Source organism: Macrotis lagotis, chromosome 1 (genome assembly GCF_037893015.1).
Source record: "Macrotis lagotis isolate mMagLag1 chromosome 1, bilby.v1.9.chrom.fasta, whole genome shotgun sequence".
Taxonomy (NCBI): domain Eukaryota; kingdom Metazoa; phylum Chordata; class Mammalia; order Peramelemorphia; family Peramelidae; genus Macrotis; species Macrotis lagotis.
Window position 1 is genome coordinate 218,629,246 of NC_133658.1, and position 144,179 is coordinate 218,773,424.

At 35.6% G+C, this 144,179-nt stretch overlaps 1 protein-coding gene across 4 annotated transcripts; it reads left to right on the forward strand.

The window, feature by feature from the left end:
* Positions 1 to 5,715: 5,715 nt before the first annotated feature.
* On the forward strand, positions 5,716 to 92,823 carry GRHL1 (grainyhead like transcription factor 1). Of its 4 annotated transcripts, none has more exons than XM_074209652.1 (16): positions 5,716 to 5,824; positions 9,830 to 10,016; positions 15,965 to 16,035; positions 17,500 to 17,890; positions 18,900 to 18,976; positions 20,199 to 20,355; positions 20,548 to 20,659; positions 21,581 to 21,675; positions 61,380 to 61,538; positions 67,414 to 67,465; positions 70,892 to 71,031; positions 71,508 to 71,545; positions 76,375 to 76,466; positions 79,029 to 79,114; positions 84,644 to 84,708; positions 89,180 to 92,821. In XM_074209652.1, the coding sequence occupies exons 1-16, from the start codon at positions 5,805 to 5,807 to the stop codon at positions 89,292 to 89,294; spliced, it is 1,857 nt and encodes a 618-aa protein (XP_074065753.1). In that variant the 5' UTR covers positions 5,716 to 5,804; the 3' UTR covers positions 89,295 to 92,821. The 4 variants fall into 4 exon arrangements, with proteins under 4 accessions (XP_074065753.1, XP_074065750.1, XP_074065752.1 ...); XM_074209649.1 differs by having other exon boundaries at positions 67,414 to 67,501; positions 89,180 to 92,820; XM_074209651.1 differs by lacking the exon at positions 5,716 to 5,824 and adding an exon at positions 7,132 to 7,324 and having other exon boundaries at positions 89,180 to 92,823.
* Positions 92,824 to 144,179: the final 51,356 nt, after the last annotated feature.

A 144,179-nucleotide genomic window follows, 5' to 3' on the forward strand; every position in this document is an offset into this window, starting at 1 on the left:
CATTTCGGGTTTCCTCAGTAAAGATACTAGAGTGGTTTGCCATTTCCTTTACCTGCTCATTTTTTTTTTTTTTTTTTTTTTTAGTTTTTGCAAGGCAATGGGGTTAAGTGGCTTGCCTAAGGCCACACAGCTAGGTAATTATTAAGTGTCTGAGGCTAGATTTGAACTCAGGTAACTCCTGATTCCAGGGCCAGTGCTCTATCCACTGTGCCACCTAGCCACCCCCACCTGTTCATTTTATAGATAAGAAAAAAAGAGATAAACGGGTAAACTGACTCACCCAAGGACACACAGCTATTAAGCATCTGAGGGTGGATTTGAACTCAGGTCTTCCTGACTCTAGGTCCGGTACTCTATACACCAAAGTCTCTAAACGTAACTAGACTCAGAAATACCACCCATTCTCTCCTTTCCTTATGAATTCTATTATTTAAAAGGCTTCCTAGAGTATTGCTAAATCTACTTGTGGTTTGAATACAGTTGTCTGCTAGCATCTCTATTTCCTGAAGATCAATTATTAAATAGGACTATGTTCAAGAGATGTTTTCAAATTTATTCTTTCTTGTTATCTTTTGTTTTTTTTTATTATCAAAATTATTTCATGATCTAGCTAATCCTTGTCTTTCTTGGAACAAAAAAAAACAATTCAGCAAAATTGGTCCACAAAGCAACTTTATTGGAAAACAAATGCATTTCATTTGTAGTCCTTCACCTCTTAACTGAGAGGAGGGAGATTAAGTTTTATGTTCTGGTTTTTGAAGTCAAAATTTGTCATTGCAATTGACCTGATTTTTGTTACCGTTTTAGTATTACTTCCAACTATTATTATAATTCAGGGATAAAATGTTTGAACTCTTCTTACTTTTATCAGTTCATAGAAGTCTTACCATGTTTCTCTGAATTCCTCATACTTGTCATTTCTTATATCACAGTATTCCATTTTGTTTAGATATCCTAATTTTTCTGCCATTCCCATTCAGTGAGTATGTAATTTATTTCTATATTTTTATATCCTCAAACTTTTATATCTAGTTTCTATCAGTAATTTTGTATGTGGAAGAACTTTCCCTCTGTTTTTAACTTCCATGTAATATATCTTTGGTAGTAGGATTCTAGATCAAAGGCTATGAACACATAAATGTCTTTTTTTTAGGGTTTTTTTTTTTTTGCAAGGCAATGGGGTTAAGTGGCTTGCCCAAGGCCACACAGCTAGGTAATTATTAAGTATCTGAGGTCAGATTTGAACCCAGGTACTCCTGACTCCAAGGCCGGTGCTTTATCCACTGCACCACCTAGCCGCCCCATAAATGTCTTTTCTAACATATTTCAAGTTGTTTTACAAAATGGTTAGACTAATTTTACAGCTTTAATAATAGTGTATTAAGGTGTACTGTTGTTGACAGTTTCTATCTTTTATCATCCTGGTCAATTTGATGGTCATGAGGTTTCACCTCATATTTTTATTTTTTATTTGAGATGTTTTTATTTGTAGTTTTCTCAATTATTTGGAGTATTTATTTTAATAACATACATTCCTCTTTCTGAAAACTGTTTATAAGCTGTCAACATATCTAATTTGAAAACCTTAATTCTAAAGCACATAAATTCTGAAATTTGCCTTCTTGAAACATTCTATTCCAAATCACCTTCCCAAATGAGTGAAAGAGAAAGATTTTTCATCAATGTTATGCACTATATCTTTCAGTTTTTAATACAACAGGGAGAAGTTGTCACCTGTATTCTCTGAATTCCAGTTTCCTCATCTGTAAGATCAGAAGGTTGGTTGAAGAAAAGATCCACAACAGCGGTGTCAAACTCAAATAGAAGGGGCCACTAAACTGTACAGGCTCCATATTGACTAAGAAAACCATATTAACATTATCTAATTTCTACTGTATTTTTATTTGTTTTAAATATTTCCATTATTTTAATCTGGTTCAAGCTGTCAGTCAGTAAGGGCTGTGAGACTGATATCTTTGTTTTACAGGCTCTCCTATATCATAGAAGATTTAGGAGAGATATGCTTCTTCAAGACCTTATTTGAGGATCTCTCCCCTGACAAAAGACCAAGCCTTTTCCTTTTTGTCTCAAAGAATAGAACTGGGAGTAGTAGGTCAAAATAATAGAGACAAATTTTGGCTAAATGTAAGAAAAATGTAAGTCCCCCAACTATTAAGAGTCTTCTCAAAGGAGAAGAGGTAGCCATGTGATCTAATGGGCTTTTCTTCATTAGAAGTCTTCAGAGAAAGCTAAATGACCACTTTTTGGAAATGTAGACAGAATTTCTATAGGAATATGGGCTTGACTAGGTAACCTCTGAGTTCACTTCCAACTACCACCCATTGAACAGTGGGCAGGTGAGCCAACCAAGCTGAAGCATCAGGGCACCCTGGGAGAGAAATAGGAGGCAACATGTACCAGGCAAGTCAAACAACCAACAGCACTTTGGCCTCCATTCCCCCACCCCCAGATTCTGATAACACAGACCAGGACTCTGAATCAAGGAGCCTTGGGGACAGCAATGCTTCCAGCTCAGTGTCTGTAACCATGGTCCTGGAAAGCAGCCTCTGTGCAGTAGTATAGGCGTGCTATTACCACAGCCACTTAAGACCTAGAAAAGAAAGTTCTTGCTACCAAAGTCCTTTGTATTGTCAAATGGTTCAACATCAGAAAATGATATGATTTTTTCCTTTTTAAATTTTATTTATTTAAGGCAATGGAGTTAAGAATGACTTGACTAAGGTCACACAGCCAGGCCATCATTAAGCATCTGAGGTCCTCCTGACTACCAGTGAGATAAGATTTTTTCAATGAAAATGACATTAAATAGGAGGCATTGTTATACACTGCCACTTCACTCTAAGGACTATGGGATTTTTCTCTCTGACTTGCATCTGAAATCTGCTCTGTGTGTTGTCTTCCCCCATTTGAATGGGAGCTCCTTGAAAGCAAGTATTTTTCTATTTATGTTCTTTGCACATAGTAAGCTCTTAATAAATACTTCATTCATGCATGCATGCATTCATTCTTCTGGCTTTGAGATCATGCTGTGACTCTATCTATGATTCATAGAGTTTAGAGCTGAGAGGGACCTTAAGGATTACCTAGTTAAATTCTTAATGTTGGGTTCATGAACTTGTTTTTAAAAAATATTTTGATAACTATATTTCTGTATAATTGGTTTTTTCTAATATTTTCTAATCTAATACATTTAAAACTATTATTCTGATAAAGGATCAATGTGGACTGTCAAAAGGGTACAGGTACAATGCTTCTAAAAAGATTAATGATCTTGGATCTACTCTAACTCCATTTTACAGATTGAGATGCAGAGAGGTAAAGTTCTAGGTTCTAGGAACAAATTTATTCCCCAGTTCATTAGATTCCGTGAGATCTTTGTTCTACTCCAGTGCTGATTCCTCTGCATAAATCGTAGATTTGGGATGAGAGACAAAGTCATTTTCTGAGGGAAGGGAATTGGAGAAGCAGAGAAAATTGTAGAGACCTATGACATGCAGTATATAGGACAGATGTAGCATATGGACATTGAACTGGGTCCAAGATTAACCAAGAGAGCAAGCTGAATTGCACTAAAATGACACTAAACTACTCCCTGAAATGAAGTTCCTTCTTTTACATGTTAAACCAGTGATGTTGTATGACTATCAGGGACATTAATTTCTGAAAAATTAAAAAATGAGTGTCATCCAGAGAACAATGGAGATGCAAATGAGTCAATACGAACAGGCTAAGGTAAAAAAAAAAGTAACATAAGAATAGTTGGAGTAAAGAATATCATCAAAGCAATAGGTGATTGAAAAAAATGAAATGGCCATGCAACAAGAACAGAACTGATAGTCCATATGCTCTTTCGGTGACCTCCTTTCAGGAGAAAGTGAAAAAAGGCCTTCAGTAGGTTGGATGAATCCCCTTTGACACGTTTATGGGAAGACATAGATGAGTCACAAAGGCAGGCATGGATGGATGGGTTGTGATCTGCATTTTGAAGGGAATGTCCACAAAGATAAAAATCACAGATCTCCCTGAGATTTGAGAATAAACTGCACTGCACTAAAGTGTAGACTTGTTTGATGTCAGGAGTCTTTGGAGGCTTTCGGAGGAGAGGACTGAAGGGAAATGCAGGGGCAGGACAAGAAAGGACTATTATTTAGAGAGGTAAGTATCTATTAGGTTCTCAATCAATAAACAAGCATTTCTTAAGGACTACTCTGTGACAGGAATTATTCTAGGTTCTGGGGATACAGAGACAAAATCAACAGCTCCTGGTCTCAAGGAGTTTATATTCTGTTGAGGATTGGGGAACATAACATGTAAGTCTATCAGTCTATAAAAAATAAATAAAAAGTTATTTGGACCAACAACTAAGGAAAACAGGAGAGGTTTTCAGGAGGTGTCATTTGTTTTGAAAGGAAGAAAAGCTTCTGAGAGTTGGGAGTTGAAAAAACGACAAAGACACTAACGCCTGAGCTAGTGCTTGGTGGGAGCAGGGTGCAGCATGCAGTGAATCTACAGCAAGACTGAAACGATAGGTTGGTGTTTTCAAAGCCAAATAGAGGAGTTGATGTTTGACTATAAAGGTAACCGGGAATCACTGGGGTTTATTAAGGAGTGACCTGGTCAGACCCGCACTTGAGGAAAATCCCCTTGTCAGCTGTGTTTAGAAAGGACTGGAAGAGACTTGAGAGCGGAAGATCAGTTAGGACGCTCTTGTCATAATTGGGGGAGAGGTGAGACGCCGCACTGGGAGTGATGAGGGCGTCGAGAGGCGAGACTCGGAGTCCAGAAAGTCTGGGGTCAAGTCAGGCCTCGAATACAAACTGGCTGCGTGCCCCGGGCCGGGCGCTGCACGTCCACGGCCACGTCCATGGCTCTGCCTTTCGAGTGAGCACCAAGAGGTGGTTCCAGCAGGGAAGCTCCCCTGACAGTTTAAAATCATCTCTGTCCAAGCAAGCAAGCAAGCAAGCAAGCAAGCAAGCAAGCAAGCAAGCAAGCAAGCAAGCAAGCAAGCCCGCCGCCTTGAGACCGATTCCGAGAGGAGAAGGAAGGCGAAGGAGCCTTTCCCGGGGCCTCTTCCCGGCTCCGGACTCTAAAGTGGGGGGGGGGGGGCTCTAAACACTCCTGTCATGTTATAACATAGTAAGTCCGAGCTCCTCCGGCCTTGCGGGAGCCTCCGCCGCTGCCTCTCCCGGGCCCTCCCGGCGCTGCCATTCCGTCACCCGGCCCTCCCGGGCTTTGTTCGGGCGGGGGGCGCCCGCCTCGACCCCTTCTGTAGCCGCAAGGCGCGTGAGGGATCCACGGCGGGGGTCACGGGGAGGAGGAGGCCGGGGCCCCCGAGCCGCCTCCGGCCGCCGCGGGGCCCCGAGAGCGCCGAGTCCGCCCCCGTGGCCGCCGCGGCGCGTCTGCTCCTCCAGCGCGGGGAGGGCGCCCGGTCCCAATCAGCGGCCTCCGCGGGCTTCCCGGCCCCCGCGGGCCCCGCCCAGGCGGCGCCGGCCAATGGGAAGGCGGGCCGGCGGCGCGGCTGGGGGCGGGGGCCCATGCGCTCGGCCAGCGCCCGGGCCGGCTCCGAGAGCCAGAAAAGCCACCCCAACCCGTCCGAGCCGCCGCTCCGGACCTCGCCAGACGCGGCCGCCGCGCGCCCGCCCGCCCGCCCGCCCGCAGCCCGGCGCGCCGCCTCCTCTTCCCCCACCCCCCGTCGGCCGCACTGTCCCAACCCGAAAGTCCAGTTCTGCGACCGGGCCGGCGGCGGCGGAGAGCGAGCGAGACCCGGGGAGCGGGAGCGCGAGATGACCCAGGAGTACGACAAGTGAGTGAGGGCGAGGGAGCCCGCGCCGCCCGGCGCGTCCGGGAGCCCGGAGCCTGCGGGAGCCCCGGGCCCGCGGGACCTGCGGGACACCCGGGCCTGCGGGACCTGCGGGAGCCCGGAGCCTGCGGTACCTGCGGGAGCCCCGGGCCTGCGGGACCTGCGGGAGCCCCGGGCCTGAGGGACCTGCGGGAGCCCCGGGCCTGCGGGACCTGCGGGAGCCCCGGGCTTGCGGGAGCCCGGAGCCCGCGGGAGCCCGGAGCCTGCGGGACCTGCGGGAGCCCGGAGCCCGGAGCCCGCGGGAGCCCGGAGCCTGCGGGACCTGCGGGAGCCCCGGGCTTGCGGGAGCCCGGAGCCCGCGGGAGTCCGGAGCCCGCGGGAGCCTGCGGGAGCCCGGAGCCCGGAGCCCGCGGGAACCTGCGGGAGCCCGGAGCCTGGAGTCCGCGGGAGCCCGGAGCCTGCGGGACCTGCGGGAGCCCCGGGCCTGCGGGACCTGCGGGAGCCCGGAGCCTGCGGGACCTGCGGGAGCCCGGAGCCTGGAGTCCGCGGGAGCCTGCGGGAGCCCCGGGCCTGCGGGAGCCTGCGGGAGCCCGGAGCCCGCGGGAGCCCGGCCGCCGCCTCCCGTCGGAGAGGTGCGGAGAGAGCGCGAGGAGCCCCGGCCCGGGAGCAGCCTCTCCTCCCCTCCCGCTGCTGCTGTCAGCCCGGCCGGCTGGGCTCCCAGGCGCGGCGCCGGCGGTGCAGGTGGGCCGGCGGGGTGCGGGCTGAGGCTGCGGGCCCCGCGCCCCCGTCCCACGGCCCCCTCCGCCTCGCCCGGCCGGGGAGCCTGGTCTAGACGCCCGGCCCGAGGGCGCGGCGCCCCCGCCAGTCCCGCCCGTCCGCCGCGGGGCCCCGCTCCCAGGTCGGTGGGCTTGGAGGCGGCGGCCTCGGACCGAGCCGCCTCCGCCGGCCCCCGCCTCTCGCCGCCACAGACACCCCCCCCCCCCGATTCTTTGTCTCATTGGAACCGACTCGGGGAGACGCTTGGCTTTGGGGAAACTCGACACCTGGGAGGCGCCGCCGAGCGCCCGCGTGCGTCCCCGGGGCCCCGCAGCCCCGCGCCCCCACCCTACCCCCATTTTAAGGTCATTGCAGAAGGACAGCCCCCCGCTGGCCTCGGGGACAGGAGCTCGCGGCCCCCGGCCGTCCGCCCTCCCTTCTGAAAGCCAGGGTTGGGGTTCGAGCCGGCGGGAGACCGAAGCAGCGTCCCGCCAGGCGCCTGTGCCCATGGCTTAGCCCACTGTGGCTGGAGGGCTGCGCCGCGGCTGAGCGCCCGGGCCTGCTGAGCTTAAGCCGATGTGCGGGTGGGCGCGGCGAAAAGCCTGCCTTCCCCTCCTGCGCCCCGGAGCAGCCCATGGATGTCTTTGAGACGCCCCCCAGCCGGGAAGGTGGACTTATCCAGGCGATCCGAAGTGCCTACATTCAAGGACTGCCCTGGAGTACAGTGACAACAGGGGTGACTTTTTGGTGTGTGTTCTGGTGGCCTCCTTCCCTGGTTTTCTGTGGAAAAAGTTGCGTTTAGTTTTTAAATTTTTTTACAAAGTTCTGATTTTATTACTTGCATCATTGGTGGTCATTACAGATTACTCAGATCTGCACTATCAAAAGCATAAAACTTCTAAACTGGGTAACTGGCTAGAAAGTACTATATTTCCAAAGATGTCTTTAGATTTACATCAGTTGATCAATGTACAACATGGAAACAATGTAAAGACTGACAAATTGCCTTCTGTGGGGGTGGGGTGGGGGGAAGGAAGTAAGATTGGGGGGAAAAATTGTAAAACTCAAAATAAATAAAATCTTTAGATTTACATCCGTTATGAAAAGAAAATTTTTTATTGTTTTGAAAAAAGCCAAATAACTTTTAAAAATTGCCATCTAACATAAATTTGGCAAATTGTTGAAAGCTTTCCTTTTTTTGCACTAGACTAAGAATCCTAAATTCAACACATTATAATGGATTTTGCAAAATTTACCATAAACACAAGTAAACAAATATTTCAGTGTTTTGTTAGTCTGTGTTGAATACCTATAAATAACCCATAAGTAAATGGAATAAAATCTTTACTATTTATGTAAGTATTGATTGATTTCTAGTTTAAGTCATAATGAGGAAGACACCCTTTGAGGGATTTAGCAATCTGAAGTATTTTTTGTGAAAAGTATAAATGTGAAACTTACAAAAAACTTTTGATTGTTTTCTGATTGGAAAAACCATTGAGAAAAAGGAAAGTAAGGAAGGTAGAAAAACTAGCATTTCAGGAATGGAAGAATCTATGCTGTCATAACACTTTCTGAAAGTTATTTTGATTATTAATAATAGCCTAATTATATAAGAATAATCACTTAATGTATGACTTGGTTCATTAATTGTACCCAGCTCTATTATTGTCAAGGAAATGCCCACTCTCGACAATTTTAATTTAAAAAAATAATTTTCAGTGTTTTTTTAATTTATTAAGAAATAGACAATATGCTGGACAAAATTTCTTCCCAACTAATTGATGTTCCTAAGACTTGATGCTTGGGTGTAAGTAAAACAATGAACTTGAGATTTATAATTCATCTAAATTCAGAAGCCAATAGTCTGCCCTTTATTCACACCACCCTGTTGCTTTCATCCCCTTTCCCATCCTCATCCCCATCCCCCAACCCCAATCCAGGATAGTCTCATTTTCCCAAATGAATCTATAGCTCTGTTTTTTAAAGGGTTTGGGTGGCTGCCAAACCCTACACTTTGTTGATAGCTTTAAAAGATAATCTTTCTACACTCACTCTTTAAGTAGGTAGGTTACCTTTAGGCCATTCACACATTTCATTTGAGTGTTGCAATGAGAAATGAGTCTTATAAACACCTGTAATGCTTAAATTTGCTGGTTCCCAGATTAGTGATTATTCAGTATAGTTCTTATCATTTTCACTTTATAAATTTGTTTTTCTTCTTTAAGAGTCTTCTTTCTACACTTCTGGGGATTTAGTTTTCTATTTCTTGGATATTTGCAGTATGTTTCCATTATTAAATAATGCCAACTGTATAATGGTTGAGACTGTTTACCTTTCAGTTTTTTTTTTTGGAATCAGTAGTGTTTGTTTTAATCTGCTAAAATAAATTTTAATCTGCAATACAGTCAAAGCACAGGGAGAAGGGAAGACTTTAGTGAAGCTTATTTTACTGCAGTATTAAAACTTTACATGTGTTATCCAGTGTGATAAATGAGAGAAGACTTTTTTTTAAAGATACATTCATTGGCTCTGAATGTACTGTTATAGGTTATTGAATGTTTATCTCTAAGATAAGTAGTTGAACTGTCTTGCCAGAAAATTACACTGCTTTGCTGATTTACAGTCCCCTTTGGCCACATTCCATGTTGAATCTTCAGGGAATCAGCAGCATACCTACAACTTTCTCATATACTGCCCCCCCCCCCCAGGATTTAATGAAATATCTTTTTTTTCTTTCCATTCCTATCCCACTAATCTTTTGGCAGAAGGGGATAGAAAAGTGTTGAAGGCATGGAAACTGACAGGAAAGAGCAAGAAAATAAATTGTAGCAGTGTGTTGATAGAGCTACTCAGATTCCAATAGAATATAATTGGTGACTACATGGTGCCCAAAGAAAATGAATGTTCTGTTGTTGTCATACCATATCCTTATGTCTGTTTATGGTGAATATTTGAATAAGAAGGCATTCTCTTACATGGTTTGGCAAACTATCCAGTTTATGTTGGGTTCCAAGTATGGGTTAGCTACAGGTTCCCATGATGTCTAAATACTCTGTATTCTACTGGGGTGGCCTCTGGGGCTATATTTAAGTGGGCTGTTCTGTTTGATGATATCTGGCTTTAAATTGACTCACCTGGGTTTATGGGGCAAAAGAATTTCAAGATTTTCTTACTGTTTTTTGGTTGCCTTTTTTTTTCATCTTGTAGCATGCCAAGTAGTTTTATTTTTTCTAATTTTTGATTTTAAAGCAAAAGGCCAGTGTTGGTTCTTCAAAATGAAGCACTCTATCAACAGCGTCGCCCTTACACCAGTGAAGATGAAGCTTGGAAATCTTTCCTGGAAAACCCTCTTACTGCAGCCACCAAAGCGATGATGAGTATCAATGGAGATGAAGACAGTGCTGCTGCTCTGGGTCTGCTCTATGACTATTATAAGGTAGCTCTCTCTCCTTGTTAAAGGCTTAACAACAGCTCAAGATGCAGTAGATTAAACTGTATATAAAACAGTAATTTACTGGTAGAATATAATGCAAGTTACTCTGTAGTGACTATAAATAACCTAATGAGTACTTTGAGTTAATGTGGTTCAAAGCTGAAAATCTGCCATCAGAGAATCAAAGGATTGTTTTAAAAACTTATGAAGTAACCAATTGCTCTAGTACCTTTCTTTACAAGTGAAAGATGAAGCTGTTACAAAAGATGATATAGTAGGTGGGTTCTCTTGATATACATACTGTAGAAGGGAGTCTTAGCTTTGATGACAGTTATCAACCAATGAACAAACACTTATATGTGGCACAGTGGATGGAATACCACCCTGAGTCAGGAAGACCTGAGTTCAAATCCAGCCCCAGTCACTAACTGGCTGTGTGCTCCTAGGCAATTCACTTAAACTTTGCCTCAGTTTCCTCATCTGTCAAATGAGCCGGAGAAGGAAATGGCAAACCATTTCCGTATCTTTGCCAAGGAAACCCCAAAAGGAGTCAGGAGAGACTAAACAAACAACAGCAAATCAGGAACTGTACTGAGCCCTGGGGATATAAAGACCAAATAAAATTATTGCTCTAGAATAATTATTGCTACTGATTTCCTGAAGATTGGGCAACTAAAAGAGGACTATGATTCTTACATGGTATAAACTTATTTTATTTTCCTCTAATCAAGGTGATTATTTTTTTGATGATATTACAGTGTCCTCTGTTATCCATAAAGGAGCCCTGGAGTTCAAATGCTGTCTCTGACACAGGACAGCTTTGTGACTATAGACAAGTTATTGAGATTACTCTCAGTGACCTATATAACTCTTTACAACTGTGAAATGCAGAAAAATTGCTTTTGCGAGTGTATGGAAGGAGTTTCTAATACTAACGAAATCACAGGACCAATCTAAAAATATCTAAAAATATCACAAATCAGTAGTCTACTAAATATGAAAGAAGAATTAATTCATTTTTGTTGTTCCAGACTTCTCAGTTTTATCAACTATGGGTTATTCTGCTGTCTGTATTTAGAGTCATGTAAGATTCCCTTCATTGATCTTCTTTGTTGTCCTTCATCTGAAGATGATGCTACTACTCACTCACTAGGAGAGCATATACTTTTGATTATTTTTCTCATAATGGTAATTAAAAAAAACTTTTGCTAGTTCAGTATTAAGCACCAAGACTTTGATCTGGTTCCTCTTCTCTTTCCATGTTCTCACTCAGTGACTTCATCATCTCACATGGGTTTAATTTTCATCTCTATGTTTATGACTCACATATCAGGATATCTGACCCCAGTTTCTCTCCTGAACTTCAAAGTATCACCAACTACCTATCGGGTATTTCACACATAACATGTCCAAAAGCAATCTTTTCACTACTTCTTTCCTGAACAGACATATTTTCTGAAATTTCCTATTTCTGTCCTAGGTGACCCTATCCTCTCAATTACCCTAGTTTGAAATCTATGTGTCATTCCAGACTTCTCTCTTTTCTTTACCCTACATATCTAATCAATTGCCAAATGTTTCTACCTTCATAATATCTCTTGCATCCTCTCCTCTCTATTCATTCAGTCTCCAGACACCATCTTAGTTCAAGCCTTCATCACCTCTTGCCAGAACTCTTTCAGTAGCCTCCTAAATGATCCCTCTCTGTCTCTTTTCTCCTTCACATAAGCTGCTAAAGTCATTTCCCTAAAACTAATGTCTGATCATGTCAATCCTCTACTCAGCAAACTCCTATGGTTCTCTATTGCCTCCAATATTAAATAGACATAAACTCTTCTGATCTTTGAAGCCTTTCACAACCTCACCTAACTTTTCCAACCTTGTTATATGTTCCTCCCTTTCCCATGCCAGTCAAAATGGCTACATTTCCTCTCACTGTGCTTTGGTACTGGCTGTCCCTCATGCTTGGGATGCACAATCCCTTTTAACCTTAGCCTCATCAAACTCTCTATTTCATTCTAGAAGTTGCTCAAGCACTGTTATGTACATCAGAACTGTCAACAACAACATGACCCACAACCCTCCTGAGTATGGCCAGAACTCAATTAAAATGGAATTGGGAAATATAAAATAAATAGAAACACAATAAAACAAAGATAATGTTTATATGGTATTTTCTAAGTCATTATGGACCTGTAGGGATTCTTATGTACAGTTTGGTGGACCCTATTTCTTTTTGAAGTTGGCATCACTGTTGTACCTTTCTTGATCCCTCACTCCTGATGTCTTTCTCTTTAGACTGCCTTGTCAATATTTTGTACTTATTCCATATATATTTATTCTGCATTTACTTACATTGTCTCCTCTAATAAAGAGAAACTCTGAGACTAGAGATGGATGTTTGTTCTTTGTATTTTGAGAAGTAGGCACTTAGTACATGCTTTTTTGATTGACTGAAAGAATGTAAACTTCTAGAATTTCATTCCTGATCTCTCTCTCTCTCTCTCTCTGGATGTCATTTAACCTTCTCAGACTTCCATTTCTTCACCCTGAAAAATAGGAAAGCAGCATGTATTATTAATCTCTGAAATTCCCTTTAGCCTTAGGCATTGATGAACCAGTTTTTGTCTTTTATTCCCACTGGCACCCAGTGTAGAGGAAATCATTATTGCTGCCAATTGTTGATTGTTTTCATTTATAGAGGCCAAGTTGTTTCTAGAACCCTGATCCCTTGAGTTCAACTCTTTATCTTTCCTTTATCCTACAATAGCTTTGCTTTATTGCTTCCATGGAGCTTGCTGTTGATTAGTTGTGTCCAACTCTGTGATTTTTTTTCCAGTTTTTGCAAGGCTTGCCCAAGGCCACACAGCTAGGTAATTATTAAGTGTCTGAGGCTGGATTTGAACTCAGGTATTCCTGACTCCAGGGCCAGTGCTTTATCCACTGCACCACCTAGCTGCCCACTGTGATTTTTTTCTTGACAAAGATAATGGAGTGGTTTGCTGTTTTCTTCTCCTGTGGCTAAAGGCAAACAGAGGTTAAGTGACTTGCTCAGTGTCACACAATTAGTAAGTGTTCGAGGCCTGAACTTAGATCTTCTGAATTCCAGGCCCAGCACTATACACCATGGTATCTACCACCACATCTTTTTTTGTTGTTGTTAAAGCAATTGGGGGGGGGGGTTAAGTGACTTGCCCAAGGTCATACAGTTGAGTAATTATTAAGTGTCTGTGGCTGGATTTGAACTCAGGTACTCCTGGACTCTAGGGCTAGTGGTCTATCCATGGAGCCACCTAGATGCCTCACACCACTACATCCTTCATATAGTTTTATCATCTTGTCAGTAGCCACAAACCATAGGACAAAATGTTTTAGCATGAAAAATCTGCTGCTAGCATCATATTCTTCTCAGGGATAGAATAAGATTCTTTTCTTCCACTTTGGCTTAGGAAAGACTTTTGGAGATACAAAGGTGGGGAAATGTAGAGGAATGGACTCTTTGGTTGGAGACCTTAAAATGAAGTTAAACAAAATTCATTCCTAGTACTAGGTGCTGAGTCTGTTTTGTTTTCTGTTTTGGAGCTTATGGTTAGGTTATTTTCATGGTTGTTCAAAAAATCTCCTGAGGAATGGTTTTTGAAGAAACTTTTGCCTGAGGAGAGATTAATCAGAAGGATTCTTTTAATGTGGAAGTTAAAGTTTACGTATCTTCTGATGTCAAATTTATTAATCCAGTCTATGAGAAAAATGTAAGTTGTTAAGATGGCAATTGAATTATGGCTCATTTATAAGAAGTAAATTTTTAAAGAAAACAAAAACCCATTGAATACTGGAATTCTGATATAAAAACTTATGATAACTTGTGTGTGCATGTTTGTTTATTTGTGTACTCACATTTAAGAGGTCCTATAGATATTTTGAAAACTCTGTAAGCCTAGGGAAGGGTCAAATCTTTAGTATTATTTACTAGGCAAAGCTTTAAAATGGGAAGGGCAGAACCAGATGCTTTTAATGAGCTAATGTATTTGTTCTCAGTTATCTAAATAAGCATCAATCATTGTTATATATTATCTTTCAGAGCTTTTCTAAAGTTATTTGAAGAACCCACTTAAGTTAAGCACATAGTTTGCAAATGAAAATCTTTTAAACTATATTTAATGGGGAAAGATAAAAAAAGCAGAAATGCAGTTTTCTATAGCTTGGGTTATTGTGTGAAACTTAAGGATATTTAAGGAAATTAATCATTTAAAGGCCAGGATTTAGGCATGAGAAGTAAATTGCTGACATCACTGACAAGTTCTACTACTATGCCTGCCCCTATATTTAATTTGGTCTTAAAGGAATGGTGCTAGAGAAAATTGATTGAGGAGTGAAAAGTTGACAAGTCTTTGGTGCTTAGAAAAGTTTTCATATTATATTATTCATATTATCATTGTATTCTCAGTATGATGCCATGTCAATGAAAGTTTTTAAATGGCATTTATGCAGAGGAGGTAAAATTTTTCTGGATAAAATATCTTCCTCTTAATGGAAAAAAAAATAAGAATATTTGCTATATTGTAGTGACCTGAGCTTATTTGACAACCACAAAAAAAGTCTGTCATTGACTGGACAACACAGAATAAGTAGTGCTTATTATACAATACTTATTGAAATTATGATCTTATGAATATAGATACATGTGCTATATGTTTTATAAAAGGGGCCTAGCAAGCTGCTGGAGATCCTCCTCTGGTTCTTTTAGTATTTTGTGCTTGATGGTTTGGCTCAAATTATCCATCTATCTTTCCTTAGTCTGGAGCTAAGTATTACCTAATGTAGTAAAAAATTAATAAGCTTAGCTTAAGCTAAGCTATATTAAGCAGTTAGGTGGCTCAGTAGAGTGCAGGGAGACTTGAGTTCAAATCCAACCCCAGAAACTGTTTGACTCTAGGAAAGTTACTTAACTTCTCTTTGCCTCTGTATTCTAATGGAGAATAATAATAGCACCTACTTCCTGGGTTTTTTGTGAGGTTCAAATAAGATAATATTTGTAAAGTACCTGCTACAAAGTAAGCATTATATAGATTCTAAATATTGTTGTATAAATGCTGGTGGTTGTTGTTTTTATATCTTTGAAAGTACAGTGCTGAGAAGTCTAGCCTAAGGAACAGAAATCTAGGTTTAGGTCCTGTCTCTGACAGTTCCTGGGCAAGTCACTGAACTACTCATTGCCTCAGGAAACTCTAAAACTAGAAGTTCCAGAGAAGGTGCTACCTGCATTGGTGAAAAAACTTGCCTCATCTAGGAATTGGAATCATAGGTCCTGCCCTATGTGACGCAGGATAAGTGAGGCAGTGTGGCTTTGTGAGTAGACCCTTAGCCAGTCTTGGCTTTAGGAAGACCCTGGCTCAAGCCCTGTCTCTGACACATCTGGCTGTGTGACCACAGGGCAGTCAGCACCCCAGCAAGTCTCAAGATGATAAAAATACTAATGATTTCTAATATGTTTGAGTGGCAGAGTACAGTGGATAGGGCACTGGCCTTGAAGTCAGGATGATGAGACTTTGAATCTAGCCTCAGACACTTGACTCACACACCAGTTGTGTGACTTTAGGCAAGCCACTTAACCTGATTACCTCGTATCCAGGACCATCTCCAGTCGTCCCGATTCATATCTGGCCACTGGACCCAGAAGGTTCTGGAGGAGAGAGTGAGACTGGTGACTTAGCACAGCACCGCCCCCCCCCCCCCCCCCACTCAAATCTAATTCATGTGCTTGTCATAGTATCACCTCCCTGATGTCATGGTCTTTGAGAACGAAGAACAAAATATTAAAAATAAAAAAATAATAAACCAAAAAAAAAAAAACCCCAAACACCAGGGAAATTAGAGATCTGGAGAAAAAGAAATCTTTGACTGAATTACCATTGATTGAAGACTTGAGTTCTTTGTGTCTTTTAATTTATAAGGTTCCCAGAGAGAGAAGATTATCAACAGCAAAGCCAGATGTTGAACACCCTGACCCAGATCACAACAAAAGGTACTTGTTTAAATTCTTGACAACATATGACAGGACAGGAAAGATGCCTCACTTCTGTGAGAATTCCAACTTATTAAAGGTCACTGTTTTGGATTTGATATAGAAGAAAGATTAGCGCATGGGGAGAAATGATGGGTTAGAGAACTAATGCTTAATTTCTGTTAACGATCCTAACTAGAATGTTTCCAATTTTGAGAAAGTCACTGTTGCTATCTTTAAAATAAGATGATCTTATTCCTTCTCTAACACGATATCTTTAGATTTAACTTCAATAATTTATAAAATATATGTTAAATAAATAAAAAATAAAAACTTGAAATACCAGCAACTCTTGATTTATCAGCAAATGGGTGGCATAGTGGATAGAGTGCCAGGCCTGGAGTCAGAAAGACCCATCTCCCTGAGTTCAAATTCAGCCTCAGACACTTACTAGCTGTGTGACACTGAGCAAGTCATTTAACCTTGTTTGCCTTAGTTTCCTGGTCTGTAAAGTGAGTTGGAGAAGGAAAAGGCAAACCACTCCTGTATCTTGGCTGAGAAAAATCTCACATGGAGTCACAGAGAATGAGACATGGCTGAAAAACAACTGAACAATTCTTGGTTTATCAGCACATGAGTTTATCTATAGCATTTTTAATTTAAAGTTGACATCAATGACATATCACACCATTAGTTGATTTGACCTTGAGGAGGCAGCATAGTATCCAAAGAACATTGGTTTTTAGTATCAGGGGGCAACCAGTTTCAAATTCTAGCCTTGAGTAAATAATTTTTTTACTTTGTTTTTCTCACAATGAAATATAAATTTTGTGAAATGTGAGTTTGCTTTGATAGCTGCAAAAAGTTCTATTAAAGTTCTATAAAATTAATTAAGACATTTTAGGCTATCCAGTTACCCTTTTGAAGATAGTTTTGTTTCAGTCAGTAGGATTGTAGAAATTTTTTGAAATTGACCACATATTAATCTGCTATTAAATTTTACTTACAAACAAAAGAGAAATGCAATTTTAAAAAACTGTCATCAAAGTAAAAATCTCTTATTGGAACCAACTTTCTTTTTAGTTTAAATAAAGATTAAGATAATAGAGTTGCTGATGAAAGTAATGGTTGTTGGGAATTGTAACATCAGGCAGGTTAATTGCATTAGTAGCTATGTGCCTATAGAGAGAGAGACAGGACTGTTTTCTTTTATCAAAATGTTTCAAAATAAAATGTCTTAGGTGATTGCTTAGCAATACTTTATATTAACTTTTATTTAGTACTTTTGGGTTTAATTTACAACTATTTTGAATGATTTCATCCTTCCACTTATGGGTTTTGAGCTATTTCCAATTTATTTGGTCCTCTGCTAAGGAAATTGTTCACGACCTAACAACATGTTTAAATACTTTTGACCAAGAAAATTGTCAAAAAAAGGTATCAAAATTGATTTTCAAAACATAGTTTTCTTCTCTCCTCTTAAAGAAACAGCCTACCAAATGTGACTGAACAACCCCTCATTTCTCCTGGAGAAAACAGAGTGCAAGTTCTGAAAAATGTGCCATTTAACATTGTCCTACCCCATGGCAACCAACTGGGCATCGATAAGAGAGGTCATCTAACTGCCCCGGATACAACCGTCACTGTGTCAATAGCGACAATGCCTACACACTCCATCAAGACAGAATCTCAGCCACACAGCTTTGCTGTAGGAATTCCCCCGGCAGTTTATCACCCTGAACCCACTGAGCGTGTAGTGGTGTTTGACCGCAGCCTTAACCCTGACCAGTTTGGCTCAGGTGCTCAGCCCCCAAATGCTCAGAGGCGTACTCCAGACTCTACCTTCTCAGAGACCTTCAAGGAAGGCGTGCAAGAGGTACAGGAAACAACAAATCTTCCTAATAGGGCTGTGCATAAGTATCAGGTTCTACCTTTTCCTTGTTATATAAGACTGAAATCCCAGTCTGAAATGGATTAGAAATACAAGATTTTTTTTTTTAAGGGAAAAGGCCCATGGGTATAATTGAGCAAACTAAGCCTATAAAACCAGAAATAATTATCAAAAGCACATGGCTAATCTTACCAGAAGTTGGTTTTAAAGATCATGATTTCAGCTAAATAATTTGCTGAAGGGAAGAGAAAAAACATTTGTAATTTCGTTGACAACAGGCATCTTCATGTAGTTTGTTTAATTTACGCTGTATCTTTTACTAAAACTTAAAGCTTATTAGAAGAACTTATTACTTCTATATATTACTAATTCTTTCTTATTCTATGTTTTGTGTCTCTTGATTGTTACCATAATTCTAAACAAGTGATTTGCTATAATCTATAAAAGGTAGTTGGATCCTAATGTCAAACTCATGTTGTAACATTTATAAAGTCAACGTCTAAGTATTTTCTCTTGGTAAATACTAAATTTGGTACCAGGTAAGGAATAGGAAAATATGAAGATAAGAGCTTTGTGATTAGAAATTGAACAGCAACAATTCTTGAGAAATACTCCAAATGGATCTAGCCAGCATTTGTATTTGATATTGTATTTTAAACTTGGTGCTCTGGAATATTTGACTTCTAAAGGAATAGGTAAATTGAGCTTCTGATTGCAAAGTCTAAAATTTAAATCAGAATTTTGAATGTGGGGAGAAGATGGATAAAGGGAATAATGAATCACAGCTACTTTGTGGGAGTGTCCAGAATCAGTTTTAATTTATATGACTGGTTTCTGAAAATGAATATTGAGAGCAGATGGGGTTGCTCTTAAGATGCATTCTTTTGATACTGCACCAAATCTTGAGTTATTTAGGCTCCAAACTGAGCCCTTCTGTCTTTTGTAACCTTGGCCAGGCAAGTAATTGTACCTTATTATGTTGTTGGTATTTCAGGTTTTCTTTCCTTCGGATCTCAGTCTGAGGATGCCTGGCATGAATTCAGAGGACTATGTATTTGACAGTGTCTCAGGGTAATAATAATAATTGTTTTCTTTGCAACTTGTGAGACTTTTCCCTCATTTTTATGTCAATAAGCTGTTTAGGAAGGATGGAGAATATCCTAATTATTTATTTGCTACAATTTTTATAGTGACAACTGAGTTTGGTGCCAGTTGTGACCATTTCAAGAGAAATCTTTTGCTTGGAACTGTTTTTCAACTAAGAGTGAACTAAGTTTTTCAACAAACCAACCTCAGCTCTCTACTCCCTATGATTTTTTTTTAGGGGGGGAGGCTAATGTAATGTAATCTATGATGTAATGTACACAAACACTTGGCAAGTATTAAATTGTTTCACAAATGTAAGCTGTCATGGAGTCTAGTAGAAAAAATGAAAAGAGAAGTAGTTATAGCTAAGATTCCTTCTAGCTATAAAATTACTTGTTTCTTTTATAATTTCAGAATATACAATACAAAATAAAACTATTTTTAAAATTAAACTGCTTCTCCCAGGCCATTTATAAGGTATAAAATGAAGGCAACCTAAGTGGAATTGTTATTTGCTTTGGAAGATTGGCTATTTGAAATAGCATAGTGAATATTGAAAATCAAACAAGTTTTAGAAGACAGAATTTTTCTGCCCCTCTGTTATATATTAGAATGAGAAGCATATCTTTCTTATTTGTTTCCTCTTCCTTCATTGGTATGTGCTTGATTTTTTTGCCTTTCATGAAATTTCAGTAGAACTTTTATGCTATCTATAATGTTACTTATAATGTTATATATTATGATAATAATGATTGACATTTAAATATTAATGTTTATAAATTCTTTACATCCATTATCCCTTTCAATAATCCTGTGAAATAGTTATCATTCCCATTTAAAAGATAAGGAAACTAAGTTTTTAGAGAAGCTAATGATCTGACCCAATTGTCACACAGATAGTAAATGGCAGGGTGGGTGACTTAAATCTTTTGACTCCAAATCCAGGGATCTTTTCCCTCAGCATGTTACTTCTCAAGTGACCTAAAGGGTTTTCTTTTGATTGTTAAGTATTTTTGTGTGAAATATTTTCTTTCTCATAGAAATGTTGTTAGAAAGGAGTTTTTCTTAAGATGGCAGAGCCAACTGTATTTTCCTTAGCAATTTAGTATATCAGTGGATTCACTGGATCTTCTCCAAATTAAACTAAAGCATGTTGGTAGCCTTCCAGAAGAGTACCTTAGTCTTCAATGCTTTTTTTGTCACATAGGAACAACTTTGAATATACTCTAGAAGCCTCAAAATCCCTTCGACAGAAGCCAGGAGATAGCACTATGACATATCTGAACAAGGGCCAGTTTTACCCTGTCACCTTGAAAGAAGTAAGCAGTAATGAAGGAATTCACCATCCCATCAGCAAAGTCCGGGTAAGTGTGTGGTCAGTTTTTTCTCCAGGAAGTGAGGGACAAAGATTCTGTGTTCTTTTTCTAAAATAGAACTTGCTGCAAGTCCCAAACTGTAACCTTAGGCCCCAAATGCAGAGTCTAATGTCAAATAACACTTCTCAAAAGATTTTCACTCTGTTTTCTCAACTTCTTTAACCTTTTGTTTTTCTTCAGAGTGTGATTATGGTGGTGTTTGCTGAAGACAAAACTCGGGAAGATCAACTAAGACATTGGAAATATTGGCACTCTAGGCAACACACGGCCAAACAAAGATGCATTGATATAGGTAAGCAGCTCATAAGCCTATTCTTGCTCTCAGAATTGCAAGCACCCATTTTTTTTCTAAATCCAATTTTTTTTGGCAATGATCAGCTTCCTGACAAAACCATTTTTATTTTTTCAGCAGCCACTAGCCTTTTCCAAACATTGTCCTTGGCCTCTCAGAATTGTCTTTGTCCCCACTTTTACTTCCTCCATAATCACTACTGTGTTCCATTTAAAGGTGGGGACTCCAGCTATGGAGTTGAGCACAAAGGTGTCTTACTCCTCACGCCATTCAAGAGATTTTTTTGGTTTGGGTTTTTTTTTTTTTTGGTATTGTTTATTTCAAGCAAATTTCTTTTATTTGGAGAGGAGGAAGAAAAGGGAAAAAATACAATTTATTTACAAACAGAAAAATGACTTAATTCTAACTCTCCTTATTACAAGCTGAGTAACATTGCCAACCAACTCTTGATATTTAGATTTGGAGTTGCATAGAGCTATATCTTTGTATAGTCCTTTAGGATATAGCACAGATAGTGCTTGTTACTCTTAGCTGTATTTTCCTTTTCCCCTCCCCATTTTCTCTAGAGCACCTAGATTAGGAGTGAGGAGGACATGGGGACAAAGTCTTATTGTACTTTATATACTATATATAATAAGGTGCTTATTGTACCTTATAATTTTTTGGCAAATTGTTTTACCTCTCCAGGTATCACTTTTGCCCTCTGTAAAATGAAAGAATATTGGACTAGGTGATTTCTATAGGCCCTTAGAGGTTAGATTTCTTCTTTTCATCTTTAATGCATTCTCTTCAACCCAAGAATATATTAGTTTGAGATTCCTCAGGGAGGTGAAAAACTTATCTTGATAAAAGTTTCATACTATCCAACATAAATTAGAATTCACAAGTTTCTCTTTCCCTTTTCCCTTGTTTTCCTCATAGCTGACTATAAGGAAAGTTTCAATACCATCAGCAACATTGAAGAGATTGCTTATAATGCCATTTCTTTCACTTGGGATATTAACGATGAAGCCAAGGTATGTAGCAAAGCCCCAAAAGCTTCCTCTTCTTTTTGTTTTGTGAGGACAAAGGGGAGGAGCAGAGTGCCCTGACAGTTCCCATTTTATTTTTGTACTATGCAATAGATTGAATCATGTTTGATGAGAAGGTAGGTAGGCTGTTACTGTGAGTCATGAAATTTAATGAAAATGAGATGGGATGGGGAAGGAAAAGAAGAATTACACCATCGGGTTTTTTCCTTCTTCCTAAAGAACCAGGGTGATTTTCTTGCCTTTTTTTTTCCTGAAGAAAGTTCATGCCCGCAGCAAAGATATTTATTTCCCATTCTCCACCAAAGATGATTTCTCTTGACATACCTACACATGTGTAGGATAGTAAAGGAAGCATTAGAACTGGAATCAGAAGCTCATGAATTTTAATCTCAACCACTAACTCACTGTTTCACCTTGATTGTGACTCAACTTCCCTCTGACTTCGTTTTTCAATCTGTAAAGTAGCATTGGTAATACCTGCCTACTCCCTCACTAACAGGGCTAATGTAAAGATTATTCAAGTAATGCCCCTAAGGCTCTTTAGGTTTCTTAGAGAAAGGCTTTACTCACAACAGATCATTATTTTATATCATTACATTTTCTCTTCAAGTTCAACCCCTCATCCTTTCTAAGTAATTCTTTCTTGTTTTTATACAAGATATTTGAATGATTATCACTGATATTGATGGTCATTTGGTTAACTCTTATGTTGAGTTCTGGAGTCCTTTAAGAAATGTAGGTTATGATACAGGAACTGTGTGACCATAAACATAGAACTCTTTTTATACAAATAAAGTAGATTTAAGAAATCGAAGTAATATTTATTGTTCATGGAGAAGAAAAGCCAGTATAATTTTTAAAATGACAATTTTACCTAATCTACTTATTCAATGTCATCTCAATTAAATTACTAAAAAATTATTTGTGAGTTAGAAAAGACAATAGCAAAGTTCATTTGGAAAAATTAAAAGTTGGGAACTTTAAAGAAACCATGGAAAAAGATATAAAGGAAGTAGATTCAGCAATATCAGATCTCAAAGTATATTATAAGGTGAGAATATTTTTGAATTGTTAAAAAGGATAACTGATTATTTTAAATTAAATTCATGCTTAATTGTAACATTATTTACATTAACGAGGAGGTGGAAGGGGGAAAACAAGTTAAATTTACACAGCAGAGGACAAAAGAAAATCTTTAAGGAAGCAAAGAAAAGCTGGGCACCTTGGAAAACAATAGTATTTATTATGTAGGTTTTCTTGAAATGGAAATTTATTATTTTATATTTGTTATTTATTTTAGACTGAATCCTTTCTTATGTTCTGCTGTGTATATATATGTATATAGCAATTTTTTCTCTTCTCATTTTGTATTTAAGTTTAAAAATTCAGAATTTCTAATAAAATGAAAATGTATATTTACTTTTTCAAGGCACTTGTCCTTCACATCTGACTAAAATCTTTTCCTTTTAATAATACACCCTCCCCTAAATCATTGAAATACTGAATCTTACACCTTTATTTAATTTCATTTAGGAATTGAAAAGTTATATGTTATTCATAGTTAAAAAGTACTTCTTTTTCAGCAGTTTGAATATTTTAAGATTAAGAATGTGTCATTTTTAATAACAAAAACTGTATTCATTACTAAGAACAATTCATTTAAGAACTATATGAAACAAAATGATCAATAAGCATATATAAAATATCTATTCTAGACCAGGCATTTTGCTGGATGATCTTGATACAGAGACAGAAATGGCAATCCCTAATTTCAAAGAGAGATACAATATATCCAGTACAAGTTGAATAGCAACAAATTAAATACGAGCTAGTTTGAGAAAAGAGAGTAGGTTTTGTTAGCAGAGGGATCAAGGAGGACTTCATGTAGGAGTTGATTCTTGAGCCTGAATCTTAAAGAAAGTAAGGAATTCTATAGAAGGTAGAAGCAAGAAAAGGAAGGAATGCATTTCAGGAATTGGGGTTGGCCAGTGCAAAGAGAGATGGGAAGTAGAATACGCTGTAAGGAATGAACAACAAGAAGGGCAGGTTTGGCTACATGATAGGAAGTAGAGTGATGAATAATGAGAATGGAAAGGCAGGTTGACTTCACATTGTGAAGATCTTTAAAAGTCAAAAGAAGAATTTCTATTTTTATCCTAAAATCAATAGAGAGGCATTGGTGTTTATTGAGAGTTTGAAATATGTTTTAGAAAAATCATTTTGGCAGATGGATTAAAGAAGGATGATAGACTTGAGGCAGGTAGATGATTGCACCAGACCAAGGGAGATGTGATGAGGGCCTGATAAGAGTGGTTTCTGTGTGAGTAATGAGGAAGGAGATGTATCAGATGTGGTGGATGTAAAAAGAGCAGTATTTTGTAGCTGATTGGCTCTGTTGGGTGATTAACAGAGTAAGGATTCAAGGATAATGCTGAGATTGGAAACCTGGGTAATATGGAGGACTGTGGTACCCTTGATAGAAATAGCTAAATACAGAAAAGGTGTGGATTTAGGAGGAAAGGTAATGAGTTCTGGTTTGGACATATTGAATTTGAGTTTTCTGTAGGATTTTCTGTTGGAAGTGTCTGATATGTAGTTTATAATGTGCAAGTGCTCAGGTGGAATGTTGAGGTTGGAAATATAGATTTAGCAATCTTCTGTATGCAGAGGATAATTACACTCATGTGACCTGACAAATCATCAAGTCAGGGATTATTAGATTGAGCAGAAAAGACCCAGGACAGAACCTTTAAGTAGACTCAGAATTAGGTGGTATCATAGGAAGACCTGGAAGAGAGTCATGTCAGGAAAACCCAGATGAGAGAGACTATCCCAGAGGTGAGAGGGGTCAGTGGTACCAAATGTTGCAGAGAGGTTAAGTAGAGTTTAAGAAGTGGGTCCTTAGTCTTACTAAGGAAAGGCCACTGAATTTGGCAATTAAGAAATTTTTGGTGACTTTGGAGAGAGCAGTTTCAATTAAGTGTTAAAATCTGAAGTCTCCCTGCAAATGGTTGAGGAGTGAGTGAGAGGAGAGAAAGTGGAGGCAATGAATATAGAAAGCTTTTTTTAGCAGCTTGCCTGAGAAAGGGAAGAAAGGTATATGATGATAGTTTGAAGGGATAGCAGGATTTTTTGTTTTAAGGATGGTGGAGACTTGGGCAGTGTGGAAGGAAACAGTAAGTGAAAGGGTGATCTCTCGAAAGAGACTGAAGATTAGAAAGGGAGAAGTGATGAGTGGGGCATTCTACTGAAGGCAACAGGAAGGAGAGGGTACATTTAGAACAGTTGGCATTGGTGAGGCCACTTTATTATTGGGATTTAGAATGTAAGAGGAGATTTTGAAGAAAGATGAAGAAAAGAGGGAGTTCATCTTATGGCAAATGGCCTCTAGTTTGTCATTAAAGTACAAAACAAGTCCTTTGGTTGGAAAGAGGGTGAGGGGGAAAAAAGATGTGGAAGATTTTAGGACGAAGAAATGATTAAGAACATCCTCTGTGGGAAGTGGAATAGGAAACTGGAGAGGACTTAAAAGGATCGATTTGCTGGAATGAACACCCAGTTGAGTTTAGATAGCATGCATTTGTAGTGGACTCACTCAGCTCAGTTCTGTGGCTCCCTCCAACTTTGTTCAGTGCATATGAATAGGGGTGGGTGGCAGAGCCTGAATAACCAAATACTTAGAACCTGAAAGGCTGTGCAGAAAAAGAGTGGAACGCAGAAGTGAACAAACTAGAGTTGTTCCTCTATAGAACTTGTGATTTAGCCAACAGAGCCAAGATAGCTTCATGTGTAACCAACTGAGAAGTTCTTCCATTGGAGCATCCTGACTTCATTTACCATATTTCCCCATGAATAAGATACTCCCATATATAATGCACCTTAATTTTGGGGCCTGAAATTTGAATAAAAATGTATTACATAAAGTTATTGAACTCAAGTTTTATTCATCATGAAATTGAAAGACCTTCTGCTCATAGCTTTCAGGCATTTTTGGGCAAGTCTGGTGCATGGACACATGCTTAGTCCATTCTGTTTCATGAACCTGAAGCACCCATTGTGTCCTCCTTTGAAATTAGTCACTTCTTTTTCATCAGCAATTCTTCTTGCCTCATGCTGAACCATCTTTGAGGACACAGGAATTCCAATGGTTCTTTGCTCTTTAATACATCTCTTCAAATTCCCTCTCTATCTCAGGCCATTTGGCTGACTTGGCTCTCATGGATTCTTCTGCCAGGGCATTTTCAGGAGGGTTTCTTCTTCCTTTAGCCAGTCTCAGATTGTTTTCTCAGTTGGAGGAGGACTTAACTGACATTCAGCAGCACAATTTCCATTGTATTGCAAACTGGATCACTTTGAACTTGAATTCAGCACTATAGAAAAATCTTTTCTGAGCCATTTCTGGACAGAACGTGGCAAAACATAACCTAATATATCAGTAACATGTGAAACAATACACACAAAGACAACAAGAGTGAAAAAGTGGGAAGTGCAAGTAAAAAAAAAACTACAGCCATTGTATGAGATGCTCCCAGTTTTTAGACCCCATATTTTTCAAAAAAGGGTACATCTTATATGTGGGGAAATACAGAATATTAAGAGGGGCCTGTGAGTGCATCTCTTACCTTTTGTCACAAGCTTCTCCAGAGGTTCTGGTTTAAGTAATGCTTTATTTTCTGACCACCTATTAGCATATTGGTACTGTCAGCAAGTTTGGTGCTTTGGTATTAGTCTCCTTTTGATAAGTATTTCCATTTCAATCCAATAAGGAATCAGAATATTTCAGTTCAACAAGAATTCCTCTCACACTATGTGCAAGCATTAGGCTAATGTCAGGGAAGACAAAATAGAAGGAAAATAGTTTAATAGTCCTTGTCTTAAAGGAGCTTAAGTTTTACTGGGGAATAGCATCATGATAAAATAGTTATAGTGTAAATGGGAATGAAAAGAATAATGTCACCAAATGCTAATTGATCATTTTTGTAGGATATGGCTGTTGATCCTTGTTTTGTAGGAATTTGGAGAATCTACAAGTCAGAAGTGGCATGAGGTGGGATAGCCTTGCAGAGGCCCAGAGATAGGAGATGGAGTGCGATTTATGGGAACCAGCAAGAAGGTTAATTTTATTGGAACATAGGGGTGTATGGTGGGGGGGGGACAAGAAAGAGTAACATGAGATCAATCTACAAAGATGGGTTGGGTTCAGATTGTGAAAGTCTTTATGACAAAAAAAGGAGTTTGTATTTTACCCAAAGACAATGAGAAGTCATTGAGTGTTTCATATTGTTTATAACTATATTGTTTTGGTAAGGTAGAATGGGGAAGCAAGAAAATGGTGTCTTTTATCCTTTCTTATTTGCCCCTCTTTGATACTTTAAAATTTACTCTTAGCTTTTCATTCATGAGGAGCTGTATTGTTTCCTATTACTTGATAACTCACTCTTCCTTATTTTTGTAATTTAGCAAAGACTATGTAGTGAGACTGGTAGGAAGAAAAAGAAAGTTTCATTTTGTCTGATTATTCTTTCTCTTAGTTTAACAAATAATAGTTAATGGCACTGAGTTTGCTAGCCTCTTACCACTGATGATAAAAAAAAATTGAGATATGCCCTCAGGAAGCTTCTGTTCCCAAAGTAAATTGTGGGCTAATTAAGGAACAAAGATTCTGTGTAGAAGGTCATTTAGGCCTGACTTCAATTTCCTGACTGCCATTGATTCATCTGCAATATTAGACAGGTCCCTTTGTTCATTAGCCCACTTATTCCCCCATGTGCCTCTAGAAAAAGTACCACATTGACCAACTAGCTGCTCTGTGAGTTATTGTCAGGATTGATAAGCACCTGTCCAGGTGTCTGGATATCTTGGCTGAAAGTAATTGCATATGGACAGATTGGTTGAGGGGTGGAAGTAATGAATGACAAGATGACAGAAAGGAAGAGTTTCATTTTGAAGGTCTACAGCATATTAATGTTAGAGAAGAAATTGTGTGAGGAGCGGGGTGGGGAATGGAGTGGTCTACATGGCTCTAATAACATCAGGTAATGCTGGGGGGGTGGTAAATAAAGTTCATTTCTCTTTCCAGACCCCCAAAGCTGATTTAGTTCTTATGCCTGCTATAAGAAGAGTGTTGTGCTGGCAATTAGGCTGCCACTTTTTGAAACAGATATCATATATCAACCTTAAATGTGTTGAAATTAAGCAACTAGACTTTTAACTTGCTTTAGCCAAGTTGATTTCTCTTTTTACTCTTGAAATAATTAATGCCTCTGGGCAGGTGGAGATCACAAATTCTACATGCATGATCCTGTAGTAATGTTTCTTTTCCTCCCAAGTGCCCCCTACATGCACCAAGTTCCTTATCCTTCTTGTTCAGATTTCTTTCAACAGCCTTATCATATTCATTTTATGAAAACTAGGTGGTTCATCATTTCAATATTGTCAGTGTAGATAACTGGTAGTTAAGAGACTTCCAGTATATCACCTCAAAGTCTATAACCCACCTTAGCTGTGTTCATTGGCCCCATTCCAGCTTCTTTACCTTAGAGGAGGATGTAAGAGACTTACTTATTCGGCTGATGGAGGTTAAGTAGACTAGCAATTTTCTCTAGAGATCTAAAGCTCTCATAGTTGTTGCTTTGTTGTTTTGGGGTTTTGGGCACTAATAGGATGAGTAAAATTAGGCTCTTGGCCAAATGCCAACTCATTAAGCTACATTTAAATTTTTGCCTCCCACTCTGAAAATGGTTGTCTTTCAGGGTTAAATGAAATCAAATCTCCTCCACCCTGTCCCCCTTCTGACTAATTTGAATCTTCAGATGGAAGGAAGTCATCAATGAATGCAGTCTCTGACTTAAAATCCAGTCTTACATATAATAAATACCTTTTCCCTTACTTTCAATTACCTCTTCCTTGGGAAACAATGTGGGGGAAAGACACAACTTGAATTTTAAGAGCATTTGTGGGCTTCCAAAATTAAAGAAAGTATCTGGAAATAGCAGGAAGAACTTTGATGAACTGAACCTAGAGGCAAACTCCTTGGCAAGACCCATCTATGATCACCCTCCTACTCAATATCATCTTCCCCCTATTTGGACTGAATCCTTTTAATCTTATTTTCTTGTATTGTCTTAAATATATGCTCTTTTTAAAAAGCCTAAATATTTCTAGGATTTGCATTAGTTCAAGTCATTATTTTCTAGTAATATTAGTAAATGCAAATCTTTTGAAGTACCTTTTGGTTTATAAAGAATTTCTTTACAACAAAAGCAGGTACTCCAAAATAGGAATGATAATAACTGTAATACTGACCTTGTGTAATTGTGAAGGTCACACAATTATATGTGTAAAGTGCATTGTAAACCTTAAAGCACTATCTTTATATCAGCTATTACTATTGTTAAATACTCCAGCCAGGGTATACAGATGAGGAAACTGAGTCTCAAAGCTTTCAAATGACTCATCCATTGTTGCTTCAGTTAGTAACTTTTGGAACTAGCTCTTGAACTCTTGACTTCTATGATAACCCCAGTGCTCTATTAGGTATACCATATTGTCTCTTCCAGGTCATAATTCCACTTCCTAAAAAGAATGACTTTTTCTGAGAAGATTATCCTTTTAATTGATAGGAAGGTGATGATTGTAATTATAAAGCACATAAAACTTTGGGGATGAGCAGGTCTGGATGGAAGCTACAGTGGAAACATCAAGAAGTATGGAAGGACTAAGACTTTAGGGAGTGACATGTGTACAGAGGGTGGCCTGAGGACAGGACAAATTGAATTTTCTTTTTTGGTTTTTGCAAAGCAATGGGATTAAGTGACTTGCCCAAGGTCACACACCTAAGTATGCATTTTATGTCTGAGGTTGAATTCGCACTCAGTTCCTCAAGCCAAAGTAATCCCTCACCAGGCACCTAGCTGCCCCCAAATTAGGCTTTTATTAAAGAATCTGATCTGTATCCAGAAAAAGAAGGAAAATTTCTCATGCACTTCTGGCCTTATTTTCAGGATTCAGAACTTAAGCTAATATAACTAGCACTATAATTTAGCTACATTATAGGTTGTATAGGCTCTTGTGGACCTATCTGAGAAGCTAACTACAATAAATATCATTCTTTCTATGGGGAAAAAAATTTGGAAGTTCCAAAATATTGACAGAATTAAATTTCTCAAATGGAAGTTTAAAGGTAGATATTATTACATTCAATCAGTCTACATTATTTCCCAAATGAAGTGACTAATTCTGAACTCTTTTAGATATATAAAATAAGGTCTCAGTGCCTTAAGATCTAAGAAACTAAAACTCAAGCTGGTTTGTCAAAACTAACAGAAAGGGGTTCAGTCTTAATGCCTACATATTTGCTGTCCTATTCTTGGTATAATGGCTTCAGAAATGGAAAAGAATTTGCAGAAAAATAAACAAATTCATAAGATGCTTTACTAGTTGGATTCTTAAATAGGTCTGCAAACTCAGGCAGCTGAACATAAATTTCTCCTGGGTCAACCTTTTTGTGTTGCTTATTAGCTGTGTGAATCCAGAAGCTGTAAAAACTCTTGAGTCTGAAAATGAAAGCAATAGTATCTAATGACGAAATAATTCAAGGATTAAGTAATTTATTCAACATAGGAAATATTTGACAAAAAGTTCTATTTTACTATAATAAAAAACAGCAAAATGGGCTCATAGGAAATCAGAGATCAAAGACAAAAATTATCTTGTAAAAGGAGTTGTTTTGTGTCTTTTATCAGTCTTCAAGCAGAGCAAACCCTTTTAGGATGTAATAGACCCAGAGGTGTCAAGAGCCTCTTTTTGTTTTTTTAATAAAATTAAATCATTAGATTTGTCATCGAGTTTTAGTCTCCTCTAATGTTGACAATGAAAAGGTAAACATTAGAAGTACATGGTGGCTATCTGAGCATGTATCCAAAAGAGGATGTGAGAAAGATTGGACATCTTAGCCTAAGATCTAATTTCTTTTTCTGTGCTGGAAATGCTAAGACTTTAAAACAACACTGAGATTTAGTTAGTTCTGCTTCACTCTTCTTATGGGTACCTGCTTACTTGTTCCCAGGTGTCTATCAAAACTTCACCAGAAAACACTCAATGATCATATTACTCCCTACATCTCTTTGGTATGATCTTATCTCAAGTGACATAGCCGATTTCGACAAACTTTTTTTTTCTTTTTCCATAGTTCAGTTACTTTTAATTTTTTTTCCTTCTGCAAATACTTGTATAGAATAGTCTCTGTGGAAGGGGAAAGTGGGAGTCAAGAGGATGAGATCCTTAGCATCCTGTTCCCCAGGGAAAAAAAAACTGTCAAAGAAAAATAGCTTGTGTTTTTGCTTTTAATTGTAATCTACCGATTATAAGAAGGAACTCCCAGGTACTCTAAAAAGCTGTCCTTCAGAGCCAAATGTTTTGTGTGTCACGGAAAAGCTCATGTTACAAAAGAGAGGGGGATTAAAGTAGAGTTTTGAAGCCAGACAAGAGTACCAGAGAGCTTTAACGGGAGGGATCCTGGTGTTTGGATGGAGTATTGGTATCTTTGCCCCTTTGTCTCCTTGTCTCAGCAAAAGTATATGGAGTTCCCAGTGAGGGATTACTGTGGCTTGCAAAGTTCATTTTCTAAAGAGGGGTGGTACCAGTCTGGTCATTTGAACTTCAGATTTGTGTGTGTGTGTGTGTGTGCTTGTGTGATGCAGGTTTATAATTTTAATAAGTTTGTTGTGTCTAAGCACAATATTTGGAATTCACTGTGAGAGCAATTTTTAATTTGTTTGGCTTGAGCCTATTGCTTGCATTTACAGGAATTCCATTCTGATGAAGCATCAATCAAGTGTTCCATTAAAATAAGGTGTTGCCATGTTTGGTTGCATTAAGCAGGGGCAGGTTTGGTTTGTTTCACAACTTTAAATTTCCCAGTGTGAATGAGAGGGAGGGAAGAGAGATGAGTCAAACATATACTTGCATTTGCAATAAAATGAAGGCAGGAGGTTAAGTTGCAGAACTACAGATAATGTATATGCTCCCTGGCCTAAATACAATTTGTCACTTAGGAAGAATACCAGGAGGAAGCAACTTTTAAAACTTGAGTGATTCACAGATGAATGAGGGAAAATTAGCAGATGAGAGACTTTTATAATATAGAGAACAGATTTGACTAGCTTTTGCAGAATTATAACTAGGTTCAAACTTTCCTATCCCAGTGCCCTAGGAGGAGCTCAGATTTGAAGTATAGAAACTATTCAAGTGAGATGACTTTTTATAAAAAAAAATTCCATTTAAAGAAAAAGAGTAGAATGAAAAAACAATGTTTTAGGAACTAGAGAAAAGATGAAGGTTCAAATTAAGCATCCCAACAATAGAATTCTCCTGTGCAAACTGAATAGTTTTTGGTACTGGAGAATCAGATTTGGAGAGAGCAGGGACTTTTCTTGGTTAAAAATTTGTGGAGAATGTCATATTAATTCATTCATTGTTATAGTAGAAGCTACTTCACAGTTAGGGAAGTTATTTCAACAAAGTATTTTAAATATATTTGTGTAGAGTTGCTTTTGATAAAAGTATTCTCAATTTTCATTTTGAAGGGTAAGCTCTATGGAGATCTAAAGCAGCAAGATCTTTCCTGGTATAGAGGATTCTGAGTCCACATACCTTTCCTAGCTGAGGAGTTAGAACTTTATAATCTTCAATGGACAATAGCTTCCCTTTATAGCATATGCCAGTTATTTTAAGGTCTTTAACTGGATAGGAAAGATATTTGGCAGGTTTTTAAAAAAATTCTGTTCAGTAATGAAACTTGTATCTCATGAAATAGGTTAGGAACAACCATATTTGTTTAAACACACTTATTGACCCACTCTTGAATTTGTCTTTCTTTTCATTGCATCACACTTCTGTTAAGCAGCAAGTTCAGTTCTCTAAGGAGGATTCTTCTTTGAATATTTATTACATGTTCCCTTTCCCAAGTACTTCCAGGAATTTTTTTTCCTAATCTATTATTTCAACCAGTTTTGTCACCTAAAAACTGAATCATGGAGAGTTGAATGTGGCCTGGAACTATTACTAATACAATTGAATGCTTTTCAAATATGAATATGGGATTCCTTCATCGCTGAATTTTCCCAGAGTAAGAGGGACAACAAGAAAGCTTCTGTGCAAACAAAATACTGAAGTTTCCCAGCACAAAGTACTGAACTCTCAACCTTATTAAATTTATAAATGTAATTCATCCTCAGGATTTTTTAAGATTTAATTTTTTTAATCGAAGGAGAAAGCCCTAAATCAAGATATCTTTCTTAGTTGGGTGTTGACATGCCTATTAATTTCTTCCCACTTATTAACCCACAAATTTACCTTTCCTTATTCCATATTTGGTGGTGGGGATGGAATGCAGTCTATGTTTGCTTTGGGTCACACCTGCATCTAGTTCTGCTGATTTCAGAGCAAACATATTCCACTGATTTGGGATACATAGGTACCAGGATTCTATTTCCCAGGTGATTGCAGTTCACCAGGTCCTTTTCAAATTTTAGGATCTGACAGAGTGACAGGATGAAGGAATCCCATAGTTTATTTTTTGCTTTTGTCTGTGACTTTTCCCTTGGCTCTCCTCAATCTATATAGAAATTGAAGATGATGTGTGGGAGGTGTGGGAAGAGAGTACTATGGCAACATCAAGGGTGATGACTAGATACTTGTTATTCCTTCAGGGAAACGCCCCACTTCAAGGTGAAGAGTCTCCAAGTTGGTCTTCCTTCTTTCCTTTTCCCATATTTTTTCACCCTCATTTCTTTATGATCCTTTGAAGAGCAACACTTCCATGGTCATAGCACTTTGTATTTTGTATAATGTTATCCAATAGTAGTGTCAATGGTAGTGTAATAATTTAACTTAGTAAAACTGAGGCAAAGAGTTATTTATCTAAGGCTGTTTAAGGATCTAAATTTAGAGCTGGATCTCACCTCTGAGTTCTCAATTCAGATCAGAGAATTTTTTTGTTTTTGATCAATAAGTATTAATCTTCTAATATCTAATAATTAATTAGATATGCATGTGTTTGCAAAGGTCTTTATTAATAACTAATAGAATTTTAAACCCAAAATCAGTACCAGAAAGTTTGCATTATTATGATCTGGAAATATTTATAGCATATAGAACTATGATTGTAATGATGAAAAAAATCTGAATTGAGTTGAAAAGTAGACCTTTATTCTATGAATTAAATTAAGCTTTCCTACTATATTGACTCTTTTAGTATAAGTGAGGTTTTCAAAATCATGTCTACATCTTCTCTAAGCAATTATATAACACATTGAAAAGATTTTAATTGAAGATAATCTGTATAAGGGTCTTCCTTCTAGGCTTCACTCCCTTCTAACTGAATATAAGAGTTTATAGTAAAAAAATACCTACTGGGAATAACTGTTTAGGATTTTTTTAGTGAAATAAGTGAATGAATAAAAAAAAGTGTGTTAAATACTTCCTATGCTCTAGCACTGGAGATAACTGGAAACAGTCCTTGCCTTCAAGGAGCTAACAGCTTAAAAAAGGAAGGCTACACATAATAAGGGAGAGTCTATCAGTTATTCTGATTGTAATAGGGCAATCAATTGATATGCCCTTTCCAGAAGTGATGCTACTGTTCATTTGTTCTCTGTTCTTATAGCAAAAGGGAAAAGAGGAGAAAATAAGCCTGGTAGTAGTAGTAGTAGTAGTAGTAGTAGTAGTAGTAGTAGTAGTAGTTGTTTTTTTTTTAATTGAAAGGAAAGCCCTAAATCAGGATGTCATAAGAGAACTATTGACCTCACAAGGATGATGTCTTGGCTTATGAAGTGGATTTAAGTGAGGTGTAGAGCTAAGCAGTGTTATCAGCCTTACTCCTCTCTCCTCTAGAATCATTGAAGTCTGATTCTCCTTGGATCATACCATCTTGGAAGAATTGAGGGCTTGCATGCAGACCCTCTCTTTCCCTAGAATTAGCTCTGAAAAAAGGCACTGTAGTAAGATAGTAGGTGAAACAAGATTGAGGGACTGGGACAGTAATAGTGAGACAATATGGTGGGAAGATTGAAGAGAAAGATCGATGACCACTTAAGTCAAGACTGTCCTTTACCCTCCTGAGATTTGTATTTCAGTTGTGTACAAAAATGTGACAGATTAACAATTTGGCTAGGTAGAACTTCACTACAAAGTGTTACAATAAGAACTCTTATTGTTGCTGAAAATGTATACAATGTAACTATAAAAGCTTCTATTAAATCATTGATTGGATGAATATCATGGACTAAGTGAACTGAAGTATAACATTGATAGAAAGTAAATGAAGATGCAAGTTGACATTGGTTCAGACATTATCAGCTATCTTATTTTGTACTTTTCATGTCTTTAGTTTGTTAAGAGTATTGCCTAATGATGGGAAAAACTCTTTTTGGCTCACAACTAAATGAGGTCACTTTAAAAATAATTTTCCTACTCTCTTGAGCAATGATTTTCCATTAAATACTTGTTCATTATGTTCTTTATGATAGCAGCATGATTTGTTGGCAAGAGTGATGTATTTGGATTTAGAGGACCCTGTATTCTAATGCTTACTTTGTTTCTAGCTACCTGTATATCGTTGATCAGGGCACCTGCTTCTCATGTCAGTAAAATGGTCATATTTGTTATATTCACATAAAAGAATTTTATGAACCGAGTAATGAACTAAGTACTTATAATTTGTGATTATGGTCTCCATTTTTCTAATTGATATCCACGGAAGATCAGGCATTTAGCTTTTAGATCTCTGTGATAATCTTAGTTTTTGTGGGATTCATAACAATAATTGTCATTATTTCCAAAAACTTTTTATTAAATTTGGTCATTTTTATATAGGGCTACACAAGCAATTTAGGCTTCCCTGAGTAGTTCACCAGGTAACAAGACAAAAAAGTACTCATGTAGTAAAAGATATAATGATAAAGTTAAGGACATCAAACAGATACTTGAACAATAAAGATATTTGCACATTATGATTGTCAAGGATAGAATCATTTTTTAGGGTAGACAGAGTGAATTAATTATAAAGTTTCTTCTTGGCACTTCTTTGTAAAAATGTTCCACTTGACCAAAGCTTCTTTTTGGTTCACTTCAAGCTAATTTATTTTGTTCCTTCTCTCAAAATGTTTTCTTGTTTTTGCTTCCATTGCATTTACTAGGAATTTGGTCTTTACTTAAAATTGATATTGTGAGGAAAGCACTTAGAAATCTTAAAGCATTACATTTAAATATAGTAGTGGTAACTTTGTTGTGGTTTCAGTGAAAGAGGCAATTTGGTGCCGTGGATAGAAGTCTGGGCTTGAAATCAGAAAGACTCATCTTCCTGAGTTCAAATCTGGCTTCAGACACTTACTAATAATTCTGCGACCCTGGGCAAGTTACTTGATCTTATTTGTCTCGGTTTCCTCATCTGTAAAGTGAATTGGAGAAACAAATAGCAAACCACTCCAGGATTTTTACCAAGAAAACCCCAAATGGGGTCACAAAGTGTCAGATGTAACCAAAACAACTGAACAACAACAAACAGTGGACAGATAAGTGAACTTGAAGTCAAGAAAGTGTGGCCTGAAATCTTGCCTCTGAAGGTTATGAACTGTACAAACATGAGCACATTATTTAATCTTTCTGAATCAACTTTTAGAACCTCTAAGTTATAGACAAACTGATTCACATCAGAAGAAATGAAATTATATCAGTGAAAATTTTTTGATATGTGGTTGCACTGAGGTTTGCTTTGACACTGTACCCCTCAAAAATGTCTTGAACATTATGCATTGAATATATCCTAGGTAAGCATATATATATATATATATATATATATATATATATATATATAGATAGATATACTACTTAGCTTTATAGACTACCACTTGTAAATTGATGGAGTATGTGCAATCTGAGGAGTTAAAGATACAAAGCATTCTTTCCTCCTATGGGATTTTCTTGAAATGTTGTCCACCTTCTAGCATCCTTCCATGAAAATACAAGTTGATTTTCTTATTGAGTAACAAAACTTGTTGAAGTTATATTAGAGAATTGACTTTCCTGAGGATAAGAATGTGTAATCAAATATTTTTATTCCATGAAGCTAAATAATTTGATATGTTGATTAGGAATGAAGTCATAGTATATGGTTATTCTAACAGTTCTATTCATTGCTGAAATGCTTTTGTTTAGATTTTTCTTCTCTGTAGTTTTTTCCATTATAAAAAGAGTGAGGCGAAATGGGTCAGTTGTATAAGGAGCTGCTTAGAAGAAACATTTTGACAAAACTGAAACTCGGGAATGGTGAACTGCAGAGAGAAAAAGAGTAACAGACTAACAAAATCAGAGCTTTCAGAAATAAGGTAACATGGGGTGGCTAGGTGGCACAGTGGATAAAGCACCAGCACAGTGGATAGAGCACCGGCACTAGAGTCAGGAGTACCTGAGTTCAAATCTAACCTCAGACACTTAATAATTACCTAGCTGTGTGGCCTTGGGCAACTACTTAACCCCATTGCCTTGCAAACAACAACAACAACAAAAAAGAAATAAGATGACATCATCAGCAAAAATTGGAGACAGTGACTTAAGAAACAGTCATAGATATCTATAAAAGGTAATACAGGTTATAAGCAAGAGACTATCTTTCCAAATTCATGGTATGGAAAAGATTATTGATCATCCACCTGCCTTTTCTGGTAAATGAAGAATAGGGAACTCTTTGGTATATCTTGGAAAGTAATTGAGTTGGTAATGATAACAAAAGAAGGAAAGGGCAAAATTTGGAGGGATAGTAGGCAAATAAATACACTAATGCATAGTGGGTAGAATTTTAAATTGGTCCAGGAATTCTGAAAAAAGCAATGTGAATTATACTCAGAAATTCTGCATACTCATAGATCCAGCTATCTCATTACTAGACTATACCACAAAGAAAAATGAAATGTCTCTAGTTTCTAGAGCAATTCTTTTTATATTAGCCAAAAATTGGAGAGTAAAGAGATGACTCTATTGGGGAAATGAATAAAGAAATTATGATATATGAATGTAATAGAATATTACTGAGCCATGAGAAATTATGAACTGAACAATTTTAGAAGAAGCTAGATAAGACCTCTATGAACTGAGGCAGAGAGCAAAGAGAGTAGAAATAGGAGAATGAGTTATATAATGATAACATTATAGAGAAAAATAACTTTGAAAGACTTCATAATCTAATCAATACAATGGTAAACCATGAGTTCAAAAGAATGATGATGGGCGGCTAGGTGGTGTAGTGGATAAATCACTGGCCTTGGAGTCAGGAGTACCTGAGTTCAAATCCGGCCTCAGACACTTAATAATTGCCTAGCTGTGTGGCCTTGGGCAAGCCACTTAACCCCATTTGCCTTGCAAAAACCTAAAAAAAAAAAAAAGAATGATGATGAAACATGCTGCTCACCTCCTAACAGAGAGGAGACAGGCTTAACATTTAGAAAGAAATAGATTTGCTGACACAGCTAACATACAAATACGTTTTGTTAAACTATGCAGCCAGGCTTTAGGGCTATTTTCCTTCTAAAATTGCTCATTTTGGGTATAGGAGTAGTGAGAAGAACGAATCAATAAAAATACTTATTTCTTGAAAAATAACAATAATAATCTTTGAAGAAAAAAAGAAAGAAAATATAAATGATATAACTTGCATTCATATAGTACTTTGATGTTTGCAAAGTGCTTGACATGCATATTAATATGACCTATACAAGTAGATGTTACAAATATTATTATCTCCATTTTGCAGATAAACTAAGACCTTGTCTGATTGATGTGAGTACTGCTCCAGTATAATGTATGTGAAGTAACAATTCACATTTATGTAGTGCTTCATGGTTTTCAAGGTATTTGCTTCAACAACCTTGTAAGAGGGACGAGACAATTACTATCAATCCCTTTTAAGGTGCAGAAATTTAGGTCATGCTATGTAGAACCAGAACTTGAACCTTAGAGGCTCCTGATTCTAAGAACAGCCCATGGTTCTTATATTATACAGTCTTTTATAATGAAAATGCCATAATAAACTGCAGCTATTGTTTTTATTTTAAATAGTATTTTCCCCAGCTATGTCAAGACAATTTTAAGAATTCATTTTAGCAAGATTTTGGGTTACATATTTTTCTCCCTCCTTTCCTTCCCTCTCCTGAAAATGGTAGGCCATTTGATATGTTATACATGTGCTATCATGTAAAACATTTCTATATTAATCACAGTTGTGAAAGAAGAACTAGATCAAAAGGGAAAAACACAAAAAAAGAATAAAGTAAATAAAAATATACTTTGATCTGCATCCATCATCTATCAGTTCTTTATTTGCAAATGGACAACATTTTTCTTTCTGAGTCCTTTGAACTTGTCTTATATCATTATGCTGCTGAGAAGAGCTGAGTCATTCATAGTAGATATCATAAAATGTTGTTCATACAATGTACAATATTTTCCTGGTTCTGCTCATTTTACTCAGCATCAGTTTGTACAAGTCTTTCCAGGTTGTTTTGAAATCTACTTGTTCATCTTTTCTTATACAGCTTGTTCAGCCATTCCCCAACTATTGCGAATCCCCCCCAATTTCCAATATTTTTCTAACACAAAAAGAACTGCTATAAATATTTTTTTTCAGTGTAGGTCCTTTCCCCTTTTATATGATTTCTTTGAGATACAGAAATTGCAGTTATTTGAAAAATTATTAAATTACAGTAAAAATTCCCATCCTAGATTTGACCATAGCAAGAGTAGGTTAAGTTGTAATCCATGAAATGTGATTATTTATCTACATTAATACTCCTGCTATAACATGGCAAGTCCAAGAGGCAATGTTAGGGCAAATCTCTATCACAATTGTCTCAGAAGTTATACTACAGTTTTTCAAAAAGTTTCAGAATCTCTCCCAAGTCAACTGAGGCTATACAAATCATTCATTCATCAACTATTTTTTGTCTTCTTATGGGGTTATAGAAATGATGTGGTAAAGAGACCTAGATCTGAACCTGCTTTTAGGCACTTTATTAGCTGCATGACCATGAGCAAGTCACTTAACTTAGATTACTCATCTGTAAAATGAGTAAAAAAACCTCTACCTCCTAGGATTGCTCAAGCAGGATAACATATGCAAAGTGTTTCATAAAACTTCAGTATTGGTAGCTATTATCTCTATTTGCTAGATTATTAAGAATATTACCATTTCAGGGACCATGTCCTCAAAGAGGTTACAGTGTAATAAATGAGAAAAACATGTACCTACCTAGAGTTAATATGGCGGAATGTGGCAAGAACCTGAGGAGGGTTGCAGTCATTGAGCTAGAGGACATCATTCTGGCTAAGGTGATTGAGAAAAACTTTATGAAGGTAACAGCATGTAAACTGAGATCTGAAGGATAGGTTAGGAGAGAGAAATGGAAAATGCATTTCCAGAAAATGGAGGAGTCAGTATTAGGAGCAGATCTTCACAGGCAGGAGATAGCAAGTTGAATCTGGAAAATAGTGAACAGTTCAGTTTGGCAGGAATGTAGGCTATTTAGTTCAAATCACTTCTATAAATATTTATTAACCCCTTACTGTTTCTCAGACACTGTACTAAGCACTGTGTGGAGTGGTAAGTTGGAGAGAAAATGAAAGATAAATTTGAAAAAAGGTGGGTTGGAGAACTTTGTTTTGTTTTATTTTAGGTTTTTGCAAGGCAAATGGGGTTAAGTGGCTTGCCCAGGGCCACACAGCTAGGTAATTATTAAGTGTCTGAGACCAGATTTGAACCCAGGTACTCCTGACTCCAGGGCTGGTGCTTTATCTACTATGCCACCTAGCCGCCTGGGTTGGAGAACTTTGAATATCTAGTAAAGGAATTTGGACTTTGTTAGTTAAAGAGCTATTGAAAAATTGTTATTGTGGAAATAACTTTCCTGAAATTCAGGAACTGATCTCCGGGAATTAATTAAATTAATAATTTAATTCTTATGCTTGCTTTTTGATAATTTCTCTGTTGTCTTAACCAAAAGTAAGCAGAATAGTGATTAGGAGTCCTGCCTCCATATTTCCTTGGACAATTTTTTTTTACAATTTGTAATTGATATTTTATTTCTCCAGATAAATGTTATAAAAGTTTTTCAACATTCATACATATGCATATATATATATATGTATATATATATGTATAAAGTTACAAAATTAACTTCCACCTTCCCTTTCCATCCCCCTCCCTCAGCAGTGAACAGTCAGGTTAATATTGTACACATACATTTGTGTTAAACAGATTAGTTATTTTCGGTATGAAGAATTAGGATTAAGGGAAAGAAATACATGAGAGATATTTTTTAGAAAGTGAATGTAGTGTTCATCAGATTCTGAAAGTTTTTGGTTTTGTTTTGTTTTTTGTTTTGTTTTTCTTCCTCTGGATGGTAATAACATTGTCCATAGTCAATCTAATAGGGTTGTCCTAGGCTCTCTGGACTGCCAAGAAGAGCTGCATCCATCCAGGTTGATCATTTCACAATGTTGTTGTTAATTTGCTCTCCTGGTTCTACTCCCTTCACTCAGCATCAGGTCCTGTAAGTCATTCCATGTTTCTCTAGAGTTCATCCATTTATGGTTTCTTATAGAACAATATTATTCCAAAGTATTTATGTATCATAACTCATTTAACCATTCCCCAATTGATAGGCATCCACTCAATTTCCAAGTCTTTGCCACTACAGAAAGAACTGCTATGAATATTTTGGAACAGGTGGGAGTATTCCCATTTTTTTGTGATTCCTGGATATAGACCTAGAATTGCAATTGCTGGGTCAAAGAATATGAACAATTTTATTGCTCTTTGGGCATAGTACCATATTGTTCTCCAGAATGGTTAGATCCATTCACAACTCCACTAGCCATGCATCAATGTACCAGTCCTCCCACAACCTCTCCAACATTGATCATTTTTCCTTTTTGTCATCTTAGCCAATCTGATAGGTATGAGGTGATACCCCAGAGTTGTTTTAATTTGCATTTCTCTAATCAATAATTTTGGAGCATTTTATATGTTTATATATAGCTTTAATTTCTTCATTTGAAAACTATATATTCATATTCTTTGACCATTTATCAATTGTAGAATGACTTGTAACCTTATAATTTTGATGCAGTTCTCTATATATTTAAGAAATGAGACCTTTATCAGAACTCCTAGCTGTAAAGATTGTTTTCCAGCTTTCTGATTTCCTTCTAATTTTGACAGCATTGATTTTATTAGTGCAAAACCTTTTTAATTAATATAGTCAAAATTATTCATTTTGCAGTTTATAATTACTCTATTTCTTATTTGGTCATCAAATTTTTTTCATAGATCTGATAGATAAAAGTATTTCTTGGTCTATTAATTTGTCTCTGGTATCATCCTTATTGTCTAAATCTTGTACCCATTTTGACCTTATTTTGGTATGGGATGTGAGATGTGGGTCTATGCCTAGTTTTTGCCATATTATTTTCCAGTTTTCCCAACAATTTTTGTCAGTGAGTTCTTATCCCAGAAGCTAATGTTTTTTGGGTTTGTCAAACAGTAGATTACTGTAGTCATTTACTACTGTTTCTTTTGAACCTATCCTGATCCACTTATCCATTACTCTAATTCTTAACCAATATCAGGAAGTTTTGATGACTGTCACTTTATAGTATAGTTTTAGATCTGGTAGAGCTAGGCTACTTTTCTTTACATTTTTTTCATTCTTAACTTTTTGTTGCTTCAGATGAATTTTGTTGCTATTTTTTCTAGCTCTGTAAAATAATTATTTAATAGTTTGATTGGTATGGCACAGAATAAGTAATTTAATTTAGGTAGAATTTCATTTTTTATTATATTAACTCAACTTAACCATGAGCAATTGACATTTTTCCAATTATTTAGATCTGACTTTATTTGGGTGAGAAGTGCTTTATAATTGTTTCTGGATTTGTCTTGGGAGGTAGATTCCCAAGTATTCAATGTTTTCTACAGTTACTTTAAATGGAATTTCTCTTTCTATTTCTTGCTTTTGGACTTTGTTTTATATATCTATATATATCTATATATACATATATATGTATACATATATGTTATATATGTATACATATATATGTATACATATATATATATATATATAAAGGATGATCATTTATGTGGATTTATTTTTATATCCTGCTACTTTGCTGAATTTATTAATTGTTTCAAGGAGTTTTTTAGATGATTTTCTCAGGTTCTCTAAGTATACCATCATATCATCTGCAAAGAATGAATGCTTTGCTTCCTCATTGCCAGTTCTGATTTCTTCAGTTTCTTTTTCTTCACTTATTGCTAAAGTTAACATTTATAATACTATATTGAATAGTAATGGTGATAATGAGCATCCTTGTTTATCCTTGATTTTATTGGAAATTCTCCAAGTTTATTCCCATTACATATATAATATTTGTTGATGGTTTTTGATAGATACTACTTATTATTTTAAGGAAACTCCATTTATTCCTAAACTTTTTAATGTTTTTAATTTTTTAATTTTTTTTAGGTTTTTTTGCAAGCCAAATGGGGTTAAGTGGCTTGCCCAAGGCCACACAGCTAGGTAATTATTAAGTGTCTGAGACCGGAGTTGAACCCAGGTACTCCTGACTCCAGGGCTGGTGCTTTATCCACTGCACCACCTAGCCACCCCCTTTTTAATGTTTTTAATAGGAATGGATGCTATATTTTATCAAAGGCTTTTTTTGCATCTATTGAGACAATCATTATTTCTGTAGGTTTTGCTACTGATATTCCTAATATTGAACTATCCCAAATCTTTTGCTTGGCTCCAGTTTCCTTATCTGTAAAATGAGGATGTTTTAAATTCCCAGTTTTAAGATTCTATTTTTTTTTAGGCTTTTTTTTTTTGCAAGTCAATGGGGTTAAGTGGCTTGCCCAAGGCCACATGGCTAGGTAATTATTAAGTGTCTGAGACCGGATTTGAACCCAGGTACTGCTGACTCCAGGGCCAGTGCTTTAGCCACTGCGCCACCTAGCCGCCCCTAACATTCTAATTTTCTATTAGTTTTTGTTTTGTTTTGACTTTTGGCTGATATGTTTATGTATTTTACTTTGTTAAAGTTTGAGTAGAAGTTGAAACAGTTTCTAAATTAAAACTTTTATATGATCTGAATTTTCATTTTGTCAACATTTTTCCTCTGAATTTTTAATTTTGTCAACATTTTTCCTTTTCACCATTATCATAGCTGAAAGTATGTATTTAGGGGTTTGTCATTTTTTTGAAGTCTTGATTAATAAAGTTCACAGTTAGATAATGTTGGAGCACCTAGCTGATGCAATGGAGAGAATTCAGGGCCTAGGAAGATTCATCTTCCTGAGTTCAGATCTTCTCTTAGGCACCTACTAGCTGTTGTGACCCCCAGCAAGTCACTTAACCCTGTTTGCCTCAGTTCCTCATCTGTAAAATGAGCTAGAGAAGGAGTTGACAAACCATTTACAGGACCTTTGCCAAGAAAACCCCAAATGGGATTCAGACACAACTGAATCCAGAAACTATATAATGTTATATATTTTAATTATATCATTCAGTCATAATAGCAACACTTTTTTCCCCTCCAGTTTTTAAGTTGATAGTCAAAGGATCAAAGATTTAGAGCTGGAAGGGACCTCAGAAGTCATCTAACTCAACCCCCTCATTTTATATTTGAGAAAACTGAGCCCCAGAAGGAGGGAATTACTTACCCAAGGTCACATAAGTATAAATAACAGACTTATAATTCAAGCCTACGTCCTATGGTTCCTATCCTGAACCCTTACTTATTAGTTCAATTCTTATCAGTTCTCATTTGTACTCATATGTAGAATATTTATTTTGTTATTAGTTTTTTGTATTCATTAATTTTTAAATTTCTTAACCAATCATGTGAATACCTACTACTCAGTTGTATATACAAGAACCTATTGAAATAGAGCCATATTAGATTGGTTTTACACAGAATGTTGGTGGATTAAAAATGATTGTCTTTTTAAAATTGTGTTTAGTCTGAAAAGTATGGAATAGTTTCAAGAACTAATGAAAATGTTGATTATAGTATGCTCATCAGGAAGCTTAGTAATTTAGGCTTCTGACTCAACTACTAATAATAATACATGATGTTTACATAGTACCTTTCTTCTGAAGAATTCAAAGCATTGCATGCTTTCTCTCTGTGAATTAGGTGGGTGGAAAGTATTTCTGTAATTTCCCCTGTGGGTAAATTGAGGCACAGAAAATAACTGACTTGTATAAGTTCACAAACTTGATTGTGCTTAGACTAAACTGAAAAAGTACCTTGTGCTATCATTTATGGAACTAACGATAATGCTTTAAAAACTTGAATTGAGTACACAAGACCTATACTTAGAAACTTTTATGATATTTTCATGGAATAGAATGATAGTTCTGATGTATGTTTTAGATATAATTCTTCCTTCTCCCTTTCTCCTATTCTTCCTTTCCCTTTTGAGAAATAACATTAGAGAATACACCCAATTGTAAGAGCTATTGTGTGGCTTTTGTAATGCTTCCTGGAACAATCATTATAAATTAGTTCAAGATCTTATTTCTTGTTGGTTTCTGGGTTAGCAAGTACCTGGTATCATAAATTTTATAAAAGTTAATCCTATGAGAAAGTAAACCACATTTTTAGATATACCTTTTAAAATTTCTTCTCTTCTTCAAACTGAGACTTGAGAAATAAAATTAAATCTTTTAAAAAGTAGGGAGTACATTAATTCATGGTCAAGAATGAGGAACTAGACTTAAAAAAATAGGTTGGACGTTTGAAGAGGAATCCAGCAGAGCATCTTTGGCCTGTTTAGCAGCTATTTTTTGTGGTTAAGTTTTTTTCTTCTTCTAGTAATTTTAGGGGTGGGGACTAAATGGGTTACTTGCTCATCTTATGAGATTTTAAATCTTGGTACTTTATGACTTGATTGTGGCAAAGAAATCTTAAATTTGGAAGAAAAGAAACATTTAACATTCTTAAGTTATTTTTCATCTTTGTAGGATATTGGGCAAAAAGGTATAAAACTCTCCAAATGGTAAGGGGGACAGCACTCATAGTTAAGCCCCAGACCCCTTTCCTATAGTGTTTCATTACTCTCTAATAGTCCAAACCACAAATCTGGTGGGTTGCCAACTTTAGTTTTAGCTGTCATCTGTTCCTCCTTGGTCATCTGTAGTGTGTGTTATTTACAAGTGATTAACAATGGTGGAATTAAGGGAAGAAAGGGCTTATTTTTATTTTTTAATTTTTGCAGAACCAAAAAAACTGGGTAAATCTAGATAGTCTAGCATGTTAGGAAAAGACTAGTATGCCTAAGTTAAAACATAGGCCAGAAACCTAATGAATGTAAGACTCAAATCTATTTAGAGAATAAAGAAAAACTCTCTAGAGAGGAAAAACTCTCCAGTCTAAGAATCAACTCATTGTACTATTCCTAGTATGTCTTGAATATTTCTTTACACTGGGACACAATTATCACTGAGTTAATTCTCAGACTAAAAATAACTAAGAATTTTTTTCTTGTGGGAGAAGGGTTGGGGGCAGGGTATATATATATATATATATATATATATATATATATAGAGAGAGAGAGAGAGAGAGAGAGAGAGAGAGAGAGAGAGAAATTCATCTTCCTTTTAAAACTTTGCCATTCCTCCATTCTAATATTTTGTAAGAAAGGTTGGCAGTGTTTTTGTTTATATTTATATCCACAGGAAACTTTCTCTAATTATGAGAAATGTGTTGAATGATTCTGTTTTGTAGCTTGGGGACACTGACTCTGCCTAAGATTTTGTCCTGTATGTAGTACTTTTTCAAAGTACTATTTCCCCTGTGGGGGGAATAGTCTACTAAGAGAAGTTAAAAGACAACTAATTCCTGTTGCTTCTCAAATGAATCTAAGATTACATTTATGATCCCTTTTATGCCCCCATTACCCTTTTTGCCAGAAGAATGCCATCTTCATAAATACAAAACCTTGGCTACCAGATGGATTCATAGTCAGTACTAATCCTAGGGGTCTCTACAACTAGCCGATTTAATAGAGTATACTATGTAGAGCCAGATCATGCACCTTGGAAGAAACGCCGTCTTGCTGATCCCTAGAACTGGCTAAGAAAATACTACAGATGAGGAACAGCTTCTCAAAGGAGGGGATTCATGAGCTGAATCTTGAAGCTAGCCTTTCTAAGATACAGAGGTGAGGAGAGAGAATGTATGACAAACCTAGAAGAGAAGGGAGGCAGGAGGTGAAGTGCTGGGTTTATTACATATCTATTAAGAGAAAGGTAGTAGTGTGGCTAGAGAAAAGGCTTTGAGTATGTTCTCTGCAGAATGGATGGAGGATTAGCTATAATTTGATTAATAATCAGGGGTGAGAGTAGGAGAATAATTTCTGGTTGCTTTCCAGAATATTGATTAAAAAAAAAGATAGACCTGTTTTAGAAGTGGTTTGACAACAAAGCATAATTTTTTAAAATAAATTTTATTTATTTAATGCAGTGGAGTTAAATGACTTGTCCAAGGTCACACAGTTAAATATTAAGTATCTGGGGTCAAATTTGAACTAAAGTCCTCCTGACTCCAGGGCTGGTGCTCTATCCACTATGCCACCTCACTGCCTCATTGCATAATTATCCAAAAGCAATCCATTCTGATTAGATTCTTTAACTCATATTCTGGGCCCAGATTATTGTTTTATTTGTATTCTCTGTCCCAGTTACGTAAATTGATTTACCAACTCTCTAAGAGAGTCATTTAACTGTATTTTTTCATCTGGACCATATATATTTTTCATTCACTTAGGTTTTCTTTTATAGATATTTAGGCCAAACTTTCTTGAATGATTATGGATATTGCTCAGGTAGGTTTGAAGTGATCTAGGAATTGATGTAATTATCAAAATGTCATCTTCAATAATAATACCTTAAGGACCTCATCATCTAGAATTAATCCAGCTTCCATTTTTTTTTTTTAGTTTTTTTGCAAGGCAAATGGGGTTAAGTGGCTTGCCCAAGGCCACACGGCTAGATAATTATTAAATGTCTGAGACCGGATTTGAACCCAGGTACTCCTGACTCCAGGGCCGGTGCTTTATCCACTGTGCCACCTAGCTGCCCCCAGCTTCCATTTTTAATTTCCATTTTTAATCTTCATGAGACATCTTCAGTGATAGTGCTGAGCAATGAGTTTAGTGATGAGCAACATTTTATATTTTCTCTATTTGTATGGCTTAAGTAAATCACAAAAATTTAATCAGAAGATTGTCAGATCAATTTTTGTGTATTACTTAAGCAAATATATGAGAGGAACTGTGTTAGAGAACCTTTAAGGTGACATTTTGTTTTATAATTACTCTTTTTCGGGGTGGCTAGGTGGCACAGTGGATAAAGCACCGGCCCTGGAGTCAGGAGTACCTGGGTTCAAATCTGGTCTCAGACACTTAATAATTGCCTAGCCGTGTGGCCTTGGGCAAGCCACTTAACCCCATTTGCCTTGCAAAAACCTAATTATTCTTTTTTCAGTGTCAAAATTAGCACAATGGGATTCTATATTTTCTGTATGTTTAAGGCAGTTGTGATTCAGTTTTACAAAAGGATTTGTCAAAATATTGCTTAAATTATAAGCTCTGATGTTGCAATTAAAATAATTATTTTTACAAAATCATTTTATATGTTTATTGCATAAAGTGAAATTTATGATAGATAGGAAGGACTAATTATGAGAAATTTAATGTGTGTATTCCTGCAAGATATTGATAACTCATCTGAACCTTCTTATTTGTAAGAGCAGTTAAAAGGAGCATACATAGACAAGGAGGGAGCTAAATATAATGGTATAATATAGTATAAAGATGGAGTCAGTGGGCGATAATGGAAAGTATTGGGAAAAAGGGAAAGGAGAGGTAGAATGGGCTAAGGTATTTTACATAAGAGTCAAGAAAAAGCTTTTTCAATGGAGTGGAAGGGGGGGAGGTGAGGTGTATTGAGTAAGCCTTCATTCTCATCAGAAATGGCTCAGTGCAATTTGGAATTATGCCCAAAGGGCAATAAAAGGTGCATCCCCTTTGATCCAACAATACCACTACTGGGTCTACACCCTGAAGACATCATGAAAAAAGGGTCAAAACATCACTTGTACAAAAAATATTCATAGCAGTCCTGTTTGTGGTGGCAAAGAATTGGAAATTGAATGAATGTCCATCAATTGGGAAATGGCTGAACAAATTGTGGTATATGTATATTGTGGAACACTATTGTTCTATTAGAAACCAGGAGGGATGGGAATTCAAGAAAGACTGGAAGGATTTACATAAATTGATGCTGAGTGAGATGAGCAGAACCAGAAAAACATTGTATACCATAACAGCAACATGGGGCTGATGATTAGTCTTTTTTATTTTTATTTTTTAAATTTTTTTTAGATTTTTCAAGGCAATGGGGGTTAAGTGGCTTGCCCAAGGCCACACGGCTAGGTAATTATTAAGTGTCTGAGGTCGGATTTGATGATGATTAGTCTTAATGGACTTGCTCATTCTATCAGTGCAATAATCAGGGACAATTTTAGGGTATCTTCGATGGAGAATGCTATCTGTATCCAAAGAAAGAACTGTGGAATTTAAACAAAGATAAAGACTATTACCTTGAATTTTAAAAAAGTTGTCTTATTATGTAATTTTTCTATCTCTTATATTTTATTTTTTCCTTAAGGGTATGATTTCTCTCTCAACACGTTCAGTTTTGATCAATGTATAGCATGTAAATTATGTAAAGGCTATCAGACTGCCTTCTGTGGAGGGGTGGGGAGAGGGAAGAGAGATTGGGGGAAAATTGTAAAATTAAAAAAAAAGAAATGGCTCAGTGAAGAAATAACATGCACACTCTTTAGCGTATAGAAATCTATCTTAACCTAGAGAAAATGAGAGGAAAGAAATGGGAGAAAGGGGATGGGAGAGTGGAAAGGAGAGTAGGTGATAGAAAAGAGGGAAGATTGTGGGAGAGGGTAGTCAGATACAACATACTTCTGAGGAGGGACAGGGTAAAAAGAGAGAGAGAGAGAATAGAATAATTGGTATTGGGGAGGAATAGGATGGAGGGAAATACAACTAGTAATAGCAACTGTGGGAAAAGATCGAAGGAACTTCTCTAACATATGATAAAGAAGGTAACATGGGGCAACTAGATGGCACAGTGGATAGAGCACCAGCCCTGTAGTCAGGCGGACCTGAGTTCAGATATGACTCAGACACTTAATAATTGCCTAGTTTTGTGACCTTGGGCAAGTCACTTAACTCCATTGCCTTAAATAACAAATTAAAAACAATTTTTTTTTACAAAAAGGTAACACACCCGAGAGATAGAGTCAGTGGAATCTGAACATAGATTGAAGAGTACTTTTGTTTTTATCTCTGAATTCATTTCTCTTGAGGTTTTTCCATCTTGGGGAGGGGGTTACATTTACTTTCACAACAAGATTATTGTAATAATATAAAAATAAATAAATCATAAAATTAAGTGAGATTTATACCATTAAATACCAAGTAGTAATACAACAGGTACCATCATTTTCCAGTAGTTGTGATGAGTCTGATAAGGCAAACTATCTCATTTGCAAGGCCAGACTTTAAATAGAGTTTGAGCGAATTGTCGTCATATCTTTCTTGTTGCCAGTACTACTTTCCATAAGGAAGCAACTAGGCAGTTGTGAGTAAGTTCAAGGAGTCCATTAATATTGCTGGCACATACCCAGAAAGTCCTTTCTTTCTCCACTTTCCTCACTTAATACCTTCTCCCTATCCTGTCCCTCCTTCTGCAAACACTCAGGCTATTATGTCAATGTTTCCACAGTATTATTACCTGTGGTAGTCAAAAAATCTGCTAATAACAAAATGATGTAGTTAATGCTGAGGAATTGGGGTTGTTACCATAATCTTCATATGAAGTGATTAGAAATATCCCAATTTTGAAAAGAAATTTAGGTAATTTATGGGAGTAAAAAAAGTTGTATCTAGATATAATTAGGAATATATATATATAGAGAGTAAGACTTTTCTGAGGTCAATCTTATCCTAAGATTTTGGACAGCTCTAAAATGAGAGGGAGAGCAGGATTATATTTTGTGTTGGATTGCTATAAAATTCTAAACCTGTAGATCAGATGTTTTATGGAATTGATGAGACTAAGATTAACTTTCCTGGGCAAAATCCAATCTGTTTGGGAAGTGAACCTCACAATCTATATTGACAGAAGGTAGCTTAGTTATTTCTTACTACAAAACCCTGTCTTAAATAACATGCATTTTATTTAATGTAAATGAATAGTTTGTACAAATCAAATTTTCTTCCCTGCCTTCTCCCTACCATCTTTTTCTAACTCTGGTCTTCAACTACAACTTGTATCCTTAACTCTTGTTTGCAGATATGGGCCTGCTGATTACAAAAGACATTGGTGAAAGGGAGTGCTTCAGGACAGATGTTATGATTATGGACAAAATAATTTAAATTTGTATTTTGTTGAACAATGTACAGTATTATAGAGAGTACATTTTATGGAGAATAGGAAACAAGTGAACTCAATGAAAACTTGCCAAAGAAATTTTAAGGTTACTATATACCAGTGTTAATTTCTGTAGTCTATTATTTGAGCAAATTGTGTGTGTGTGTGTGTGTGTGTGTGTGTGTGTGTCTAGGTGGGGGGAGGGAAGCTCACTATATTCATCAATCAACAAATGACAGAATTTTAAATCTACATGAAGTGTTAGAGATATCTAGTCCAATGCCTTCAATTGAGAACTTGCTATGTTCAAGGGAACTTGCTAGATACAGTAGGGAAATACAGAAAATTTAATAAGGTAAGACAAGATCCAGGCCTTTTAGGAGCAGCATACTATAACCCCCCCCCCCCCCAAAATTTGGAGTCAGAAGACTTGAGTTTTTTAATTCTGGCTCTACTAACTATATTGTCTTGGATACTGTCTTTGGTGGTCTTCTCACCTAGATGATCTTCATATTCTGTATCATATTTTCTATAACTATATGTATGATGTATATAGGATATATGTATAAGCTATATCTACGTATGATCTATTTAGGATATAAATTTTATATAAAAGATCTATAAATGTGATATATATGAAATGTGGGATATATATTTGATCTCCATATCCTATATCATACTCACACACACTTTCATGCACACATACACACAAATATAGTCCAAATTCCATCCTCTAGTTAGGTATCATATCCATATAGTGATATGTAATATATCTCCATTGCTTTATATTGAAGAAGGCTTAGAGTATAACTTGGGATACAAGACATATTCATTTACAAGAATAATGATAAGTGCCAGGCAGTTGATTTGAAGTTTCAAATGAATGAGGCAGATAAGAACTACTATAGGAGTCAAGATCACTATTGTCTGAGGTGATCAGGAAATAAAAAAAAAGAACTAGATCAGAGTATTGAGGATTGGGGGAAAGCTTCAAGAAGACACTGGAGATAATGGGAATATTACGAGCAAAGGCTCATGATGCATGATGCAGGTAAGGAATTTTTAGACTGGTCTAGCTGGCCCAGAGAGGTTGGGGAATGGTAGAAGATAATTAGGATTATATATACTCTAAACCCTGAGACACATACCCATCTCCCTAAAATACTTTTGGTGTAGTTCCATCTCAAAGCAATATATAGATTAGATCATGACTGCTGTTTGCTTATCTGTAAAATGAAGGAATTAACTTAGTATCAAAATACTGATGTGGTTGAGAAAGAAACCTATTTTACTGGGGCACTTTAAGCAATATTGGGCAAGTAAGCCATTCTTCTTTCTCCCCAGTTTCTTCATGGTATCTTAGGGCCATAAATTTAGAGATAGAGGAGACCTTAGAGTCTATTTAATCTAATTTCATCCTTATACATATGTGAAAATTAGGACCAAAGAGGTGTAGTGACCTGCCCAAATTCACATAGGGTAATAAGCAACAGAAGTAGGGAATTTCAACTCAGGTCTTCTGACTCCAAATCTTGTGCTCTTTTCACCCCATCTACTCCCCCCCAGTCCCCATTTCTTTCTAGTTTTTTTCTGCCAATGGCATCCAAAGATATTGTTTTACTATTGATATTCAAAGTTGAAGAAATTATTGCCCCCCTTAAACTCGGCATTCTTTTTCTTACCTTAAGGCTCCATGAACTTGGATTTCGGCACTTAGAAGCTGCAATTCCAACATTATCCACTGGGTGACACTGCTTAGCAGCAGATAAATCTTAAAGTAACGCTAGTTGAAATTGGCATTTTGATGGACTCTGAAGCAATGTGTTTAAATGGAGAGAGGGGAAGATACAAAAAAATCACAAAAAAGGATAAAATCAGGCAGTGATTTACTTTCCAAAATGTTCACCTCAGGGTTTCTTTAAAGATTAAGCTTTCCCAGGGCATTTAAAGTACTTATAATGACAGTTGTTTAGGAAGAGTCTGTAAAAAAAATTAAATATGACTTACTATACTCCTTGTACATGTATGGCGTAAAGGCTATAGCAAGGTGATGGGCATCTTATGTTGAAACAGAAAGAATTCCACTTGGGAATTCTAGAATCCTAGTAATCTGGAATATGACTATTTGAATCATTTGCCACAAATACTGACAACACCAAACTACTTTTTAATCATTATTTAATACATTTGGGGTGGGGGTGGGGTTATGGATTCCTAAAAAAGATTAAGCTTTTAAAACACTGCTGAAGCAACCTCCAACTCAGTAGTTTGAAACTTTAGGTAACAATATTTCTATCCCTCTTTGAAAAGTATCTGTCTACATTTTTTATAAAATGATCTGTAGAAATTATTTTCTTAGTTCAGATTCTATTCAAATAAGATTAAATTTTTTTTACAATTTTATAATGTACAAACAGCTTTAAATACAATAAAATAATGTAACAAATATTTATGGAATTCTTTAACCATGTTAATATTTATAATTTTAAACATCACCTTTATATTGATTTTTTTTTGGCTCATTTTTTTTAGGGTTTTTTGCAAGGCAAATGGGGTTAAGTGACTTGCCCAAGGCCACACAGCTAGGTAATTATTAAGTGTCTGAGGCCAGAATTGAACTCAGGTACTCCTGACTCCAGGGCCGGTGCTCTATACACTGCGCCACCTAGCTGCCCCATTGGCTCGTTTTTTTTGATGCAACATTTCTCATAACATGGGAAATACCATTGCAATTTCTATTCAAAATTATCTTTATTAATTAATCAAAAATAAGTTATTTGTCTTTCTAATAATTACAGGCATTAAACTCACCCAAAGTTGTTAATAATAGTAAAAAACTGTGTTTTGTTTAATAACCAAAATATTAGGTTTCCATATAAAAAGTCTTGTTTCAATGTATCATGTCTATTCAAATATATTTTCCATGTCCATGACAAATGGGTTTCCTGTTTATTCATATTTCAATATGGAAATCTTTAAGATAAAATGAAAATTGTTTCTATGGACTAGCCATAGAATCATAGAATTTGAGAGATGGGAGAAACCTCAGGAACCATATAGTTCGACTAATACATGAAAGAATAACCTTCTATAACAAATCTGACAAGCAGTTACTCAGCTTCTGCTTAAAGACTTCTGCAGAGAAGGAATCATTTATTGTGGCAGCTTATCTAAACCATTGCACTTTTGAACAGCTTGGATTTTTAGGAATTTTTCCTGACATCAAACCTGTTGGTCTTTGCAACTTTTTCAGTTTTTCAATTTTGCATTTATCTTTATTGAACTTCATCTTTTTAAATTCAGTCCAGTTCTTTACATTTTTCAGGATTCTTTTAGATCCTGTTTTCCAATGTATTAAACCTTAAATTTGGCCATAGTTTTTGGTTCTTCCCTTTGGGGAAAAAACAGAACAAGTCCAATCCCCTCATGTCTTCCATGATTACTTTTTTTTTTTTAGGTTAAACCATGCCTAGTTCTTCACAGTCCTCGACCTTGTCATGGACTCAAGGTCTTGCAGTGCTTCGATTGCCCTCTTCCAGATACTCTCTGACTTGTCCTTTGCCAGAACTTAATCCAGTACTTTAAAGAGATCTGATGAAGGCAGAGTAAAGGGACTATCTCTTCCCTGTTCCTGGAAATTATATCTTAATGTATTCTAAGATTGTATTAGTTTTTTTGGTTGTCACATGATGCTGCTGGTTCATATTGCACTCATGTTCTACTATGACCCCAGATCCTTTTCAGAACAACTACTACATATAGTTGTGCCTTCACCATCTTATACTTATAAAGCTGAATTTTTTTATCTTAAAGTATTATACTTTTTATTCTTTTTGAATTTCATCCTATCTCTACCCTTTCAGGATTATTTGGATATCAACTTTCTTGTAGTGTTAGCTGTCCTCCCAGCTTTGTATCTACAAATTTGATTAGTATTCCACTTTTATTCTACTCATTATAGTAGAGAACTAAGTCTAGATCCCTGGACCCTGGCATCTTCCTCTGGAGACTTCTTGCCACGTTGACATCGAAGCATAAACTTTCCACTCTAAACTTGAGTCTGACCATCCAACCAGTTCTGAATTCATCTGATCATATTATTGTTTAATGTATATTTCTCCATCAAGAATGTTATGAGATAATTAGTCAAACTACATAGACTATATCCACAGTAGTCATATCTAGTTTAGAATTCTTATGAGAAAAGGAAATGAAGTTAGTCTTTCCTAAGAAAGCTTTACTTTTTATAATTATTGTTTCTTTTTGTAGATATTCACCAACTATTTAATGAGCTTCCTTAGAATTTGTTCCAGGAACCAAAATAAGCTCTTTTTAAAAATTGGACCTTTGACTTTCTCCAGCCTGTGTTACTGCTCTTATTTTCCTTGATGTTCCAGATATGTCTGAAAGTAGCTCAGCAGTCATGTCTGACAACTCTTTCAGGATCTGAGTGTATAGCTTATATGAGTCAGATAATTTGAATAAATCAAGGGCAGCTAAGTGCTTCCTTATTATTTCCTTATTTTAGGTATCAACTCCCTATTAGGCAAGTGATTAATAAATAGATCTTTACTTCTGTTTGATTTTTAGGGTGACTATTTTTTAAGTTGGGAAACATAGATATTATTTTGTAGATGTAGGCATAGCTTTAAAATTTTCATAAATTCAGTCACTTTATCATTCTTGACCAGGTCATGACTGATTTATTAAGAGAATTTATTTTCTTTATATATTTAATTTATATTGGTTTATTTAAAGGAGTCAGTTTGCCCACCCCTCCACCCCCTCAACATCCAACAAATAAGCAAATTTTAGAAGAAGCTTTTATTATAATACAAATTTGCTTCATTTTTTATTATCACTAAGAAATGTAGCAATTTCATCTTTTAGCTAACATAGAGTACTTTAGTAGATGAAAGTCCAAATGGTTTGAAATAACAGATGTTTCCTATGCTGTTTTTACATCATCACTTTCTGAGTTACAATCTGTGTGACTCTGGGTTAGTACCTTAATCCCATTTGTTTCAATTCCTTGTCTGTAAAATGAACTGGAGAAGAAAATAACAAATCATTATCAAGAAAACCCAAAAGGGAGCTCACAAAAAATTGGACAGGACTAAAAATGACTGAATAATAATAGCAACAAATAGCAATTCCTATACCCAATTCTACATAGGTTTTTCAAATGTAATGCCTTTTATGAAGTTGATATTCTTGCAACAAGTTGAAAATTTTATAGCTCCTCATTCATATTCTTAATGCAAATTCTTATCCAAATTTTGTGAGAAACCATAGTTTTAACTAGTACATATAACTCTGTAATTTGTCCTGAGATGAATTGAGCTCCATCATTGTATTTCCAATATAATTCTTATATCATATTTATTAATAAATCAATTGGTCATTTTGAAAATTTCTCCTCGTTAAGGAATAAGATTGCAAAATAACACCTTCCCCAACTGTCTCAGCATGTTATACATAAGTAATCAAATGAGCATCTCTAACCACAACTGTTGCTGCAATCATTTTTTTCATTGTGAAATAGGAAAATTTCAGTTTCTCATTTAATTAATTAAAAAATATTTTCAGTTACATGAACAATCCTCCTTCCATGTTCTTTGCCAGTGCAACCATTTAAAACTGCTCAACTCACCTTTTGCAGAGTATCATTTTGCTTACATTAGTAGCTGCAGATAGCACCAATATGTCTCCTATTGAACACTAATAGCTCTCTTATTTAATGAAGCCTTTTACATGAACAATTCTATAAGATCACCTTATGTGATATAACTAATCCTTTTGGTGTCACAGATGTGGTCTTTGTGGAAAAAAATTGTTTTTGCTTATTAAAAGCATTTTCTGAGGAAATGTTTTTCTTGCCATCATATTCTACACATATATTTTATCCTACCCTTAAGAAGATTATCTCTGTAATTATTCTAGTATTGTTTTCATTTTATTTTGGCACAAAGATGTGTTTAACTATGTTTGCTTACACACTTCATGTGAAAAATGGAGCAAGCAGTATGAGGATGCAACTCATCCTTGTCATGAACCTAATTGCCAGCAGCAGATCCCACTTATTTGCAGTATTAGGGCAACTATAGCTGAGGCAGGAGGTGATGTGGGAGGATCTACTTCTAGATGTAGGAGAATTTTATCCTGTTCTATAGGGAAGGAAAGATGTTAACACAAAAGCTATGTGTTAATGTGTGTTTGGATAGCATTTATAGCTATAGAATTCTATGAAGGAAACATATGCTTATACACTTCATAAGTTCAAATAAATCAAAATATTGTGTTGTTTGTGCACACCACATTAAATCTGTATTATATTATATTATATTAATTTATTTATTCTGTGGATTTGACTAATTGTGGTAATTCCTTTGTTTCTATGTTTCCTAAAATGAAAACCAAAAAATGGTACATTGGTTATTAATAGTAATTAATTCCTATTAATATTTAATATTTGATTCATCATGTTAGTCTTGATTTGCTGAATTTGATTTTTACTTCTTTAAAAAGGTGTATTTATGTGTGAATTCTATTTTAAAACTTTTGACCATTGTTCTGCATGCCTCATCAGAGTTTACACTGTAGGTTGGAAAACTCTTCCTCATCTCATTAAAGTCTAGTTATAGATAATATGGATCAGTGTTCCTTCAACATATCAGGTGTTTAAAAAAAGGTTTTTTCCCTTTTTTCACTGCAGTAGAGACAAATCAGTACAAGACCAGTGCCATTCAATTGTAGAAGTTTTCATATCCATTTTGGTAGGACTACCATGAAAGGAGAGTGTTTGGTTTAATTTAGAAGATGCCATTAATTTTATGGCCTCATTTGTTAACAGATTATTGTTTTGTTGTTCTTCATCTGAGTTTCCAAGCCAGCAAATGAAAAATGATTCTATTTTCCTTACTTTTCCCAATATCTTCCATGGAGAATCTTTTTAAGGTCTACTTATTATTTTGGTGCCAATATGAAAATCAAGAAGTATTATATATTGTCTTTTTAGGTTTACCATTAACTGATCTTTGTCCATTTCTGGTCTTCTATATACTCAAAAACATCTTTAATGCCATTTCTTGTAAATATGTTATTAGAAACATCACACAGCTTACTTATACCTAACATGCATGTTTCTGTTCCATTTTGGTTTATTGTATGTTTAATTCTTCTTGTTTTCATTATTCTCAGCCCCATAGCATCAGTGAGGAGAATATTGGTTGAATGGGATTTTTTTTTGCACAAAGGAAAAAAAATTCAACTTGTGTGTGTGTGTGTGTGCACACACAGACACACACACACACATGAAAGAAAGACTTTGAGTATCAAGACAGATTGTTCCCTAAGAACTTGAACTGTGTGTAGCTCAGCTAATGCCTGACATTTGCTCTCATCAAAAAGGTATTGATAACAAAATTGCTATACTTCAAGAATATCTTGAAATTAGAGAAGATCTAGAAAGAATTTTTTCCCAATGGGAAAAAAAAGAAGAGGATTTTTGAGTTTCATTTAGAAAGGCAAAAGCAAAGTAGGACATTATAAAAACCTATAAATGGCATGGGTAAGGTGAATATAGACATAATTCACAAATTCCAAAAAAATTGTGGCAAGGGGGAATTCTTTTTTTTTTTATTAGGATTTTGCAAGGCAGTGGGGTTAAGTGGCTTGCCCATGGCTGCACAACTAGGTAATTATTAAGTGTCTGAGGCTGGATTTGAATTCAGGTACTCCTGACTCCAGGGCCAGTGCTCTATCCACTGCGCCACCTAGCCGCCCCAAGGAGGAATTCTTTTTAAAAAAATTCAAATGATAGAAATTTACAAATGCAGGAAAGTGATGCTTGACACTACAAAGTATAAACTTTATACAACTCATACTACTTCTTCTGTCCCTCATCCTGAAATGGTAAATAGGTAAGGAGGGTGACCTACTGTGCCACATCTAAAACTATTATAAAGCAGGAATCATCAAAACTGTTTAGAAAATCAGTGGAACAGGTTAGGTGCAAAAGAAACAGTAGTAAATGACTGTAGTAATTTATTGTTTGATAAACCCAAAGACTCTAACTTCTGAAATAAGAACTCACTACTTGACAAAAACAGAAAATAGTATGATAGAAACTCTGCATAGACCAAATCTGAAGACTCACCTTACAACCATTGGTTTGCTTAATATGATAAAAAAGGAAAATGATAAATGAAGGGGGTGATGTGGGAAAAACTGGGACATTAATGCACTGTTGGTGAAGTTGTGAAACTATCCAACCATTCTGCAGAGCAATTTGGAACTGTGCCCAAAGTACTATAAAATTGTGCATATATCCTTTAAGCCAGCAATACCACTACTAGGTCTGTATCTCAGAGAGATCATAAAAAGAAGGAAATATATATATATATATATATATATATATATATATATATATACATATACATATATATACATATATATATATGAAAATATTTATGGCAACTCTTTTTTGTGATTATATGGAAATTGAGGGGATTCCCATCAACTGGGGAATGGCTTAACAAATTGCGATATATGAGTGGGATGGAATACTACTGTTTTGTAAGAAATAGTGAGCAGGCAGATTTTAGAAAAACCTGGAAAGTCTTATACAAACTGATACTGAGTGAAGTCAGAAGAACCAGGAGGATGTTGTGACCATTAGCAACAACATGTATGTAACTATGATAGACTTAGAACCTTTCAGTAGTTCAATGAGCTAAGATAATTTTTTTTTCATTTGAGGACTCTTTTTGAGAATGTTATTTTATTTTTTCAATTACATGAAAAGATAGTTTTCAAAATTCTTCTTTTTGCAAGATTTTGTGTTTAAATTTTTGTACCCCCCTCCTTTTCCTACCCCGTCTCATGACAGTGAGTATAATTTATTATTATATATAATTATACATGCACAATCATGTTTAACATATTTCCATATTAGTCATGTTGGGAAAGAAGAATCAAATCTTAAAGGAGGGAAAAACCATGAAAAAAGAAAACATAAAGCAAATTTTAAAAAGTGAATGTAGTAGACTTTGATCTGCATTCAGACTCCCTAGTTTTTTCTCTGAATATGGATAATATTTGCCATCACAAGTCTTTTAGAATTGTTCTTGATCATTGAATCACTGAGAGGAGCTAAGTTCATCATACTTGATCATTACATAATAAGCAAAGACAATTCTGAAAGAGTTATGATGGAAATGCCATCTACATCTGGAGGAAAAACTATGAAATCTGAATGCAGAATAAAGCATATTTTTTTCAATTCTTAAAATTTGTTTTGTGTTTTTTTCTTTCTCAAGGCTTTTTTTCCTTTTATTCTGATTGTTCTTTTGCAACATGACATGGGAAATATGTTAAACATGATTATACATATATTAATCTATAGTAAATTGCTGTCATGAGGAGGGGGAGGGAAAGGAACTCAAAAATTTACAAAAAAGATGTATATTAAAACTAGCTTTACATGTAATTGGAAAAAATAAAATTAAAATTAAAAAATATAAATGAAGGGCGGATAGGTGGCGTAGTGGATAAAGCACCAGCCCTGGAGTCAGGAGTACCTGCGTTCAAATCCAGTCTCAGACACTTAATAATTACCTAGCTGTGTGGCCTTAGGCAAGCCACTTAGCCCCATTTGCCTTGCAAAAAAACATATATATATATATACATACATACATACATGTATATATATATATATGACTTTTAAAAAGTTTGATACATTTTTATGACCACCTTGTAAATATCTAAGAAGTGCATATATTTATAGAGTGTTTTAGCAAATAGATAATGGATTTTAACTAGATTGTAGATTTTACCTATTTTGAGAATTTCAGCAAATTCTATCACCTACTTCTACTAAAGTGAAAACAAAAGACTGTCCTTTTAAAGACTTACCAGGTAATGACAGAAGTTTAATCCAACTGACCTAATCAATATTAATATGTGACCTGAAGGATAAAAATTGTGAATCACTTGGAATTTTTTATTTTCTATTCTATCATTCCTTTGATCAATGACTATAGTAAAAGTAATTTTTAAAATTCTTCCCCCTATATTTGCTAGGAATTGTTGTTTATGGGACTTTTCCTTCTTTTCTAGGTTTTCATCTCTGTGAACTGCTTAAGCACAGATTTCTCCTCTCAGAAGGGTGTGAAGGGGCTGCCCCTTAACATTCAAATTGATACATACAGCTATAATAACCGAAGCAACAAGCCTGTTCACAGGGCCTACTGTCAGATCAAAGTCTTCTGTGATAAGGTAAGATCAGGTGTGAGCCAATTTAAGAGAATCTCTAGAGCTGCTTTTTGAAATCAAGCAACGTCTAACGTAGAACATGTTATAGGTTCTCAATGAGTATTTTCCATTTGATTTTATATTAGTATTAGTTTGCTTCAACGACCTCAAGATATTGATCAAGAATAGTCTAAGAGGTACAATCATCTGGCTAAATGCTCTCAAATTTGCTTTCATCAAATTCTAAAATTACAAGGCATTTTGCCAGTTCCCTTATGATAAAAAAATCTCCTTATATAAGATTTTCAGAGGATAAAAGATTGATCAGATTGATATCCAGCCCATAAAGACTTACATTTCTGAAAGAAATTCAAGCGACCAAGAGCCATATGAAAAGATGTTCATAATTGTTATTGGGGGATGTATCAACTGCATTCTCATTCCTCAGAGAATTATTTTGTTTTGTAACTCATATAACACGATTATTATTTTATTTTTCAATGGACCTGTACATTCATCTAGATAAGGACTCCATAGTGATAAAATTCCCTCTGTTAATGTAGATCATCACCTGCTCTCTGGCTTACAGGTTTAAAGAATTACCGGGAATACCAAGAAGCCAAGGGCTGTTGCCAGGACCACATCCCCCTAAATATCAAAGGTGGGACTTTGACCTCAGTTCTACTGGACTCTGAGGGCAGCTTTCTTTTCTCATTGCCATGCTGTTTCTTATAATTATATGATATGGCATATGAATCATATGAATACATTCTCTAATCATAATATCTATTTATTTGTATATGTTCAGTCATTCATTCTTGTCTGACTCTCATGGCCCCATGACCACACTGTCCATGGGATTTTCTTGTTAAAGATATTGCAGTGGTTTGCCATTTCCTTCTCCAGTGGGTTAAGGCTAATAGAAATTAAGTGACTTGCCCAGTCATGCATATCTACTAAATGTCTGAGGCTGATTTGAACTCAGGTCTTCCTAACTGCAGAAGCAGCCACCTTACTGCCCCAATTTTTTTATTTAGCAGAGGGTAAACTTTGAGGGATAAACTCCCCATTTTCCAATCCAATCCAAGGCCAATCTATTTTCCTCACCTCTGCCAAAACCCATTTCCTAAAGTGTAAGTCTGACTCTATTCAGTGAACTCCAGGGGCCTTACCCTCTCTGTTGGCATTTCCATCTCCGCTCCCACCTGTCCCAGCTCCTCCTTACACAACTCCTGGGCACACACTACCCTCAAGGTCCTCTCTGGGGGCTGTTTTGTGGGATGTCCTCAGTTTCTCTTGGTCTCTGCATCCTCTACCTCCTGGAATGTTTCCTCCAAGACTCCCCTCCTCTATTAAATTCTTCTGAAGATCCTGCAGCTGCTCATGGCCAGCCTCCCCAAGGTTTCTTGTAAAGACTTATGTTGTCTTCTCTATCTAACCAAAAGGTTCTTGATAGAATAGTTACCATTTTTTCTTTATGGCTCCAGAACCTGACACATGTCCTGTCTCTGAGAGGTGCTAAGAACTGCTCAAATGAGTGGTTGAAATGAACAGACCAAGAAAATGGAAGTGTCATTATTTTTCTAAGATGATTCCTAAATGAGTGGTAGTACAAACTTTGGAAAGCATTTTTGTTCATTATGGATGTCATTCTGAGGAGATGAGGGTAATGATTCTGGAATGCATAAAAGTATCCTAACCATCCATAGTAGGATCGACTTGGGACCACCGACATGATTTTGTTGCATCCTTACTGTTTTCCAACTCATTTGTTTATTTTAATCACCTGTAATGAGAACTCAATAATATACCAAATCATGAAAAACATTACAGATGTTTAGCTGACAATTATTTTAGTTATGAAGAAAGCTGCAGACAATTTTACAAGTAGGAAAATGGGTGGCTTGCTTCTAGTCATGCCTATGGATAGTGTCCCTGGGATTTTCTGTTACAAATGCTAATTTAAAAGATTTAAATCAAAACTTGATTTAATTTTTTTGTGTTCCATTTTCCCCAAAGAGTACAAAGTACCTTTCTAAAAACCATTTTTTCTTCTTTCCCATCTCTCATGGAAAACTAGTCCCATTTCTATCTGGTTACATTTTCTATGCTCTAGAATTTCTTTTCTCAATGTTAGCACATGCAGAATTTGAAAATATTCTCTGTAGTTCTACAGATATCTTTCTGGTTTCTTTGTACTCTGGTTTTAGCTCTGTCTAATGTCTCATTCCAATTCTAAAATTCTGTGTTAGTTTTCTAAACTGTGGAATGAAGAATTTGAATGAGATAACATCTAAGGACCTTTCCTAAAGTTCTAAATTGGTGGCATTATAATAAAATATCTGCGCCAGCAGCCAAAGGTCATCTAGTACAACCCATATCTAAGCAGGAATCCTATCTTAAAGCATCCCTGATAAGAATTCCAGGAGTGGGGAGTTTGTTACTTCTTGAGGCAGTCCATTCTACTAAGTGTATTGCTGGGCACTCACCCACTTACCATATAAGAGGAAGGAGACTTTGGTTTGAAACTAAAAAAATCACTCAAGTTCAATAATAGCTTCTTACAGACACAGTCTAAAAGATTTTGAGAAATTTTTTCTAGTGGTTTCTCTATTTTATCACATTTATAGAAATCCCTTATCTTTTCCCCATTTTACAAGATATTTGTTCCAGAACTCCAATAATTAAATACAGATTTACTTACATTTGAATTTTCACTATCCTTAATCTTCTCTTTAACAGTTAACATATTTATTAACATGGCATCTAGTTGGCATGTGACCAACTTTTTTTTTAAAGTTGAGAACAACTGTTGGGTCATTTTGATAGTTTTTTTAAAAGGTTTTTGCAAGGCAAATGAGGTTAAGTGGCTTGCCCAAGGCCACACAGTTACATAATTATTAAATGTCTGAGGCCAGATTTGAACTCAGGTACTCCTGACTCCAGGGCCAGTGCTCTATATCCACCGTGGAGTTTGATAGTTTTTTTTTGTTTGTTCTTTAGTTTTTTTGAGGCAAATGGGGTTAAGTGACTTGCCCAAGGCCACACAGCTAGGTAATTAAGTGTCTGAGACCGGATTTGAACCCAGGTACTCCTGACTCCAGGGCTGGTGCTTTATCCACTGCACCATCTAGCTGCCCCTCCAGTTTGATAGTTTTTAATGAAGCTAATTACTTTAGGAAAATTTATCTAAAGAAAAAGAAGAAATAAATTTGAAATTCACAAGATCTTTTTTGAAAAAGGAAACTTGAGTTCCTTTAAATTGCTTATTTTTTTCAGACCTTTTCAATGCATCGATCAGTTTAATTTTTTATCTCTCCTTTTAAAAATAGTATTTGTTCAAAAAAAGCTGTGGAGTTTGAATGTAAAGCAAAGCATACTATATTCACTGTTTTATATTTTTTGTTTTTTCTTTCTTTCTCATTTTTTCCTCTTAGTTCCAATTCCTCTTTTACAGCATGACTATTAGGGAAAGATGCTGAACATGATGGTATCTGTACAACTTTTACCAGATTGTTAGGTACCATGGGGAGAAGGGAGAAGAGGGAAGGGTAGTAGAAAAATGTGGAACTCATAGCTTTGCAAATGGATGAATGTTGAAAACTACTTTTGCATGTAATTGGAAAAATTTAAAATAAAAAAACAACAAATTAAAAATAGTATTTGTTATATGGAATTTCCAGTCATGTAAAAAAAACAAAAATAGAAGTTAAAAATAAGGTTATTTAAAAATAAATTATAGGTGCAGCTAGATGGCACAGTGTATTGAGTACCAGCCTAGGTCAGGAGGACCTGAGTTTAAATCTGTCCCTTAGAAAATATAATTCTACTTTAAAAAATAAACCTAATTGAAATTCTTTCACCTCAACATCTAGCATTTGAGGCCATCTCTGGGTAAGACATAGTAGTCACTTTTTTCCTCAAAGACCAATTCCTTTTTAGATTCCTGGTCATAATCTTATACAGAATGATAATCCCCCTCATTGTTTTCTCCACCTTTTCCATTTGTTTTTAGGGGAGAAAAGGCTCCAGTAGTTTTCTGTTTTCTATCATGAACTTTTGTCTCGTTTATGATATTCTTCTGGAACTCATTGCCTCCTTTTAGTTATGTGATTTTAAATATGCCCCTCTTAGTAAAACAGTATATATCAATCACAATATCACTTCTGCTAAACCCATCCTTACTGTACAAATGCTTTCTCACTTGACTTTTCTCTTTTTTGTTTGTGGATATTCTCAGAAGAATATAACTTCTTTTTTAATATCAAACAACTAATTATATACTTAACATTAAATATAATTAAAAACTACTATTTACATTTAAATTAATTTTCACATATAGCATACTTTAATATGTTTTCCCTCTAAGACCTTATCAGCATTCTTTGTCCATTCATTTTATTTGCTATTTCATTCACTTTCCTTGGTGATTATAATATATGTTCTATTCTTCTGGTCCTATTTTTTCCATTTTGCATTACTTTATCTTTTCAGATTTCTTTTGGATTTATCATACTTGTTGATTTTATTTAGTATTTATTTAGTATTTTAGTATTTTTATTTAGTATTATTATTTAGTAGTTAGTATTTTATTTAGTATTCCATTATACAGATATACCACAGTTTACTTAACCATTCACTTATTGATGAACATATTTGGGATGCCTCCAGCTTTTTGAAAATCAAAATGATTTTGCCTAAAAGTCTTGAAGAGATAGTTTTTTTTATTTGTTTTTAACCATCTTATTTTAATATTGCCAATAGGTGCATTATCACAATAAATTATTTTGTCTAGGGCATAACTATTACTATAACTCTTACTGTATACTGTCAGATCGCCACATATTTTCTTGATGTTATTCCACTACCTTATTTATCTAATTTGTTCCTTTTAAAGAAAAATCTGCATATTGTAATTATAAGTCATATCATACCAGGCCTCAGTGATTCTTGCAAAGTCACTGTATTAAGATCTTTTGGAGAACCTTTAATGGTAAGAAAGTGAACAAATGTTCTTTGCAGTGATTGAACTATATTAGAGAGTCATATTTGGTGCTGGGTATCACTCTTTAGAAGAGTTATTCTAGAAAACTTCAAGGGATTAAGGAAGATACCCAGGATGATGAAGGATCTAAAAATGTTATAGAATTGAGGAAATTGGGATGGTTTAGTTTGGAGAAAAAGATTAGAACTGGAAGTGAGGAGGCATCAAAAGAAGACCAAGTAAAGAAATATATAACTGTCTTCAAAATTTGATGAGTTCTCATGTAGAAGGGGTTGTATCTGTTCTGGGTTTAGGATCATAGAAGTTGGAAATAGAAATGATTATCTGGTTTGACCCCTTCATTTTAATGATTAAGAAGCCAAATTGTACTCAGAGAGAGAAATCAAAATCCTTGGGTTACTAGATGGCAGATTTCAGATCAATATAAATGGTTTCAAAATTTCTAATTTTTGCTTGATGTGATCAGAATTGGAAGTTCTACTGTTGATCAGATGCATCTTTTTTATAAACAAATTTGAAAGCTATTGGACTATTTTCATGTGAAATAAATCAATTTTAAGGTTAAGCTCTCCAATGAATATGGCTATTCTGTCATGAATAGGTCACATTTCTTATCTCCAAAGAAGAAATTTTATTTTCTTTTATTAAAAATAAAAGTTAAACCCTTTTAAAAAATAATTGGGTTGGGGCGGCTAGGTGGCATAGTGGATAAAGCACCACCCCTGGAGTCAGGAGTACCTGGGTTCAAATCCGGTCTCAGACACTTAATAATTACCTAGCTGTGTGGCCTTGGGCAAGCCACTTAACCCCATTTGCCTTGCAAAAAAAACCCTAAAAAAACAAAACAAAAAAATAATTGGGTTGAAAATAAAACCTTTTATTTTTCTCCTATAGGGAGCTGAACGGAAGATCAGGGATGAAGAGCGAAAACAAAGCAAAAGAAAAGGCAAGTGTACTGACCCCAGCTCCCAGTTGAATGCCTGTAAGTAGAAACGGTTCCACTAAGAGTTTAAGACTTCATTTCTCATGCAGAACTGTGACTACAGTTATCAGCCCCTAAAAAACAAATGATAATGGTGATTTTATTGGTCCAGAAACAAGAGTGTTATTGTAAAATGCTTCCCTTGCCAGATAAGGAAACTGAGTTATACACATCAGCAATTTGACTGGGAAACACAGAAAGGATACACACATACATACATACATATGTGCATGTGTGTATAATCTTTTCCAATATATGGACATGTTATTTTTTAAACTAATTTTGAAAATTTCTTAACTCTTAATGCAAATTTTAATGTGCTGACACCTGTAGGTTCCACAGATGTTCTGCTTGGGCATTTCAATAGTGATAATAATGATAATAATATGATTAGCTCACCTTTATGTAGCATTTTAATGTTTCGCAAAACACTTTTCTCACAACAATACTTCTAGATATGATGCATGTGCTATTATCCCATTTCCAAAATGAAACAATTGAAGCACAAAGAGCTTAGATGACTTGCCCAGGATTACAACATTAATGTCAGTGCTCAAATTTAGGTATCCTGACTCTAAGCCCAATGTTCTTTTTACAAGTCAATCTGTAAATAAGCATTTATTATTTGTCTACTGCATACTAGGACGCTATTTTAAGTTGAGTATTGGAGACACATAATTAAAAGCAAAAGATAGTGTCTACCCTCGAAGAGCTCCCAATCTGATGGGGGAGACAATGTACCAACAGGTATGTATGAACACATTATATAGAGAATAAGTAGGAGATAATCAACACAGGGCACTGGGAGTGAGATGGATTGGGAAAGGTTTCCTGGAGAAGAGGGCAGTAGGTAGAGATGAGGAAGGAGAATATGCTAGGCATGGGAGATAACCAAAGAACATGCCTAGAGCTAACAGATGAAGTATCTTGTTTGGAGAAGATCAGTGAGGCCAACATCACTGGATCAAATAGTATGTGGGAAGGAGCTGGTATTAGGTATAAGAAGACTAGAAAGGTAGTCGGTGCTAGGTTATAAAGGGCGTGAATGCCAAATAAAGGATTTTGTGTTTCCTGAAGATGAAAGGGAGCCACTGAAGAGGGTGTGAGGGTAACATGGTTGGACTGCACTTTACAAAAAATCACTTTGATAGCTTTATGGAGGATGGACTTGAGTGGTACTGCTTTCTTGGGAAAGCAGAACAAACAGTAGGCTATTAGAGTGCTTCAGGATTGAGGGTGGTGGCAGTTTTAGAGGAGACTAGGGGACATATCTGAGAGATGTTGCAAAGGTAGCAATAGACTGGATATAAGGTGTGAGAAAGAATGGGGAATTGAAAGTGACACCTAAGTTATGAGCCTGGAAGACTAGAAGTGCCTTCAATGGTAATGGGGAGGGGGGTGCAGTCAGGTGGTGCAGTGGATGGAACATTGACCCTGGAATCAGGAGGACCTGGCTTAAAATTTGGTCTCATTCACTTGATACTTACTAGCTCTGTGATCTTGGGTAAGTTACTTAACTCCATTTCCTTGCCAAAAAAATAGTAATAGGGAAGTTTGGAAAATGGGAAGGTTTTGGGGAAAAGATAATGAGTTCAGTTTTGGAAATGTTAGGCAACTGAAGATGTGAGCTGGGAGTAGCAAAGAGGTTGGGGGGAATAAATAGATTTGAGAATTATCAACATAGGGATGAATCCATAATGAGATCATCAAATGAGGTAATATAGCAGGAGAAAAGAGGATAGAGTTTTGTGGGCCTGCCATGGGTAGGAGGCATGAACTGAATGAAGAGGAGAGTCGTGTCCTGAAAACTTAAGAGATAAGAGAATATCAAAGAGAAGAGTGTGATCTATGGTGTCAAAGACTGCATAGAGATCAAGAAGGATGAGGATTGAGAAAATTCCAGTGGACTTGGCAGTTGAGAGATCTTTGATAACTTTGGAGAGTTTTGGCTAAAGGATGGAATCAGAAGCCAGACTGTAGAGTTGAGAGGAGAGAAATAGAGGGCCTTCTCAGGTTAGAAGAGATAATTGACATTAGATTACAGGGATGGAAATATCAATATGGGGATTTTTTGAGAATGGAGGAGACGTATGTTAGTGGGTAGTAGAAAAAGAATCAGTAAACAGGAAGAGATTGAAAAGAGTGAGGATGACAGAGGAGTAATATCTTGGTGGAGATGGGATGGAATTGAATCCCTTTTGCAAGAAGTAGGGCCACCTTTGTGTGTGTGTGTGTGTGTGTGTGTGTGTGTGTGTGTGTGTGTGTGTGTGAGAGAGAGAGAGAGAGAGAGAGAGAGAGAGAGAGAGAGAGAGAGACGAGTGAAGGATATAGTGACAGAAGACTTCTGAGTGACATGAGATGAGGAAGAGAGGAGAAGAGGGAGCTCTAGGTGAATGTACACAATTTTTTTTAGTAAAATATGAGGCAAGGGTCTCAGCTGCAAAGATAGGGGCTAGCTATGAGAGGGCTGAAGAGGGATGCAAAAATTTGGAAGAACTTCTTTGGAGTGGGGAATGATATATCATGCTTTCTCTTCTGTTTGTTTTATGTACCTAATTTTCATTTTCACACAACTTTTTGACTATGGGAAAGAGAGAGAACCATTGCTAATCCCTAGCTGCTGTTTTTCATGCCAGGATATGTGCTTTTAAACATTTTTATTTTGAACAAGCTACCTGAATCAACAAACATATTAGTCAAGATTTTCTTATTGCCACCCTTCAAAGAAGTTCCTGATTACCCCTTTAGAGAACAGTTGTGTATCTGGCTAAGATTTTAGGGATAGTCTATGTGTAACATTTTTGAAGCATAAAGAAAAAGTTGTTTGCTCTCTTTTGCATTTGGTGTGTTATGAAGGTGAAGAATAGTAGGGAAGTTGAGTTTAAAGGCTTTTTCTGTCTTATTTTCAGATATTTGTAACAAGTATTGACATATCTTTCAAATTAGAACTAAGAACAGTTCTCTTTTGTTGTTTCTACTGTTATTTTTTTGTTTTTTGTTTTTTTGTTTTTGTTTTTGCAAGGCAAATGGGGTTAAGTGGCTTGCCCAAGGCCACACAGCTAGGTAATTATTAAGACTGGATTTGAACTCAGGTACTCCTGACTCCAAGGCCGGTGCTTTATCCACTGTGCCACCTAGCCGCCTCTCTACTGTTATTTTTGTCTTAACTTTAATGAAAGTTACATTTTTTAATTTAGATTTTGGATAACCACATTCCTTTATATACAAATTTGTCTTAGTCCTCAAAATTGAAAACTATGCCACAAGTTAAATATGAAAAGCACTATAATATATCTTATTTTTCTTAAAAATGATATGGAATATTATACAACATATAGCCTGTTACCAATTTTTCCATTAAAATTTTTTCCTCCATCTATTATCTTTCAGGTCTTGATGTTAAAGTGCCTCTGCTTCCATCTCACAAAAGAATGGACATCACAGTTTTTAAGCCCTTTATTGATCTTGATACTCAGCCTGTTCTCTTTATCCCTGATGTGCACTTTGCCAATCTTCAACGAGGTGCTCATGTAGGTGACAAATCTTTTAGGTGTTTTAGAATATTGTTTGATTCTGTTATTTGTGTTTTCGGTATTATTATATATGGGCATTCAGTAAAATCAAACTAAAAAGTATTTGACTATCTTTTAAGAGTTAACTCTTCAGAATAATACATGGAAATAATGACATACTCAAAGATACTAATATATCTTAGAAATTCAGAATGTATCTCACTTAATTTTAGTGTTTAAATTTGGATTCTTGTTTTATGTCCAACTTATTTTAAAAGATTATATATCATTATATTGGATCTCTAATTAAATGGATGGAAAAGAATGCAAATAGTGGAGAGGTCCACAAGCACATGTACCTCTCTTGGTGACTGAAATTTGGTAACATTTTATCAGAAATCCAAAACTATTTATATTTTTGACTTAATAAAACACTGTTTAAAATGCTTATATTGAGTATATTTTAAGTAATTCTGTTTTGTTCTTTCCTAAAGGTTCTACCTATTGCCTCAGAAGAACTAGAAGGTGAAGGGTAAGCCTTGTATTAAGTATTAAGATTATATGCTTTAGTGCTAGATGGTATCATTGAAATTATTTAGTTTAGTCCCCTCATTTTATAGATAAGGACATTGGGTCCCAAAGTACTCAAATCTTTTGACCCCCAAATTCAATGCTCTTTCTACTTCCCATGCCAGCTTTATATCCTGGCTTTTTGAGTTCATACTATCTTAGATTCAGAGTAATATAGATATCCAAGGTGATCATCTTTCTCTTTTAGTAGGGCAGACATTTTTTTAAACTATCTAATTATAAGTATATAAACTTCAGGACATATTATTCATATAAACTTGTTTTTCCTCAGATATGATAGAATTGGTTATTTTTAACCAGAATTTTTATATCAAGTATCCCAAGTATTCTCCATTCCTGCAATGACTAATCTCTAAGAAAAACTGAGGAACCAGAAACTTTTGACCACACCACTTATTGCTGGATGATCAATAGTTTCTGATTCTGTGAAGGCAATAGTCTCAATCATTTTGGAATTGTTCCCTTTCTCCTGGTCTTTCCCTTCCCCTCACCACTCAAAGTTCAACTTGTGAACTTGGGCTTAACTTTTTCCATTTGTCCCTTGCCAGCCTACTCAAAGATCCCAGTTTTAATGCCCATTTGAATAGCACTTTTTAGAAAAAAACAAACATAGTAAGTATACAGTTAAAACATTTAAATAGTTCTGGGGGGAAATGAAAGCTGATAACAAATTACTATACAAATGCATAAAAAGTTTTTAGTAATCTTTAAAATTATTGTGAAGAGTATGCTATCTTTATCTCTACTTTTAATAATTTGACTTCTGGAATAACAGCAAGTACACAGATGGACTAGAACATTAGATTTTTCTCTGTACTTTTAAAAATCTATTTTTTTTGACAGAAAATATGGTATTAGGGGTAGAGGTACAGTAGAAAGGTATTCTTAATATTTATTACTTGTCTCTATGGTACTTTTTTCCTCTTTCCTTTCATTGCTACACTTTTTTTCCAATGAATAGTCTATTATCTAAAACTTTTATTCTTCAATACTCCTCTCCTTACTACCCTTCATTCTTTTTCAATAGACATTAAAGTAACCAAATAGCTTTTTATTTGTAAAATAGTATTACTCTTTCTTATTCCTATTTCTTCTTAATATCTTTGCAACATTCAACAGTGCTGACTGCCCTCTTCTTCTTCAACTCCCTTTCTTGGCTTTTACAATGCATATTATTCAGGTTTTCCTCTTTTTTCTCAAACCTTGTTTCCTTTACTGGTACTTCTTTCTCATATTCCATAAATATGGGATGTTCCCTACTCTTTATAATAGAAAGGACAGTAAATTAAAAGCCATATGATGTGGTTGAATTTCCATTCATGAAGCTAATTAACTGTGTAGCTTCATTAAAATAAGTTGGACATAAAACAAGAATCCAAATTTAAACACTAAAATTAAATGAGATACATTCTGGATTTCTAAGTTGCTTCATCTTTCTGAGTTTGTTTGCTCATATAAAATATAAAGGATTTGAACTGGATGGACTCTAAGGTCACTTTGGGTTCACACATTTTATGGTTGGTTCCCTCAGAGAGCTCATCTCCTATGACTTCAACTATCTTTCCATTTCTCTCTTTCTCCTTATCCACTCATTCTTTCCCTGGTACCTGCAATAACATTCAAGTCTCCTTGAGCTTTTACAACTTCAATATATCTGTCATTGCTACAACTATCATCCCAAGTTGTTCTTCCAACTATTGGCAAAACTCTTTAAAACATTTATCTTTACTCATTGCCTTTACTTTCTCTCAATTTTTTCTAAACACTCTATATTCTAACTTCCAACAATATCACCCAACTGAAACAGCCCTTTTCAGTCATTTATGATCTGTTAATTGCCAAATCTTATAGCATTATCCATCTTTGTCTTTTTTGACATATCTACAAGTTTTGGACATGATAGTACCTTGATGTCAAACTAGAGGAGGGACCTCAAATGTGTACACAAGTATCTATGCAGGCTGCATAGTGACTTTAAAATGTAACAATATCCATGTTTTCATATATTTTTATTTGTAGTGTTACTAATTTCATTTTATTCTAGTTCAAGCCTCACTCGGGAATGTTGTGAGCTGGCCTCTATGCAGCTCTGCTTTGGACAACCCTCTCCCTTAAACTTTTCTCTCTGGGTTTTGTGAGGTTATTTTTTTCTTGGCTCTTCTGCCCTCTTATTGCTCCTTCTCTGGATCATCATCTACACCATAAATTCTAGCTGTGGGTATACTGGCTCTGTTCTTCTCTTTGCTCTCTATATTCTCTTTTTTTTTCAGGTTTTTGCAAGGCAAATGGGGTTAAGTGGCTTGCCCAAGGCCATACAGCTAGGTAATTAGTAAGTGTTTGAGACCGGATTTGAACCCAAGTACTCCTGACTCCAGGGCCAGTGCTTTATCCACTGCACCACCTAGCTGCCTCTATATTCTCTTACTTGATGACCTTATTAACTCATATGTTTAAATCATCCCTTTGCTATCAGATTCATATGTTCAACCCTTTTCTCCTGAGCTCCAGCCTCTCCTTGAAACTGTCTGTGGGACATTCCAAAGTAGATATCTCAAACTCTAAGGTATCTAAAACTCTCCCCCTCCAAACATACAAATTCTAAGGTATCTAAAACTCCTTCCCCCCCCCAAACATACTGAGCTTTTCTATTTCTGTGAGGGCTGAGTCATCCTTCTAGTCACTCAGTTTAAACTTTCAAAATCTATTCCCTTCTCCATTCACACAGCCCCCACTCTGGTTCAGGCTGTCATCACCTCTTTCTTGAAATTTCAGTATTCTCATCTGCTTCAAGTTTCTCCTGTCTCCAATTCAACTTTCACTCAAGTGCCAAATTGATTTTCCTAAAGTACAAATCTGACTGTGTCACTTCCCTACACCATAAACTTCAGTGATTCTCTGTCATCTGAATGTTCTCAGCTCCCACAGTCCTGAGAAGAGCTTGGCATATAGAAGCATGCTATCACTAGGTTTACCAATTTTGAGTAAGATGGTGCTCTAGGAGTCATTTTATACATCAGGGAACTAATATACAAAAATACATAAAATGTAATTCTTTCCTATAAAGAATTTAGACTTGGATGCCCTGCTGTTACTTCAATCTTTTCCTTAAAATAAAACTTTATCTTCTATCCCAAACTAGCACCTGATTACCCGATGATATCATAGACCGATAGAATGTTAGAGTTGAAAGAGGCAGAGATAATTTAAGCAATCTCATTTTATTGGTGAGGAAACTGAGGTCCAGAGTGGTTATATGATTTCAGTTATCCTATATTTAATGCTAGAAGGGAACTTAGATATAATCTAATCCAACCACCTTGTTTTACATATGGTAAAACTGAGTCTCAGGGAGATAAAGTAATGTGCTGGTAGTCTTACAGGTGATAAATTTGAATCATAATTTGAACCCATTTCTTTGGTGATTCTAGATCAAATGCCCTTTCTTTTCTTCTGAAAAAGTTTTACCAATGCCTTTCACTTTTTACAGTGCCATCAATTCCTGATTACCACCCTTAACCCCTGCACTGAACTCTCCCTTTTAAGAAAGAAAAACACTTATACAACTGCCTGGCAAAACACCTGCCCTGATGGCGTATGCATTTGGCTCCTGTAGTCATGTGCCTCTCTGTGGCAAGAAGGGAAGTACGTTTCCTCTAGACCCACATGCTCATGCCCAAAGTCAAATAGCTATTAAATAGCAAACTCAAAACTTTAGTCATCTCTGACTCCTTCCTTTTCACTATTTATACCTAATCATTTGTCATATTGTAACAGTTCTGCCTTCACCACATCCCTCACCTCCCTTCCTTTCCTTTTGCTGCCATTTTAGTTTAGGCCTTAGCACATCACCTAATAGCTCCCCAATGGATGTTCTATTTTTCTTCTTGCCTTGGATACTCTGATGACTACTCTTTTTTGAAAATCTTCATTGGCTCTCCATTATGAGGTTCTTTATAGTCTGGTCTCTTAGAGATGGAAGAGACTGTAGAGACTCCCATTTTATAGCTGAAGAAATTGAGCTCCAGAGAAGCTAAATGACTTGTCCAAGGTCATCCAGGAGGTAGTAGTACACAGTCCAACTCTTTCCACCATATTACATCACTGCAAGGATCTGTTGCTAGTTCTGTTTGAACCTTCTGCTCCAGGAATGCTGAGTCACTCGCTTCTGCCAGAGCACATGGCATATTAGCCCCTCTTTGTGCCCTTTCCTCCCCAGAATGTCTGTCCTCATGGGCAAGTGTCCATCCTTCAAAATTCAACTGAAATCCTACTTTCCTTGAGAAATCTCCTCTGACCATTCCACATAGAAGTGATCTATCCCTTTTAAGGAAGTCAAGATTTTGTGGTAATAAGGAGCATTGGACTCATAGTCAAGATATTGAGGATCTAGCCTCAGCAGTGCCACTAAACAATTAGTTGAGTCTGGGTTCTCTGGCCTCAGTTTTCTCATCTGTAAAATAAAAGGTTGGACTAGATTCATCTGAGTTAGAGCTATAAGAAGCCTTACAATCTCTTCCAGATCTAAATTTCTATTATTGTGTTAATATTTTTCTATACAACTCATTTGTACTAATTTAGTCTCTGATATTGGTTACCTTTTTATATATGTAAATCTTGATTTCCTAACTAGATGTTAAGTTCCTTGAATGCAGAAACTAATTTCTTGCTATTTTTTAATGTGCTTTCACATGCTAAACATTCAGTAAATTATTTTTATTGATATTTGTTTTATTTATAAGGCCACCAATAGTAGTTTGGGTTAATTTTTAGGTCTAACATGAAAAGGGGACCATTTGGAACTGAAGATGACTTTACTGCTACACCTCCTGCTAAACTGACCAGGATAGAGGAACCAAAAAGAGGTCTGTTTGCATTAGTCATGAATGATGAATATTTTATGTCGGAAGAGAGATTTGGCCAATTGATTTATATGTTAATATTAAAAAGCACCTTTGTCAATCTCTGATGATGGTGGTAACTTTAATTTACATGGTAGTTTGAGTTTTACACAATGGTTTTTTTAAACATATAGCATGCATTTTGAAGATTCCTTGTTATTTTAGTTATAATAAAAAACAGATATGCCAGGAACTCTTATCTCACTTCCCATCTCCTTGAACATGAAGCTGTTTTCTATAAATTCTTCTGAGCATATCAAATTGACATTTGGTTGTTAAGTCAAAAATATCTTGTAGTTCAGCAAAGATTTATTGCTTAGAGGTCTACCTGGAGTCAGACATTAAGTCATTATGTTGCTTTTTTCTATAAGTTCCATTGGTATTTAAATATGAATTTTTTTATAGTAAGGCATAGACTTAACAAGCCAGATGCCTGCACAAAATAAAATTGAGTTACCATGAGAGCTCCAAGAGTAGTAAATCATTGACTCTGTTGACACAATCATTGGGATGGCCATTATTATTGAATATTAGATAAGTTAAAACCTTACAGAGAAGAATGTTATATAATCAGTCATTTGGTACTAAGATTTTGAGTTGAAATGTTGATATTGAGGTTACCCAATAAAGCAGAGTAATTTAATTCTTGCTTCAGATTCACTGAACTGTGCAAATGCAATGGAATCAGTATGACTGGCTGTTCCATAGCTATAATCCCAATGGGAATAATCACAGGGGCTTGGACCACTTATTTCAATGTGTTATCATTTTTAGGTCAATTAAGGAAAAAAGGAAACGATAAGATTAGATTTCCCTGCATTTCTTAACTCTTTCCCCCTCCCTCATCACTCAGAGATTTTATATGTGATTATGAGAAAGAGCATCCATGAGTGTGAGCATTCTTTAAATTCTTAATCCTTAAATCATAAGACTTTTCTCTTTTTTAAATAATTTCTGTGAAAAAATATTAAAAACTTACTATACACTTCTAGGGCAAAACACTGAACTAGAAGATAGAGAAGAGTAATTTATGACTAAAACTAAAAGATATTCACTCCACAGCCAATACACATTAGAGAAAAAGAAACTGAATGATTCAGGAACATCATAGATGTAAGATGTGGATATGGAAACTTATGAAAACTCATAGAGCTAAAGGGAACATTAAGAAAATCAACTAGTCCAATAGTACTAAATTCAAATCACGTTTGATTTATTCATTCAATAAAATTAATTAGTTGCTTTCTTTATGTAAGGTACCATGAGTGACACTAGATAAAAACTAAAAGAAAAAGAAAAGCAATGCCCTGCTCTCAAGGGACTTATGGCATGTTGGGGGAAGACGGATATATAGATTAGTATAATAGAAGGTAGAGATTGCTGGTGGTGTACAGGATAGAGCTTCTGCCTGAAGGCAGAAAAATTCATCTTCCTGAGTTGAATTCTGGCCTCAGATATTTATTAGCTGCATGACCTTGGGTAAGTCACTAAACCTTATTTGTTTCAGTTGCTAATAAGTAAAAAGAGCTAGAGAGGGAAATGACAAACCATTCTAGTATCTTTGCAGAGAAAACCTGGAACTTTAGTTGAGTCTTGAGGAAAGAGAAGGCTTTCAAATTTACATCATTAATAAATTTTCATTTTTTAAAAAATATTTGTTCCAACAAATGATAAAAAGACATTAACTTAAATTCATATTCAGTCAAATACATGGAGAAATCTGCTATCAGAAGCCTTTAGAATCCTTTAGCTTAAAGAGGCTATAAGCAGCTATCTATGGATTAAAGTTTTTTTAAAAATCTAGTTAGACTTTTATCTTCCCTTTTCTAGAAAGACTCACACTGATATGTTCCCAGTGAGATTTAAATCTGTGCAATAACATTCCTGTGCCTTCAAAAACTATCTCTAGACCTAGAATTTCTCTTCTCTGACTTATTCATGAATCCTAGAATCTTTATTTCCTTCAAAACTCAATACACCTTTCAATACAAATCTTGAATTTCCTCCTCCCTGCAGGTACTAGTGTCATACTACCAAAATTACCTTTTATTTCTTTTGCATATACTTAGATGCACATATTTCATCTTCCCATAAAATATATGTTCTTTAAGAATAAGAACCAATTCTGTTTTTGTAGCTTCAGTGACCAGCACAGTATCTAATATACATTAAAAATGTTTGTTAAATGAGTGATTGATTGCCATAATGAAGACCCAAGAACAAAGGTTTTATTCCATATCTGTTCCATGAATTGAAATTTTTTCCCCTTAACTGTTTAGAAAAGTTAAAATAAAAAGAAGTTAAAAATTGAGTAAATTAAGGCATATTTTGAATGGATTAATGTATGTTAACTATTATAGTGAATATATTTTGTTTTAATTTTAGCTTACAAATATTTTTACTTTCATATATATTATATATATATATATATATATATATATATATATAGAGAGAGAGAGAGAGAGAGAGAGGGGACATAGTGAAATTCATCTTTTCTCTCTATGCCTTCTCTATGTTGACTTTTAGTACTGCTCTATGTTCGAAAGGAGTCAGAGGAAGTTTTTGATGCACTGATGCTCAAGACTCCATCTTTGAAGGGTCTAATGGAAGCTGTAAGTAATACTGTATATGATATTTCTAAAACATTCTTTTTATTGTGGGCTTAATAGTAATCTAGAAACACTTGTAATCAATATAGAAAGAACAAGAAAGAGGATTATATGAGAAGTTTTGAACTTCTGTTTCATATTGTGTGTGTGTGTGTGTGTGTGTGTGTGTGTGTGTACATATAGGTAACTTTGGGCCTATAGCTCCTTAGTTACAATACTCATAAATGTATTAATATTTTAAGAAGACTAACAAAGTTACTTTTTGATTGTGTTATTTGGACCTTTTTTATTTTCTTCTTTTCATTAAAAAATTTTTATTGATACTCTGTTTTTGCCAATCACTTCTCACTAACCTCCCATCTACCTCCAAGTATAGAAGCACTCCTTTGTAATAAATATGCAGAAACTGTCAAATATAGTTTCCAAAATAAACTTCCCTTTAAATTTTTTTCACTTAGTAGACCCTATGCATAGTTTACAAAAGATTCTGAGAAACTATCTGAATTTCTTAATTATATAGGAATTTTTATTTTATTTTATTGCAATTTATATTGCAATTATTTGTATCTATAAAACACATATATATGTGTGTGTGTGTGTGTAAACTGTTTGAGTTCATATTCAATAGAATTTTTTTAAATACAGGATTGAACTTGTATTTTTATTTGGATTATTAATCCTATACTATATTAACTTGTATTATATGATATACTTTAAAATTCCTTGAATTTATGTACTTGGTTGAATTAAATATACAATATAAAACAAACAAGTTATTTTAGCCAAGAATTTGAATGCATGAATACTTGAAAATATTGAATTTAGTGTCTATCACTTAAATTTCTAGTTATAAAATCATTGAATTCATGCCATGATTATATAAACTTAAATTTGAAAAAAAAAGCTTAAAGGTGTTAAGCTCAGATACTACCTGTGTGACCCTGGGCAAGTCACTTAACCCTGTTTGCCTTAGTTCCTCATCTCTAAAATGAGTTAGAGAAGGAAATAACACTCCAGTATCATTGACAAAAAAACCCCAAATGGGATTGACTGAAATAACTCAACAATGAAAATCTACTCCCATCAGAACAGTAGCAGTGTCTCATAAAATTTCTTGCTGGTTCTAGAGCTTTTTCTTATATGATCTCAATAGGAAGACTAAGGACTCAAATGATCATATTTTATCTTTCTAGCACAGTTTTCTATTTGTGTCATATTAATACTATAAGCAAAACCTACCCTGATAATTGCCACCTTGTTTTGTATACTGGGGTGAGCTTCAGGGAATCAGCATTTGTCAATAGCTTTTGTTTTTAAATTTTTCAAGGCAATGGGGTTAAGTGGCTTGCCCAAGGCCACAGGACTAGGTAATTATTAAGTGTCTGAGGTGGGATTTGAACCCAGGTACTCCTGACTCCAAGGGCGCCATGTAGCCACCCCCTGTCAGTAGCTTTTCAACAAGCTCAGATCACTTAATGGAAATAGTCAAGCACACATGGGTGCACACTTCACTACCCACCACCACCACATGGAATTGTGAGTAATGGAGTGTATCTCGAACCTGAAGGTTGGAGGAGGGGGTTGGAGTAGATGTCCTCTCTGTACTCTCCCAGCTCTAGATTGAGAATTCTACTTTCCTTAATCAGTAGTGTTAATATTGAACAGTCTGAAAAGCCCAATAGTAGGCAGAGGAGACAGGATGAAAAAGATTGAGAACCACTCTCTTTGAAACCTAATCCTAGAAAAAGTCACAATAAAGTCATTAAACTTTATTAAGATAGAATTATTATAGTATTATTCATTATTAGATAACAGGAAAAAATTAGGATCATAAATTTAGAATTGGAAGGGACCTTAGAGTTCATTCTAACCCCACCTCACTTTATGGATGAGGGTAGGTATACACTTTGTCCAAGGGTGAATAGGAGTGGTGGAATACATTTGAACCCAGAACTTCTGGCTCCAGAGTCAGAGCTCTTTGCCTGTACCACTTCAGCATTGAGGTTATACTTAATTCTATGTTTTTGTTATATTAAAAGAACAAATAAGAAGAGTGTGAGTATGTATATGTGTGCGTGTATATGTGTCATTCTCCATTCTCACCAGTGATGTGAGGATAGACACCTTGGGACTGGTTTGGAGAGACAGATTGAACTAAGATATTCAAGTATTCTAATGGAGTTGTCTTTGACTCTAGAGTAATATTTAGCTCCCCTCTTTTAAACACAAAGTGAGCCTTCAGTCCTAAAAAGAAATAGTTTGCCCTCTTGTAATCTCACACATCTAGTCAATAGCTTGTAAAAAATAGAGGTAGTGAACATAGACTGAATGCTAACTCAGTTACAGTCTTAGTCTGGCCATAGATTTTCTGGCTAATTCATGGTTACAGTCTTAGTATGGCCATAGACTCTTTTGTTTTTAATTTTTATTTATTTTTAGGCAATGGGATTAAGTGACTTGCCCAAGGTCACACAGCTCAGCAATTATTAAGTATCTGAGGTTAGATTTGAACTCAGGTCCTCCTGACACCAGGGCCCATGCTTTATTCACTGGACCACCTAGCTGCCCCCAAACTTTCAAGACAATCAAAACAAATACAGAAACTATGGAAAACCTGTGTCTATGAGTCTTGCAGTTGAATTCTTGAGTTTGTATCTGAACAGTACTGCTTCTGAACTTCAGGGAAAGAATGTAGAAAACAGTTCTCCTGGTCTTGGCTCTACCTCATTGCTCAGAGTTAGTTGCCAAGACTTGTTGATTTTAGTTTTATGACATTTATGTCTGTTATCTACTTCTTTACACTCACAGCCATTCCCTAGTTCAGGCCTTTATCGCTTTTTGTCTACATGATTATAATAGCTTCTTAATTTTAGGCAGTTAGGTGGCTTGACAGAGAGCCCACTGGGCCTGGAGGCAGATACTGTTGCTTTTTAGTTGTTTTTCAGTTTGTCTAACTCTTCATGATCCCATTGGGGGCTTTCTTGGCCTTTTTCTTGTTGAATACCACAAGAGGCAAGAGACAGTCCCTGCCCTCCAGGAGCTTCCAGTCTAACAGGAGAGACAATAGGCTATATATATATATATATATATATGATAAAGAGGAAATCATTGAGAGAAAGTTAAGAGGGATGGGGAAAAGTCTTCCTATAGAAGATAGTATTTTAGTTAGGATTTGAAGGAAGCGAGTAGGTAGAAATGAGGGAGAAGAGCATTCCTGATATGTTTTGAGTCAGAAATGCCAGAGCTGAGAGATGGAGTGTTTTGTTTGTGGAACAGCAAGAGAGCCAGCATCGATGGATGAAGAGAATGTCTTGGGGAGAAAAGTATAACAAGACTGGAAAGGTAGAAGGGTTCTAGTTATGAAGGGCTTTAAATACTAAATAGCATTTTGTATCTGATCTCGGAGGTGATCTGGAGGCACTGCAGTTTATTGAGGAGAAAGGGGTGACAAGGTTTCTTGATCAGCTACTATCCGCAACTGATAGTGCTTCCTCATCTTGAAAATCCTTTGTATATATTTATATCCACTTTATCTATATATTTTTCACAGAGTGCATGTCTTCTCTACTCCTCCACAACCTATGGAAGGTAAACTACTTGAGGACAGGGACTAATTTCATTTTTTATCTTTTGTTTCTCCATTGCCTGGCAAAATAATGTTGTTGAATGGTTTTCCTTAAACACACAGGAAACTTTTGTAAAGATGAGTAGCTATCCAATTCTTACGTAGACAAAAGATATTTTCTTAATTCTAACTTTAAAAAAAATCAGTATGACTTGGGAAGAGAGTATAGATCTCCTGGTTATATTTTCTGTCTAATTAAATTGTGTCCTCCTTAAGGGCAGGCACCATGTCTTTTATTTCATATTCCCCATGACATCTATCATAGGGTCTTGTTTTCATAGTAGGCACAGTGAATGTATTCTTTACAACCAGAAGGTATATGTGTATATATATTTTCATATATATATATACACACATATGGCATTATTAACAAAGTAAAAAATACACATATATATACATATATATATATATGTATATATATATATATATACTCTGTTACTGCCATTTCCTTGTTAATAAATTCTGAAATTCTCTTATATGATCAAAATGTTTTCATTCCCCTCCTTTCCCTTGACCTTGCAATCCCAAACCCTATTTTTTGTTCCCACCATAACCTCCAATCCTTGATGACTCCTCCCCGGGAGAAAATCTTCTCCCAGTCTTCACCCCAGCTGGCACTGTCTACACTCTGCTCCCTTTCCATCTTGATCCACTGATGAACAATTTCAGCACAACACCATTCTCTCCTCAAGTCCCTTGCCCTCTATCCTATGGCTGATCTTGGCAGCCAAGTCCCAGCTTTAGACTATGACCACCATTTCTCCCTTTACTCCTAATCATTATTTCTGAACAGAGCTGAACAAAATCATGGAACTGTGGTCACTTAGTCGACTCCATTTTTTTGTTACATATTCTCAGAGGACCCTCACTAGAGCAAGCCAATCCTATATACCTATCTAATTGATTCAATATCCTATTCACCACAGTATCTTTTCCAAACCTTTTGATCCTACCCCCAAAATCCCATGGTTCTTCTACCTTTCAAGTAATATGGTAGAGAAATTAAAGGTACAAACTTCAATATAGAATATATAAAACTTCTCTTTGTAAGTGGCATGATGGTTGATGGGGAAAATCATACATAATGTAGAAAGGAGTAAAATTGGTTAATAATTTCAGCAAAGTAGCAGGATTCAAAATACATAGAGTCTAATAATTCACTGAAAAATATGAGATTATAACATTACAAATACCTTTTCTCATTTCCTTCTCACCTTATATTACCCAGATACCTTCTTTCACTATCAATTCTTTCACCTGCTCAGTTTGCAGTTTTTTGTTCTTTATCAACCTATTTGATTATGGTTATTGTATTTTAATTTGTTTAAAGGATCTCCCCAATGGGCTGAGATGAGAGCATTCCTTTCATTCTTCTCTTGTCTTAAGATTGTAGGACTCTAGATGTTCAACAGTTGTCTTTAATTTTTGGTAGATGGCCACCTATCCTTTCTCTAACTATACATTTTCTTGATTTTATCTTTTTTTGTCACATGCAAGTTATTTCTAGAAATATGCTGTAGGCACAGACCAGTATATAGGCCTATGTGAGTATAGGAATATTTGTATGTATATTCATATATATATATATACATATATGTATATATGCATATGTATACACACATATATATAATATGTATGCTCAAGTATATATGTGAGTATGTATATTAAATGTAATAATCATCTAGAATGAGTGTGGTGCATAAAATACTAGACTTGTAATTAGAAACAGGGTTCAAATCCTGTTTGTATTATGTCTTTGAGTAAATTTTCTGCTTTATCATCTATAAAAAGAAGAAAATTGTATCCTAGCATAGGATTGTTAGGAAGATAAAATGAGATAAAGATCAAATGATATAAAATTATAAAAAACAAGAGTGCTCAGTTGACAGTGTTCTCTTCTGTCCTAGATATCAGATAAATATGATGTCCCTTTTGAAAAAATTGGAAAAATCTTCAAGAAATGTAAAAAAGGGTGAGTATTAATATTAATACTTTAATAACATTAGTTTTGTATATACTTGACTCAGATACATATAAAGAATATTAATATTCATCACTGTATTTTATAAGAAATTAAATATAAAGCATTTTCATGTGGTTACTAAGGTAACTTTTCCAATAGGTTTTAAAAAATACGTTCTACACCTGAAAAGAAGAAAAAAAATTTAATACAACATTCATTTTTATTCAAGTGAAATAGTGCATGTAAAGCTATTTCCAAACCTTAAATAGCCTGTAATGATAATTAATGATTGTTAAAAATCATAAAAAGGAAACTTGTACAAGAGGAGATCCTTCATTAATATGATCAAAGTGTGGACAAGTCAAGAAGCAACAGTTTTTGTAATGCAAAGTGCATTACACAACTAGGTGGCCTTGGGCAAGCCACTTTGTGCAGGAACAAAGCAATATTCTTCCCAGTATTTGTTATAGTTCTTGAAATACTAAAGGTAATATGATAGAGAAATTAAAGGCACAGACTTCAGTATAGAAGATATAAAATTCTTTGTAGTTGACATGATTGATGTTGAAAATCACAGAATGTAGAAATAAAAAAAATAATAACTTTAGTAAATCAGGATTCAAAATACATATAGAGAAATCATCAAATTTCTAATACAGTACTAACCAAAAACCACAATAAAAAAACAAATTTCATTCAACAAATAATTACAAAATACATAAAACAATCAAATGGAACCCTGCTAAGAACACATTCAAAGTTTATATAAATTCAACTACAAAAAAGCTTTTTTATAGAAATTAAAGAAGACAAGTAAATGAAGATTCAATGTTTATAAGTGGACCACAATGATATAATAAAAGTGATGTTATTACTTAAATTAATTTTATAGACCCATGTTAGAACAATCAAACTACCATGAAGTTATTTTCTAAAACTAGACCAAATAATAAAATTCATTTGGAAATACAAAAAGGAAATAATGAAAACTAGTAGGAAATGTAGTAATCAAAATTATTTGATTCTGGTTAAAAAATAGAAAAGTAGAGCAGTGGAATAGACTAGATAAATATGAGCTAGAAAAAAAATCAAAGCAGTGGTTCAGTGAATGATAAATCCAATAACACAAACTCCTCAGTGTGGGACTCCCTAATCAATAATAACTTCTGGGATAACTGGAAAGCAGTTTGGCAGAAAATAATTTAGACAAGTGACTTATATTACATACCATACATTCCAGATTAATATGGGGCAACTAGGTGGCATAGTGGATAGAGCACCGGCCCTGGAGTCAGGAATACCTGAATTCAAATCCAGCCTCAGACACTTAATAATTACTTAGCTGTGTGGCCTTGGGTAAGCTACTTAAACCCCATTTGCCTTGCAAAAACCTAAAAAAAATTATTATGTGACCTAAGTATAAAGAGTCACATTATTTTAAAAAATTAGAGGAAACCATAGGGAGAGATACACTCAGATCTATGGTGAGGGGGGAGAATTTTTAATCACATTTAGTGATCATAAAGATAAAATAAACTTTTATTATGTAAAATTAAAAAGTTTTGCATGAATCTTTATCAATAAACTAAGGGGAGATACTGTAGGGAAAAAACTTGCATCAAATATTTCCATTATAAATGTGGATAGAGGTAATTGAAATATACAATAGCAAGAGTGGGCCTAAGGATAAAAAAGTTTTTCAAAAGGAAAAAAAGCAACCATAAACAACCATTTGAGAAAAGGTTGAGAAAATGAGAAAATACACACTTATTCTAGGTTGGTGATTACCAGAACTATCAGAACAAAAAGTTATAGACTGTCTTGTCATTTGGTTTGGCATAACTGTTTTTCTTTGTTAAAAGTGGATGAGGGGGCAGCTAGGTGGCATAATGGATAAAGCACCGGCCCTGGAATCAGAAGTACCTGGGTTCAAATCCGGTCTCAGACACTTAATAATTAACTAGCTGTGTGGCCTTGGGCAAGCCACTTAACCCCATTTGCCTTGCAAAAACCTTAAAAAAAAGTGGATGAGGGATACATATTGGAAATGATTACAATGATCAAGGAAAAAGGCATTGATGGCTAATTTTTTCAATAATGGATTAAGACAAAATAAAAATCTAATTTCTTATTATTCACCATTTCCATACCTCATAATAAAAACAAATTGAATTCCAATGCTCAATTATGTTTTTAAAATGTCAGGAATCTAGATATTATTTTTAATTTATATAACCATTAATTTCCTAAAACTTTTTACCCTTTAGTTCTTCAATACTTCAGAATTTTATGTAGCTATGTTTTTGGCATATATTCTAATCCACTTATAAAATATAAGATGAACTTCCATTTTAAAGAACAAACAATAATTATATCTTTCTCAATGGTTCTAATGAAAAGGTTTAAATGTGTGGCATCCTGAAAGGAGCATTAAACTTAAAATCTAGAGACCTAGTTAAGATCCTAGTTCTCCAACCTTAAATAAGTCATATCCCCTTTCCAGTCTTCATCTTTGATATAAACAGGTTAGACTAGAGGATCTTTAAGGTTCCTTCTAGCTCTAAAATCTCTGTTATGTTCATTTTGTCAGTTGGTTTTGCATAACTGTTTTTCCTTGTTAAAAGTGGATAAGGGAGGGGTGTCTAGGTGGCATAGTGACTAAAGCACCGGCCCTGGAGTCAGGAGGATCTGAGTTCCTTGGGAATTTGGGACCTTGGAAATGTCACTTAACCCCATTGCCTTGTCCAAAAAAAAGTGAATGGGGGGTACATATTGGGAATAATTATAAAGATAAATACAAAGGCATTTTTAGTTAATTTCTTAAATAATGGATAAGACAAAAATAAAATAAAATTTAATTTCTTATTATTTGCCATTTCTACATGTCATAATAAAGACAAACTGAATTCCAATGCTCAATTATGTTTTTAAAGTGTCAGGAATTGTTAAAGTAAATTGTAAAGTGTAACTTGATACACTTCTAGGGATAAATTGTTAAGAATATCCAGATTCTAGTGATCTGGAAGACAAAAGGCTATTCTTATTAATTCATTTTCTAATGTCAGATTAGTAAGAACTTTGTTAGTAATAAAATTTTGATATCATTTATTTTTACATCACCTATATTTCCCAATGAGTCACCTTTTTCTTCTCCTTCCAAAATAGTCATTCTTATAACAAAGTGTTAAAAAGAGGGAAAAATTAGTTCAGCAAAACTAGCCAACACATAGAAAATGTCTGCTATCATATACAGTGTTTCACATCCATAAGCTTTAGTGTCCCCAGAGAAGATGGGTAGGAGCCTTTTCATCTCTTTCTTGATGCTAAACTAGGTCATTATAATTTCATATCATTTAGTTTCACTTGTCTTGTTGTTCTATTCTTTTTATTTACATTGTTGTAGTCATCATTCTCTCTGCTTTACTTTATATGAGCTCATTCATATATATATATATATATATATATATATATATATATATATGTATATATTCCCATGCTTCTCTATCTTCTCTATATCAGTCATTTCTTACAGCACAATAATATTCCATTACATTCATATACTACACTTGTTTATAGTCATTCCCCAATCAATGGCTATCTACTTTGTACCTAGTTCTTTGCTACTACTAAAAGTGCTGCTATAAATATTTTTGTGTAAATGGGACCTTTCTTTTTATTCTCTTAGTATAGTATAATTATATAATGTGGTAAATCAAATGATATAGATATTTTAATCATTTTTTGACATGATTCCAAATTATTTTCTTTTCTCTTTTTTGTTGTTTTGTTTTGACTAGGCAGTAGGGTTAAGTGACTTGCCCAAGGTCACACAGCTAGGTAATTTTAAGTGTCTGAGGTTTTATATGAACTCAGGTCCTCCTGATTCCAGGGCTGGTGCTCTATCCATTTCACCACCTAGCCATCCTGTCTTTCCACAATCCTTCCAACATTGACTATTATCTTATTTCTATCTCTGCCAATTTGCTAGTTGTGAGGTGAAACCTTAAAGTTGTTTAGATTTTTCAAATGTATTATTATCAATGAGTTAAAGAATAGTTAATATGATGTTTTATAATTTGCAATTCTTTGAAATATTTTATTCAGATCATTTGAACACTTATCCACTTGGAAATACCTTTTAGTCTTATATATTTCTGATACCTGATTGCCTGGCATTCAGGGTCATCTCCAGTTGTGTTGATTCATATCAGCCACTGGACCCAGTTGGTTCTAGAGAAGAAAGTGAGGCTGGTGACTGCACAGCACCCCACATATCTTTATATTAGGTTCTTATCAGAAGTTTTTGATATAAAGTTTTTTTCTCCAGGCAATTACTTTCATATTCTACTTGTATTCATTTTGTTCATGCAAAAAATTTTTCAGTGTCATACAATCTAATTTATAACATCATTTTTTTTGGTTCTTAAAATTAAGTGACAAATGCAGCAGTAAATAACCTTGACCTTTCTTCCACACTTAGAATCCTGGTGAACATGGATGATAATATAGTGAAGCATTATTCTAATGAAGACACCTTCCAGTTGCAGATTGAAGAAGCAGGGGGATCATACAAGCTTACTCTTACAGAAATCTAAAGGCAGGCAAACCCAGAACTCTACATGAGTTAAATGAAGGTGTTAAATGGACCTTTTTTTGAACTGCAAGGTACAACAGTGAACCACTTCCCACAGAGGGACACTAGTGGAAGTGATGCATTTGAGTTCTTGAAGGGGACAGAAGAGCATTTGGATTGAAAGTGATAACATTGACATATTTTGCATTGGTCTTCTTCAGATGAAATAGAATCAGTATGTGAAATTTATGAGTTTACATTTATAGAGCGTGTTAGAACTACTCAGTCTTTATACACATGTATCAGCTGAGCCTCCTGATAACTCTGTGAGGCAGATAACAGCAAGTACTATTATCCCAGTCTTATAGATGAGAAAACTAAAATTCAGAGAAAGTAAGTCATTTACCCAAAACCAATAGCTGGTAAAACCCACATCTAAGTCTACTCTCCTTCCATTGCACCAAACCACATCTAAATTCAGAATTTAGAGAATATTAATCCTATGGTTTAGTAAACCAGTAGACTGTCATTTACCAATTTCTCATCTGTTCTATTTATGGAAATTTAAACAAAGAGCAATAAGTTTTTCTTACCCTCAACTGTTTTGATGTCCTGAGATTGTCTCATGCTTATGAGAGTTAGACTGGAGGATCTTTATTCTGTAACCTTTTATCCTCAATAAGTGTTTACTAGATAGGTATGATACTGAAACCCTTCTTTGCAACTTTCTTGAACCTAAAATAATGGCCTTATGAAGAACTGAAATGGGTTATAGTATAAAATCATTTTAGATAAAACTGTATTGTATATAAGTGCAATATATTTTTGAAGGTTCTGTAAATGTGTATATATATGTCACATAAATATATAATATATAAATATGGTATCCATGTACATATAATGATAAAATGCAGTGAAAGCTATCTCATAGAAATTCCATAAACCAAGGTAAAATTATTTTTGATGGCATATACCAAGCTGATCAAATACAGCATTGAAATGTTCCTTTGATAATGTTTTTCCAAACACAAGTATTTATTCCATAACATAGTAATACCTTCTAGTATTCTCCACAAGGTGGCTATGTCCAGGTTTCTACACTACAGTAATAAGTGAAATTTAAAAACTAAACTCTTATACTCGAATATGTTGTGTATGTACCAGACAAATATGCCTCTATTAAGTGAACAAAAATGAATGAATAGGCTATAGTTAATATGCACTAGAGTTCCTCTTAATCAAATGGGTTGAAGATGAGAGAAGTTTTACTTTAAACTATTTAGAAGCCTCAGGCTTTGATTTTTTTCTGTTGCAATTTTGGGAACATTCATGAATTTATGACTAAGTTACTATAGCAGGGGAAATTTTGTATCCATATAAAGCATATCCAACTACTGAAAAGTGTAAATTTTTAACACAAATACAATCACGGGTATTTCTTAGGTTCAGGGATATAGCATAGACCCTTTGTACAAGTAGAATTAATAGCAATATTTTTAACTTTCAAATATTTTAATGAAGTATGTGAACTAAATTGTTGATTTGTTTTCTAAAATAAGATACTATGGGACACGGGTCATATAACAATGTTTTATATTTTGTTTTATGAAACTGATTTTTGCCTTGTGTGCTATTTTTAATTGTATCATCAAAGATGTATTTTAAGCCAAAGGGATTAAATTTTATATGTCTATTTCTTAATATGACTTTCTCTTATATGATCTCCCAATTTGACTTTGTTTTACCATGAACTTCAAAAGGATATTATCTTCCTAATTCCCACTTTCTTGCCACAGCCAGGTAGATAGAGTGCTGGGCCTAGAGTCAGGAAAAGTTGAGTTCACATCTAACCTCGGACACTTTGGTAGCTGAATAATCCTAGGTAAATCATTTATACTGTCTGCCTCAGTTTCCTCAACTTTATAATGGGGATTTTAATGGTGACTACTTAATAGGGTTATTGTGAGGATCAAATGAGATTATCTGTAAAGCATTCAGCAAGATGACTGGCCCATAGGTGGAAATTAATAAGTGCTTGCTTCCCTTCCCCTCCCCTATATATGCATATAGCTATCCAAATGCCACAAAAATGAGACAGAAATCAGTTATAGTTTGGCTGAAGTATGACCATTAAATGTCCTTCAAATCTAAATTTCTAATCTCCTTCCCTCTCTTTTCTTTTTTATAACTTAGTTGAAAAGGAATTTTAGGTCAGAATTGTGCTTAAGTTTACAATTTTGTTGAAACAAGAGCTGCTCTGAAATTATTATTCAGGTAAATTGATATTTGGCTCATAGTAGGTATTCAACAAATGTTCAATTAAGTAAACACTTGCCTTGATGTATATATGTGATGTGTGTGTGTGTGTGTGTGTGTATGTGTGTGTGTGTGTGTGTATGTGTATTTTATATTTAGATAGATTCCTGGTCTACCTGTCTCTTTTTTATATCTTTTACTTAAAAGTCAAGAAAATTTACTTATAGAACATAATTTATAAAATAATAAAATCTAGAGTTATAAAGAACCTAAAAAATTTGTAATCCAACCCCTTCATTTTATAGAGGGATTGCAAGAAAGAGAATTGGAAATTGCTTGCTGAGGGTCACATAAAATGTTGTCTTCTAGCCTACCTCCAATTCTTTACTCAGGGCTAAAAATGTACCTGCTTCCTTTTGGCTTCATGTAGCCAGAATACTTTTGAATGTGGGTCTTGGCCAAACCAAAAAATGACAAAGTATTGCTGCTGATATGCAACATTTACCTCTTATAATCCAAGGTTTTCAATGGCCTGGCTGTCTCAACATGTGACCAGCAAAGAACACACCCATTCCCTAATTAGGACATATTTTTGTTGGTAGAGTGAAATGGGAATCTCTTAAGGATGGATTGATGAAATAACAATGGAATATGAAGAGAGATGATGGGAGCAAGATGACAGAAAGGGGAAATCTGAAAGTAGAAATTAGTAGAAATTTAAACTGTTACTATAATTGTTTTAGGTGATTAGTGTTGTTTTTATTTTCAGATTTTTACAAAAACATTACTTTTGCAATATTTTTGGTCACAATTCTTTATTTTTTTGTCCAATCTGATACAATAAATAAAGGAATTCTTTAAAGAGGTTGGGCCATGTAGGCTGAGTTTTTTGTTTTTTTAAAACTATACATCAGGTTTTTTTTTCCCTGAAAGAAACTTCCAGAATGAAAACTAGGAACAATCATGGTTTTTCGGATCAAAGATAAAAAATTCAGAGTTTTCAGGTCTAAGATTAAAAAAAAGGACCAAACAGTAAAATTTATCACTAAAAAAAGAAAAGAGAACTTGAAATATATTCTAAAGGGCAAAATGTTTATAACCAAGAATAACCCATATGGTAAAACTGAATATAATCTACATGAAAAGAAGATTTCTTCTTTTATATATAAAGTATGTATTTTATTATACATTTAAAATTCAAATGGCATATATCTTCTGTTTCAAATGACATATTACCTTTAGTTCTGTCAGCAATATTCTATGTTAATTTTTACAACATAAAAAAATCAAAGTCATCATTGTCTTATATACGATCCCAATTCTAATGGAAAATTTTGCATGATTTTTAATTTTTGAAAACTGCTGAAAATTATACTAATAAAAGAATCAATTTGCCATTACAAAAATTTGCCCATGTCACATTACAGAATCATCCAAATATACTACAAAAAGTAATCATTTTTGTACATGAACTTGTTCTCATATTAGTTCTTATACAATATAAATTATCCTAGATAATCAGAAGTTTCTTAATAATCAAGTGAAAAAAAGATTTCTTAATGAAAGCATTGATTTTCAAATAACATGGTGATAAGGTCAGAACTGAACATGTACCTTGAGGTGGAATTACAAGGAAACAAGAGAAAGGAATTTAAATCAGGTTAGTTATATTTTGTTTTGATAATATTAGGAGAAGAAAATCATAGAAAAAGGGGGTAGCACTGGGGAGGAAACTATTTCACATAATTGAGGTGTGCCAGATGAGTATATAAATGTGGAAGATGGAGTGGGAAGGAACAAGCATCCTTTGAACCTCACTTTTATCTGAACTATTCAAAAGCAGGTTGAACTCACAAAGTAACACATAGAAATACACTAAACAAAAGGAAAGTAAAGGAAGAGAAATATTTGAGGGAAGAAATTTAAAGAGTGGTAACAAACTAAAACACATTTCAAAGCTGAAATGAGAAACAAAGGAGAAGTAAAAAGGAAAGGAAATAATCTGTGATCCAGAGATGTGGCAAGAAGAAAGTAATGGAGAAGAAACAGATTGTATGAATTATGTATCATAATTGTTAGGTAAACTTTTTTCACCACCTTTACAATGAGTGAAGCAGGACCAAAGAAAGGGAAAAGTATAAGAGATAAGCTAAAAAGAAATATATAATTAGTCACACTAAATATGATTGAGATGAACTGAATCACAAAAAGATAAAAGGAGATTACATTAGAAAACAATTCTATGTTGTTATTAGAGACACCTGTTTTACATAGTATAAGTAGGAGTCTGGGGCAGAATACTATGCTTTAGATGAATAAAAAAAAAACAAATCCAAGCATAGCAACTATTATTTCAGAAGAAGCCACAGTAAAAAATACATGACCAAAAGAGAGAAACAGGTAAATGGTATTAAACTTAAGGGTATCACAGAGAATGAATCTATAGATACATGTATCAAATAGGACATATAAGTACTTAAAGGAAATTTTAATAGATTTATAGAAATATATAGTGAAACCATAATAGCTAAAGACTTAATTGTTTTTCTCAGGCCTAGATAAATATAACAAAAAAAAAATTAAAGGACTTGAATAGAGTTTTACGAAAATGAGAGTTAATAAATATCTGATAGTTATTAAATGGAAAAATAAGGGAGTTCATATATTTTGCAGTGATACATAACATTTACAAAATTGAATACATATTAAGGGAATGAAAATGTCATGAACAAATGCTGCAAAGCAGAAATACCATCTACTGGTAATAATACAATTAAAAATTATATTTGGGGTGGCTAGGTGGCATAGTGGATAAAGCACCAGCCTTGGAGTCAGGAGTACCTGGGTTCAAATCTGGTCTCAGACACTTAATAATTACCTAGCTGTGTGACCTTGGGCAAGCCATTTAACCCCATTTAAAAATTATATTCAATAGTGGGTCTTTAGATAGCTAAATTTAATTAGAGACTATGTAAATTAATCCTAAAGAATTTATGTCAAATTGTTAGGGATATAATAGTAAATTTCACCAAAGAATATAAATATACCCAGATAAAGCTAAAACAATCTTTAGAGGAAGATTTATAGCTCTAAGTGGTTAGATTAACAAAAGAGAAAAAATGGACATGAAGCTAAAAACAAGTACAGAATTTTTTTAAAAGTTTAAAGAAACTAACAAAATTGAAAGCAAAACCACCATTGACAAATAAGACTATGAGTATTTTAAAATTAATAAAATAAACTGTTAATCTTATTATTAAAACAAAAACTAAACTGCTGGCATCAAAAATGAAAACCACAATAATTAAAGAAAAGGCAACTATCTGAGACTATTTTGCTGACTCATACATCAACAAACAAAACTAATAATAAATGAAACAAATACTTCCAAAAATATAAAACAAGCAGATTAACAGAAGAAGTAGATTATCTAAATAATCCAAAACCACAGATTATTACTTCCTATTATCTAAATAATCCAAGCCATACATGGGTTCTCAAAGGAAAAAATTCCAGGAAATGAGATATTTGCAAGAAAATTCTCTCCAACATTGAGATAACAATTCTAATATTATGTCAACTGTTTGCAAAAATTGTAAAAGGAAGCTTTTCAAATTTCATGGCACAAATAAAGTCTTGATTCCTAAACAAGAGAAAAATGAGAATAACTGCACATGAATATCAGTGAATGTAGATAATATATAAAATATTCACAGACTATAATATATTAAAAAGATTATGTGGAATCACCAGGTTAGATTTATACTAGTATTGCAAGATTGGTTAAGTATGAAAAAAACTAAAAATATGATAGATCATATTAATAACAAAAAGGATAAAAAGTATGTAATTTTCTTAATAGATGCCGAAAATATTTTAGGAGGAAAGACCCCCAACACTTATTCTGTTTAAAACACTCAAAATAAATGGATTTTTTCCTTAGAAAAATAAAACATCTATAGCCCAAGAAGTTTGAAGTCTTTCCAGAAGGAACTGAATGCAGTAGTGTTGAACAGATTTCTGCTTCTGGGCTAATCACTATTTGACAAAAATTACTTTTAAAAATAGAAAGAAAGCATTGTGGCAGGAATTGGATTTAGAGTAACAAGTCATACCACTTGCTGTGATAAGCTCCAAAGGGATACATTACTTGGACACTAAGGTGAAATAATAAATTATAGCAGCAAATTACCTTTCAGACCAATTGATTGGGAAAGAATTCATGATCACAAAGGAAGAGAGAGAGAGAGAGAGAGAGGACCACAGAAAATAAAATAATTATAGCTATATGTTAAATTTAAAAATAAAAGCAAAATTTTGATTATATTAAATTTATAAATTTTGTGTATATATATATATATATATATATATATATATATTTAAATGCAGTTTAGATTAGAAATGAAATAATGAACTGGGATGGGGTGGGACTTTGCAACAAGTTTCTCTGATAAATGTCTTATTTCCTGGATATATAAGGAACTATTTTAATAGAGTCATTCCCCAATAGATTAAATAGTGAAAGAATAGGAATAGGACGTTTTCAAAGAAAAAAATCCAAGTTATCAAATAAATGGAAAAAAGTACCAAATATTTAATAGGGAAATGCAAATTTTTACTGTTATTTATTGAAATGGTGTTTAAAATTAGAAATGAATTAGTGAACTGGGGTGGGGTGGAACTTTGCAACAAGCTTCTTTGATAGAAGTCTCACATTTCACAATAGACTAAATAATGAAAGAATATGAATAGGAAGTTTTCAAAGAAAAAAATCTAAGTTATGAAAAAATGTCCCATATATTTAATAGAGATATGCAAATTAAGTAACTTGAGGTTCTATTCTACCTCATGCCTATTGGCCAAGCTGGTATTCTTATGAATTGGAATAAATCAAATTAGGAATCTTCTTTTTTAAAATCATTAGCTAACTTTATAGGAATAGAGAGGAAGACAAAATTACCAAAAAAAAAGGTGAATTCATCATAAATGAAAAAAGAAATAAAGAAAAGTATTTAAAATTATTTTGTACAATTAAATGCCATTGAAACTGACACTGTAAATGAAATGGATGAATATTCACCAAAAATATCCATAAAATGTTTAGATCAATGGATCAAGATATAGAGGACCTAACCCAGTCTCATAAAAAGAAACTAAACAATTGTTTAGAATAACAAAATAGATCCCTCCAAAAAGGGAGGGGCTTTGGGAAAACATATATTAATGAACTGTTGGTGGAACTGTGAATTTGTCCAATTATTTTTGGAAAGAAATTTGGAAATACATCCTAAGAGTTTCTAAAACTATGCATATCCTTAGATCCAACTATATCACTCTTAGCCTATAATGTGAAAGACATCAAAAAAAAAAAAAAGAAGAAAAGGACCCACCTATAGAAAAATATTCATAGCAGTTTTTTTATGGTTACAAACACCTGGAAATGAAAGGGAATACCCACAAATTATGGATTGGTCCAACTGATCATGAGATACAAATGTAATGAAATACTATTGTGCTATGAAAAATGATGGAAATGGTTTTGAAGAAACCCAGGGAGACTTGTATGAACTGATGCACAAAGTAGGAACAGTGAACACAATTAGGAGAGCACTATATACAATAGTGACAGCATTTAAAAAGTAAAACAAAGCCAGACAATTTTGAAAGATTTGGAAATTCTAATCAAATTACTGATCATCAAATGATTCCAGAGGATTGAAGGCTATGAAAAGACTGAGACATATAGTTTATTTGTTTTTTGCTTGTGAATATTTGTCACAAGGGTTTTGCTTTCCCCCCCTCGATAATGGAGAGCAATCAGGAGCATCTGTCAGAGGGGGCAGCATTATTCAACCTCAGTTCTCTGGAATTACAGTTGCTTATCCTTGATTAGAATTATTAAGCCTTCAAAGTTGTTTACTTTAATATCGCTGCAAATAGTCTTCCTAGTTCTGTTCACATCACCAAACCTAATAAGGTAAGATCTGTATGGATTTTTTTGCAGGGCAGTGGGGTTAAGTGACTTGCCTAAGGTCACTGAGCTAAGTAATTATTAATTGTCTGAGGTTGGATTTGAACTCAGGTCCTCCTGACTCTGAGCTGTTGCTCTATCCACTGTGCCACCTAGCTGCCACTGCCCCCCCCAGTTTGGATTAAGAGTATATCAGTATCAGGGGCGGCTAGGTGGCGCAGTGGATAAAGCACCAGCCCTGGAGTCAGGAGTACCTGGGTTCAAATCCAGTCTCAGACACTTAATAATTACCTAACTGTGTGGCCTTGGGCAAGCCACTTAACCCCATTTGCCTAGCAAAAAAGCCTAAAAAAAAGAGTATATCAATATCTTATGTATTTACTCAGAGCAACACTGAACTTTGTACCCTTCCCCTCACCCCAAAAGTACAGTATCTGATTCAACAGGTTGTGCTCTTGGACCCACTCAGAAAGTTTCTCTGTTCCTGCTGCAGCCTGATGGTGCACTCTGTCCTATTATAAGGGGACCTTGATTCTGCCTAGCCACTATGCCAAAGAGGAGGTGGTCTAGGAGGGCAGGTACACTTAGGCTGGAGGAGCCACCCTGAGTCAAATTAGTAAATAATGGAAAGATCTGGGGATGGGTTGACAACAATCAGGATTGCACAGGTCCAGAGGAGCCAGTTAGGGCCAGTCCTTCTTTCCTCCCCTGAATTTACTTAAGGCAGAGACTAAGACCAGTAAAATTTGAATTCTCCAATATAGGAAAATGTTGAGATAATGAGGGTCTAGGACCAGGAATAGTCCCATTAGTATAGAGGAAAAAGTTAAAAAGTGAGTGATAAGGGGGTAGAACCAAAATGGTGGGGAAAAGCCAATTTTTCCTCCATACCCCTTTAAGTAAAACCTCAAATTAAATTCTAGAGCAGCAGAATTCACAAAAGGATGGAGTGAAACAATTTTCAAGCCCAAGACAATTTAGAAGACTGGCAGGAAAGGTCTGTCCCAGAGTGAGAGAGGAGTGCAGTGGAGCATGGGCTCTGCCAGTGCAGGCCGGGCCCCAACAAACAGCAGCTGGCCATAGCAGTAGCTTCCAGCATTCACATCTACAGTACAGGGGTTGTAAGTGGGTCAGACAACTGGTCAGAAGGGAATTGCAAAGGTCCTTTTGCTGGCTCTGGGGGCAGAGCTCTACATGGATCTGGGTCACCATCTGGTAATGCAATCCCAGGACAAGGAGGGGCACTAGCACACCAGAACCTGTAGTAGAGGGGAACAGGGACCCTAGTCGCAGTGCCAGAGTAGAGAAGAGTGCTTGTGGCCATTTACAAACAGAACACAGGCCAGGAGAGCTATGGCCACACCTCTCCTTAGATCTTACTACCGTGGTAGAACTGAAAACGTACAGACCTTAAGAACTAGCTCAGAGAGCAGCAAGAAGAAAGGCCTAAAGCTTAGGACAGATTCCCCTTCACCCCAGGAGTAGAGTCCTACTTTAACACAGACTTAAAAGTCAATAAATAGGCTGGGAAAATGAACAAGCAAAAAAAAAAAACTAGACCATAGGAAGCTACTCCTGTGACAGGGAAGATCAAAAGACATTCAGAAGAAGACAACAAAGCCGAAACTGCTTACCTGGAAATCCTCAAAACAAATGTGGATTGGTTTCAGACTCAAAAAGAATTCCTAGACCAGCTTAAGAAAGATTTTAGGAAAATTTGGGAAAAGGAATGACAGTGATGCAAGAAAATCATGAAAACAATTAATAACTTGGTAAAGGAGGCAAAAAAATACTGAGAAAAAGAACTCCATAAAAGAAGAATTGACTGAAGAAAAGATATATTAAAAAGTTACTGAAGAGAACTCTTTAAAAAACAAAATTGACCAAATAGAAAAAGGAGGTAGAAAAGCTCAGTGAAGAAAATAATTCCTTAAAAATTAGAATTGGACAAGTGGAAACTAGTGACTCCATGAGACATTAATAACCAATAAAAGAAAATAAAAGAATGAAAAAAATAGAAGTAAATGTGAATTTCTTGTTGGGAAATCAACTGATCTGGAAAACTTATCCAAGATGTGTGATTTAAGAATTATTGGACTACCTGAAAACCAAGATCAGAAAAGAGCCTAGATATCTTCCAAGAAATTATCAAGGAAAATTACCCTGATGTTCTAGAACCAGAGAGCAAATTAGAAAATGAAAGAAATCACAGATCACCTCCTGAAAGAAAACTCAAAATGAAAACTCCCAAGAATATTATAGCCAAATTCCAGAACTACCAGGTCATGGAGAAATTCAAATATTATTGACTTTCAAATATAAGAATCAAAAGAAGCATAAATAGATAAGCATGAATTCTTTCTTTAAGGATTCAGTAAGGTTAAATGGTTAATATTCCTACATGGGAAGATGATACTTGTAATTCCTAAGAACTTTCTTGTTATTAAGAGCAATTAGAAGGAGTATACAGAAACAGGGGACAGGGTATGAGTTGAACATGAAGGAATAAAATCTTAAAAAAAAATTAAGGGGTGAGAAAGAAGAATGCAATGGGAGAAGGGGAAAGGGAGATGGGGAATGGGTATCTATAAAAGAGACACAAAATAACTTTTACATGGAGGGGAAGATGGGGGGATATGGGGGGGCAGTGTTCAAACCCTACTCTCATCAGGATTTGCTCCAAATGGAATAACATATGCACTCATTTGAATAAAGAAATCTCTATTACCCTATAGGAAAGTAGGAGGGGAAAGGGATAAGAGAAAGAAGGGTATAAAAGGAGGGCACTCTCAGGGGAAATGGTAGTTAGAAGCAAAACACACTTGAGAGAGCAGGGTAAAAGGAGAGAGAAAACAAGTAGGATGAATGGAAGAAATAAGATGGAGGTAAATACACATTAATCATTACTTTGGAAAAAAAAATTTTGTCCTAAGTTTCTCTGATAAAGGTATCACTTTTCAAATATGTAGAAAACTGAGTCAAATTTACAAAAATAAGAGCTATTCCCCATTTGATAAATATTCAAAAGATAAGAACAAGAATTTTTTCAGATGAAGTAATCAAAGCTATCATTCATATAAAATGCTCTAAAATCACTATTGATTAGGAAAATGCAAATTAAACCAACTCTGGGATTGTCACCAGTCCTTTGGATGGGTTAATATGATAGAAAAGGAAAATGAAAAATGTTGGAGGGGATATAGAAAAATTAAAACACTAATACATTGTTGTATTGTGAAATGATTCAACCATTCTGGAGATTGATTTGGAACTATTCCCAAAGGACTATAAAATTATGCATACTCTTTGACCCAGTAATACCATTATTGCCATATTCTAAATATGTATTCTAAAAGAAATTTTATAAAACAAAAGGGAAGAGTGCCTTTATGCATACAAATATTCATAGAAGTTCTTTTAGTGGTGGCAAATAATTGGAAATTGAGGGGATACCTGTCATTTGAGGAATAGTTCAACAAATTGTGGTATATGATTGTTATGGAAATGACAAACAGGTTAGTCTCAGAAAAACCTAGAAAGACTTAGATGAAATGATACAAAGTGAAATGTATGGAACAAGCAGAACACTGTACACAGTAATAGCAATATTATACAATGATCTGTTTTGCAAGACTTAGTTATTCCCAGCAATACAATGGTCCAAAACAATTCCAAACAACTTATCATAAAAATGCTATTGATCTCCAGAGAAAGAAATGATGGAATCTGAATGCAGATTGAAACACTTTTTTTAAACTTTATTTTTCTTGGGGTTTTTTGATCTTTTTCATTCACAACCTAACTAATAAATAGAGAAATATATTTTGCATGACTGCTTATGTATATTTCCTATATCGAATTCCTTGTCTTCTCAAGAAGAGGAAAGGAGAGGGAAAAAGAATTTGAATCTCAAAATTTTTAAAAACAAACATTAAAATTGTTTTTATATGTAGTTGAGGGAAAATAACAATATTTAGAAGGAAAACAGTAACTGAGGAAATTGAGGGAAAAAATTAAGGAAAAAATTAGCCATGTATCTCAACAGGAAGAAAACTCAGTTAAAAGCCTAAAATACATGTATATAAACCAGGAAAATATAACCAACACAATTCATCTAAAAGATTGTAAATATCTCTAAATATATGTTGTAAAAAGTAAATTTAAAAATTCTAATTGAATCAGAGAATCTTACAGACACCTCAAAGAGCATAAACTATAAAGCAGGATATTTCAGAATGGTTCATAAAATAAACACATGGCAAGATTCATTACCCTTTTTTAAAACAGAAACAATTAGAATAGAAAAAATTGAAGCCAAGGTAGCAAGTCTCTCCAAAGAATCAAAAGGAAGAACAGACCAGGAATACTGAAAAAATTCAGTATACTGAATACTGAAAATATATTCAGTATATACTAGGTATACTGAAATGAGGACAACTAGAAAAAAGAACAAACAATAACAGTATCTGATCTTTATTATGCAAAGCACATTGATCTCAAAAACAGTATCTATAGAAACAACTTGAGAATTAGAGGCTTCCTATGAAAATAAAAAAGAACTTGAATAGTATAATATAAAAATAAAATACTAAAATTCAGAATTTATGAATATAGAAAACAATTCTAATTAAAAGAATTATCCAGGAACCCCCCCCCCCCAAATGCCAGAAACCTGTTATTCAGAGCCTGTCATGTATTGGTTAAATTTAACATTTCTAATAACAAATTTTGCAAATAACTAGGGGAAAGTATTGCCCCAAACTTGGTTCATATCTTCCTCCATAGCTTATCTGATATATGAGACTATATTTGTAAAATGCTGACTTGATATTTATAGGTTTTCTGTTTATTGAAAACTTGTATGTGCCCAAGGATAAAATCATAGTATGTCTTCCTTGCTCATGAGAATGTACATTCTTTCTTTCTTACACTTCTCTCCCAATCAATATTGAAGCAGGGATGTTTTTCTCTATTCTCTAAAGGGATCAAAACCTCTTCCTGAAAAAAGGACCACTTTAAAATAGATTAAACCAAACAAATTAAAGAGACATAGTACATAATGTTTGCCATAGAAGAGGAAGAAAATTATAATTTGGGGAAAAATGATTAGACAAATGGAGGAAAATATAAATCTAACTCATAACTTTAAATGTGAATTGATTAAAATGAAAAATTGTCATTGGATAAGAACATAAAACCTCACAATTCATTGCTTGCAAGGAACACATTTTTAAAAGAAATAGATATATAGATAGTTGTAGTATATATTATTCAATATAAATATTATTACATATGATAAAAATACCAATATATTAGACAAAGGAGAATTGAAAACAAAGAATTTAAAGCATTCAATGAACCAAGGAAAAATTATTTAGGAAATAACTTTTATTTTGATAAAAATAGCTGAGAAAACTGGAAAGCAGTCTGGCAAAAATTAGACTTAGATCAATATCTTATAAAATATTCTACATGGAAAAGTGACTTTATTATTAAAAATCATACTATAAAAACAGAAGAGAAGTAGATCATATACTCCTCATAGCAATGGGTAGTAGATATATTTTTAACCTAAAAAAAATCAGGTATAAAAGATAAAACATGTTACTCTGATTACATGAAACTTGAAAGGCAAAGGTACAGACAAAATTAATGCAACCAGCATAAGAAGGGAAGTGGTTGAATGGAAAAAGAGTCAGTTTTCTCTGATAAGGGTTTAGCATCTGAGAAATATAAAAATTAACAAATATATGTATACATATATTTATAGGTGTAAAAATATGTGTGTGTATGTATGAATAAATTAGTGGCCATTTCCCAATATATAAATGGTTAAACTATACGAACAAATAGTTCTCAAAAGATGAATGGCATAATATTAACAACCTCATTTTAAAAATGCTTCCAATCACTAATAGTAATAGAAATGCAAATCAAAACAACCAACACTAAAGGTTTCACCTTCCAATTTGCAAATTGACGAAGATGACAAAAGATGACAATAGTTATTACTGGAAGGTTGTTATAAGATACATTGATACATTTTTGATGAGGCTGTGAATTGGTAAAACTATTGTAGAAATTAATGTAAAATTATGCAAATTAAATAAATACTCTTTTACCTAGATATTCTGTTACTGACCTTATACACCAAGGAGGGCATTCATAAGATGTAATATTTATAGTAGCATTTTTTGTGATAAAAAAAATTGGAAATAAAATTTATGTCCATTGATTGGTAAATGTTTAAACAAATCATGTTATATGAATTTAATGGAACATTACTGTGCTGTAAGAAATTATGAATATGATAAATACAGAGAAACATGGAAAGATCTGTATGAGCTGATGAAGGGTGAAGTAAGCAGAGCCAAGAAAACAATACACAATGACTACAACAGTGTAAGTGAAAAGAATGACCAAACACAAAAAATCAAGTGGATGTTCCAAAATTATAAAAAATAAGAGGTTCAAAAGAAAAAATATGAGAAAATACCATACATGAGGCTGCATGTATTTCCACACTTTTTTCAATACATTAATCATTTTATGCTGGGTTTTTGCCTTTCCTTTTCCTTTTTATTAAAACACTATCATATGGATTGTTATTTTCAGAAGGAAGAGAGAAGGGATACCAAAGGAAACTATGTGATATAACCCTCCCCCCCAAAAAAATTAAAAAAAACCCAAACCCTCTTCTGGCATCTCTACCTGCTTCTTTTATTGACCATACCAGAAAAGGATTTAGATCTGAATCTATTTTGCTTATAATCAAAGGGCATATATTCCAATGAGAGAGGGAAGAAAAGGAGGAGAGAAAGAACACAATCAGGAGTTAAATAACATAAATAGGCAATGGTCACTTTAGTTGACATGATCAGATCTCTGTATCTCCTTCTGTCTCTTCCTCTTTTAATAAAGCAGGAAGCAAAGTGAGCAGGACATGGGACTGAAGTAGGAGAAATGTTAAGAGAGTGTATGTTCTATAATAATAATCTATACCTTGTTCTATAACCTTATCCTTCTACCCTAACCATGCACCTTACATTAACACTGACAAACACCCTTCCTCTCCATCCTATTGTTCATGCTCTGAGTAAAGTACCTTGCCTCTCTCTGGCAAAGGACTCAGTAAACCATTGCCCTAATATCCTTTGCTGCTAAGCCCAGTCACCATCTAGTAGCAGTTTCCCTTTCATCCCCTTTCTTAACTGTCTTTACTATTCTCCCCAGTCCAGCTTGTAGCTGTCTCTTCTTTGCTTAAACTTACTATCTTCTTAAAAAGTCAATATCTTATTACTTCTCCAAAGAATCTAAACTGTGAACTTTTTTTGTGGTCACTTGTGAACTTTTTGTAGTAACTTGTGAGCATTTTGTGGTAATTTGTAAACTTTTGTAGTAAGCTATGCATTTTTGCAGTAACCTGTGAATTAAAATTTAAACCTTTCCCTACCCCTCTTGAGTCAGAGAGTCTGCGGATTTCTTCACTCAAAAGACACCCATATTAATTCTTAAGTCTCCTTCCTCCTCCCTCCTCCTCCCCCCAACCCCCAAGTCCATTCTCCCTGCTTCAGGGTGAGCAGGCAGCAGGTGAGGAAGAGCTCAATCCCACTTCTGCTTGTGATGGGTTGAGGCCATTCACCTGGCTTGTTAATGAGCTCAACCCTTGGCAATCAGAGGTGGGATTCAGTTCTGCCTCACTTGTTGTCCCCTCATCCTATATCCCTGCAAATATGTCCATTAGTTACAAGAAAAACTCTCAACTTCATTGTGGCTATCATAGTAGAGGGACAGCTGCAAGAGATTCTGGGATCTAGAAATCAGATATGACTCATCCCTACACCATTTCTTCTGAAGTACAAGGTGGATGATCTTCCTCTTTCAGAAATGTCTAGAAAACTCAAAAGCATTTAACCAAAAAAGGTGAATTCTGAGATAGGATTTGACTGAATCTTTCACCCTCATAGGAATGTTCACAGCTCAGGAGTCATAGTGTTTTCCTTTCTTAAAAATGAAAGGATGGGGCTGCTAGGTGGCGCAGTGGATAAAGAACTGGCCCTGGAGTCAGGAGTACCTGGGTTCAAATCCAGCCAAGGCCACACGGCTAGGTAATTATTAAGTGTCTGAGACCGGATTTGAACCCAGGTACTCCTGACTCCAAGGCTGGTGCTCTATTCACTGTGCCACCTAGTTGCCCTTTCCCTGCTTAGTTCTAATTCTTTCACAACATGACTAATATGGAAATATGTTAAATATGATTGTGCATATACAACCTATATCAGATTGCTCACCACTGGAGAGGGGAGAGGGAAGGAAGACTGGTAGCAAAATGTGGAATTCACTTGCAAAAACCTAAAAATAAAATAAAATGTGGAACTCAAAAGGTTACAAAAAGATGAATTTTGAAAACTATCTTTGCATGTAATTGTAAAAAAGAAGATAAGATAATATAGAAAAGAAAAAAGAAAAAAGACAACTGTCTCTCTTAACCCTGCAGTTCAAAAAGTTGAAGCTCAAAATCTTTTTTAAAAGAATGCTGCCATAATTTTACACTTATCTGACATGGTTGTAATAGATTATGAAGGACAATGTAAGAAGTTGCCTAATTAAAGGAAAATGCATAGTCATTTTCTACACATTTTCTTCACATTCCTACACATACATGTACTCACATGCACACACACTCACACACACACACACACACACACACACAGAGGAATAAAGGTGACTGAAAGATTTGAACAAATTCACCCTGTTACCTATCTACACCTGAACCTAATGTAGTCAATGTTGTTCACTCAGATCTAAGAAAGCTCTCTTTTGGTGTAAACTGTACCAGTTCAAATTTCTGAGTTATTCCTAGGTGTTGAAATTATTATAACAAGGGTGAGTGGATTCTGATGTGTCCCCCGAGGTTCCACCATCTCGCATTCTGAGAAATCCTTCCCTTCTTACTTTCTCTGTCTTACCTTACTGAAACACTGTTTCTGTTCACCTTTATTTGTTTTAAAGAATAAATACCTAAGGAGCCTCAGGTGAGCTCCTCTTGCCTAGGGCCCTTTCTTCCTCCAATCACCACATCGTGACTGTTTTGACTCTGGGAAAAGCACCAGAAGCCTAGTATGACTTCACTTTCTCTGGGCTGTTTTAAACCTTGCTTCTTCCCCACCCCCCACCTTTTGTGATTAGGTAACAAACAAAATAAAACAAAATGAATACTGTTTCTAGCTATGGTTGTAGCCTGTAGGAGGGTGGTTGAGTTGTATTTGAACTGGGGTCTCTGCCTACCTCTGCACAGGAACTTTCCCTAATAGCTATGTTTGGACTGAAAAATACTCCCTTTACTTGCTAGGTGCATACAAGGAGGTGCTTAATGTGTGTTTATTTATTCTGTTTTGATAAGGAAGAACAAACAGTTTTCTTTCCATTTACCCAGAGTAACCAAGCTCTAGGAGATACTCAGAAAAGTCAAAGATTTTAAAATTAGGTGGAATCTCTAGACTGCTCACCTATCCTTATCACTCAGGTTGGGGTGAGAAGAAAGGAATGATCCCTTGAATTAGAGAGGGGAGGTAGAACTACAGGGTCCACAGACTTTTTAACTTCCTACTTTCTTTTCAAAAAGTGAAGCAAGTAATACAAGAAGAACTGTTCATATTTATGTGGAACTTTATATAATGGTTTAAATATATCATTTTATTTGTCAACCAGATCAGAACTGTCCTCTAACCTAGGAATGACCAACATTGAACAAAGCAGGTCAGAAATAGGAGAGTCAGGGATAAAAGCAAAATTTAATTAATTTCAGAGAGAAGAAAATGATGCTAGTGGAAGCCCCCCAAGAAGGAGGATTTAACATGCTGGGGCAGTGCTTAGCATACCTAAAAAAACCACAAGTGGGCTGGACCATGACATAACCTTTCTTAGGTCTTGAGTAGCGGTTCTCAAGGCAGGTTCATATGTGGACAAAGTAGGCATTCTTAAGTCCTATGGAAACAGTTTCCAAGATGACTGTTTCCACAGTGGGGTACAGAGTCAGAGTTAGTGTGGTAGAAAGAGGAGTACAGTTTATGGTTCAATTCACTTAGTAGTTTCATGGAACAGGGATTGGGAGGATATCAAAAGATGTGATAGATGTTTTTGGTTCTCAGGTCCCTGGGAAATAGGGGGAGCTAAAATGATAAATCCCTCAAGGGAACACCTGGTCCTGGTCAAAGCAATACTTTGCCAGAGAGTGAGATCATTGAGAAGGAAAGAATTGTTATTATTCCAAACTCAGGGCACAGCCTGCTTGCTGGGTCTTGGCTCTGAGAAACAGGGTGTCTCTGAATATTTTGACACAGTTTGAGTCTCACATTCCTATGTAAGTAGCAAAAGAATAATTTACTCCACAAAGAAAAAAGCTGAAGACTAGAGAAGAATTTCTCTCAAGCCCTAAGATATCATCCCATTCAACCCTCATCTCTTTCTGTTTTATATTTTATAAAATTCTTTTAAAAATATTCCTAATTCTTTCAATATGTTCCCCACCCCACTATAATTCTCTTTATGAAGAAAAACAATTAAACACAAACAGATGACACATTGATCATGTCTGTCAGCATAGGCCTAATTCTCTATTGCCACTTCTCTATTATATTAGAATGCTTTATCAAGGAAAGATTGATCATTGGCATCATTCAGAGTTCTAACATCATTTAGTGTTTTCTTATTTTTCATTATGGTGGCCATTGTGTATATTATTCTGCCTCTCTCTTCCTTATATGACTTCATATGGTTGATTCTTATCCTTCATTAGTCTTATTTAATAGATGACATGATGATTTACCTAGAAAACCCTAGAGATTCTTCAAAGCAGCTGAATGAAATATAGTTTTATAAAATAACAGGATACAAATCCATGAAAGTAATCAACATTTCTATGTAGTAGTAACAAAATCTAAGAGGAAATGATAGAAAGGAAAATCCAGTTCATTACAAAAAGCATAAAATATCTGGGTGTCAATCTACTAAAATCACAATTGGGATACTCTAAATATAATTGTGAAACCATTTTAAAGAAAAAAGTTTTAAAAACTGAAAATATATTCATAACTCATTGGTAGGTGATACCATCATAAGAAAATGATAACATTGCCTAAATAAAGATCTGGTGATTTACCAGTCAAACTACCAGGGGAACACTTTATCAAGTTAAACAAAATAAAACAAAATTAATTTAAAATCAATCACTTAATTATGTAAGCAATGGGAATACAAATATTGATGATAGTTCCTGCCAAAAGGAGTTTACAATTTAATGGAGAAGACATGCAAACAAATATATATATAGATATATATATATATATATATATATATATATATATACAAAGTAAGTTATAAAAAATAGATCAAAAACAGATAAAAGGCTCTAGAATTATGAGGGGCTAGTTATAGAAGGTGGGATTTGAATTAGCACTTAAAGAAAAAATAAGATAAATTTAAAAATAGATGTAACTATAAAATAAAGGAAGAGATAAAATATGTAGAATTTCAAAAGAAATATTGAAAAAATAGTAATAATGAGGGAATAGCACTTCCATATTTCCAGGTTATATTATGAAGCATCAGAACTATGTGATATTTATTTAAATATAAGTAGATTACTAAAATAGATAAAATAAGCAAAAATCAGGGAAAAAATTAAGCTTAATTCACTGACAGAATTTATTCTGACTTTTGGAAGCATCTGGCAGGCTACAAATACTTCCACTAAAATTCTATAACCTTTAGACTCTTCATTTGCTTAAGAGTTGTCTTTTTTTGGGGTGGCTAGGTGGCACAGTGGATAAAGCACTGACCTTGGAGTCAGGAGTACTTGGGTTCAAATCCAGTCTCAGACACTTAATAATTACCAAGCCGTGTGGCCTTGGGCAAGACACTTAACCCCATTGCCTTGCAAAAAAAAACACCTTAAAAAAAAGAGTTGTCTTTTTGCTGAGGAAAACAACTGACTATCAAATCAGTAAAGGAAATCAGCTTTACCAGTGAGGCCTTATATATTCTGAGTTGGACTGGAATCATCTGAGATCTGGAATTTTACCTTGTATGGTTTCTTTTGATTTTTAATTTGTTCAAACAAGTAGTAGGCTAATTGTCAGTGGCAGTGAGGCTCCCTTGATGTCTAGATTCCCAGAGGAACAGCCTACCTGTAGTGTGGGAATCCTGTTTATCAAGGATGATTGAACTTTCTCCTAACAGTTCCCAGACTCTTTCATAATAATATACCTAAAATATCCAAACACATATATTCCCCTATTAGTCTTCTGGAATGCTTAAACCATTCTCTCTTTCTAGCTTGTTACTCAGAGAACCAACTCAGGTCCCACACTTCCTACTTGTTTCATTCAGAAGGAAGAGTTCAATTAATTTTTAATATTTCTACAAGTGATGTGTATCCTTGCCCCAATCATGGTAAGTTCCTGGATCAGGGAGAACCTAAAAAAGAGCACGGATAGGAAGAGGGATAAAATGTAGTGTAGTAGAAAGAATAATGAATTTGGAGTTAGAGACAAGATTATAATTTACTAGATATATGACAAATCATTTACCTCCCTAGACTTGAATTTTCCTATCAGCAACATGATATGGTGAGAGAGTCAGACAAAGTCAATGAAAGAGAGGAGATGGAAAAAAAGAAGGAAGGAAGAAAGGGGTGAGGAAACTTTCCCTTTTCCCCTTGCAGCAAGGTTTCATTATGGTGAAGGAGTCATTGAACTAAGTAAAAAAATTCAACTTAAGCTGACTCAGATCTTTTGGGGTGGCCTCCCCATTTCCAACTGTAGAGGTAATCAAATGTAAAGGATGTGTGAATGTTGCCCATGTCAGTTTTGTGTATCCACATGAGTCTGTTTGAATGTGGCTTATAAGGAGGCATGAATGGGAATCTCTAGAGTTACTTCCACCATCTTTCTCCAAGGAAGACAGATTCCTGTTAGAAACAGATACAGTAAATTGGTACAGGATGCCTACTCTGATCTTCTCAGGAAGAAAGACAATTGAATTAGAATTGTATCTTTCTCTCCTGCTCCCACCTACTCTCTATTTCCAATAGTATTAATCTAGAGAAAAACTTCTTTAGGTTCAAGCTATTCTTCTGATTCCTATTCTTTAATGGGAAGGAAATATGGTAATATATATATATATATAATATATATATTATATGTATATACAGATATATGCATGTATATATACATGTATATATCTCCAAGGCTTAACTTCTCACCAAATGCCAGTTGTAGAAAATAGCTATTTTTATCTTAGTAATAGCAAACATAAAATTAAGGAAGCCATACAGATGAGAATAAACCATACAATACAGAGTGAATGAGCTTTCCCACTAGGAGCAAGGCAGCTCAGGAGAAACAGACAGAGATAGAGAGACAAAATCATGGAGAGAGAGAGACAGAGAGACAGAGAAACAGAGACTGAGAGACAGAGACAGAAAGACAGAGACAGAGATAGAGAGACAGAGAGAGAAAGACAGAGAGAGAGAGAGAGAGTTCCAGATTTCACCCAAGGAAAAATTGCCCTAAATTGCTAGTATAGTAAGATGGGGATAGAGACATCATCAAAGTGTGGGCTCCTCTACATATTGGTTTCTTGCTAGTCTTTCTCTTCCTACTCTGGGACCTTTCTCTGAAGATAATATGGAATCAAATGTTTCATTTCTTTAAGCTGGGAGCCAGAAGACCAAAATCTTTCTCTAGCAAGTTCTAGCTACCTGACTTTCATACAGGAGTGGAGCTTTAGTAATCTACCTCCACCAATGAAGACTATCTAATACAAATGGACTTTGAGCTACAGGTTACATAAAAAAATATTACTCCCAAACCTTTGATTAACAGATTATAACCAGTTGCCAAATGTCTATACATGTTCTACAGTCTTTCTAAGACATTTTCCTTACCCAATGTAATGACTCATTGGGAAGCAAGCTTCCCAGTTTTTACACATGGGGAAGATACATTAATTAAAGAAGCTGTTGAGTTCTGGGTCTCTGCCAGCACCAAGTCAGACCTGTGAGAAGGACCAGGTTTGAGAGGATGCTGTTATGGGTCTGTTCTGGAGGTGTTATTCCCTTAACCCAACAGGCAGCTTCTGGGAAACCAGTCTTTGGATTACAGAGGGTGTATAGTTGGAGAAGTGAGTAACATAGACCACCATTTTATAGGTTAGCTTTTGCCCTACTGTCAAAAGATTATTCACATAAAAATCACCATACTGATGATTTAGTCTGTCAAGAGACAGGTTCGTTTTACCATGAAGTTGCAAATTTATCACCCAAAATACCATATTGTTGCTTTGTCCAGTGATTCTTGCAATTCTTTTGTTCCTTACTTAGAAGGGAGGGACAATATCTAAATAGCTAAGGCCTTCTACTAAATCCAGACCATCACTGGTTGTCCTGTTCCCTTTACTAACAGACACAGAGTGTAGACAGTTCTGGAAGAGGCAGTAAGAAGGATGTCTTTGCACACATTCCCCTCATTTTAATCAATATAATGTTCATGTCCTGCCATCATTCAATTGATATCATGTTCTTCTTTGATTCCAAAGGTCAACAATCAATGCCCAGGCTAAGGACCACTGCTACTCAGACAGAAAGTGGAGGCCTTCAAACAGTTAAAAAAAAGATCTTTTCATTTCTTATTCACCGTTCCTTTTGGATTCTACTGCATCAACATCAAGCCTCCCCTCTCCTTCCTTCCCCAGAAAAAGCTCATCACCAGCAAACATCATCAGATTGACGCTTCAGCATTGTTGCCTCATCAGAATCTTCAGTAACCTCTACTCCAATTTGAGGATAATAAGGCAGAATCAAAAAATTCTTTCATTTTCCATCAGCTGTTTTCTTTGGATTCCACTCAGCATCATACCCCCAAGCCATTTATCTTTTTTCTCCTCCTCATCCCCTTTTTAGTTTCTTTTTCTATGTCACCTTTCTCCCATTAGACTGTAAGCTTCTAAAGGTCAGGGACTGTCTTTCCTTTTCTTATTTTTCTTATTCCTAGTGCCTGTTTATTGTAGTATACTTGTAAGCAGAGGATAACAGTACACTGTAGTAGATAGTTGTCTATTTGGATCCCTAGGTGAGGATACAGTTTATATGTTCAGATGGTTGGTGGCTTTTCAATTGTGTCTGACTTTGTGATCCCAGGGTTTTCTTGGCAAAGATATTGGAGTGGTTTGCCCTTTTCTTAACTAGCTCATTTAACAGACGAAGAAACTGAGACAAACAAGGTGAAGTGCCTTTCCCAGTGTCACACAGCTAAGTGTCTTAGAGTCTTCCTGACTCTAAGGCCAACACTTAGTCTACTACATCATCTAACTGCCCGTATTCCACCTAGTTGCCCATTTTCTAGCACTATATTAAATAATATTGGTGCTTGTAGATATCCTTATTTTACCCCTCTTTTTACTGGAAAGGCTTTTGGCATTTCTCTATTACACAAAATATAATAATGGTCTTTTATTTCAATGTTGTTCCTTTATTTTAGGCAGAATCTGTTTCATCACTGAAAAACACAAATTCTAGTGAATCCAATCAAGTTAGAAAGACTTTCAGTCTTCCCCCCACATCATTTTTTTTTGTTTCAGTATTTTATTTTTTCTTTTTTTGTTTATTTTATATTATTACAATAATCATGTTGTGAAATTAACCATAACCTCCCCCCAAATGGATGAAAAACCTCAAGAACAGTGAAAGAGTATACTTCAGTCTGTGTTCAGATTCCAATGGCTCTTCTCTAGGATGAGTTGCCTTCCCCATCATAGCCACCAGAGAAGTTGCTTCAATATTTTCCCACAGTTGCTATCAATAGCTGTATTTCCCTCCACTCTATTCCTCTCCACTCTCATTTATTCCAGTCTCTCTCTCCTTTCATCTAGTCCCTGTCCAGAAGTGTGTTGTAGCTGAGTACTCTCTCCCACAATCTTCGCTCCCCTCTACCACCTACTCCCCCCTTTCCACCCCCATTGCACCTTATTCCATCCCTTTCCTCTCAATTTTCTCCAGAGTGATATAAATTTCTATACCCTATTAAGTGTGTATGTTATTTCCTCTCGGAGCCATTTCTGATGAGAGTGAAAGCTCATTCATTTCCACTCATCTTGCCCTGTTCCACACCATTGTGAAAGTTTTTTTCTTGACTCTTATGTGAAATATCTTAGCCCCTTCTTCCTCTCCTTTCTCTTCCTCCCAGTACTTTCCCTTATCACCCATTGACTTCATCTGTTTACTATATTATGCTATTATATTCAGCTCCTTCCTGTGGCTTGTCTATATATGCTCCTTCTAACAGTTCTTATTAATGAGAAAGTTCAAATGAGTTATCAATATCTTATTCCCATGCAGGAATACAAACAGTTCAATATAATTAAAGTTCCTCATAGTTAGTCCTTCTCGTCTGTCCTCTCTATTTTTCACCTGAGTCCTATACTTAGAGATCAAACTTTATGCTCAGCTCTGGTTGTTTCAATAGGAAAGTCTGAAAGTCCCCTGTTTCATTGGAAGTCCATCTTTTTCCCTGAAAGAGGATGTTCAGTTTTGCTGGATAGTTGATTCTAGATTGTAAACCAAAATCTTTTGCCTTCTGGAATATCATATTCCAAGCCCTACAAGTAGATGTTGCTAGATCCTGTGTAATACTGACTATAGAGCCACAGTAGTTGAATTGCTTCTTTCTGGCAGATTTTAGTATTTCCTCTTTGAATTGGGAGTTTGTGAGTTTGTAATATTCCTAGAAGTTTTTCTTTTGGGATCTCTTTCAGGAAGTGACTGGTGAATTCCCTCAATTTCTATTTTACATTCTGCTTCTAAGATCTCAGGAAAATTTTGCTGTATTGTTTCTTGGAAAATGAAGTTTAGGCTCTTTTCCTGGTCATGACTTTCAGGGAGCCCAATAATTTTCAAATTATCTCTTCTGGGTCTGTTTTCAAGGTCAGTTATTTTTCCAATGAGATATTTCATATTTTCTTCTAATTTTTGTTTTTTTTAGTATAGTTTTATTTCTTCCTGAGTTTTCACAAAGTCATTCACTTCCTTTAGCTCCATTCTGCATTTGAAGGAGTTATTTTCTTCAGAGAGCTTTTTTAATCTCCTTTTCCAGGTGGCCAATTCTGCTTTTTTAAAGCATTCTTCTCCTCATTTGCCTTTTGTGTTTTTTTTTTCCATTTGGCCTAAACTGATTTTTAACATATTATTTTCTTCAGTGTTTTTTGTATTTCTTTCACCAAGCTGCTCACTTGGTTTTCATGATTTATCTACATCACTCTCATTTCTCCTCCCAATTTTTTCTCTACTTCTCTTAATTGTTTTTTAAAGTCATTTTTGAGCTCAACCATAGCCTGAGCCCATTTTCTATTTCTCTTGGAGGTTTTGGATACAGAAGCTTTGATTTTGTTATCATCTGAGTATGTATTTTGATCCTCCATGGGACCAAATTAGTTTTCTATGATCAGATTCTTCTTTTTTCTGTTGTTTGCTCATTTCCTTAGCCTTTGACTGATTTACCACACTTCCAAGTCTTGGGGGGGGGGAGGGCGTTGAGGACAACCCATAGGGACTTTAATAAGGTCTTATGAGAGGCTTTGACTGCTTTCTTGCCTGTGTTCAGGCCCTCTCTTCTGCCCTGGAGCTGTGAGGATGGTCTCTGCTTGGTTATGGTGGTGTTGTGGGGGCCCAGCTGCAACCTGGATCTGAGTGTGAGCAAACAGCTGAGTCCTGCCCCAGGGAGAGCAGAGAGACCTTTGCAGTCTCCCTTGACCCTTCCTACGGTCTATGGGCTGAGAGCTCTGGATGTGCTGGGTGCCTTTGTTGACTCCCACTCCAGATTCTCACTGCAGGGCTGCTCTAAGGCCAGATTTCTGCTCTGCACTCACTCTGGTGTGGCAGGGTTCTCTCACCACCCCTTCTGGCTGTCCCTAATGATCCCTAGCCAAGACATCTAGAAACTGCACCTCTGCCCTGGACTCACGTGCCCAGACAGGCTGTGATGTGCTGTGGCTGCCGCTACATTGTGGCTTTTTTCAACCCCCAGTCCTGGTGGAACAGACCTGTCCCAGACATCTTCTTAGTTGTCTTGGCCTGGGAAATTATATCACTCAATCTTTCTGTGGGTTCTGCCCCTCTAGATTTTGGCTAGAGTCATAATTTGATGGCTTTTGGAGTTTTGGGGGATATGAATTTCTGGGAATTCCTGCCTTCACACCACCATCTTCCACATTATCTTTTCTTGTGACTTCTTTTCTACTTTTCTACTACTTCTTTCCTACTTACCTTAGTAAGCACTGTAGCCTGACAACATCCGAATACAGCTAATGGGAGAAAAGCATACATGGTGATCTGCTAAGTCTGGCAACCCTTGAGAAATGATCCATATAATAATCACCATAATAGGGAAAATTAAATTTATTTCTGTACTTTTGAGTGTTTTTGTCATTGGCTTTTCATTATCAATTGATATATATATATATATATATATATATATATTCATGTGATTTTTAGTATTTTTATGAACTATATGATCTGTTATGTTTATATTTTCCTCAAATTATAATAACTTTGAATTTGTGGTATAACTCCAACCTACTTATAATGTACATACAATCTTTTAAAAATAATTTATTATTTCTGTTTTTAAAATAATATTTTAAATTAATTATTTCTCCCCAAACCTCCATCACTATCTACTGAGTGAACTTTAAAAAATGTATCAATAATAGTTTTAAAAAATTCACATATTAATTATGTCTGAAAATACACTTCTTTTCTGCATTCTAAGATCAACACTTCTGACAGGAGGTGAATGGTGTGTTTCATCTTCATTCTCAGTTTATCATTGTGCTTATCGGAATTCTTTACCCTTTCAAATATGCTCTTCCCTGTTTTGTTGCTATTATTGTATAAATTGTTCTCTGAGTTCTGGTCACTTTGTTCTGAAATAGTTCATAAAGATCTTTCCATTTTCCTTTGAAATTATCCATTTTATTATTTATTACAGCACAATAATATTCTATTACATTCATATATCACAATATGTTTAGCCATTTACCAGTAGGAGGACATCAGACAGTAGAATAAATTTTTATGGAGTACCTGGCATGTGCCAGGACTATGTTATGCACTGGGGATACAAAGAGAGGCAAGATGTCCTTGTCCTCAAGAAGCTTATATTTAATGAGGAAGACAACATACAAACATATACCAAGCAAGGACACAGGATAAATAAAACATCTCCTTAGTTTCACATTTGGGGCTGTCACAAAAAGAGCTGCTATAAATATTTTTGTGCATTTAGATCCTTTCTCTCTTTTTTTGGTGGGGGTTGCAAGGCAAATGGGGTTAAGTGGCTTTCCCAAGGCCACACAGTTAGGTAATTATTAAGTGTCTGAGGCCAGATTTGAACTCAGGTACTCCTGACTCCAGGGCTGGTGCTCTATCCACTGAACCACCTAGCTGCCCCTTAATCTGAGTTCTTAACCCAGTATCTGTCTATAGTACCTGTCCTTGAGAAGTACTCATCTAGCCGCCCCTTTCCCTCTTTCTCTAACTTCTTTTGGGGTACAGGTCAAAGGTAGCTAGGTTAAACAGAATGTAGAGTTTGGTAACTTTTGGGGCATAGGACCAAATCACTTTTGAGAGTGACTAGACCATTTCACATCTCCACTGGGAGCGCACAATTATTTTCCTAAAGCTCCTCCCATATTTATAATTTTCTTCTTTTTTCATCTTTGCCAGTTTTACAGTGTGAGGCAAAACCTTGAAGTTGCTTTAATTTGCATTCTCTGATAATAATTTAGAACTTTTAAAAATATGCTTATTAATAGCTTGGAATTCATCCTCTGGAAATTGCTTGTTCATATATTTTTACCACATATATAAAATGGAAAAATGGTTCTTAGTCATAAATTTGAATCTGTTCTTTATATATTTTGGAAATGAGACTTTTAGCAGAGAAACTTGCAGAAAAGATTTTTTTCCCAGTTACTTATTACCCTTCTAATTTTACCTAAATTAGATTTATTAATGCAAAACTTAATTTTAAATAATCACAATTGTCTTATTTTATCTTGTGTGATTCAATCACTTGTTTAGACATGAACTTTTTCCCTATCCAAAGATCCAAAATGTAATTTCTTTCTTATTTTTCTCATTTGTTTATGATGTGACTTTATTTCTAGGTCACATATTTATCTTTGTACATGATGTCAAATATTTGTTTAAACCTAATTTCTGTCAGATTGCTATCTAGTTTCCCTAGCAGTTTCTGTCAGATAGTGACAATTCCTCAATAATTGGAGTCATTGAGTTTATCAAAAATATGGTACTCATATTTATTTGTTTCTGTATTTTATGTTTGAAATTCATTCCACTGGTTGACTTTTTTTTAAACTAATAACAAACTGTTTTGATCATTTTTGGATGAGTAGTACAGCTTGAGATCTGGTATATATATAAACCCCTTTCTTCCCACTTTTTAAAAAAATATTACCATTTAAATATTTTTACCTTTTGTTTATTTATTTATTTTAGTCAATGGGTTAAGTAACTTGTCCAAGGTCACACAATTAGGCAGTTATTAAGTGTCTGAGGTTGGATTTATCTTTTGTTTTACCAGAAGAATTTTATTATTATCTTTCTAGCTTCATAAAATATTCTTTGGGACTTTAATATAGCACTAAATAGTTAAATTAATTTAGGTGGTATTGCCATTTCCATTATATGGGTTCAATATATCTATGAACAATTACTGTTTCTTCATCCCCCCAATGTTGTATATTTAGATTTATATAATCCCTTGGTGAATCTTGATAGATTCTCTCCAAAATATTTTATAGCTTCTATAATTATTTTGAATTAAATTCCTTTTTCTAGATCTTCTTGTTCTGTTAGTTTTTTATAGGAATGATCATTATAATTATTTATCCAATATCCTGTAATTCTGCTAAAGTCACTATTTCAAGTAATTTTTAGTTGACTCAATGCTCTATAAGTTCACCCTCATATCATCTATAAAATTTGATAATTTTCTCGTTGTCTATGCTCATTCCCTCAATTTCTTTTCTTAAAGCTATTGCTAAATTTTCTAGCATGATGTTGAATAGTAGGAATGATAATAGGCATCCTTGATTTATCCCTCATCTTATTGGAGAGGACTCTAACTTTTCTTTATTATATATAATGTTGGCTGACGGTTTTAGATAGATACTGTTTGCTAAATTAAAAAAACATCTATTTATCCCTATTATTTTTTGTAGAACTAAATGTTGGATTTTGTCCAAATCTTTTTCAGAATGTGTTGCTAGAATCATATGGTTTTGTATTTTATATTGTTAAGATAATTTATTATTATTCATGGTCCTCCATATTTTGAACCAACTTGATTACTTCTTCTTAAATGAACTTAGTCAGTTTTTTAATATGTTGTTACAATCCACTTGATAACATTTTATTTAAAATTTCTAGTTGATGTTCATTGGGATCATGGTCTGTAGTTTGTTTTTTTATTGAATTTGTCTCTCTTTGATTTAGGTTACAATTTTATGGTAGAAAGATAGAAAGGGTGTCTTCTTATTGACAACAGTTTATGTGGTATTAGAATAAAATGTTCTTTAAATGTTTGAGAGAGATATCATTCTTGAGACTTCCGGCCAAGATGGCGGAGAGAAGACAGGCACAGTTCTAAAGTCTCCTGATCTCTTCCCCATCTATCACATGAAACAAACCTCTTAAAAGAAATCCGACAAAAAAAAAACCAGAAAGAAAAGCCAAGAGCAAGAACATCTACCTCGGGATTTGTCTCCAGCAGGAGCTGTGGCTGAATTCCGGCGGGTGAGTCTGGGCCCAGAGGGAGGATCAGCTCCGATCAACCAGACTAGCAGCTGAATTGGAACCAGGAGTCTGAGGGCCCCAAGCCGGACCTGCTGGATCAGAGGTGGGGCTGGACCACAGGGGTGTGAGTCTATGGGGAAGCAGAGGTGCTGGTGTTGGAGCTGTCCCCCTGGAGATCCCAGACAGGGCTGGGGGGGAGAATTCTGGAGCAGGGGAGCTGTGGACACCATCCCTGGGCTCCTCTGGTCTGAGTCCCATTACAACTCAGACTTCTCCCCTAACAAACAAATGCAAACTACTTCTGCCTCAGGCCCAGGTGTGTGAGCAGAAGAACCAGCCCAGCTGAGGAATGACCTCAGGCCAGGGTCAAGCCCACCACTGATTGAAGGCAAAAGAATTCAATACCTCCAACTCCTCCCTTCAAGGAAAAGGAGAGGGCCTCAACCAAGGTCACATTCACTCCAGAGAAAGCAACCAGCACCTCCTACTGGCCAGCCAGAGAAACGGCACTCAGTGAGTAAAGCCTTTAGTGATCCCAAACCCCTGTGAACCAGCCCCTCCAAAACTCAGGTCTCAGCAAAATGAAGAAGGGTCAGCAGAAACGTGGATCCATAGAAAAATTCTTGGAAGGGAAAGACACTAACTCAGAGAGACCTGGAACCTCTGAGGAGAACACAATCTGGTCTTCAGCACAGAAAGACTTCCTTGAAGAAATAAGGAAGGAGTTTAAGAATCAACTAGAAAATTTGGGGGAGACAATTAATACCTTGCAACAAGAAAACAAATCTCTCAGATCTTCAAATGGGCAAATGCAAAAAGAAATTAATTCTCTCAAAACCTCAATTGGTCAAATGGAAAGCTCTTTCAAAAGTAGAATTGACCAATTAGAAAAGGAGTTGCAAAAGGTTAATGAAGAAAACTCCTCCCCCCAAAAAAGAATGGAGTCTACAGAAACTAATGATTCCATGAGACAACAAGAGTCAGTTAAACAAAATCAAAAAATAGAAGCAAATGTAAAAGACCTCATCAACAAAACCACTGACCTAGAGAATAGATCGAGGAGGGGCAACCTGAAAATTATAGGACTTCCTGAAAACAGTGAAGAGAAAAAAAGCCTGGACTTAATATTACAGGATTTAGTGATGGAAAACTGCCCTGATATCATGGAATTGGAGGGCAAAGTAGTTATTGAAAGAGTACATCGATCCCCACCAGAAAAAGATCCTAAAATGAAAACACCAAGGAATGTTGTGGCCAAACTGCAGAACTATCAGATAAAAGAGAAAATCCTGCAAGCAGCCAGAAATAAACAATTGAAATATCAAGGAGCCACAGTAAAGATCATGCAGGACCTGGCTGCATCAACTTTAAGGGATCGAAGGCCCTGGAACGAGATATTTCGAAGAGCACGGGAGCTTGGAATGCAGCCAAGAATCTACTTTCCTGCAAAGCTGAGCCTTCTCTTCCAGGGAAAAAGATGGACATTTAACAAAATGGAAGAATTCCAAAAATTTCTGATGAAAAGACCAGAGCTAAACAGAAAATTTGGGCATCAAACAGGAGGTTCAAGAGACACATGAAAAGGTAAAAAAAAGGGGGGGGGCAGTAAAAGAAAAAAAAATGCAATCCAGTAAGTTGAAACTGGCTATATCCCAGCATGGGGGTAAAAAAAAGGTTCTCATAAACCTTGAGAAATGTAACTCTAACAAAGAGAATACACCTAGCCAGAAATGATGGACATTCATGACCTATCCATGAGACTACTATCTAATGGAATGTAACTGGTTTTAACCCCACTTGGGAGAAAGACTCTAATAACTCTCAGGAATTTTGACTCTATTCGATAGAATATACAGAACTAAAAGTGACAAACACTTAGAATTTTCTATGACTTAGGTAGAATGATCTAAAAAAAACCACCACTGCCCTAAAAAGGGGGACAGGAAAGAGATGGGAGGAGGGAGGGGATTGAATGGGGTAAATCTCATTACACTAAGAGGTACAAAAAACCTATGGTAATAGAGGGGAAGAAGGGAGCAGAGGAGAAACACCTGAATCTTCTTCTCATCAGACTTGGCTTAAAGTCAACCTACACATACTCAGTTAACTTATAAAACATCTAACCTTTCGAGTATTAAAAGGGGAAAAGGGGAGGGGGGATGGAGAAAGGGAAGGGGAGTGGGGGAAATAAGGTGAAATAACAAAAGGAAGGGAAGGGAAAAGGGAAAAAGGGAAAAGGGAAAGAAAGGGAGGGCATGATATAGGAGGGCAAACACACTGAAGGGGGTGGTTTTCAGAAACAAAAGACTGGGGAATATGGATAAAGGGGGGGAAAGGGGGGAAAATACAAACAGAGGGAAGATAGCATGGAGGGCAATAAAGAATTAGTAATCATAACCTTGAATGTGAATGGGATGAATTCTCCCTTAAAACATAAGCAAATAGCAGAGTGGATTAAAAACCAGAATCCTACAATATACTGCTTACAAGAAACTCATTTGAAGCAGAGAGATACATATAGAGTAAAGGTAAAAGGTTGGAGCAAAATATATTTTGCTTCAGCTGAAGTAAAAAAAACAGGGGTAGCAATCCTTATCTCAGACAAAGCAGCAGCAAAAATATATAGTGATAAAAGAGACAAGGAAGGAAACTTTATCCTCCTAAAAGGTACCATAGACAATAAAGTCATTTCAATATTGAATATATATGCACCCAGTGGGACAGCACCCAAATTCTTAGAGGAGAAGCTGAAAGAATTACAGGAAGACATAGACAGCAAAACTCTACTAGTGGGAGACCTCAACCTCCCACTATCAGATCTAGATAAATCGAATCATAAAACAAACAAGAAAGAAATTAGGGAGGTAAATAAATTGTTAGAAAAATTAGATATTGTAGACTTATGGAGGAAACTGAATGGGGATAGAAAGGAATATACCTTTTTCTCTGCAGTACATGGAACTTATACAAAAATTGACCATGTACTAGGACATAAAAACCTAATGATCAACTGCAGAAAGGCAGAAATAGTGAAAACATCTTTCTCAGATCACAATACAATAAAAGTCATATGCAATACTGGGCCAAGGAGATATAGATTCAGAATGAATTGGAAACTGAATAACCTCATTTTAAAAAATGAATGGACCAAAAAACAAATTATAGAAAGAATTAACCATTTTATCCTAGATAATGATAATAATGAAACAACATACCAAAACCTATGGGATTCATTCAAAGCAACTCTCAGGGGATATGTTATAGCTCTAAATGCTTATATGAATAAATTGGAGAAAGAGGAAATCAATGAACTAAACATGCAACTAAAAAAATTAGAGAAAGAACAAATCAAAAATCCCCAATTAAGTACCAAATTAGAAATTCTAAAAATTAAAGGAGAAATTAATAAAATTGAAAGCAAAAAACTATTGAATTAATAAATAAAACCAAAAGTTGGTATTATGAAAAAACCAATAAAATTGATAAACCTCTGGTCAATTTGATTAAAAAAAAGAAAGAAGAAAACCAAATTGCTAGTATCATAAATGAAAAAAGTAAACTCTCCGCCAATGAGGAGGAAATTAAAGTAATAATTCAAAATTATTTTGCCCAACTCTATGCCAATAAATTTGATAATCTAAGTGAAATGGATGAATATTTACAAAAATATAAGTTGCCCAGGTTAAATGAAGAAGAGATTAAATACCTAAACAACCCTATCTCAGAAAAAGAAATTCAACAAGCCATTACTGAACTCCCTAAAAAAAAATCTCCAGGGCCTGATGGATTCACAAGTGAATTCTACCAAACATTTAAGGAACAATTGGTTCCAATCCTATATAAACTCTTTGGAAAGATAGGGAAAGATGGAATTCTGCCTAACTCTTTCTATGAAACCAATATAGTACTGTTACCTAAACCAGAAAGAGTTAAAACAGAGAAAGAAAATTATAGACCTATCTCCCTCATGAATATAGATGCAAAAATCCTAAATAAAATCTTAGCAAAACGATTACAAGTCATCACTAGGATATTACATTATGATCAAGTAGGATTTATTCCAGGAATGCAGGGTTTGTTCAATATTAGGAAAACTGTAAGTATACTCAATTATATCAACAACAAACCTATCAGAAATCATAAGATCATATCAATAGATGCTTAAAAAGCTTTTGACAAAATACAGCATCCATTCCTATTAAAACACTAGAGAGTGTAGGAATAAATGGATTGTTCCTTAAAATAATTAGCAGTATCTATCTGAAACCATCAACAAGCATTATATTCAATGGGGAGAGGCTAGAAGTATTCCCAATAAGATCAGGGGTGAAACAATGGTGCCCATTATCACCACTACTATTCAATATTGTATTAGAAATGTTAGCATCAGCAATTAGAGAAGAAAAAGAAATTAAAGGAATTAGAATTGGGAAGGAAGAGACAAAACTCTCACTCTTTGCATATGACATGATGGTCTACCTAGAGAATCCCAAGAAATCATCTAAAAAACTACTGGAAACAATTAGCAATTTTAGCAAAGTGGCGGGTTATAAGATAAACCCTCATAAATCCTCAACTTTTCTATATATGTATAGCAAGAAACAGCAGGAAGAACTAGAAAGAGAAATCCCATTCAAAGTAACCTCAGACAATATAAAATATTTGGGAGTCTATTTACCCAGACAGACCCAGAATCTTTTTTTAAAAACAATTATAAAACACTTCTCACACAAATTAAATTAGATTTAAATAACTGGGCAAATATCAACTGCTCATGGATAGGGAGAGCTAATGTAATAAAAATGACAATTCTACCAAAACTAAACTATCTGTTTAGTGCCCTACCAATCAAAATTCAAAAAAATTACTTTAACAAGTTAGAAAAAATTGTAAGTAAATTCATATGGAGAAATAAAAAGTCAAGAATTGCCAGGAGCTTAATGAAAAAAAGTGCAAAAGAAGGTGGCTTAGCCCTACCAGATCTAAAATTATATTATAAAGCATCAGTCATCAAAACTGTTTGGTATTGGCTAAGAAATTGAGTGGTGGACCAGTGGAATAGACTAGGTGTAAAAGCAGGAGATGATTATAGTAGTCTGCTGTTTGATAAACCCAAAGAGTCTGGCCATTGGGATAAAAACTCCCTCTTTGATAAAAATTGCTGTGAAAATTGGAAGTTAGTATGGAAGAAACTTAGATTAGACCAACACCTCACACCCTTTACCAAGATAAGATCCAAATGGTTACAGGACATAGACATAAAAAACAATACTATAAGCAAATTAGAAGATCAAGGACTAGTCTACCTGTCAGATCTATGGAAAGGGGAACAGTTTATGACTAAGGAAGAGTTGGAGAACATCACCAAAAACCAATTAGATGATTTTGATTACATTAAATTTAAAAGCTTTTGCACAGATAAAACCAATTTAACCAAGATCAAAAAAAATGTAGTAAATTGGGAAACGAGCTTTACAACTAATGATTCTGACAAAGGACTCATTTCTAAAATATACAGAGAATTGAGTCATATTTTTAAAACAAAAAGCCATTCCCTAATTGACAAATGGTCAAAGGATATGGAAAGGCAATTTACAGATGAGGAGATCAAAGCAATCCATAGCCATATGAAAAAATGCTCTAAATCATTAATTATTAGAGAAATGCAAATTAAAGCTTCTCTGAGGTACCACCTCACACCTCTCAGATTGGCCAGTATGACCAGGAAGGATAATAATCATTGTTGGAAGGGATGTGGGAAATCTGGGACACTATTACACTGTTGGTGGAGCTGTGAACTCATCCAACACTTCTGCAGAGCTATTTGGAACTATGCCCAAAGGGCAACAAAAATGTGCATACCCTTTGACCCAGCAATACCACTACTGGGTCTATACCCTGAAGAGATGAGGAAAAAGGGTAAAAATATTACTTGTACAAAAATATTTATAGCAGCCCTGTTTGTGGTGGCAAAGAATTGGAAATCCAGTAAATGTCCTTCAACTGGGGAATGGCTTAGCAAACTGTGGTATATGTATGTCATGGAACATTATTGTTCTATTAGAAACCCGGAGGGATGGGATTTCAGGGAAACCTGGAGGGATTTGCATGAACTGATGCTGAGTGAGATGAGCAGAACCAGAAAAACACTGTACACCCTAACAGCAACATGGGAGTGATGTTCAACCTTGAAGGACTTGCTCATTCCATCAGTGCAACAATCGGGAACAATTTTGGGCTGTCTGAAAAGGAGAGTACCATCTGTATCCAGATAAGGAGCTGTGGAGTTTGAACAATGTGCAAGGACTATTCCCTTTAATTTAGAAAAAAAAACCAGATATCTTATTGTCTGATCTTGTTACCTCTTAGACTTCTCTTTAAGGATATGATTTCTCTTTCATCACATCCAATTTGGATCAAGGTACAACATGGAAACAAAGTAAAGACTGACAGAGTGCATTCTGTGGGGGGGAGGGGGGAGGGAAGCAAGATTGGGGGAAAAATGTAAAACTCAAATAATATCTTTAATAAAAAATAAATTTAAATTTAAAAAAATAAATGTTTGAGAGAATTCACTTGTGAATCCATGTGATCCTGGAGTTTTATTTCTTGGGAATTCTATGGTTTGTTCAATTTTTTCTTTTTTTTTAGCTACTGGGTTATTTTGCATCTCTTCTTTTATTAATCAGAGTACTTTATGTTTTTTTAATTTTTGTGTATTTTTGCTGTTAGTTCATTAACATATAACGGGGCAAAATAGTTTCCAATATTTTCCATTATTTCTTTTTCAATTGTTTTAGATTTTTCTTTTTAAATTTTTTATATGAACAGTTTGGTTTTCCTTTTTTTAAAAAAACTATTATTTGCTAATTTTTGTATTTTGTAGGCTTTTTAATAGCCAGTTTTGATTTTAATTATCAATTCATCTTTTTTTCTTTAAGATTTTATTTTGAGTTTTACAATTTTCCCCCCAAATCTTCCTTCCCTCCCCACTCCCAGAAAGCAGTCTGTTAGTCTTTACATTGTTTCCATGGTATACATTGATCTAAGTTTAATGTGATGACAGAGAAAGCATATCCTTAAGGAAGGAAAAATAAAGTATAAGAGATAGCAGAATTACATAATAAGATAATGGGTTGTTTCCCCCTAAATTAAAGGTAATACTCTTTGTTCTTTGTTCAAACTCCAAGATTTTTTTTCCTCTGGATACAGATGATATTCTCCATCACAGATACCCTAAAATTGTCCCTGATTGTTGCACTGATGGAATGAGCAAGTCCACCAAGGTTGGTCAGCACCCCCATGTTGCTGTTAGGGTGTACAATGTTCTGAATCTGCTCATCTCACTCAGCATGCAGTTCATTGCAGGCTTTTCTGGATTCTCATCCCTCCTGGTTTCTAATAGAACAATAGTTTTCCATGACATATATATCCACAGTTTATTAAGCCATTCCTTAATTGAAGGACATTTACCCAATTTCCAATTCTTTGCCACCTCAAACAGGGCCACTATGAATCAATTCATCTTCTTACATTCAATTTATCATTCTTTTCCTTAATTTTCACAATTTCTACCATTATTTTGTTAGTTTTAATTACTTTATTTTTAACTATATCTAATTTTTTCTTTCTCTTTTGTCCATAAAAATGTAGAAATAAAAACTGTCCCTCAGAACTACTTTAGCTGCATGACTTATTATTTTCATTTTCTTTGATAAAACTTTCTGTTGTTTCTATTGCCTATGTATAATCTTTTTAATATGATATTGTAGCTTCTGTGCAAATATCTTATTTAATATATTTACTTTAATATTCATTGGTGGTATTGTTCTACAATTTGTTTTCTCTTATTATCTTTCTTTGCTTTGGGTACCAGGATTATTTTTGTCAAATGTAAGGAGTTTGTTAGGATCCATTCTTTTTCCATTTTTGCAAAGAGTTTATTTAATGCTGCATTTGTTTATTGTATGATTGTTTGGCAGAATTTATTTGTGAAAATGTCTAGTGTTGAGACATTTTCTTTCAGAGTTCATTTATGGTTTGTCCAATTCTTTTTTTCTGAAATTGGGCTACTAATTATTTAAATTCTCCATTTCTTATTCTATTAATCTGGGTGTTTTTTTTAAATCCATTTTGCTGACAATATAATGGGATAAAATAATTTTTGATAATTTCCTTTTTTTCACCTTCATTGTTGTGAAATCTCACTTTTGCTCATTATTCTGGCAATCTAGTTTTTTCTTTTCACTTTTAAATAATAGATTTCATTAATTATTTTTATATTTATTAGTTTTTAATAGTTCCTTTTTATCAGCTCAATAGTATTATGTCTTTCAATTTGACTAATCTCTTCTTTGATTTTCAAAATTTTTGTTTGGTATTTCTCTAGGTCTTGTGATATGTTGTTTTTTTAAGATTTGTTTTTAGTTGCATACCCAATTAATTAATCTGTCCCTTTACTCTAGTATTAAGGCTTTTATTATATAATTTTCCCCTAAGGACTGCTATAGGTGTATCTCAAAAGTTTTAAGATATTGCATTGTTAGAGCCATTCCCCAATTGACAAATGGTCAAAGGATACGCAAAGGCAATTTACAGATGAGGAGATAAAATCCATAGCCATATGAAAAAATGCTCTAAATCATTAATTATTAGAGAAATGCAAATTAAAGCTTCTCTGAGGTACCACCTCACACCTCTTAGATTGGCCAGTATGACCTGGAAGGATAATGATCATTGTTGGAAGGGATGTGGGAATCTGGGACACTGTTGGTGGAGCTGTGAACTCATCCAACCCTTCTGGAGAGCTATTTGGAACTATGCCCAAAAGACAACAAAAATGTGCATAACCTTTGACCCAGAAATGCCACTATTGGGTCTATATCCTGAAGAGATGATGAAAAAGGGTAAAAGCATTAATTGTACAAAAATATTTATAGCACCTCTGTTTGTGGTGGCAAAGATTTGGAAATCAAGTAAATGTCCTTCAGCTGGGGAATGGCTTAGCAAATTTTGGTATATGTATGTCATGGAACACTATTGTTCTATTAGAAACCAGGAGGGATGGGATTTCAGGGAAACCTGGAGGGATTTGCATGAACTGATGCTGAGTGAGATGAGCAGAACCAGAAAAACACTGTACACCCTAACAGCAACATGAGAGTGATGTTCAACCTTGAAGGACTTGCTCATTCCATCAGTGCAAAAATCGGGAACAATTTTGGGCTGTCTGCAAAGGAGAGTACCATCTGTGTCCAGATAAGGAGCTGTGGAGTTTGAACAAAGTGCAAGGACTATTCCCTTTAATTTAGAAAAAAAACCAGATATCTTATTGTCTGATCTTGTTACCTCTTAGACTTCTCTTCTCTTTAAGGATGTGATTTCTTTTTCATCACACCCGATTTGGATCAAGGTACAACATGGAAACAAAATAGACTGACAGAGTGCCTTCTGTAGGGGGGGGAAGCAAGATTGTGGGAAAATTGTAAAACTCAAATAATATGTTTAATAAAAATAAATTAAATACAGATATTGCATTGTCATTTTTAAATAAAATTCATTTATTGTTTCTACTTGTTCTTTGATACTATCAATTCTTTAGAATTAAATTGTCTTCAATTAATTATTAATTCATTCTTCAAAGACTTGGTTGAACATAATTTTATTGCATCATAGTTTTTAATTTTTATTTTGTTTTTTTGCATAACAATGGGGTTAAGTGACTTGTCTAAGGTCACAGAGCTAGGTAATTATTAAGTGTTTGATTCTGGATTTGAATTTGGGTCCTCCTAGCCACAGGGCCAGTGCTCTATCCACTATGCCAACTAACTGTCCCTATTGCATCATAGTTAAGGATGTAATTATTGTTTTATTTTTTCTGCATTTGTGTCTTTTATATAGCAATACATGATCCATTTTTGTAAAGTTGCTGTATTTAATTTAGAATATGTGCAAACCTTTCCAGTTCCATTCAATAATCATGTTTATCTAACTCTAACCTTCCCCCTTTCTCATGTGAATACCAAAAAGCATAAAATAGCACCGGATTTGAAGTTGGTACACCTGATTTTAAGATCTGACTTCAAAAATCTATGTGTGAGAAGTAAATGAGTCAAGGTTTCAGTTTCCTTGCCTGTCAAAAGGATGTAATATTTATACCACAGATTTGTTATGACTTGTACTTTGTAAACCTTAAAGAGCAATAAAAATGTGACCTGTGATGATAATTATTTTGCAGGGTGTAGGATCCCTATTATCCCAGAGATTATAGTTCATAGATTGGTTTGAGTTCTTGTCTTGATCACTTTCAATGTAATGATTCCCACTCAAGTTCTCCATCCACCCCATCCCCCACCTTTTGAGGTTTAAAAAAGCAGATTTGCCACCTTTTTTTTTCCTGTTTCTGTTTCTCATGAAGAATTCTCAGTGACAAACAGTTCCATGGAATATGGAGAAGGATCCACACATCAACAGACAAGGAAAAAATTGGGGCTATAGAAGCATAGGATGGTAGAATATCAAAGCAGAAGAGGACCAACAGATCATTTTACATATCAGAAAACTGAGGTCTAGAAACTAGTTTAAATGATCTAAGCCAAAGTCAAAGAGAAAATGGCAAAGTTGGATTCTAGTTTCGCCAATCTTCTCTCATTGGTCTCTGCTTTTCCCATTTCCTTCTAATAAGAGATTCAAGCTCTCAAATACTGATGAAATTACAGATCCAGATCAAAACACACTAAACCCAATGACTCAGAGTTCCATAGTGTTTATAGCTTATTAAAACACCTTCCACCCTTTATCCTCCTATGATTAATGATAATAATGATGTGATGATAAATTTTACAAGATTTTCAGATTTACAAAGTATTTCCCTTACAATGGCCCTCTGAGGAAAAGGAAAACAATACTTTTTACAGTTTGGGAAATTGTGGCTCAGCAGGTCAAGTGCCCTTTATTATGACAACCAAATAGTAATAGTAATAATAATAATAATAATAATAATAATAATAATAATAATAGTTACTATTTATATAGTCTTTTAAAGTTTGAAAAATTCAAATATAACATTTTATCCTCACAACAATCCTAAGAACCAGGTCCAATTATTATACTCAGGTTTACAGACAAGGAAATTAGGATACAGAGAAGTTAGATGACTTTCCCAAGAAGAAGTCCAGAAGCTTTGCCAGACTGCCACAAGAGTCCATGAGACCAAAAAAAAGGTCTAAGAACCTGAATTTAGGAGAATATAACATATGCACAGGTAATAATAATTCTATAATTTGATGAGAAGGAAAAATATAACTAACTAGATGTGGGTTGGGGCTTGGGGCAGCAGGATAAAGAAAAGTTTCATGAAGAAACTGAATTTGACCTAAATCCCAAGAGAAGATGAGGATTCTGAAAGCTAGAGGGAGAGAAGTCTATACATGGGGGATGGCTTGTGGGGATGTAATTTGATGACATGATCAAATCAGTGAACAATTAGTAGTTCAGTTTGACTAGATCATAGAATGTGAAATCAGTTTTGGAAAGGAACACTACAAGTCAATTGTCAGAGACTTTGAAAAACCATTGAAGGCTATCAGTCAAGGGAGTAGCATACTCACACCTGTCCCTTGGGAAGATGATTACAGAATATGTGTGGAGAATGGTGTAGAGGAAGTATGGAGACTAGTTAGGAGTTCATCATAGTCATCTCCAGCAAAACTGACGGAGGACCTCACCTATCAGTAGTGACAAAGCTAATGGCAAGAAGGTGACAGATTCACATGTGTACACAAACATTTATAAATATATAGACAGAAAAATATAGAAGTGAAAATACAGACTATATAGAATATGGAATAAATAAATTATGGAATATGAATGTGATGGACTGCTATTGTCCATAAGAAATCATGTGTGGGTAAACTTCAGAAAACCCTGGAAAGATGTGCATAAACTGATGCTGAGTGAAGTGGGCAGAAACAGGAGAACACTGTACATATTAACAACAACATTTGTGGTGATCAACTCTGAAGGATTTGACTCCTCTCAGCAGTTCAATATTAAAGGCAATTCTTTTTTTTTCTTTAGTTTTTTTTTTGCAAGGCAAATGGGGTTAAGTGGCTTGCCCAAGGCCACACAGCTAGGTAATTATTAAGTGTCTGAGACTGGATTTGAACCCAGGTACTCCTGACTCCAGGGCCGGTGCTTTATCCACTGTGCCGCCTAGCCACCCCTGTGCCACCTAGCTGCCCCAGTTCTTTTTTTTCTTTAGAAAGATTTTATTAATTTTGAGTTTTACAATTCCCCCCCCATTCTTGCTTTCCTCCCCTCACCCCCCACAGAAGGCATTCTGTTCATCTTTACATTGTTTCCATGGTATACATTGATCTCAGTTGAATGTGATGACAGAGAAATTATATCCTTAAGGAAGAAAAATAAAGTATAAGAGAGCAGAATTATATATTAAGATAATTTTTTTATAAATTATTCTTTGGTATTTGTTCAAACTCCATAATTCTTTCTTGTGATACAGATGGTATTCTCCATCATAGATACCCCAAAATTGTGCCTGATTGTTGTACTAATGGAATGAGCAAGTCCATTAAGGTTGATCATCACCCCCATGTTGCTGTTAGGGTGTATGGTGTTCTTCTGGTTCTGCTCATTTCACTCAGCATCAGTTCATGCAAATCTTTCCAGGCTTCCCTGAATTCCCATTCCTCCTGGTTTTTAATGGAATAATAGTGTTCCATGATATATACATATACCACAGTTTGGTAAGCCATTTCCCAGCTGAAGGACATTTACTCAATTTCCAATTCTTTATCAAAGGCAATTCTAAAAGATTTTTGATAGAAAATATTATACAAAAGCAACCAACACAGACTTCTGGCAAGCCCACTTGGGGTTACTAAACCCAGTGAGTAAAGCCTCTAGGGATCTCAACACCAAACCTCTGTAAACCAGCCCCTTGCCAACATAAAATCTTAGTAAAATGAAGAAAGGCCAGAAAAAGGGGGGTCCATAGAAAAATTCCTAGAAGGAAAAGACCCTAACTCAGAGAGACCTAGAACCTCTGAGGAGAATGTTACCTGGTCTCCAGCACAGAAAGACTTTATTGAAGAAATCAGAAAGGAGTTTAAAAATCAACTGGAAGATTTGGGAGAGACAATTAACACCTTGCAACAAGAAAACAAATCACTGGAAAATACAATTGGAAAACTGCAAAAAGAAAATAATTCTCTCAAAACCTCAATTGGTCAAATGGACAACTCGTTCAAAAATAGAATTGACCAATTGGAAAAGGAGTTGCAAAGGGTAAATAAAAAAAATTCTTTTCTATGGAGTCTGTGGAAACCAATGACTTCATGAGACAGCAAGAGCCTGTTAAACAAAACCAAAAAATCAAAAAAATAGAAGAAAATATAAAATCCCTCACCAGCAAAATCACTGACCTAGAGAACCAATTGATAAGGGACAGCCTGAGAATTACAGGTTTATATGAAAACAATGAGGAGAAAAAAAAGCCTGGACTTAATATTACAGGATTTAATGATGGAAAACTGCTCTGATATCATGGAACCAGAGGGCAAAATTGTTATTGAAAGAATACATCAAGGGGAGGCTAGGTGGCAAAGTGGATAGAGCACCAGCCCTGGAGTCAGGAGTACCTGAGTTCAAATCTGTCCTCAGACATTTAGTAATTACTTAGCTGTGTGGCCTTGGGCAAGCCACTTAACCTCATTGCCTTGCAAAAAAAACTAAACTAAAAAAAATACATCCCCTCTGGAAAGAGACCCCAAAATGAAAATGCCAAGGAATGTTGTGGCAAAATTCCAGAACTATCAGATAAAAGAGAAAATCCTGCAAGCAGCCAGAAAGAAATAATTTAGACACCAAGGAGCCACAGTAAGGATTGCACAGGGCCTGGCTGCATCAACATTAAGGGATCAAAGGAGGGCCTAGAATGAGATATTCCAAAAGGAAGGGAGCTTGGAATGCAGCCAAGAATCTACTACCCAGCAAAGTTGAGCCTTCTCTTCCAGGGGAAAAGATGGACATTTAACAAAATGGGAGACTTCCAACATTTCCTGATGAAAAGACTGGAACTTAATAGAAAATTTGAACATAAAGCAGGAGGTTCAAGAGACACATGAAAAGGTTAAAAAAGGGGGGAGGAATTAAAAAAACCCTGCTATCCAATAAGATGAAACTGGATATATACCCACTTGGGAGAAAGGTTCTCATGATTCTTGAGAATTGTAACTCTATTGGAGAGTATATACTTAGCCAGAAGTGATGAACACTCATGACTTTTCTGTGACTCAGAGAGAATGATTTAAAAACAACACCTCCTTAAAAAGGGGGCCAGTAAGGAGAGGGAAGAGGGAGGAGACTGAGTGGGATAAATCTCATTACTTTAAGAGGTACAAAAGACCTATTGTAATAGAGGGGAAGAAGGGAGAAACTGAGAACCACTTGAATCTTCCTCTCATCAAACTTGGCTTAAAGTTAACTTAAACACTCAGTTAAGTTAAGAAACTTATCTTACCTTTCAAGTATTAAAAGGGGAAAAGGGGAGGGAGGAGACGAGGAGGGGGAGAAAGGGGGGGAACTAACAGAAGGAAGGGAGGGAAGAAGGGGAAGGGGAAAGGGAAAGGGAAAAGGAAAGGGGAGGACAAACACATTGAAGGTGGCAGTATCCAGAGACAAAATACTGGGGAATATGGATAAAGGGGAAAAAAGGGGAGAAAATACAAACAGAGGGAAGATAGCATGGAGGACAATAAAGAGTTAGTAATTGTAACTTTGAATGTGAATGGGATGAACTCTCCCTTAAAACATAAGCAAATAGAAGGATTATGGTTTCTCTCTCATCACATTCAGCTTGGATCAGTGTATACCATGGAGATGTTTGAGGGACTAGAGGGCTGCCTTCTGAGGTAGGGAGGGAAGGATTGTAAAACTCAAAATAAATAAAATTTTTAAAATAGAAAATATTATCCACATCCAGAGGGGAAAAAAAACTATAAAGTCTGAATGGAGACCAAAGCATACCATTTTCACTTTTTTTTAGGTTTCTTGCAAGGCAAATAGGGTTAAGTGGCTTGCCAAGGCCACACAGCTAGGATTTGAACCCAGGTACTCCTGACTCCAGGGCTGGTGCTTTATTCACTGCACCACCTAGCAACCCCAACCATTTTCACTTTTTAAAACTTGTTTTACTTTTTTTATCTTTCTCACGGTTTTTTCAGTTTAGTTCTGATTCTTCTTTCACAACATGCCTAATATGGAAATATGTGAAACATGGTTTTACATGTATAACCCATATCACATTACTTGCTGTTGTGGGGAAGAGGGCAGGAAGAAAAAGCAGTAGAAATATGTGAAACTCAGCTTACACAAAGATGAATGTTGAAAATTATCTTTGCATGTAATTTGTAAAAAATTAAATAAAATAACACATTTAAAAAGAAGACAGATTTAAAAATTGTTGTAGAGGAAAATTTGTCAGGATTTGGAAGTACATTGAATATAGAAATCGGAGGGAAAAGGTGAGGTTTGGATCTGGGTAATTGGACCTTTTCCTCCAGCCTCAGATACTTTTCTTCAAAAGGTAGTTAAATCATATAGTGAATAAAGCCATGAATTCAGTCAAGAAAACTTGAGGTTAGAAAGATTTACATAAAATGATGCAAAGTGAGATGAACAGAACCAGGGGAACAATGAACATAGTAATCGCAACATTGAAGATCAACTAGATATGACTTCTTCTCAGCGATACAATAACCAAGACAATTCCAAAGACTTATAAGGGAAAATCCTGTCCCCATCCAGATAAAGAACTATGGAGTTTGAATGCAGATCAAAGCATACTATTTTCACTTTTTTGTGTGAGGAGATGTTTCTAAATTTGTGCATCTATAAAGTTTCTTTTGAGATGCTGCAATTCTGCGTCACTCATAGAGCACAGTACCTTCTTTGATGTGGGAATTCCATGCTGGGCAATACTTTGCCAGAGTCTATCATATCTCACAATCAATTCCAAAGACCTTTGGAGAGACTTTGAGAGTGCCCTTGTTTTGCTTCTTCTGACCATCATGTGAGTACCTGCTTTGACTGAGGTCTCTGAAAAACTGTCTTTTATGAAAATGTTCATTTGGCATTTAGGCAATATGGGCAGCCCATTGTGCTCTTTGTAGTAGGTTTTGAATGTTTGACAGCTTAGTTCAAAAAGAACCTCAGGGTCTGGGACCTAACTGTTAGCTGATCTTCAGACTGTTCAAATCAAGCGATTTAATTTCTAGACATGACCAGGGTAGGGAGGCTTAGGTTTCAAAGGCATATGACAATAAGGTCAGCACAACAACTCAGTAGACCTTCCATTTGGGAGGCAGTCTTGTCTCCCACACTTTCCTTTGGAGTTTCCCAAACTTTGCCTAGCTCTAGCAATGAATGCATCAACCTCATTATCTATGTGTATATCCCTGAAAAGTATACTGTCAAAGTAAGTGAACTTATCCACAGTATTCAGAATTTATTTTCTGTAACTGATATTAAATTGCTTACTATTTTAGAGGGGGAAGGGGAAAGGGAGAAAATTTTGAACTTAAAACTTTTAAAAAATGAATGTTAAAAATTGTCTTTACATGTAATTGGAAAAAATAAAATATTATTAAACAAAAGCATGAAAATACACAGAAATTAGTCTTTTATTGACAAAGGAGAAGGAGGAAGAGGGGGAGAAAGAGGAAGAACACCTGAATTAAAATCCTGCTGTATGACTCTAAGCAAGTAATTTAATTTGTTTGCCTCAGTTTCCTCAGATGTAAAATGGGGAACATAATAGTACTTACTTTTGGGGGGTTGTTGTGAGGATCAAATGAAATATTTATAAAGCATTTTGCTGACCTCAATGCATTATATGAATACTAGGTGCTATTATCAGTGTGGTTAGTGTCATAATTCTTCTTTTTTTTTTTTGCATGGCAAATGGGGTTAAGTGACTTGCCCAAGGCCATACAGCTAGGTTATTATTAAGTGTCTGACATCAGATTTGAACTCAGGTGCTCTTGACTCCACAATCAGTGCTCTATCCACTGTGCCACCTAGCTGCCCCCCAGTGCACCACCTAGCTGCTCTGTGTCATAATTCTTAAGGGATTTTACCCCTCTCTAAATTATGATGGAATGAGCTGCTTGGAGAATGAATGCACATGAACCTCAAAAAAGGACCTTTGGTAAAGCATCTGTTTTTAGCTTGTATCAAACTGGCTTTCCCCTGGTCACCTGGAAACGGAGAGCAGAGCAGCCTCCTCACCAGCTGCTTGGGTCCATATGGAAAAGAGGAAAGGTTCTCATAGGGCAGGGAACTAATGACCAGGCTTGGTTTCCCAAGCACCATTATCATTTACCCTGGTGTTTAAAAGAGTGAGCAGTGGGGAAGAAATCCTCTGTTCAAGGCTACTACACTGTAATTTATTTCCATGATTGCAGAGTTCAAGTGTTTTTTAAACTAAGCAAATCCCTCCATTTCTGATCATGGTGCTCTGAATACTTTTATGCCAATTCTCACAAGAATCTGTGATATTGTCAACACAGATATTCCCTCTACTGATGCTGATTCAAATTTCTCTATAACTTAGGGATTGGATTTAAGAATTCCTCAAAGAATCAAGCTACTCTGCATTTTCACATACTAGACAAAGCAAGATGAATATTTTTATTTTGAATGAACATTACAGTATTTCCTTATAATTTTTTAGATAAAGAAAATTTGCATAGGAGAAATTATAGTAACATTATAATTATTTTAATCATAAAAATTATTACAACAATTATGGACACATCTGGTGTACAATTTTGTGGGCTGTAGTTGGTTGAAAAAAACCTCATCTTTGTGTCTCCCACCCCTACCCCTGCTCAATGAATGGACAACCTGCTGGGGAATAAATTAGCTTCCAAGAAGAGAGACACAGTCAATCCCTTGGTTTTCCAGTTTGGTGCAGGAGTTACCAGATTTTGTACTATTCTGGCAGAGCCTCTGATAAATGAGAATCACTTCCCCACCAAGAAGAAACATTTGGCAGGAAGGCTTTAGTGGAGGTACTGAACAAAGGTCCTAAACTGATGCCTACTGAATAGTTCAGAAGTTGAGATCCAGTCACCTTTGCTTCTTATTGAAAGTAAGGGCAGAATGAAATGGAGAAGGGTGCTGTACAGGATTGCAAACTTCCAGTGGAGCAAGGAGATGGAAGGGACACATCTTCCAAGATGCAATGGGTCCATCTCTCTCCTGTTGCAGTTTGGCAACATCGGCTTGGCTCCCCTTCCCCTCCTCCTAGGATTGGGCTCCTCTGCAACACCATGAATTCAAATTATGATTCACTTACTGGTCATGAGGCTACAAACCCTCAATAGATGCTTAACACACACACACATGTGAAATGAAAAACCTGTGTTCAGATCATGTCTTGGGAAAAAAAAAAGGTCAAAGGACTTGGGCTCCCCCAGCCAGATCAGCATCTCTGAAAGCAAAGCATCCACACCCAGATGCCCCGTCGTTCCTCCCCACCGATTTCTCTGGTCACAAAGAGTCTGGCCTCACTTTCAAAGGAAGCATTGTTTCCATAAGTGCATTTCTGAGTAACTGGTGCCTCCCCAGGCTCAGAGGAATTGAAGAGCTCCTCTTCAGGTCTGCTAGGAGATGGGCCACACTTCTCCCCTCCTTCCTGCTCCCATAGGACAGCTGCTGCTAGGTTTGCTGTTTCCATTGACCCTTTCCCCAGTTTCCAACTCCAGGCCCAGGTTGATTTATCACCACTGAAGTTTACAAGAATCACATGTCTCTGATGGGTTGGCCTTTCATCCTTTTCTTTGTGATTTTCATCCAGAGTGTCCCACATTTCTCATGTTCTGGTTAACTCTCAAGTCCATAGATGGCAGAGCTGCCCCTGAGTTGTTCTAGGCCTTCAGAGCCCAATTCTTAAAGGCAGGGACCTGGTATGACAGTGGTAGGAAGTGAAGTGGGCATCTGCCTGGGACTTGAGGGGATCTGAAAATCAAGAATCTCCCCCCCTTCCCCACCTCCAATATTTCCCCTACCATAGTGCCTTTAATTCCCACCATGAGAAGGACTCCTATGGATTGTAAAGCTGAGTTGAACAGATCCTAGACATCAGTTTGCCAGACTCCTCACATTTCCTCACTACTTTTGGTATAATCTTACCAGAAAATAGACTTTATCCTTCTTGCTGCTTTGGCTTCTTGATCTGGATCAGCTGAACTAAACAACTCTGTCTTCAGAACGTATCATAGATTTTTCCACATTTTACCTTGTATATCTTTTCTTCTCCTAGCATTTCATGCTTACCCTGTCATCTCTTTACCTCTCCCTAAAATGTCCTCCCAACCCATGTTTACCTTTTAAATTCCTAACCATACTTTAAAGCCCAAGTCACTTGCATCTTTTTTGTTGACTCTAATTTCTCACCCACCTCTGCTAAAGGAAACTGGCTTTAGATTTTGCCTGGAGTTACTATACATTTCTTTAATGTGCTTAGGATCATAATGTTCTTATTATGATTATCTATATTTTTGCCTTTTTGTTGTTCTTATGATAATTTTTTTCATTATAGTTGTCCATATTTTTGTCTTTTTTGTTTTTGTTCCATATTTATGACTTCATTGGTATAGGGAGCTCCCTCTTATTGCAGATTAAGCAATTGTTCTTCAAATTGTGGTCACTTGGTCACTTAATGATTTAAGTGACTTGCCCAGGTGAGGTGACACAGCCAGTCTGTGTCAGAGGTGGAGGATCATACATTTTTGTCTTAAATCCCCCAATAACTATAAACTCCATGACAGCAGAGCCTGTCTTATATAAGCTGTCTACTCTTATGCCATACACATATGAGGCATTTTTAAAAAATAAATTTTTCTTGAAATAAATGATACAACTTTTTCAGACCTCATCCAACCTTGTCTCTAAAATGTCATGAAAATAGTCAAGGAGGTGTAATGATTAGTACATCTGAATGGTATTAGGTGATATGGAGGTGGCCAGAGGGGGGAAATGAGACAGAAAACAAGAAAGAAGAAAGAAGGAAGAAGAAATAATAATAATAATAATAATAATAATAATAATAATAAGAAGAAGAAGAAGAAGAAGAAGAAGAAATAAGAGGAAGAAAAAGAAGTAACAAGAATAAGAAGAACAAGAAGAGGAAGAGGGAAGAAAAAAGAAGAGGTAGAAGGAAGAAGAAAGAAGAAAGGAGGAGGAGGAGTGGAAGAAGAGAGGGGAGAAAGAGAGAGAGAGAGAGAGAGAGAGAGAGAGAAATTGAGAGTTAGTATTCACTAAATTCTTACTATGAGTCTGACACAAGTGCTAGAGATAAAATTACAGTAATCAGAAACAATTTTGACCCTTGAGGAACTGAAATTTAGAAAGAGAACACATAAAAAGGGATATATTAAGAGGGAAAGAGATGAGACTCTGGAGGAGATATAAAGAGTAAATAATGGACCTCAAAGTGATTCAAGCATACTCTGAACACCTCATGAAATGGTGTGGCCAAGGACTTCTTAACCAGAAGGGTAGATTGAATGGCAGAGATATCTTCAGTAAGAAAGCTTTTAGGAAGAAGGTAGATAGGTCTGAAGTTCATGGACTGGAGATATGAGTGCAATTCACCAGACCTCAGGCTGGCTTCAAGTTCTGTCCAGTCAGGTCAATGAGTCAGCCAAGTGTCCAGTCATGCCATGGGATTTGGATTTGAATCTTGATTTTACCACTCACTCTACACCTTGGGCAGTTTTCTTCCCCTCTCTGGGCCTCAGTTTCCTCATCTCTAAAATAAGGTGGTTAAAGAAAATAGTTTTTAAGATCCCTTTCAACTCTGTTGCTCTATGTCACCTTTTCTAAGGTCATTTGCAATTCTAACATTCTGTGTTTAAGGTCTTTTCCATTAGATGCATCCCTTTTGTGGTTCAGAGCTATTTCTGGTTCTAAAACACAATGAAACTTCAATACTGCTCATCACTCTTCAAGGTGTATCTCAGACAGTTAACTGAAGAATTTGCATCTTACCTGATTTTCCCTGAAGATGTGAGTTACCTGTTCACCTAGGAAAATGGAGTCAGGAAGATTGTGCTTATGAGTTCCCTGATGGAAGGACATCTATAGTCATTCAATTCATTCCTCCATCTTTAAAGAGAGAAATTATAGCTTCCTTTCCAGAGTTATATATGACAGACTTGTTATTGAGGGTAATGAATATCAAATATATCTTTTCTGGCTATTGGTTGTAATCTTTTATTTTTACTAAATGCTTAAAAGCCTTACTATACTCAGACTGATTGATTTTAGGTTAGTCCTAATTTCTTTCCAGCTAGACATGTGGATTCAAATTAATTTGCATAACTGCTATACAAATATAGATAGTCAAAGGTGTTCTTTAAACCTTAAAGTGTTATGCCCATATGACTTATTATTTTATTGGTCCTTAGTTATTCAATTAATTATTATCTGTAATGTAGATACTTTTTTGCAAGATTATTGAAGAGCAAAATAGCTTAAATATAAGAATGTCCCTTATAACATTGTTAGTTCTAGGAAAATACTACAGTTATATAATCTATTAATTTATTGGTTCTCACTTATTCATCAAATGATTATATGCATTGTAAATACTTTTTTCATAGTTAATGAAGGGAGGACTAGTTTAAAGATAAGCTCACCCTCCATAGTATTGTTAGAGAGTTCTAGGAAAATACCATATGACATAGGATATAAGCAGTATATAGAAATAATGCTATAAACAGGTGACCAGCCAAACTGGCCTTAAGGTGGGATTTAGTAATACTGTATTATTATATCACTAGTGAAACAATAGGACAACATTTATTTGGAGTACAGCTTTGTTCTCTAAAGTTATGCATTTATGCATTTATGAAGGCATAAGGGTTTATTTAGGAAAATTTATTTAATATTTAATATAAATATATGTTTAGTGAAGAATATGTAGAATTTGAATTGCAGATGATATCCAGAGCTAATACTTAATCTGGCATCTTTTGACTGTCAAAGTTTACTAAAAGGAACATCTCCTAGTGCCTCTGGCTGCTTCTGTATGAAATATGTGCGGGCTTTTTCATTCTAAGAGGCTAACATAAGGATCCCAGGGTAGGAAAGCAGTCTGATGTAGAGCAAGAGTTCCCAACATTTTTCATTCCATGGCTCTCTTGGCTTTCAGTAAACCTTCCCATACCTCTGTTAAATAGAAAGGAAGTAAGCTCTAGAGTTCATCATTTAAATGCAGAGGATAGCTAGGATGGTGTGCTAGGTCTGAAGTCAGGAAGACCTAAGTTCAAATCTGACTTCAGATATTTACCTGGCAAGTCACTTGATCAATCCTGTATGCCTTGGTTTCCTCATCTGGAGAAGGAAATGGTAAACTATTCTAGTATCTTTGCTAAGAAAATCTCATGAAGACACAATTAAACAATTACAAATTCATAGCACAAAGAAATAAAATAGATTAACTTTTATAAAGAAAACTTCACTTGATCCACCACATTTACTGGCAAATAAATTAGTGAGCCTCTTGATTGTGTTTCATATCCACCAACAGTTTTTGGGAGAGATGCTCCCACTCAGTTTAATTGAGAAGATAACTGGGAAGCCTGGTAGAGATAAATTATTATAAACAAAATTAAAGTCATATGAACACATTTAGAAAGGATGGGATAGGCCTCTACAAGGATACACCAAATGTTTTGTAACTTCTTTGATCAGAAATCAGTTTAGAAATTGTGATTATTGCAGAGATCAATGGGTTCATCTTTCATTAGGTCATTGTTTCATATTTTTAGTTTATGAAGCTTCATATTCAAATGTCATTGATTTGGTTTTGTTCGTTATGAATTATTCTTTTAACTGTCTTCCAAATTATTCAAATCTAACATTTCCTCCTTTTTCCTTTTCATCCACCTCTCATTGTTCTTTCTATAATTAATACATTTTTTTCTACCAACACTATATATTTGGATAAATTTCAAGATGATAATGTAGTTTACCAAACATTTCTGAACCCCTTGGACCAACTTCTTGCACCCCCTAAGCATATATGTACCCCAGGTTGAAAATCCCTATAGAGGAAAAAGAAGAACAGCTCCACCACTTCCTAGCTCCATGACTTTGGAAGTCATTTCACTATTCTGAAGCTCAGTTTCCTCAGTTCTAAGATAAAGAAAATAATTGTTGCAGTTATTTTCACAAAGGATATAAGCAGTATACGGAATATAGGATATAGGATATAAGGAGCATATGGAAATAATGTTATAAACAGGTGATCAGCCAAACTGACCTGTGAACTACACAGTTCACAGGACTACTGTGAAGCACAGCAAGACAAAATGTCTATAGAAATGTATGAAAATAGTATTCTTATTGTTTTGTTGTTGTTCAGTCTTCATGACCCCATGTGGAGTTTTCTTGGCAAAGATGCTGGAGGTTTGCCATTTCCTTCTCCAGCTTAGTGAATGTAGGTGAAACCTATGAGATTTTCATATGGAAAGGCAGGTAGGCATTCTTTGAGAAAAAGAAAAAACCCCAGAAAGGTTGATTTTTCCTTACTAGATGTAGTTAGATGATTGTGATATCAAGGCATATGGCTCTGAAAGAGCCATAGAAAGCCTCAGAATTTTTAATTTAAAAGGCATGGCAACATCCACAGTTATGAGGAAGAGGTAGCACCAGAACCAAAGAATCTAACTGAAGTTGATGCTAAATGCAGAAGTTCCACACAGGACCAATGAGGAATATTCAGCAAAGTCCAAGGCAACTAGGAGGTTCAGTAAATAGCCTTGAACCTGGAGTCTGGAAGACATGAATTAAAATCTGGCCTCAGACACTTACTAGCTCTGAAACCCTGGGAATGATGGTTAACACCTTTCTGCCTCAGTTTCCTCATCTACCATGCCAGGGATATGATAAGGATCAAATGAAACATCTATAAAATTCTCTACAAACCTTAAAGCCACCTTATTATGGAGACTATTTTTATTATTTATAGTTATTATTAGGACTATTTGGCCTGAGACTGGTCTGTAGAGACAACACATCCACCTAAGCATCAGAGAACAGCCACATGGCCCACAGAGAGCTGTCTAGTGGTCACTAGGTGTGCAGCAGAGTAAGAAATAAGCAGAAAGCATCAGTGGCCCTGCAACATTGCAGGTTTGGATTGTATCCTGGCCATAGTCATGCCCTACATTTGTGCTTCTCTACCTGCCATTCTTCTCACTGATGTATTTGTGTGTATGTGTAGAAAAGCATGCCTCACATGTATAGAGGCAATGCTGAATTGTTATTTTTATTACCATGATATTTTATTAAGTGCTTTTGCTTTAAACAGATTAGGGTTATTAAGGATAAAATGTTGTATGTGTGTGGGGGAGTATTTGTGAGCTATGGTTCTGAGTATATGTTGATCCACAGGGTACTTGGAATCTGGGCAACCTTGTCTGGGGGACCCACTCTATGAGTTGAGAGGTACTCCAAGATGTTTAAAAAATGAGGGCAACCATACTTGGGTCATTATATAATATTGTGGTAAGGGAAATAATTTGTATATTTTTAAGTGCCATAGAACTGGGAGCTGTTATCATCACAGTGTAGGAGATGGAAACCACAAAGTAAAGCACTAAAGACTGGGAACTGTTTTTATTGGTAATAATAATAATAATAGTATTGTAATTAACTGTGAAGTTTTTTTCTTTTTTTCCCCCTTTTTTAATTTCCATGCTTTCCTTGGC

What these genes read in the sequence shown, in the direction of transcription:
- GRHL1 (XM_074209650.1), top strand. Translation starts at nt 7,212, where the DNA reads ATGGATGTCTTTGAGACGCCCCCCAGCCGGGAAGGTGGACTTATCCAG. An exon ending in TCAAGGAAGGCGTGCAAGAG is followed by an intron (nt 17,891 to 18,899) that starts GTACAGGAAACA and finishes TTGGTATTTCAG; the next exon opens with GTTTTCTTTCCTTCGGATCT. An exon ending in GTATTTGACAGTGTCTCAGG is followed by an intron (nt 18,977 to 20,198) that starts GTAATAATAATA and finishes TTTGTCACATAG; the next exon opens with GAACAACTTTGAATATACTC.